The sequence below is a fragment of the Falco peregrinus genome, chromosome 5 (assembly GCF_023634155.1).
Source record: "Falco peregrinus isolate bFalPer1 chromosome 5, bFalPer1.pri, whole genome shotgun sequence".
In the NCBI taxonomy this organism is placed as follows: domain Eukaryota; kingdom Metazoa; phylum Chordata; class Aves; order Falconiformes; family Falconidae; genus Falco; species Falco peregrinus.
The window spans coordinates 5445990-5585298 of record NC_073725.1 but is presented as its reverse complement, the minus strand read 5'-3'; the positions used below and the strand labels follow the sequence as shown (position 1 = coordinate 5585298).

Here is a 139309-nt window from a genome sequence, read left to right as displayed (position 1 = left end):
CTCCTTAAGGGAGGATGTCCTTTTTAGGGTGGAAGCGGTAAACAGCGGGTTAAACATTCTCTTTCTCACACACACCTAGGTATATAAAATATATGTACTTGAAAATTTTATATATATATATATATTGCCCAGTGCCCCAGCCGATGGCATTTTGTGAACTAGGCATTTTGCAAGAGCAAACTGCTGCCGCGGTGGCAGCATCAGCCCTGGCCGGATCCTGCCCTGCGATCGCTGCCCAGCAGGTGCCTCTGCCTGGCCAGGAAAGAGGGGGGGCGTGAGCCATCTAGGACCCCCTGGTTTTGCTGAGCAGCGCTCAGCTGCCCCCCGGCCTCTTCAGCGTTCCCTTCTCCCGGGGTCGCCAGAGGGGTCTCATCAGGCACTCGCTCCGCAGCTCCTGGTTTGTTGGACTGTGGTTCTTCTGTCTGCTAAAAGACAAAGTAAGAAGGGGAAAGGCTTGCAAAGCTCGGATGTTGTTCGGCGCTGCCCTTGGACGCTCTTTACGATTGTTATTTCCGGGGGGGTGGGGGTGGGGGGGGTGGGGGGGCAGTATCTATTTCTGAGTCTCCAAAAAGGGCCATCGGTTTCCAGGTCCATGAGGACATCTCATTCAGAAAGGGCGGAACAATCTGCCCTTTAATGATTTAAAGATGGTGAATTTGGATCAGTTTTTTAAAAACTCTAATAAACAAATTTTTTTTGATTGGAAAAATACATCCTGGCACTCCCGTGTCTCTTCCCTGCTCTCCATCAGCTATAGCGAAACGCTGCTATTCACTCCCTGTCCTAAGGACAAAAAGTCTCCGTTGTAACAATAAACCAGAGGCTCCTCAGCAATTTAACACAAAGTAGATAGCGGAGGTGTCAACACGTCTTTGTTCTGTCCAGCATTTATTTTCCTGCTTGTTGAACTGTAACTATTAGAAACTGCACGAAGGTGAAACTCGTCTTAAGCAACACTTTTACTTTTTTCTTTTTTTAACAAGCACAATAAAAATATGGATGATGTGTTGTTAAAATGTGTCTGTTGTCATTATCGTTGTTGATGGTGTTGTTGTTACTAAGTTTTATTCCGACATGATAACAAATTATGGCAGTGTATTCTTTGGGCTATTTTAAAATAGAATGAAATAAACAATTCCGGTTCGGGAAGAAACTACTACCCAGCCCCGTGTACATGTTTTTTTAAATGTTAGGTTGACAGAAATCCAAGCAAAAGCAATGATGCTACCTCCTTCCGAAATACCTGAAAGAGGAGGCGGGAGGGGGGGGGGGGGGGGGGGGGGCTTGTGAAAGAAATACCCGTCAAGAAGGAAGAAGGATCAGTGTGAAGAACTCTTACAAATGTAAAGATTAGGGGTGGGGAAGGAGACACAAAACCCAAGGCATGAATTAAATTTTTTTTTTTTTAAGAAAGAAAAAGGAAGAAAGAATGAATGAATGAAGACTCAAGACGCAGCAAAGAAAAGTCAATGATAGAACTGGAAGCTGAGGTACAAAGGAAGGGAAATCGCCTTTGCTCCAATTTACAGACTGGTGATTGTCTGAAGGAGTTGTGCTCCCTGTCACATAATCTCTTCCCTTGGCGGCTTGTTAGCGTTTGGCACGGGGTCTCTGCTCACAGAGCATTATACATTCGATATTCAAAAACCCTCTTTACATATACATCACTTGCTAATTTCGCCAGTGTGTGCACATTTCAGCGACTGATAATAGGACAATAGTTACTTAAAGGACAAATAGCTCTGACCCATAAAGAGGCAGGATCTCGTATTTATTCCCTGCCAATTCCAGTTTGCCTCTTAAAAATAAAAGTTGGAATGAAAGAGGAGACGAAATGCTGGATTTCTGCTCAAAACGAAGGAGGAGACAAGGGAGAGTAAAGAATGCAATTAAACCACGAAAGTAATATACAGAATGACAGTTTTTTCTTTATGGTAAACCATTGTTTTTCTTTATAGAGACAATTGGATAATACTGTTGTTGCAATCCAGAAACCTTTTGTTTTTGCTGTTTGTTCGTTGTTTTTATTTTCTGAACACTGGTAGATTACATCTTTGCTTTCTTCATGCGCACAAGCCATTTTGTTATCAAGGTAATGTTTCTTTCAAGTATTTCAGATTTTCCTTCTCCGCCTAGTAGGTTTGTGCATAAGGTTTGTTGCTGCGACCCGCAGAAGCCCCAGCCCTTGGTAAGAAGTCTATCCATGGAAAAGAAAGTCTCAGCTCGTTTCTGTATATTACCGAAATGCATTTCATTCGGGTTGGTTTTCTTCCTTTTCCGTGCTTCAGACCTCAGATCTTTCTCGGAGATAAGTCATTAGTAATTTCTTCCCTCCTCCTCCTTCTTCTTCTTCTTCTTCTTTCCCCCCTTGGAATGTAAATCCTTCCAAGACTGAGCTATTGTTAGTCTTTTTTTTTTTTTCCCCCCCTAGGTGTCCACTTCTGGGGAGAGAACACGATTAAATAAACATCGGCTGTTAGGTACATTAACTGGAAGAGAAGCCCGGGAAAGGGAAGAGTTTTTAATAACCCTGAGACGAAGGTTTATCTCGTTAAAGGTACTTCTTCTCGCTGGTCCATGGAAACTGAGGTGGCTTTGCTCAGCACAGAGGGCGTGAAAGTGAGGAAAGAGTCAGTCCTGGTTGTGGCCGAACAGGTAAAGTCTGATCCGGAGGGTCTCTGTGCCAGTCCGTTGGACTGGCCGCTGTGGCAAGCCAGGCAGGAGCAGGGGTTGCCCCCCGGCGCTGCTGAGTCCATGAGTCGGGGCAGGGTAGAGAGAGGGATGCCTGAAGGCGCACAGAAGTTCTGGTCTCGGGTAGGGGTGGGAGAGGACCCTGAAGGTGTCCAGCGGCCTCAGGGGGGGTACTGAAGGGGGGTGGCGGCAGAGGCCGATGTGGCGCCGATGCCCATGTGGGAGTAGTAGGGCAGGGGCAGGTGGGACGGGAACGGGTAGGGCAAATTGCCGGTGGCCGCCGCGTGGCTCATCATGTAGGTATAAAACGCCGGGTCGGCCGGGTGAGGCCAGGTCATGGCCAGGCGCTGCCGCTTGTCCTTCATCCTACGGTTCTGGAACCAAACCTGCGGGGGAGAGGGGAGGCGAGAGCCGTCATCCGCCGCCGCCCCGCTCCGCCCGACCACCGGCCCCGGCCCCGGCCCCTGCCCCGAGGCGGCGCGGGGCGGGAGCGGGGCTGCCGACGAGCGAGGGCCGGCGCCAGCTCTCGCTCCCAGAGGGAGTTGTCATCACGTACGGAGGGATCAGTTAAGCCCCTATAAATCTGCAGGGAGACCCGGTGGAGCAGCCCTTTTAGGGTGCTTGTTTTCCTTTCTTCTTGCCAGGGCTTGTCCTGCTGACCTCCCCCGGCTGCGGGCAAACCCGGCAGCTCTGCCTCCCTGCTGCCGTTTTGCAGCCAGAACTACCTGAGGTCATTGTTTACCGTTTTTATTTTCACGCGCAAACGTTTTTGAAAAGGCAAAGCAAAGCGAGATCGAAACAAGATCTGCTACTGGCTTCCTCTTCCCTCCCCCAAGAGCTGAGGCTGGACTGCAGGGAGGATTAAAAATAATCTGCTAGGGAGAGGCCGGATTAGCGGTGCTGGCTGGGATGGCTCCGGGAGCCGTGTTCCCTCTCCCGCATTGCTGCTTGCTGCAGGGTGCGGGCAGGGCCAGGAAAGGGGCGGGGGGGGCGGGAGAAGGAGGGTTGTGCCGGCGAAGTGCTTTCCCGAGTTTTGCAAGGAAGTTTGGCCATATAGATTTATATCGTGCTAATTGGAAACATGTCCGAGCTGTGTGTACCTTGATGGTGGTTTCTGGCAGATTTAGAGCAGCCGCCAGTTCACATCTCCGGGGCCTGGACACGTAGTTTTCCCGGTAAAACTCCTTCTCCAGCCGGGCGATCTGCTCGCGGGGTGAAGGCGGTGCGGTAGCGGCGCATCTGGTCGCTGGCGCTGCAGGCCAGCGAGCCCTGGGAGCCGCCGCTGCCTCCGCTGCCCTTGGAGTGATCCCCCCCGCCGCTGGGGCTGCCGGCCAGCGCCTCGGAGCACGGCCCTGCGTGGGGAGCCCGGAGCAACGACACACGCTCGGAGGCGGACGGGCAGGGAGGGATGCTCGCCGCCCGCCTCCCCCAGCCAGCTCCCTTCTCCCCCCATCCCTCCCCATTCGCCTTTTCTGTGCTTGCCCGGGTGTATTGGGGATGCTGGGGACACACCTAAGAGGGACCGGGAGGAAAGGGATGCAGCACAGGTTAAGGTTTTGACGGGTGCTTATTCACTCTGTCTGGAAGGCTACCTGCCCCCCCACCCCTTCGCCTCCCCCCCGCCCCGACACACACACAGACACACACACACACACACACACACACCCCGCCTTGGGAGTGTCTGCTCGATGCCCTCCCGCTCTCTTCTTGCACTGCGAAGCCGGAGGCGGCCGCCGCAGCATCCCCCGGCGCTGAGCGGCTCGGAAGGCAGGTGTGCCCACCGCCCGCGCCGCACGGCTCCGCGGCCCCGTCCTCCAGCCCCGTAAGGGCCCAGGAGCGGAGCAGCCGGCAGGCAGGGACCCTGCTCTCTCCGAAAGGGAGGCGAGGCCTCGGGGACCCTCCGCTCAGCCTCCAAAGCCAATGATGGGCTATTTTCAACGGGTATCTAAGGGACGAGAGAGGGCAGGCAGCGCTTTCCACGCTTCCCGGTTACTTCTTGAAGTGACGAAGGAATGGGGAGGGGGGAGAAGTGGGTTGCTGTCGGGGTAGGGGGGGGGTCTGCCGGGCTGGGAAGGTGGGAATAAGGAGTGGGGGCAGGGGGAAAAAGGGGCCTGGCCGCTGCGTTTGCTTTCAAATGCAACTTTCCCTCATTGTGCCCGAGACCAAAGGCAATTAATTCATTGGGACCATTTCCGAGCTGGCGCCACCGAGACAGAAGTGACAAGGTAATTTGGACCTCTCCTTCCCCCCCCGCTTTTTTTTTTTTTTTAACCCAACGTGCAAACAAGGACCTCACTGCCGCACTTGGGGCAGGCAGGAGTCGACGAGCGATTTTACGGTCTTCATGGGCGCTTCCGCACTCGCCCGGGCACATTTCACCCTGCAAAACCACAAACAGCTCTCGGCCTGAAAACCCGTTTGATCTTGCTCCCCCCGCCCCCCGACACATGCAAAAAAAACCTGCCGATGGGGAGGATCAGAAGGATTTTCCTGGAGCATGCACTGTCCAGGCGACAGGGAAGAATAAAAAAACAAAAAAGATGGAGGGGAAGAGTGGGTGGTGGTCTTGGCCAAGAGGGTCCTACGGGACAAACTGCAGACCTGATACATTCACGGCGGGAAGCCTGGCTCCCCTCCAGGGATGCGGGGGCTGCCCGGTGTCGTGTCCTCTGACTCCCAAACAAGCCTCCCGGTGGCAGGGAGCTGAGGAATCAGCCAGAAAAGCACAGGCACACACACACACACCGATTTCGCTGCCCCTCGCTCAGCTGGCGAGGGGAAGACCCCCTCCGGCAGCCCCCCCGCCCCCCCAGTGGGGCTGGAGGCATGGGAAGGAGTTGGGTACCTTTGCTGTGCTGGTACTCGGCGCTCCCCGTGGCGCAGTCCGGGGTGCAGCTCACCTCGATTTCCTCATAGAAATCCGACTCGGTGTCCGAGCTGCTCTGCTGCCCTTTGCTGGAGGGGGGCTCCGAGGCGGGGGGCTGCTGTCCGGCCGAAAGCAGTGCTGCCGCTGCCGAGCGGCTCTCCGGCACCGTCCCTGTCCCTGGCAGCACCTCCACCTCCTCTTCGTCCTCTCCTCCGCCACCTCCTCCTCCTCCTCTCTCCCGGGACGACAAGGGGCCAGGTCTGGGGCTGAGGCAGTTCCGATGGATCATCTTCTCCTGCGGCTCCGGAGCGGGGCTCCCCACTGCTTCGGACAAATTAGGCACCCTCTTGCCAACTAGAGCGCCAAGTTGTGTCCCTTCCAGAAACATCACCATCTCCTTCCTGGTTTCCATTGTGGCTTTTGCTTAAGGGAGGGGGGGAAAAAAATCCAGATCTCTTCCCCCCCCCCTCCCTCCCTCTCCCGCCCCAGCCTTGTACAAACCCAGCAACCCTCTCCTGCCAATGCAGAGGAGCAAGCGGTGAGAAAGGGTGACCTTGTGATGCGAGCGCTACACTCTGCTGTGCTGCTCTGGGAGGGATCACCATTGCCCTCTTCTTTCTAAGCTGTCATCCTCAATGGTGCAGTCGTCATTACAGTACCACCGGTGACGCCACACATTGATTGCCAGTGGATAAATAGAAACGTCTGCCATGGGGAAGATGAAAGGAAGAGCCGGAGCGAATGGGCTAAATGCGTGATGCACCAGGTGTAGGAGCCCGAGATGGAGAGGGAAGTGTGAAAAAGAGATGCATATGGAGCTGAGCTGCAAAGAGGTTGTAACATGCGGAGAGAGTTCCGCAGGGGGAAGCCTTGCCTGACAATTAAATAGCCTTTTGACTGCTTTAAGCCACAACCTTGATGTAGAATTGAGGCGAAGATCCCTAGCCGCATCCTGGAAGTGAGAAGATACGTACTCAAGCCTCTTCCTTGGATGCATTATTTATTGCTGGCAATCAGCTTCCGCATAACTGCATATATAAGGCTTTAAGAATCCTTTGCAAACTTGAGGATAAGGAAATGCGCTGCTGACATTTGAATGTAGAAATAGCTTTGACTTCTTGTTCTGGTTCAATATCGGTTCCTATTCGTAGAACTGTTATTGCTTTCTATTGACTGAGATTAAAACGTTAGTTTGAAATTTGAAAATGCGGTTACATGTTTATTGAGTTTTACAGCTGAAAGATACAACTTTTCCTAACTGTAGTTATTTTAGCTATCTTCTGTTTATCGTTTACTGTTATGTCTTGCTTCGCAGTTTCCATCTGTTCTACGATTCTTGCGCGTTTAAGAGGGCTTTACGTCTCCTCTCCTTTCTTCCTTTAAACTAATTGTTTTGCATAAATTGTTATCTGCTTTCAGGAGGAAAAACTGCAAGAAGGTCTGCCAAGAATAATTCAGGCTCAGAGAAATGCAAGTTACCAAGGCCAGAGCTTATGCTAGCTAGCAGACGTTGTTAAAACAGAAATGACAAGGGCAGCCATTTGGACAGCACTTGTCTGAAAATAAGAGACCTTGTACCGTAAATACAGCGGCACACGTAGTCTCTTCGGCGTATGATGATACTTCTAAAGAGTGCGGCAAGTATCTCATCTCTAGTTAATATTGACTCCCACGTGTAGTGTCAAGTCATTTTCACCATCTGTCGTAACTAGGTTGTTGCAAATTTTTTCTCGGAGTGTTATTGGCTAGTCTGGTTACAGAAAACATTCAACCAATTACGTTCCCAACCCGGTAAGGAATTTACTGGCATGTTTGAGGTGACGTTGCTTCGGTGGGGAACAGGCAGCGCAATAGAGAACACGCTGGGATTTTCTGTCCAGCCCTATGAGCAAGACTGGCACGACACAGGGAGACAAACAGGATTCCTGGTCCGCTGGATGCATTTATTAGGGTGTGCTCCCAGCAATAAGCATACTGATTTCAGGGGGATAAACCAGGAATTTTTACAGGGCTATCGCCACCAATCTCTCTTTCTCCCTTCGTAGACATGCATGCATGTTTCCACGCAAACGCACATCATGCGCACAGCACGCTCCGGACTGCGCTGCTTTCCATCACATGTGTGATGCGCGCACTGCTCCGAAGCTTGCCAATCTCTTGAAAACTCAGTGCTAAATTCCCTTTCCCTTCTCTGCACGGCCAGCCTCTAGACCGTTGTGTGCCCTTCCAGCTCCGGATGAGGACCCACCGCCCACCCCGGCCGCAGCCAGGCTCTGCTCCACGGGCTGTGCGAGTGCGGAGCCGGGAGAGCAGAATCAGGTCCGGCTGGTGGAGGAGCTGACGGTGGGTGGCTGGGTGGGTGGAAGGAAGGAAGGACGGACGGATGGACGGACGGACGGATGGATGGATGGATGGATGGATGGATGGATGGATAAGGCTGTCCGGCTTTGCTGCCGACTCGGCGGCCGCGGCGCGCCTGCTCCCGCTGAGCGGAGGCGGAGGGCCAGCGCCGATCCCGCTGCGCGGAGCAGCGCGGAGCGGTGAGGTGGGGCCAGGCAAGGCGAGGCGGGGGCGATCGGGCAGCGCTGTGCCCGTGTCGCGCTGGTGCCGCTTCCCACGGCTGGCGGCATGGTCTCTGCGCTTTGCTGGGGGGACTGGTTTCTTCTCCCTGGCACCTGCAGGGAGGTGTGAAAGCTCGGTTTCCCCCTCAGGCCCAGGGCAGCCCCAGTATGCCAGGGAAACTCACCTCTAGCCTCCTTCCTAGCTCTGCCAAGTAGCAGGGTCAGAGGAGGCTGGCTGTTGTCTGTGGCGGATGGAAAGGATTTCCCTATTACTACGAGTTTGGGGGCAGCAATAAGAAGGATATTCATGCCTCTTTCTAAATAAAACAGTAACCAGGAGCCGAATTCAGAATATGAGGGAGCGCTCCCAGAGCAGGCGATGGAGACGAATTGCGAGGAAGGAGACTACTGAGAGGAAGTTAATGGGGAATCCTCCCTCCGGCAGACAGGAGCCCTGGGGATGGTTCCCGTGGGTTATGCTGGCCCATCCCCACAAATTTTGTCATTTTCGTTTACAAGCCACTGCTGCCTCCTTCCTCACCCCATTCTTAATCCGTTCCCACCAGGATGCCGCCCCTCATATACCTCGGGTCGGAGGTTTTGTTGAGCCCGAGATAACGGTCATTGCCACGGACGGTCTGACATTCCTGCGGTACACCCCCGCGCAGACAGACGCACACCCCCGCACATCTACACACAGTTATTTGCCAGGGGTAAACACAGAGAGTTAAAGGCCCGAGTGGAGCCTAAGGCGGGGGGGGGGTGGGGGGGGTGGGGGTGGGAACGGGCAAGCTGTGCTGGACTCAAAGTTTTGGGATCAGTTTAGATGGAATTAGTAAAGGCTTCCTAAAATGTCTGGTTTTACATCCCCCAGGAAGAGTACCGCCGCGACAGCCCCTCGCACGGCGACAAGCCGGTGGCGTGGGGTGACGGAGCGAGTAGCCCCGTCCCGCTGCCCACCGCGGTGGTGGAGCTTTGCCTCGTCGGGAATGCGGTGTCCGGCGCTCTGCCTTCTGTCTAGTGTTTCCCACAGATCTGTCAAGCCCGATTTGGAAGGAGACTCCCTCATTTGGAATTAATTTCCAGGCAGATTGGAAAGTGTATCTCTACGGGGTTTTCTTCTCCCAACCCCCCAACCCCCCCGCCCCCCTTTTTTCCCCCTGCCTGTTCCAGACCGAGATTTAGAACCTATTAAGCCTCGCTCGCTCACTTGGTCACAGCCAGGATGTCATAACTATCCTCAGAACTTTTCAAACTGATCTATTTCTCCGAGTTTACCACTTTCCTTGCTGATAGACGGCCGAGGCGAGATCAGGGCGGCCGCGTTCCGAAGGGTCATACTCCGGTTTCAGCTCAGCGCTGCTGGAAGTGCCCCGTACAGCAAAAACAAACGAAACACCCCCCTTTCCCAAAACAAGGAAATAATGGGGGGACATTAAAACATTGCTAGGTTGATATGCTCGTAAATCAGGCGTTTTCCCTGAAAGTGCTAAGCCTGGAGAAGGAAAGACACATCACACACTCCTCACCAGCGGAATATTTATTTTCCTTCTCTGTTCAACAGGGTGTCAGTAACTTCTGACTGATACTGTCCAACTACGACTGGGAACCCACGGTGCGGGTTTCTTTAAAAGCCCAAGTCTTGTCGTCTATAAAAAAAAGAAAAATGTTTTGACATATCGCGGAAGGATTTAGTGCCGCAAAAACTGATATGTAGTGCAAATGGGTGACCAAACCAGAAAGCCTATTTTTAAATGTTTAATGGGTAGTGTTAACAATAATGGCGTAATTATCACTGTTTTATTAAGGCTATTTTTTACGACATGGTTAGAGGTGGAAGCTTTGGAAAGAAGAGAATAATAGGCGCATTATTCTGGGGTGTAAAGACAAGCTGGTACAATGACAGCACATAACACGCAAGTGGCGTTGAGGGGAGAGAGGACAGAGCCGTGACTGGGATGTGCCTAGGAGAGCATGTAATGGTATTCACAGGATCTGATCCAGGACACGTTTTTGCCTCCATGTAGCTCTGAATGTCGGAGCCCGGCATCTCCTCTGAGGGCATCTGCCTGTTCTTGGTTGGTTTTTTTTTTTTACCTGTTGGCTGCCCGAAAGCAGCGCTTCCCTGCCACCGCAGGAGGCTTTGGAGATTTTTACCTTGTTAGATCAAAAACCTGAGGGTAAAGAAAAAGAACCCCGATTCCCACTCTTAGGACATTCAGGACCAGTTTACCCCTGGAAATTAGATCTGTTAAATCTGCTGCTTTACTGATTACTGTGAGTAAATCGTGCAGGAATTTGGGCTTTCGATTTAAATTGCTATCGCTTCCAGACTCGTCGAAAGCCATAAAGATCCAGCAAGCTTCTAATGTTTGAGTGAGCAGTAGAAACACGATCTGCGTGACAAACTCCCTGATTTGAAAGCAGAAGAGTATTTATGTAGTGAATTTAATTCGTTGGAAGGCACAGGTAATTAAAATGGACAGTATTGCAGTGGCTCCCGTGACGAAGCTTTTTTTTAAAATCTTCTTCTTCTTTTTAGATTCGATTTAGCAAGATGGAGCTCGCAGCCCTCCACGCTGTGCATCTTCTCCAAAACCCACCCGCGGGTGACGGCGTCGCCTGAGACCTGGTGTCCCTAAGCATCTCGTACAGAAACGCCGAGGGATTTCAGGGAATTTTTAGGTGCCCAAAAGAAGAGTCTTAAGGGGGGGTGTAGCATCACCAAGAGAAAACCGCAGGAATGTCGGAGGCGAGCACACAGCCTTTCAACCGCATTTAGTATTTTGCTCCAGACGTGCAACGGCGTTTGGTGTTTTGCTTTTGTTTTCCTCCTGTATCCAAACCCGCCTCTTTTATTCCTATTGTATTCCTACCCCTCGTCCCTAGCAGAACTAACCTGGAGCGGGGAAAACCCACCCTCCCGAACTCGTGTTAGGGCTCGCTTTGCTGAAACTCCGCGTCGTGCTTTATTTAAAACAAACAAACAAACAAACAAACAAACCAACCCACGGCGGCCCAGGAGGGGCCGAGAGACGCGGTGCTGCCGGGGCGCCGGTACCCGCCGCGGCCCCCACCGCCGCCCACCCGCGGGGGCTCCCCGCTGTTCCCCCCGCCGCCGGCCGTTCCCGGAAGGAAATGGCTGGAACGAGGGGGCGTTTGCAATGCACGGTGTCATCAGTGTCTGCTGTAAACAAGCGGCGCATGGCCAGAGCCAGCGGCTGTCTGCGCCCTCTTGCAGCCCTTCGCTTTTCCAGCCGTGCTGGCAGCTTTAGGCCCTGGTTCAGCTCCAGACAGGCCAAATCCAGGTATTTTCACTGGGATAAAGGTATTTTTACACGGAGCCTCAGCAGCAAACGTGGAGAGGGTGTAGCTGTAGTTCAGAGTATTGCAGACTGATCCTAAGGGGTGGAAATTGAATCCCCATGTGCTCTGCCTAGAGAAAATGGATGCAAAAGTCCCAGCTCATACACTGGATCCTCGGGAACCTTTTCATCCTGGGGAGGGAGTGAGAAATACCCTGCAGAAGGTTTCTTTGTTGATATGGGTGTTCAAGGGGTGCAGGATCTGCTGAGGGACCTCCTGCAATTAGGAAAATTAGGAAAATGACAGAAGCGAATATCTTACTCCAGAGAACCAACTGTGCACCTCTTGTAATGAAAGGGTAATTTCCTCTTTAATTTGAAAAGGAGCAGATTTGACCCCATGGGAACAAGCTGCAGATGTGTATAAAGAGACTCCATTTAGGATGACAAGTTATATATGAAACAAACAAATGAAAAGGAGGGAAAAAGAAGAAGAAAGAAAATCAAAAAGAAAAGCCAGCCATCTAGGACAGGCATCTCAATGGCAATTCCCTCACTCCTCGATGAGGCTGAGTGTCCTTAAAAAAAGCAGTTGTACTTATGCAGAAGGCTTGTTCTGTTTTTGTCCATCTCTGCCTCATTCAAACTCTTCCCAAAACAAACACACATAAAACATTAAATATGGAACCAGAGGGCATGTTGAAGGAAAATCTTACCTAGTTTTGGCTATGAAGAGTCAAACGTTAATTCCATAAACTCCAGTCCCACCTTCAAGAAGCTTCATCTACAGCTAGCCAAGCTGAGATGGCATCAACAGTTATCTCAGTGCATCCTAACAGCAGGTTTGGCTGCCTGGTTCATTTTTGGCTTGTGCCTTTGTGCACGGCCCTCTAGGATGAGGATGCACATCTACAGGCTGGGTCTGTCCCACAAAACCAAAACATCCACCCTGACACCCTGAGCAGCAGTCAACTGCTTCAACACTGCTGCCTGACTCAGAAATGCCTAGCTTTACATCCTGGGTGCTGGATCCCCAGTGCCTTCCACTACCTCTCCTTGCCCTGTCTAAAATCCATGGTCTCCTGGACAAGGACAGAGGTGACTGATAGCCAAGGTGAGTGTGGAGCAGCAGGGAATATGCACTGAGCAAAACTGCTGATCCTGATGACCTGTGTTGATGGGGATCCTTCTCCCATGGCCTGTTCTTGCCCTCTGTGCTCCCACAGCTCTAGACACACCATGCACATCATGTCTCAAAAGACTATTGGGCCTATGAGATAGTAGTAATCAGGGCAAAAGCAGAGATGTAGGAAACTTTCACAGCAAGTCATGGGCTTCTGCCAGAGAGCACGGAGTTCATCCCAGGAACAAGCTGGAAAATCTGAATTTGTCTAAAAAAAATTATACCAGGGCAAATAAAATCTCTGGAAACAGATTCATTTTTGCTTCCCCCCACCCCCCTCCCTCTTGGCTGAGGCATGTTTATGAAGAACCCAGAAACTTCGCTGGAACTACTGACTGACTTTTGACCCTATCTATCGCTATGTAGCATGAATAGTTTCTGATAAACACTGCAGCCAAGTTTTTCAGTCACTGAGGGCCAGAAACAGTGAAAGGATGAAGTGGTCAAGCAGGAAACCTGAGTTACCCAACACTGCAAACAGAACTGCGTTAACCCCTTGAGGCATGCATACCAGCTATGGAGAACGTCACCCCAGTGCATGCTGGCCTGCTCCCTCCATCCCATCTTTCAGACCTCTTGTTTCCCACACTGAGCTGAATGGGGAAAAATCTGCCTCCCCATGGATCCCAAGGCGGGCCTGACCTTGACCATGTTGCTCCCTGACTCGGGAAGAAAATTGCAGCCCGCGTGGGCGACCAGTGGGATGGAGTTTCTCCGCAGGTGGTCCCACGGGATGCCTGGCATGAGTGGGGCAGGGGGGGATGCTGGTCCGCGGGGAGAGGCACTGCAATCGCAGAGGATGAGAGACAGATCATCACGTTTCTACTGGAAATCGGGGGTGCATCGGCATTGCGTGAAGAGAAAAATCTGGACATGTTGATGCAATTGCCTGTTGTGTTGCCTGAGAATGGGCGTGAGAAAACACAATTTTAGAAGCAAAGCCCAAGTGCCCGGGTATTTGCTGTTTCCAAAAGAGGAAACGAGCACGTACTGGGAAACCCTGGCAGGAGACGGCAAGGGCTTGTTTCCTGGGCAGGGCAGCACTGCGCAGGGCACAGCTAATAACGTGAAGGCTTCAGCAGGTAGCCATGGCACACAGACGGTGTCAGCTGCTCACTGCAGGGCTTCCCTGCACTGCGTGTCCCATGCTGGATGGCTCTCTTTCTCCGCCGGCTTGTTGCACACGCCTTTAGAGACTTAGCTCACAGGCACAATACCGAAGTCACAGGCAAGTTACATCGACAAAGGAGACGAGGAGGGAACACGAGCCAGCCCCGGGCGTGTGGGTGTCCGGGAGAGGACCCCGGCCAGCTCAGACCTGCGTACGAACCCCGCTCCCCCCCCTCCACCGCGGCCGCATCCATCCTCCCCGCAGCGCCGATGGCCGCCTCATCCCCCCTCCCTCCCACCCTCCTGGCCGGCGGTCCCCGACTGCGATCACCGCAGCCCTACGCTAACTGCTGTCTTCTTGCGCCCCCCACTGCTGGTGGGCCGCAGAGATGAAAGGAGCCCAGCCAGCCCGCTCACTCTCACTGATCTCTTTCTTTTTTTTTTTTTTTTTTTCTCCCGAGTCAGGGAAGCGTGTGGGAGAAGGAGCAAGGCGGGCAGACAGCACCTCCGACGGCTCCCGCCTGGAGTGCCGGGACGCAGGGGTATCCCCCTGCCCTTCCTCCCGCGGGCAGGAGCCACGGGGGGCAGCGGCCTCTCGAGCGGCCGGCTGGCATCAGCACCGCCCCGCGCCCTCCCTCCCGGGGGCACGGCTCCGCAGCCCGGGGCCAGTTCAGTCAGAGATGACATCATCCTCACCATCATAATCCCTCGAGGTCAAGAACACTTTGCCCAGTCCAACTTAAAACTGTTAGAAAACACCACCAGAGAAAAAACGGCTGTTGCAGGTAAAACCTGGAGGCTCAAACAGGTCCTGCTGTGGTGGTACTCGGGGAAAGCAGCGGCACAGGGCAGTGGTACTCTGCTGCTCTCGAAAGGTTTCCGAAAAATCTGTTTCCCACGGGCGGCCAAGGGTTTAGATGAGCGGAGCCTGAATACATCGAAATAAATATACCTCTCTGCTTTAATCGCTTTCGTCGACTTCTTTTATAACACAATATGCGTTTCCCGTTTAGATCGGCGGTGTGTGCCGTACACCACATCTTATCCCGTATGTATACACGAACATGCACATATCTGTGGCATGTCTGCGTATAGACAAGTTCTTCCCGCCCTTGTTCTCCCATTAAGATCCTGTTTCGAAAAATCCGCTCAAATCCGGAAAGACTACACCGATGCGTCAGTACATGTCTCTTACTACGGGTACACGGCAACCTGTAGGAGTTTTTCTTTTCCAGTCCACAAAACTCGTTTTGAATGCTTTTAGTCTTGCTGCCAACCAGCAGGGGAAAAAAAGAAAAGTATGTGGAACACATCCCATGGGCTGCTCCTTTCTCGTTTGCTGCGTGGATATGCCTTTCTTACCATTTTTTTTTTGCTAGCCCCGTAGGAAACACGAACGACCTTACTGGATTAGCTTCCTTCTCTGGGCATCACTGTGGCAGGATGCTTCCGTAGGGAAAACTTTGAAACACCTTTATACCTGAGGGTTTCCCTCGCTATAGCTCTTCCTCCTAGAAGAGGACTACGGGATTCAGCCCCCACCAACGTTTTGGAAGAGCGGACCCCAAAAGGAAGCAGGGCGCGTCCCCGGGTACTGGGGTGACCCAGGGCCGGGAGGGGCGATGGGACCCGCCGCCGCAGACTCCCACCGCCCAGGCGGGAGCCAGAGATCCGTTCCTTGGGCAGAGCCGGGCTCCGGGAAACGCGAGCGGAGGCCCGTTTTAAACACGTTTTCACTTTCTTTTGCGTGGCAGCAGGTTGACGGGCCCTTGAGATGCATGAAGGCCGCCCCGTCTGCGCCGGTTTACGGCGAGCAGCCGCTAAGGTATCCCGGATCCTCTCCCTGCTTCCATCTCCCCCATCGCAAATAAGCACTCTGAGGGGGAAAAACCGCCATCCGATCGGGTTACTTCTGTTTTCCAAGTATGTTTCGTTTCAGGCAGTGCTGTTCTTCAGCAAAAGCCCAACCTATCCCTCGGAGTCGGCGCGTTTCTTGCGAAAAAGAAAAAATGCCCTCGCAACTCGGTGAGAAGTGGAATAAAACGTTGCAAAGAGGGAATCGTTTCCTGGCATCCAGTGCAGGAGGGTCACTGGAAATGGGATAAAGCTGAGGGCGTCTGCTCCCGAGCACTCCCCAGCGCGGGGAAGGAGCACGCCGGGGGGCTGCAGCGGCGTGCCCTCGCCCGGGCGGCTGAGCACGCGTGGGTTTTGCGCTGGGGAGATCGAACCGCAAATCCGCTCTGACCGAGCTGCGATGAGCTCCAGGCAGAGCGGGCTGTGCTCGCTGCCCGCCGTGCCCCGCAGGGCTCGCTCTCCCCGGGGCAGCGGCGGGGAAGCCGCCCAACTTTGCGGGGGACAGGGTATTTCTAATTCCATGGAGGTTATTTCACACATTCCTCCAGCAGAGACAGCGAGACGGTTCGGACCCGGACCCTGCCCCCGCCCCCGGAACCGGAGGGGCTGCAGGCGAGAGGGTGCAATTAAGCCCCTGCCGTGTGTTTTTCCCACCGGGCGCTGGCACGGAGCACCCTGGGAAAGCGGCTCCGCCCGGGCTGAAGGTGGCACGTCCGGCCCCGCAGCTGGCCCCGGCCGGGAGCGAGCGGGAGAGCCCTGGAGCTCGCCGCAGCTCTCGGCCCCTGCCTGCCCCGGTGCCTGCCTGCCTCCTCCGGTGCCTGCCTGCCTCCTCCAGCCCCTGCCTGCCCCGGCCCCTGCCTGCCTCGTCCAGCCCCTGCCTGCCTTGTCCGGTCCCTGCCTGCCCCGGCCCCTGCCTCCCCCGGCGCCAGGCACAGCGCTGTGAGCCGAGCAGCCCCCTTTGACAAAAATTGGGGCTTTATCTGCTATAAGGGGTCCTTTTGCAAGAGACGGGAGCGGATCAGCTCCGTGCTGGCCTTGGTGTAGGGAAAGGTAGGGAGAAATCTCTCCTCAGTCCTTGTCCCCCTCCCACCGGGCTGTTTCTGGAACTATTCCCTGCACAAGTTCCCCACCCTGGCAGCCAGGGGAGGATGCAACTGGCTGCCCAGGGCCTTATTTTCCCCCCTTGGGACACCGAGTACTCCCTGTGTAGGAAAGATAATCGCTGATGCTCTAAGTATAAAGAATCCTATGAAGATCCCATTCTCCCAAAGCTATGGGAATACCCCTGGGCAGGCAGCTGGGGTTCAATGCCCTCCACCTCCCTTCAACAGCTGCATGGCCTGCTTGGCTCCTCAGCAGCATCCTCTTGGACCAGGAGCACCAAAGATGATGGGCCAGGGCCCAGGCCATGCAGCTGGCCCCAGCACCAGTTTGCCCAGGGCCTGGCCTCCATGATCCCCCAGCTTTGGGTGCAGCAACAGGAATTACTTCCCCCTCCTGCAAGCCCTTCTCCAAAGGCCAAAGACACCAAGCCAGAACTGGTTTGCTTTATACTGCCCAAGAAAAGGCTGATTTCCAAACCACTGGTGGGGCTGGAAAAACTTCTGCCCTTGAGTTGGCATCCCCCAGCAGAGCACAGAGGGGAGGTACCAAAACCATGTGTCTGAGGTGGCTGCCACACACAGCAAAGAGCAAAACAGCCATCCTCCCATTTCTTTTTTTTTCTTTTTTTTTTTTTTTAATGACAACATCGCCGTGTGTGCTTGTATAAATCCTTGGTGATTTCACAGCTCCCCATGGTAATATCACCAGGCTGACTCTTATGATTTCCTCCACGCCTGCACAGTTTTAGATTTATAGGTCTCTTACATACTCATTCACAGAAATAAAAAGTGCGGGAGGGGAGAGGACTTGATTTCTGGCTGCTCTCTGAGGTTTCCATGCCAGATCCGTGCAAGATTGAGGGCTTTGGAAATGTGGGTATGTAAACCAACCCCTTAACTGACTGCACCCATCTTAGGGGGCTAGGCACACAAAAAGAGCATGCCTAAAGAATGGTTAAAAGTTGTTAAAGTGCATGCTGTAGAAAGGGGGGGGGGGAGAAAGACCCCCAAACAAAAAAAACCCCGATTAGTCTTGAAAGAATCTTTGCTTGGCAGATGCATTAATCCCATATAATAATCACTCCGGTGCCTGCTAGGTCAAAACTCTCTCAGCGCTAAGAAATCTGAACTTTGTGTGGATTAGGATGAAATCAAATGGGTATATCACCATGAAAATTGGACAGTGGAAGAGCAGCTGCTGGGAGGGCCAAAGGGTCTGAGTTATCCAAAGGTTAGGGCCCAGTCCAGCCATCACCAGCTGAAGGGAAAGAAATGCAAATGGTGATAATGACTGGGAGTCAGGAGTGTCCTAAACTCCTAAACGTGATAGGTCTTTGAGTAGCGGGGAATTCTCATCTCATATCTCTACAGAGATGTTACTCCACTCTACTCCTCCTTAGTTGTGCATTTGCCAAGTATTTTCCTGCTGATAGCACAACATTTAGAGAACACTCGTCTCTTCCTCCTCCACAAGAAATGTCTCTGCAACAGAGCTCCATGGGGTAAATACCCAAAAAGGCAGCAAGTGGGTCTTCCCCAGACGTGCGGCAGGTAAAAGGAGATCTGCAGGTGTCCCAATGAAAGTGGTCTGGAACAGAAGCCAGTTCCTCATTTCTGAGACAGGGGCACATGTATGATTTAAGAATGTTTCAAATTAAAATATGGTGCCTACCAACCCCTACAGGGAGATGAAAGGCATCAGCACTACATAAATGGCAAATCTACTGCCCACAGACTGTATTATCCAGGGCATCAAGCCTTCACACTAGTAAAGCATCCTTCCCAAAGTGCAGTAATCTCCTATCAACACTGAAGAACTGGAGTTTCCAGTGTGCAAATGCCTGCCTTGAGATGCACTTTGGGTGCACTCTGCATTCTGTCTGGAAGGCTTTGCACATCCTTTGTACAGTAGAAGTTGATCAAAGCAATTGTCATGGTTAGTACACCTCATAGTCAACATAGTGGAGGGCATTTGTACTGGGCTGACTGACACCTTTCAGAGGGTTTGCATATAAAATTACACCAAAGCACTGACTTCCAGGTGCCTATCTACCACATAATAGAGAAGGTGGATCTGACCTATGAACCAGGCAAGTTCACAGGCTAATTTGTACTTTGTAATCTGTAGAATTTGGGTGATACAGCTCAACGTACAGAGCTATTCTTGATGAAGTCTGTGACTGGAGGGTAAAGACTTGTTCACACATGGAAATGCTTTAGAACATCCACACAGGACTGGGACTCACTGCTCCACCCTAGATCCACACCCCATCTCGGCCCAAGGTGAATTTCCTGGTTAGACAAACCTGAGTTCCCAACGGAGATGAGGAAGAATACAGGAACTTGTTTAGAACAAGAATGTTCACATTTGGAAGTACTCGTGGAAGACAATTGTATTTTAATCTCAGATCCTATCTTAATTTGCATGAGGTTTTAAGAGTAGACGCTCATCAGAATGGTGTGATCCTTTCCACAACTTCCTAGTTCAGTTGTGAGTGCCTTCTGTTGGTTTGCACTAAGTTCATCTAATCTAAATGTAATTAAATGAAACTCAGCTGAGATAAAGGGCTCCCATAAGTCTCCATGTAGATTCCCAGCTCAAACTATAACCTCTTCTGCATAGAGGCTGGAAACAAAATGTTGAAAATAATTTCTTTTGAAATCGAGGAGGCCTTGCCTAAGCAGGGAAGACCAGGTCACCCCTGGTGTGCCTGACAGGCAACTTAAGCAATGATGATGCACTCAGCATGTAAGTTACCACCTCATAGCTATAACAGCACAACTGATGGACATGGCACCTCTTAGTCCATTGCAATGAAATGGCAAATAGGTTTATAGAAACCACTGCTGGAACACATTAATTAGTCTCTCTGATTCCTGAGCCCTGACAGCTTTGCTGACAAGGCAGAAGAGATGTCTACCTTCAGCTGTTTCATTCACAGCTACTGTTATTAATTAACCTAACATGATTTCAGTTTAAATTAACACACCAGACACCATGGCTGAGGAACAGGCACCCCTCTTTTTTACAGCTGGAGTGAAAACAGCAGTAATCTCTTCATCTACATCAGCTAAATCCAAGATGAATCATCAATCACATCCCTCAGCGAAATGCTGCATTATGTGGATGCTGCTGCTTCTGTACTTGCTCCCACTTAAGTATCTCATTTCTGTGTAAACAAGTTTTTAATCAGCTAGAAGGGAATCAGTATGCTGGGTTTATAATGAGTCAGGAATGGGCATGTATGTCACCTACTGAACAGTTTAACCAACTATTACTTGTCACTTAGCCTATGCAATTGGAAGGGCAAAGTGACAGGCGGTTTTGCTGTAGTCAAGGCATGAATCCTCTACAGCAAATCCACTTCGATGTTACATATGCTCTTGCAGCCTTGTTCTCCCACTGTTTCTGACTCATGCTGTCTCACATTGCAGCTCTCCCATGTAGACCGTTCTGATTAGTTCAGAGACCCGAGGCTGCGGTTGTGTTTACATGGCACTCACACATTGTGTCCTGTTGTGCAAGGTATTGCAGTGCTGCTCCAAAACACGCTAAATCACATTCCAGCAGTGCCTAATTCCATGACACAGGTTTTGGGCAGAACTTCATGACATATTTTAACCATTTGGAGAAGGGTATTTTTTATCTCAGAAAAAAACCCACTGTTTAGACGTCACTGGAGTGTGGATGATGAATTTAGGAGGAGAGTGGGAGCCAGGAAATCTGGAGTTTTCTTCCTGCCTGACTGCTGGCTCTGTGGCCTTGGGCAAGACCTAATCTTTCTGACTCCACTTCTCAGCCTGTAAAATAGGGGTAATATTAGTTACTTCATGGTAATGACTGCAGTAGTGATCAGTTAACAGTTCTATGGTTAAAAAAACCTTTTAATATCATTGCCCATAGTGTTTTAAAAAGGAACAATGTCCTTGTTATTCATATTGATATTTGAGGGTAATAAGACCAACCCACCCCCTTACCCTGTTCATCAGGATCACTTTATAGTACTTCTCCAAGATTCTTTATTTGGAAAAGGGACAAATCCAGTTTGTAATCCAATTCATCTGTTTAGGGGCATCCCAGGCACTATACAGCTGCTGTGCAACATCTGAAGTTGAAACAACCTGGTTTTCGTTAGAGCAGTTTTTGACTGGAAGAAAAAGTCTATTTTTTTAATGGCAATCTTAATCTTTTTCTCTCATGCTTCTATTTTGTACTGTTTTCTCTTTTTCCCCATGTTGATCATGAGGAAATTTTTCCTTTCTCCCTCTCAGGAAATCAAATCTCCCAAACCATTGCAGGTCGAATGTCTTTATTTAATATTTTCTCATCAAAAAAAGGTTGTTTGCTGTCAGCTCTTTTCCAAGCCACCTGGGTCCTCAAGCAGACACTGGTCAGGTAAGATGCGGATGTCTTGTGTTTCCCAGTTCTCTCCAGTGTTCAGCCACCATCTCTTTTCCTACAAGTAGATGGAAAACTCTCCAGGGCAAAGGTGTGCTTTCTCCACACTCCACAAATTGCGTCCTGCTTACAGTGCTAAGGAGCAGGGTAATAACAACAACAATGAAAAGATATGATTAAGGGATCATTAGCTCTAATCATTCCTCACCACTGCAACAGTGCCTGGAGGCCTCCTGTTGCTAGCCAGCACAAAGCCAGTCTGGGTCTGTCTAATCCACACGGAGCATCAGGCCCATTCCGGAGCAGGGGCAATGCAGGCACTCCTGGCCACTCTTATTCTGGTATTTTGTCCAGTGGGGCGGGAAGTTGAATCAAAGGACTCAGCCTCCGTTCCGGCTCTTTAGAGGTAGCAAATATTTTCTGTCTGCAACACCACTGTTTGGCTCTGTAACATTAAGTAAAACTAAAATATAACCCAAACCCTCTATAAATGTAAACCTCCAAGATCTATAACCAATGTTTTGCACTCCCTTATGTTCTGTGGTAGATTTTATTGCAAGGCTTCATAGAAAACCATTTATCTACACCCACATCCTGGGTAGGACAGTGTTGTCTGACAAGTGTCTGTCTGGAGGAAGCCACAGCAAAGCCATCATAACTAACATTTTGTGGAAAACAGCCTTTCTTATTAATCCTGTAGTCTCTGGTTACTCCCATACCATTTCCCCGATTCCAGGCCGTCCCTGTTATTGCTGCTATAGTGCCCCTATGCACCAGCCAGGAGGCTGGAACAGAGCTTGCATCTCTCATGTAACAGGGAATTGCATGACGAGGAATGCATGATACAGCCCAAGTCTTTGTCTAGCTTTTCCACAAAAGTCCTGATGCTGGTTGCACAGTGCCACACCCATGAAAGGTCTGACAATGCAATACCCAGCCAAAAAACATTCAGTTTCACATGAATGGGTAAGCAGATCATTGCAGAGCGACTGGCTTGGAAGTCACCGAATAACTTGTTTGGCAAAGTATTGCAATGTTGGGATACAGCCCACTGATAGATCTCCACCAGCTGGGAAAAGGAGTGCTTCCAGGGACATAAGGTGGGTGCAGAAGTGTTCAAGCCTTTGGCTGTGAGCCGGCTGCCATTACAGGGCTGTGTGAGAATGTGTGGTTCATCATCTGGGTGGTTGTAGCTGAACAGGGTTGCTGGGTTTGCATTTTTAACAAGACACACGCACGAGTGGAATAAAAAATTGAGACAGAAGGGAGAAGCAGCTGCCAGAGCCAATGGCCACTGATCCTTTCCATGTGAGGGGGTAACCTTTGGTAACCCTGGCCCCATGTCATGTGACAGGGCCAGGAAATAAACCCTGGGCTCTTACCAGCACTCCTGTGTGTTACACCTTTATTGCAGTGATGACAGGTTGATGGCTACACTGAAAGGTTCTTTTCCTTCAGGGAGTCCTGTCCAATGTTCAGCTTTATCCCTCCATAAATGCTGTCTAAGTAGTGTAGGGTCACTGGGAAAGGCTCCTGCTCCCCCTCCAACCCCCCCACCTAAAGACTGTGGCTGGGAAAGGGGCCCCTCACCTGCCTGTCAAAAGCCACTAACTCACTGTCATCATGGCCAGCTTTCTCCTCTCTGGAAGTGGAGACAACTTACCTCCGTGGAAGCCTTTCAGAACGATCCTCCTTCCCTCTCTCCTTTCCCATCCCATGCCATATCATCCCAACCCAGTGTATTAAAATACCAGTCAATTCCTGCGTGCTTTACTTGGATCTCCGGAGAGAATATGGCAAAGATGCTCTCATTTTAGATAACTCCTCTGGCAGATTGGAGAATATCGGCCAGCAGTTCATCTCCTTAACAGTTTCACTTCTCTATTTTCCTTTCTGACAATGACATTATTAAGGGCTCTTGATATGCTGCGGGGTTACTATAAACACAGAGCTGCTGCAGGGGTATTGGAAAAAGGGAAATCAGGAGTTAACTGAAGAAAGATGAACAAGGAAGGATGCTAATCACAATTTGTGAGCTCACAATTTTTTGAATGCTATTATTCTTTCTTTTATTCCTCCCCTCACACCCCTTAGCTCTCTTTTAATTACCACTCGTGAGAAAGGTAAGCTGACCGGTTTGATAATTCTCAGCACCACAACAAGTGGAAGGAACGAGTTTAAACTGGAGATCCTAAAAGCTTTCTCTTTGCATAAGCGAAATTTATAGCTTGGAAACTAAATATTTGTTCAAAGAACTCTTGGAGGTGTTTGAGCACACAGGAGAGATGAAATGGCAGATTAAATATTTCATTTACATGCGATATGCATGGCATTAAGTCCTGTCTTAATTCTTCACCTGTTTTCTGAAATCCTTCGACAACACACAGGGCATTTCACCTCCCTGTTGTTATTTCGAGTGGTTTGCAGGCTCGTTCAATTATTTTGTGTTTCTGTGTGAAGTATCGTGGGAGGGGAGAGGCGTGGGTCCCTAATGGGAAGTTCATCCCTTCTTTAACAGACATTTCCAACACGCTGCTACTGAACAAGGATGAGGCTTTGCCCAGCAGCACAGTGGGCATGCAGATGTTCGGGGGATGAGCTCCATAGGAATGGCTATAAATAGAACAAACGAGAAAACATACAAGCAAATGGTACTTCCCACTATAGGAAGGAACTAGATGAAGTTTCTCCAGCGGGAGCAGGGTCCAGCGATTTTGGGGGTTCTAGGTGTTCAGTGCAACATTTAATTCTGCACGGCAAGCTATATGACACAGGCTTTGTCAGAGCCATTTCCGTGTCTAGGGGCTTTTTTTCTGGTAACTCGCTGAGCTATCATGAAACCATGATCTACAGCTTACTCAACCAAAGCTTTTCTACACTGTAATTTCTACAAAGCGACCCATCTCGCTATGCATCAATCTGAAAGTCTGCACAACTGTGTGGCAGAGCTCCCTCCTGTACACACACTTGTGCACACACACACGCACACTCTCTGCTCTTTTTACTTACTAGCAGGACTGTAAAAAAGGAGAGAGCACTTCTGTGACGACAATGATCTGATAATCTCCCGCAGTCTGCTTTCAAAAGAAATGCATACAATTATCCATCCGTTCAGGAACAGTTCCAGGGTAGAAAGTACATCTAAACATGCAAATTTGTACTCCATCCACGGTTTATTAGAACAAAAGGTATTCCTTGTACTTCTAACAGAGAGGATTAAAACAGTACCAAATGTGAACATTAGTGACTTTGGAAAGGGGTTTTATTCTTTATGCCCTAAATGCCTAAACTTAATATTTTGAGGTGGCACACAAGCTGTGATCATAAAACGAGTTTTACTGGGAAGCCATGTTTACTTCTTGTTTATCAGACTTATTTTAATTCATTCTGGGTAGGTTCCAAGCGCTGTGTTAGAGATTAAAGGCAACTGCGCACCCCAATTAGTAGCCAGCCCTTTCTAAGTAAAAATATTTCTGAGGGGCGAGATGAAAGTGGAATAATTTCTGTTCATTAACAGTAGAAAGCTGGGGCGGGTTATTTTTCACTAAACGGCTATACCTTGATTTTGAGCCTCTCAAAGTTTAAAACGAGGAACTACGTAAAAGTGAAACCCAGTGCAAAAATACCCCTCCAGGAATCGCTTTCGATAGAGCACATGAACTCTGCAGTAAAAAACCATACTGACTAGTAAAACGTCGGGACTGTGCAGGACTCCAAGTTCTCCAGCAGAAAATCTAGCTCTGGGGCACTAATCTCCCCGTCTTTCATGCAAAACTTTTCAACTGAAGCCGCGGTGGAGGCCATAAAAACTTTTGCTTCCCTTTAACCCAGGCAGCAGAAAATTCATCCTGTTCTAGGGGGACGAAAAGATCGCGTTCAAAAGGACTTCACCATCTCCTTCCGAATATGACTCCTCTGTGCGAGTGTAAATCCTGCCTTGCGCACACAGTAAGCGGGAGAAGTTTTTCCCTTCGGAGTAATATGGAGTTTATCAACTAAAAATTGAGCAAATAAATCTCGAAACTGGATTTCAGGAGTGTATTTTGTACCTGAAAGACTTGTTTTAATTTTCACTTTTTCACAGAGGCCTATAAATCTTACTTTGCACCCGCTTAACCTTCTGGAAGGGAGAAAAAAAAAAAGGAAAAAAAAAAAAAAAAAGAAAGAAAGAAAGAAAAAAAGCTGCGTCGGCCACAGGAAAGCAGCCGGGAGAGGCCGGGCCAGCCCCGACGCGGCGGCGATGGGCCGGGCAGAGCCCCGCGCTGCTGGCCGCGGTGCGAGCGGGCGGGCGCGGACGGGCGCGGACGGGCGCGCTGCCCACGGGCTTCCCCGCCGCCCGCAGCCTCGCCTGCCGGACGGCTGTTAGCCCGGCTCTTGCCTCGGCCTTGCCAGTCCTGTCCCCCCTCCGCCCCCCCGGGGTAAATCTCCGGCGCCTCATATTAACTTTCTAATGAGCAGGGAGCCGGGGAAGCGGAGTCACCCACCCGGATTAAACCCCCTCACAGGATCCCGGCGGGGACCCCGATGACTGATTTATTTACCGGCATTGTTTTACTAGACAATGCTCGCTTCCCGAGAAACTTCGGGCGTCTCGGCGGTATATTGTTTGGAAATATCTTTGAAAATACCCCATCTGCCCCTCGTTTCGGCCAATCGTAACACCTTTTTGATTTGAAGGAGAGAAAGCTTAGATCCTGCCTTTTATTGAAACCAGCGAAGGACCTTGGGAGGAGGGGGCGGGAGGGGAGGAGAAAAGGGGAGGGGGAGCAGTGCTGGGGGGAGCCGTCGGGCGGCATCAATCACGCATCCACTTTGTCAAGAGAAGACGGTACTGATGCGTGCTTTTTTCGGCGGCCGCGGTGTCCGCATCACCTGCCGCCCGACAGCCGGCCCTGCGCGGGGAGCCGCAAAGAGCGGCGCAGAGCAGCCGGGCCCTGCGCAGCGGCGGAGCTGCCGGCACCTGCGCGGCTCCGCGTCCCGCCCGCCGCCGCCGCTTAACACGCAGCATTATAGACTAGGACGAGCCTATAGATGCATGTTTATCTCCGGCTGGTCAGGGGGTTCCTTGCTCCCACAGCCGAGGGAAAAGACAGGGATGCGAACTGTTTGCTGGGCGGAAAGCCTTGCTGGTGGAGTTGCAGCTGCAGCACTGCCCTGGAAACATTTCTTCATAAAACATATTTTCAAAAACGCATATTCCCCGTCATCTGCAAACACAGCTGCGAGTGCATAGGCGTATTGGCTCGTACACGTGAGTGCGAGAATATGCACATCTCTCCTTCCTGTAAGTGACCCTTCCTGCTACTAGAAGATTTCCCTTCTTCAGTTTGCCCTTCTTGATATGTTAGGCTCTGCCATTAAATATCAGCTGCGAGAAAGCTTTTTGGGGCGACCTCCGAGGAAGTCGAATTTATTCATCTGAAATAGCCCCTGACCTCTGAAAATAACATAATATAATAATTGCAGGACTGTGTCTCCAGCACAAATCCGAACCCAGAGGGCAGCCCACATCCTGGTCCCTATTCCGGCGGCCCCGTGAATCGGGCGTTTGTGTTAGCCTATGTGAGTGCTAGTTATTCTGAGCTGAACAAAAGTCTCCATCAGCTGCTGAAGGCGTGACACTGGTGGGAGCAGTGAAAACGGTTCCTTGTGGGCTCGCTGGCTACTAGCATGAAGGGCAGACTGTCTGCGGGAGCAAGTCGCTTGGGCCAGGAAAGGGCCTCAGGAAAGGCTGAGTGGCGGGGAGGATGGGCAGGGGACGCGGAGGGAAGCATCACGCGTGGGACCCCGCGGAGCAGCGACCCCGCTGTTCCTTGTGGGTGCGCGCACACGCATACGCACACACGCAGGCGCTCCGTGCTGCCGTGCCCACTCCCAGGACCCGCACTAGGGTTATCCCCACCCAGTGCCACCCCAGGCTTGCACTCAACGGGATGGATGCATCTCGCTGCCCACCCGGCTTGGCCCTGCGCCGCTTCCCTGCCCCTCAAGGACTTAGCTGAAGCAGCTCCTTAAGTCGCCTTTGATTTTTTGATTTTTTGGGTTTTTTTAAGGGTAAGAGGTGAAGCAAGAGATCCCACCACCCGATCCAGCTAGCGTAGAAACTAGCCGGTACACATATATACATTTCTCCCCGGGGTGTTGGGATGGGGGAGCAATGTTTGGCTCCGGTATTTTCCGAGCTAGCTCCTTTTCCAATACTCTGTCCGTGATGGTGTGATCCGTCTCACCCTGCTATAGAGAAAATAACACTAAATTGTTTCTCTTTTCATAGCTTTGCAAGTATCTCTCCTTCTTGCAGATTAAACGACCGGCTGTTGGAGGGGGAAGAAAATCACAGGACTGTGAAAGGAATAAAACTCTAAGTCCATAAAGATGAAATGTAACGAGTATGTTGAATACATAACGCTGCTATATAACAGTTTCAATTAGCTGAGTAAGTCCTCTGTAACGTCTTGTAAAGGTGTAAGGACACGTTTACAGTATAAGCAACATAATGTTCTCAACTGTACGAGTTAATTATTTCCAGATTTATTTTTTGTAGAAGTGAGTTTCACAAGTAAAGGCTCTGTCCGGGTATAAAACAACTGATGTATTTTTCTAACATTAAACATCTTGAGTTCATAATTAGAAGCGGAGGAGAAAGCGGACAGTTAAATAATTGGACTCAGGAATTTTAGAGGGGCAACAATAACAAAAAAGAACAGCCTTTTGTCTTTCGGGGACCGGCGATTATGGCGACGGTGTCTCCTTCTCTCAGATTTATCTGCACTCCAGAGCCGCAGCACACACGGCAATCAGGCCGCCTGGCACAGCCCAGGCATGCAAGGCGGTTGTGTGTAACCAGCAGCTGGGACCGAGCGGGGAGCAGAGCTTTTCTCTCCTACAATTCACGAAATCCCGAGAAATTTTGCGAAGATGCTTGTTTCTCACTCGACTCCTCCGAACTTCTGGAAACGAGCAGGGTAAAGGCTCAGGCGTCTCGCAAGGTCCCCGCAGGACCCCGGCCCCCCGCGCCAGCAGCGCTACCTCTCCCAGCTCCCCGCTCCCCGCTCTGCCATTGATCCCCCGGGGTCCGCGGCACCTCCACGGTCGGTGGCGCTGGGGCAGACCCCAGGAGGAAGGTTTCGATATTCTGTCTCTGTTCCCTCCTGCCGTGCCTCCAGAGCCGACTGTCCATTCCCTCTCTTGCTCTTTACCCTGTAAAGCCCGTGAGTACTTTGTTCCCGAGGAACTGAACTTGTCCCCACCTACGAGTGGACCCGAAATTGCACCCCTTCCCCTGTGAGACTGCGCTACCTACCTGGACCCATAGCTACTTCTATCGGCCCCCTTCAAAACGGGCTGCCCGAGCCCGCCTCCCTCCTGCCGGTTTCTCTTAAAATTTATCTCATATTTAATCATATTTTATTTTTTTTCGGAGCGTGTGTAAAGTCTCAGTGGGTCAAAGCGTAGATGAAAAGGAATTAAAAAAGGAAGATGGGCTTTCCTATGCTTAGGCATTTCCCATAACTGAGTCCAGGACCTAAAACTCCACGTGAAATACTTGGCTTTAGCTCCCTGCGCTCCACAGCTTCCAATACAAGCATTAGCCGAGGCCGGGCAGGGATACATTGGTAAAAATCAACGCAAAATGTAGTTGACACTAATTTTGATTGACAATAAAAAGGCTCACAAATCCCTCTCTTTTGTACGTGTTAACCCAAAGTTGTCTGATTTTAAACCAGGTGCTAGCAGTGGAGCAAATAAAGAGTTCCAGATTTCTCTTAAACATACTTAGATTATTTGTTAGGGTTTTTTTGTTCGTGAGGAACCAAGCTCATTTTGGGCTCGTAGAGGGTGCTTGCACTGCACCATCACCAGAGAGAAAGTCTGCAGATTAATTTTTTTTTTCCTTAAAGCAATCAACTACAGCATAACTTTTCGCAGAAAGGGAACATACACACTTATAAAAACAATTGTCTAGGTTCCTGTATGGATCATTATACACACACATATCCCAGGAGAGGCAGAGAGGTGCTTAACAGTGAGGAACGTTTTCCCAGTCCTGTGGGAAGTCTGTAGGTACCTGATAGAACTAGAATCCCAGGAGCCTTGATTTTTGGGCTTGGTTTTCTCTCCTTTTTTTTTTTTTTTTAATAATGTAACATGAGCGACGAGTTTCTAATCTCTGTACGCAAAAACATATTTGCCCTTCGAAGGGCGAGAAGACCAGGAACATCCCTCTGACCTGCCACTGGGATCATATATTGTTCTAAAGTAGAAATGTCAAAGTAAAGTCATTTACCACCTGGATGTCCTTGACTTGGGATGATTAAAGTTTAATCCGAGGTGTGTGCACAGCTTTACCATGTTATTTAAACACATCAAAGGTCATAAAAGGATTCCAATAGCATGAGTCGTACACCAGAGAGCTTTCTGTGGAGAAATACGTATTTTATTCTAGCCTAAGCTCCAGAACTCTCTTTAGAGAAAAAGGAAACAAAGAGGGGGGGGGAAACCGGGATGGCAAGGGGGAAAGGGATTTAATTTCTAAAAGGGGTGGCAGACTTCAAAGAGGCTGGAGGATCGGGCTTTCGGGGATATACTCGGGAAGGACAGAGCCTTCAATTATCATTAGCTGTGCAGACATCTAGTGGGAAACCCTCGCAACTGCACCCCGACCTCCTCCGCCCCGCGGGAAGGCGCTTACCCCGGCTTCTCGGACGCACCGCTCCCCTCCTCTGCTCCGGCCGCCGCGGAGCGCTGCCGCCGCCGCCCCCGCCGAGCCGCCCGCCAAGCCGCTGCCGCGGACCGCGGAACCGGGACCGGGGACGGCGGCGCCCCGCGGTGCGGCCCCCGCTCGCCCCCATTGGAGGCTCCCGGTGCCAGTCCGGCCCGGCCCGGCCCCGCCCGGGTCCTGCCCCGGCGAGACCGGCCCCCGGCCGGCTTCAGCCCCACAAGGGCGACCCCGCAACCCGCCGTGCTGCTCCGCCCGGTGCCTCGCCCCGTTTGCCACGGGCGGTGCTCGAAATCCAGGCAAGGATAATCCCCCCCACCCCGCCTCCCGCAGCCGCCGGGGCTCTGTTTACCCTTGCAAATACCTGATGGTTATCGCTAGCGGGGGACGCGAGCCTGCCCCGGCGCCCAGCGGAGCCACCCGAGCAAGCCGGGACACGCGGGGCGCTGCCACCCGCCGCTCCCAGCGGGACGGCGGACATCCGAGCTTACCCGAAGCCCCTCTGCTCCTTTCTGTGTTACAGATCTCGGCAGTGGTAGGCAGGAAAGAAGGGAGGGGGGCTGGCTAAACCACACGGGAGAGCTCGCCTCCAGGCTTTGCCGGTGCCATGGCAGAAGTTCACGTCTTCGTTTACCCAGTGGGTTTTGGGCATAAGACGGAGTATCCAGGGAGGGAGCGGGTGGGGCGGGGTGCGTTGACTTTGAGCTTTGAAACACGTGTTGGCACCTCAGCGACCGACCCTCCCGTGGCGGAGGGTCCCAGGCAGTCCCCGTCTAACAGGTAGCTTCTTGCGCACGAAAAGCGTTTCCAAGCTGCAGTAGGACCCAGTGCCAGGACTGCACCTATTTTGTGGGGAGTTGGGGGAGACGGGTGGCTATTTTCTAAAATGGGTGGTCTCCTCCCGTCCCACCCTTCTTCTTTTGCCAAGGAGTTCAGATCACTTCCAGCTTCTTAGCTGGTACCTAATCATGTGGCAAGTGACATGTTGGAAGCCCCACCACCTGCCCAAATTACGAGGATGCAGAGAGGGAGCCTCAGATCCTCCACCTTGTGAAGACTCAAACTACTGTTCTTCCACTCCACACATTTTTCTCTGGGTTTCTTTTTACCAGGCAGGGGTTTCCTTATCGTTTTGTCCCTTCAGTGGTTTCTGCAGAGGCCACATTTTTATTTCCACTCTAGATAACAGAAATACCTTTGGATCCTAAAGAGCCATCATCTTCTTTTCTTTCCTCTTTCTCTCCCATTATCCTCCAGGTTGCCGGTCACCTGCCGTTGCCAAAGACTTCCTTGGCTTGCAGGGATGCTCCTCACCTCGGAAAGCAAAACCGTCCCTTCGGGTACCCAGAAAGGGGAAGAAACATCTTGCTATGAGCACACAGGTTTGAATTATTAGGCTGTAAATTTCGTACCGTGATAAAAGCTTCAGCTGTGTTGTTCAATATTAAAGTTTTTGGCAATAGCATCACTTGGGGTTTTTACTTCCTTTAACCCCCGCCTCAGACCTACATTCCCCTCTTACAGATTTCTGAGAAAATCTTTCATGTTTTATTTTAATATCGCATATATACGTTTCAGGTTTCTTAGCTGGTATACAAATAAGAACGGACATATGGCAGGAACATTTGATGTTTGCAAACGGGCAGAAGATACTTGCTAACCGATTTCCGCTGTGGAATTATATGGGATTCTCTTTATATATATAGGCAACTTTTATGTCAGCTGTGATATTCTTGCTCACAGTTTTTAAGGTTTCGATCCTGTGGTTATTGTTAAAAGGAGTAGTACAATCCATCACACACACAAACCCCCGATAAACGCAATTCTTAACTCTCTTACTGGGATAGCTGTATACATAACGTCGTCTTCCCACCTAAAGTAGATTTGTTTTTTTCTTTTGCCATCCTACCGAAGACGACTGAAATCTCACTACGAAATGGAAACTACTTGATTAGCTATGTAGTGCCCAAACTTCCTAGGAACCTCAGCACAAACTTCTGACCTCTCTTTTAGTGACCCCCCAGGGTAGTCCCAGACCCGGAACACCTCTCCCTCCAGCGTCCCGCTAAAATTAATAGGTCAGACAAGCTCCCTCTATTTGCCAAATATTTACATCACCCGAAGTGGTGATGACGTGTCTGTTCGTGCCTTCGTCACCTCATAGCAGAATTATTCCTGGTGGGTAAAACTTCCTGGCATGTTACGGGAGCGGGAGCGGAGCGTTCCTGCAGCAGCGGGGCTCCCGGGCCAGGTCGGCTGGACGTGCCCCACCTCCCCCGGGGGGTTTCCCCAGCCCCGCTGGGACAGCCGCCTTGTCCCTACACCTCTGGCCTGACCCGCTCAACCCGGCCAGTTCCTCATGGCTGCGCACACCGGTTTCAGACCGGATCCGTGTCCACACGGCGTGCTGGACTTCTCCAGGTAGAGCCCCTCAGCTGAGAATCTGTTGACCTGAGAACAGCGAGAACCGGCGTCCGGCGGATATAGATGCTTCTGCTGAGCAAAAGACACACCAGCCTTTATGTTTCCTTTGCAACAGGACCTACGAGATGTAGCTTTATGTTACACCCAACCGCTTTTTTTTTTCCCCTTCTTTTCTTTTTTTCTTTTTAGGGGGGCGGGGTGGCAGCGGGCTGCGCCGGGAGATGACAGATGACTTGACATAGTCCCCACACTCGGCAAGAGAAATTACAAAGAAATATGGTCTTGTGAAAGTGGATGACAATTGGTAATTACTGGCAGGCAGCGAATATCTTCCACACAATGGGAAGGAAGCGGCTCCGAGCGAGGATACTCACTCCCTGGCACCGGGGCAGCTACATCTGCAGGAAAGCGGCCTCGGGTTGCGTGCAAGGGGACGGGGGGAATTTCTTCCTTTAGGTATCTGCGCTAGAAGACCAGGGGCTATGCTTGACTAGAGACTAACCTTTATTGTTCAGCCGCTCGTTATTTTGCATGTCAGAGGGGTTGCTGTGAAACCACTCCCTTTTCTCTGTGCCATTATTGGACTAAATATACTTTGGCTCCCGGGACTTCGCGAATTGTCTTCGGAGCGTGGGAACTTTGGCATGTGCCCTCAGCTCCGCTCCAACCCCTTGGCACCAGCCTGGCTCCTTCTCCCCGGGTATAGCTCAGAAGGCTCCCAGCACTGCAACAGGACTGCGTTTGCTGGGCTGAGGCCGTCCTTGATCTTCCTCCGTCCCTCTTGGCCCTAGAGAGGATAGAAGAGTCTGTGCCCCCGCGTCCGCTCACGCTCGTGGATGTACGGGCACAGGGTGGCGATGCCAGGCGGTACCGCTGGTCTGGCTGGCCGCCATCCCCAAGGACACCGACCCCGAGGGCTCAGGCAGATGAAGTCCATACCCCAGATGAGAAGATCTAAGTCTAGACATGGGCAGATGGGAACTGCTGGAGTGCGCTGTGCGCGGGTTAATTACGGACCGGCTCCGCTCCCTCCTTTCCTCATGAACCACGAGTCTCAAACGCAGCGCTTTAAGCTGATTCCAGAGTAAATAACATCTTGGAAGTACAGTCAGCTGTCGCGTATGTAAGAATGGGATTTAGCCTTCAACTGGGCCACATATGTAACTGCTTATCTGAAGAAGACATAAAATACAATAAGCTTTGGAAAAATTCATGATTCAGCAAAAATAAAGGGAGTAATATACTTACCCAGAGATGCAAGTTATCAGCTAGTCTGCATTTGGCCGGTGTTATGTTTAAAGGAAAATACTGTATAATTCCTATTTAGAGAATGTGTTCACGGTATGGATAGAAAGACATTAGTTCCATCTAACATGAAGAGTAGCAAATGTCTCCTGTTATTAAAGACAGCACGTATTATATATACCTGAGAAATGTACTGTAGGCGATAGAAAGCATATTCTAGACCCCCGGTTTTAGTGTTTTTTAACCAAATAACCTTCTAACAGAAATGCCTGTGCTTGGTGAAATGTAAAGCTAATTGGAGAACACGGGATCATATCACGGTATCGAGTAACTTTCTGCTGGGAGGTGGCTCGTACTGGGAGCGCCCACGACATGGACGAAGGGCATTTAATCAGTGCTGAGGACTCAGCCGAATCCAGCTGCCTCTTTCTGCCCGAAACTGATCACGGATCCGTGCAGATGGCGCGTTACTCCTCGTGAAGCGTGTCCCCAGGGCTGTTCCTGCAGGGACCCACCCATGCGACACGGCAGCTCTCGCCCAGCCAGAGGTGGGATGCGCCTGGGGCTGGGAGAGAACTGGAGGGAGCCCCACCCGGGGGCCAAGCGCCACCCCACTCCCTTCCTTGCTCCCGCACGACTCTCAGCGGAGGGATGAATATGACGCGTCGCAAGGCGAGAGGCATGTGTGTGGTCACACAGACACACGCGCACCAGCCAGGGCGAGGGGGCACGGGACTCCTTTCAGGGGTGCGCGCCTGCTGCCTGCGCGGGTGCGCGCTTCCCCGCGCTGCCTGCCGCCCGCACCTCCCTTCTCACCGCCGCCGGCAAAAGCGCCCTCCGCACCCGCGGAGCAGAGCGCGCCGGAGAGGCAGATTAAATAGGCCAAAGCGGGTAAAAAATCCCCAGCCAAACAGCCAAAAGCCAGCCCGGTCCGCGTCCGGGGACTGGAAGGCGCTGTGAGAAGGTCCCGAGGGGGGACCGCAGGGCGGCCCGTGGGTAGGAGCCGGCAGCCCCGCGGGTCCCGCGGCACAGGTGTGCCCGGGGACGGCTGCCAGCCGCGGCCCAGCGCCGGGCGGGTGTGGGAGCCCTAGCCGGGGCCTGGGGCCGGCAGCCCAGCGCCCTGCCAGGCGGCTGCTGCGGCGGGCGGGCAGGGCGAGCTCCGCGGCCACCGCGCCGACGGGGCGGGGGCGCCGCGCCAGCCCCGCAGCCCCCCAGCCTGCTGGAGGAGCCAGCGGAGCCTGGGACAGCAGGCACGGGGGCTTCTCCCGTGGCCACTCGTGCCCCCCTCCCCACCACCTCGGACAGAGTGGCAGGGGTTTGCCAGATGGAGCGTGTTTGGGGTTTTGAGCTTTTTTTTTTCCTCTCCGCGGGGAAGATCTCCACTCGTGGCTCAGGTAACTTCCAGCTAGAGCCACCCTCCCCTCCCGTCAGTGCGGTGAGTCCCCATATCTCTTAAGATATTTCTTAAGACAGCCGCGATTAGAACCCAGGGTATGTACAGTCTCATCTGAGCAAAGGGCTGGAAAAGTGCGGAAAAAGAGCTGTTAGACAGACCCAGGCATTAGAGATAAACTGCCTCCATCAAGTCAATGTTTTAATCACTAAAACCACTTCTGAAAAGGGAACAAAAAAACCCTCTTGGAGAATGTACTCAAACAGCTGTCTTCCAGTAAAGGCAAACATGTCCAATGTTTCCTGTATGATTTTTTTTTTCCCCCTTCTCTCACCCCTTTCTTTCTCTAGATACTGCGCACAGGCGTCTTTAGCAGTGAGCGCCTCATTGTTTCCCTAGGTGAAGATACAGCTTTGGACTCAGCATGGGGGGGGGAAAATAAAAAAGAAAAAAAGAAAACAAGAAAAAAAAGATCCTGCAACTTCTTGCAGAGAGCAGCAACGTCCACTCCTGCCCCTGAGCCCTCTTGGTCAGATGCTGTGTAAATGTCACGCTATTACAGGGACGTTATGGTGAGAAGGGCTTTTTGGAAACGCTTTCTCTCTCATTGTAAAGGAAAGAGCGACTTCGGCTTCTCTTCGACAGCTTTTCAAAGGGAAATAAAACAGCACAAAGTGGGCCTGAAGCTCAGGAAGAACTTTTTTATTTTTTTTCCCTTCCCCTAATGAAAAAGGTGGAGGGATAAGTTTAATTGTAATCAGCCTGCAACAATACACCATGTGATCATGTGGTAGCAATTATTACAAGCTCCCAGCAGAAATAGAGAGGATATGCCATTGCAGCTCACTGTACCCTGGCTTTATTTTCTTTTTTCCAAAAATTGTGACCTACTGGTAGATAAGGCGAGAAATTAATTTACCCAGAAAATGCTAAATCCTGAAAACCAGAGGATAAGCCCAACAAAATCCAGGAAGATTGAGTATCATTTTGTTATCTGTTGTTAATACAAGTTCATACTAGAACATTTTTAACTGGAGGATGTAACCGACCTGATAAACTACTGCAGTGAACATCTGCACGGCCAGCCTGGCCTCTTCGCTTATCAGAATTTACTAAGAGTAAAATAAAAAAGTTCTCGGCTCCCTTTGTGCGAGTGAGCAGAGCTGGTGGCGAATAAATCCCTCTCAGTTTGCACAGCAAAATTAATTTAATTGAAATGGGGGGGGAGCTTCATCACTGCGTTTAGGCAGCCTGCGGCTGACAGAGAGCCTGCAAGGGCTTCTCTTCATCGCTGCATTTACACGACAGTTTAAGTAAAGTATTTTCTGCTGACTATCAACACATAACACCAGACTTCTGCTGCTTTCACCCACCAAAGACAAACAGAAAGCCATCGCACAACCCGTGGAAATACGCTTATGAAAAATTACAGGGAAAAAAAAAAAGTACAACAAAACAAAATCAGAAAAGAGACCTTGTCCGTGAGACAGAGATCAGGATCGTTCCCATTTTCACTTTAATTACATTAAATACCTCCAGCGTGTTTTCTAGAGCTGAAACAGAAAAACCCACAGAGTGAAGCGATCTTCTGAGACCTCACTCCATAAAGATTAGTCCGTGTCCCATACTTCGGATGAAAGCAATTACATTATTTTCGAGCACACCTTATTTATGAGAAGGTGCAGTTTGAAAGTTTAGGTGGACTGAAATAGGTAGGTCCGATTCTAGTGTGCGTCTGAGGATTTTTAGGACGCCTTCGCAAATCTTCTCAGACTCTTCTTCTGCATTTGCTTTTACAAATTCTTCTTATTTTGTAATTATCTCAGCCCCCCTCAGCACGCAGTGGGAGGGAGAGAGTTAAGATGTCCTGCGAACCCCGCTCGTAAAGCTGCTTACTTCCATTAGAAACACATGAATATCCTGAAATACAAAGTGTCTTTAAAACAGACTCAGGAATGTTTATCTCAATCCTTTAATGCTTTAGAAATTGTGGAAGAAAACAGCGGTGACAGTACTGCTCCAAATTAACCTTCTGGCAGGTAAATTTCATTTGCTCATGAAAATCAAATTCGATTAAGGCTTTTGCTGCTGCTATCACTTCACTCCTGCGTCTTCCACGACTCCTGGGCTCTGCAGGACAGAGATTATTATTAGTAACTAAGATCACCTAGCCCCTTCATTACCAGCTAAGATCTTTTAGCGGATTTAGAGGGATTTACCTCTGTGACAAACATGTATTTTCAACAATCAGCCACGATTATTATATTTTTTTTTCCATCATGCTCATTAATCAGCTCAAAGCAGTGGATGGAAAAGTAAGAGTGGATTTCCTTGGGTGGCAGTTTTTCTTTTGTATTCGTACGATTGTAATTATCCTACAAGAAATCAGAGTTCCCCTCAGTCGGGCATTCCCGCGGCAGGCTCCGGAGGGTGCGTGTGTGTATGTTATCACACAAAGGCTGGCTTGGGGGAAAAAAAGCCTTCTAGATACTCCGCCGACAAACCCCGTATTTGCAAAACCTGACATTCAGCTGAAAGGACTTTTGGTTTCTCTAAGAAGAGCGAAATGTTAAGGCCTCTTTAGGAAAATGAGTGGCCATATTCCTATCACATGGGGAGATTTACATTTAATTTATATATTCCCGTTTAAGGCCAAAATCCTGCAGTTCTCACTGTGGCAAGACTATCTTTGGCTTCATGGCGTCAGGAGCACACAGTGACTTGGTTCAAAGCACTTGTAGGGGCCAAATTCTGTCCTTGCTTACACCTGCGAAGTTGGTTAAATGCATCTGACCGCTCTCGCTGCAGCCAAGGGAAGAAAATGCCACTGAAGCTTTTTGTAATACCTGAGATGGGCATGGCCGTGCAGGGCGAGGGGCGACTGCCGCCGAATAGGAAGATCAGTTAGAAGTTGCCCGGCTCTGAAAGGGTTCAACACCTTTTAAAATCTTCCTACTGATCATGGTTGTTCATCCTTTTGCTCCCTGAGGAATTAATACTCGTTTTAGCGGAAACGATTTAACAGATGTATTTCTCTCCAAGATGTTTTACATGCTATATAAATGCAAAGCAGTTCAGAGGTTTGCACCAAAACTCTTGGAAAATGCTGAGGCTCTACCATACTCCTGTATTTGCTGTATCCTAACTATTTTATGCGGAGGAGGCAAAAAACTTTGGAAGAACCTTCCATTGGTCTGTCGGTTGCATGCATGGAAGCATTCAATTATCAAGTTAATTTTCCTAAAGGAAGCGTTTGTAGAGCATAGCCAAATCAGTCAGTGGCTTCAAGTATACTCTTTCTTAGTTTTGGTTAATTTATCCAGCGCATCCCAAGACTTAGGTTGCGAAAAGTAAAAGCTCTTCCACAACTGGTAGGGAATGGTATATGTTCGGGGATGGGGGGGGGGGGGGGGGGGGGGCGAGCCGTGTAGTCTCGGCCATATTTTTACCCCTGGTGTTCATTACAGGATTCATGATTTTCGAGGAACATTTATTCCGCTCGATGCCTTCAGCCCTCACGGTTCCTTTCTAATATTTAATGGCAGATACCCATTAATACAGGAAGGAATTATAGCTGGGGAATGAAAATTAGGTATCGAGGGTGGGGTGAGGGGCGGGAAATCTAAAATAGTTGAGGAGGCTTTTTTCCTCTCTCTCGGTGTCAATAATTTATTAAAAGTCAGTTACATTCGGAAAGCAAAACAAAGACGTAGAGTCCCGCGTCCGACAGTAATTATTTTTCTGATGCTGCATGGGCTCCCCGCAGATGCCATTTTGCCTATTTTGAGGAAACGGTCCCCTTCCCTGACTCCCGCCCACGTCATGGCAAACAGGGGAAGGGGACGGTTGTGTCACTGCTCTTATCAGCAGTGAAAAGCACGGCCTTCTTCCCTAATGGTTACATAGAGCTCTACAGCGAGGGAGAGATGCGGAGAAGGGAGAAAAGAAAGCTCTTTAGTCTAATCTCCTTTCCCCCTTTCGCACACAGGGCTGGAACAGCCCCAAGTGGGTAAACAAAACAAAAAAACAACGACCAAAACTTAGCAAACCGGATACCCCTCCTTTTGCGCCCCCCCCCTTCCCCCCGCAAACCCTCCACCACTTAAACAGTTTGCACCGGGGCTGAAAGCTACGGTTTCATATGCTTCTCCCTCCTTATGGAAAGGAGCTTGAAAAGTAGAGGCAGATAAACGAGAAACGCTCCGCGGCTGAGGGAGAGTTTGGAGAGGGGGGCGGGCTGGGGCGGGGGGGAGAGGCGAGCTGGGGAGATTAGTGTTCTCATGGCTACCCGCTTTTTAACAAATCAAACAGATCTTCGCACTGTGAATGACAGCTCTCACATTGGCTAGACTGCAACTTTCAACTTGACCTTGGCCTCTAGCCGTGTCTAACCCGTATGTAAAACAGCGCTGCCCCATAGAGCTGCCTCCCTTCCCCCTTCTTCCCCCCTCCCGCCCCGCTGCAACGCGATTTTCAAAAGCAGCCTCGAGAAACCAGAGGGAAACAAACCGACCCAATTCATGGCAGTCAAGCAATGTTTGGCCCGGGGAATCCACAGGTTTCAAAACTGGAGCCTGAAAGAAAAGGAAAAATATGCGGGGAATAAATATTTGCTTTTGGCCATGAGGAAGAATGCGGAAAAGGGTATGCGAAGTCAAAATGGGAACACTTTATTGGCTACAATGAAGGAAAAAAAGCGGCTAAAATGCTGCCAAATTAGTAGGAGAATGACAGCGACTTCAGGTATCCCAGCCCATCGCACGGAAAATGCACCTTGAAAAGACCCCATGGGCGCCAAAGGGCTATTTCTCATGGCTGGCAGCTCTGCGCTAGGCAAGGAAAAGCCTGCTCGGTAACAATGTACGTCCCGGGACCGCTCTGCGCTTGTAGCCATGCGGGCAAAACAATGCTACAACGTCAATGGGAAGCACAATAGGACAATAAATACGCCGAGCTGTCAGGCGCAAAACAAAGCAATATGCAAAGCAAAAGAAAAAATAAAATTAGTTTTCAGGATGGGAATATTTGGGGCTGTTTTGTCCATAGGCGGTGAGGGTTGCGAGCTGTTAACGATGAGGTGAACGCTGCTTTAGGTCAAGTTTACTGATAGCTCAGTGATGGAGCGTTTTGAGTTCAAGGTTGTGCGCGAATAACTGAATGCTGCGGAGAAACGCGTCCGCGCCGGCGGGAGGTGCGGAGAATATTAAAAATTTAAATTATTTCGCCCTATGAAAAGTTACAACGTTTATCACGAGAAGGGAATGCAATTGTTTTTTCTAGCTTTCGCTGGCGGGAGAGGTACGACCTTCCAAAAAAAAAAGATTTTTCAGCCAATAAACCATTTTTTTTCCCAGCCCAGAAAAGCACTGTGGATCCGTACGCACAATATACAAGCCGAGGTGATATTTCACAGCCAGAAAAGATTCAAGCCGAATTGTAGGCCGCGGGTTTTATTATTACGGCAAGAAATAATACAGCGGAATCGCGATGGAGATTCAGTTAACCCTCCCGCTCCCCCAGCCCATCCTAAAAGATAATAATAAATCAAATCGGGATTTCCTGGTCTGTTCCTCTTATCTGACTTCTGAGGTTTTGTGGCGAGAGGAGTGAGATGGGTCTTGGGCTTTCGACGGGCGGGAAGGAAGGAGGAAAACACCCAGAAAGGACCCCGGGAGGCTCCGCTTCGATAGCCTTATCTGGCCCGGCGCGCCGCCCGGGGAACCTCTCCTCCGCCCGCCGTGTGCGGCGGGCTCCCCGCGGGGAGGCGGCGGTGCAGACCGGGGAGGGAGGGGGGTCGGAGAGGTGCGGTTCATCTCCCCCGGGAGATGAGGAGAGGCCTCCGCGGCTTCCGCGGCGCTCGGGGCGGGGAAGGGCCCGAGGGAAGCGGCGCGGGGGAGAAATCAGGCGGCGTGCCGAGGGGAGCCCCGCACCTCGGGGAACGCGCCGCGGCAACAACGGGGCCAAAATGCTCACGCCTCGGTGGCGAGGGGAGGGAGGGCCGGAGGGAGGAAGGAGGGAGGAGGCAGGGAGGGAGGCGAGGAAGGAGGGCGGGCGGGCGGGCGGACGGGCCCCCCCGCCCCCCCCGCGGCGCCCGCGCCCCGCGCGGCGGCGGCAGGACCGGGCCGTGCCCGCGCCCGTGCCCGCGCCCCCGTGCCGGGACCCGGCCCCGCGCGGTTATTGCGTTATTTAATTATCTCCACTTTATTCCTTCAGATGTTTATCAGCTGCTTTGCATATCACGTGGGGGCGGGCGGCCCAATGAGGGCCGGCCTGGCGCGACACTGGCGCGTCAGCCTTGGTCAAGTCCCGGAGATTGAGTATCTCTTTTTTCAGTCTTTGGGGCTTTTAAAAAAGAGCCACTAGTCTCAATGCGGAGCGGGCTATGACAGCCTCCGTGCTCCTCCACCCCCGCTGGATCGAGCCCGTCATGTTCCTCTACGACAACAGCCTGGATGAGATCAATAAGAACATGGACGGGTTTCACGCCAGCAGCAACTTCGCGGCGGCGGCGGCGGCCAACCCCTGCCGCAACCTGATGGCTCACCCCGCGCCCCTGGCCGCCCCCAGCGCGGCCGCCTACACCTCCAGCGAGGCCCCCGCCGCCGGCATGGCCGAGCCCGCTGTCAAGCAGTGCAGCCCCTGCTCGGCCGCCGTGCAGAGCTCCTCCGGCGCCGCGCTGCCCTACGGCTACTTCGGCAGCGGCTACTACCCCTGCCGCATGACCCACCACAACGCCATCAAGTCCTGCGCCCAGCCCGCCTCCACCTTCGCCGACAAGTACATGGACACCTCGGTCTCCGGCGAGGAGTTCACGTCGCGGGCCAAGGAGTTCGCCTTCTACCAGGGCTACGCCGCCGGGCCCTACCAGCCGGTGCCCGGCTATCTGGATATGCCCGTGGTGCCCGCCATCGGCGGCCCCGGCGAGCCGCGCCACGACCCCCTGCTCCCCATGGACAGCTACCAGCCTTGGGCCATCACCAATGGGTGGAACGGGCAAGTGTACTGCCCCAAGGAGCAGAGCCAGCCGCCTCACCTCTGGAAATCCACCCTCCCGGGTAATACACCTGCATGGCTACCCCTGCCCCCCCCCCCCCCCCCCCCCCCGCCTCCCCCGCTCGCCCCTCCCGGGAATCCCGCCGGCAGGGCTACGGGATCACCCCCGGGCTGACCCTTCCCCGCCCCGCCCGCGCTCCCCGGCCCCATCCCGGCCCGCACATGCCCCGGCGCCGCTGGAGCGGCACCGGTGCCGCCCCCTGCCCCCCGCCGGCGCACGGCGCATCCCGCCTCGGCCGCCCGGCCCTGCCGCCGGCACCGGGAGAGGAAACAGCTGAAAAGGGCCGTGGGAAGGGCTGCGGTATTATTGTCCATAAACTCCGGAGCACGCAGGCTGGGTAAATCGCTGCAGCCCCGCGCGATTCTTCCCAGAGTCCGTGGCTGGGCTCCGTGGGGTTTGTGGTTATTATTTGTCTGTCTGACAGAAGCGAGCCTTCCCCTGCCTAAAAGCTGCCTGCGCGGCCAGGAAAGAGAAATCCCAAATGCTGAGCCGGGCTTTAGTAGCTCAGCTGGAGCGGGGCAGGCGGAGGAGTGCGCTGTAGCTCTAACCCCTGTACCACTTGAAGATGTCCTAAGCGGTTCGAGCGATTTTCTAACGCTTGCCTCCGTGGTTTTTCTGTTCCAGACGTCGTTACGCATCCCTCAGATGCAAACTCGTACAGACGTGGGAGAAAGAAACGAGTGCCTTACACAAAGGTCCAGTTAAAAGAACTCGAAAGGGAATATGCTACAAATAAATTCATAACCAAAGACAAACGGAGGAGGATATCGGCGACTACAAATCTGTCAGAGAGACAGGTCACAATCTGGTTCCAAAACAGAAGGGTCAAAGAGAAAAAAGTGATCAACAAATTGAAGACTACCAGTTAATGGATTAAAAATGGAGAAGCAGCAGCTCAAAGTTTCAGAACTTTTTCTTTTCGTGTTCAGATTAAACTAATTATTAATAATAATTAAAAAGAGAAAAGACAATTAACCTCTTCTTTCAGAAAAAGAGATCTGTATCCTTGGAATTACAGCTTTTTGGTTTTTTGTTTGTTTGTTTTTTAATATTGCTGTAGCAAAGTGCTTAAAACTGACAGTTCTCCTGAAATCCCCAGCAGCCAGCCAGTATCACTGACAGACTGTAAAGCCCACACTCCCAGCCCCGAGAGATACACTTCCAATAAAGACACGATTTTCTGAGAAACTTGTGAGTACTTCTACGACCTTACTATTTGAGAAGACTCTTCGTAGCCACGGTGCAAGAGCTGGTTTAACATGAGGAGGTCGATGTGAACACATAATCTGGTTTTCTTCCATTGCAATCCAAACTGTATGTTGAATGACTGCTCAGGTAAACCATAGTGAAAAAAAAAAATACAATTACTGTATGTTTTCAAGCAATGCATTTAATGTCAAAAAAGTAATAATAAACCTCGAAGGTACTGAATAAGGATTTCAGAGACATCAGTAATGAAGGAAGCTCTGTGGAGGATCTATCTTAATAGCAAATTTTAAACATTGCAAACTAGTGGGGATAGAAGGGAAAATATTTGCTTGGAGATGTCTTTCTGTTTTATTTTTTAATTTCAGCAGATGATTTCTTGTCATCTGAATTGGGGGAGGGTGGGGGAAGGGTGGGTTTGTTTATTTTTTCTCCTGCAGACCGTACAATAGATACTTTTTGAAGGACTCTGCCTATTTTAAACCTCAAATAATCTTCAAGAATTAATATTCTGAATCCCCGGAAAATTTTAAATATTTGACTCTGGGTGGATACAAAAACCGGGAACATTGGCATTTCTTTACAGTAGGGGGGGGAAACCCAGCTTCCTGGAAAAAATATCCAAGAGCTTTGAACTGAAATACATTTTTCCCCAGAAGTATTTTGATTTATATAATCTATATTTTGATCTATAAGTAATTAGTCGTTTCTCCTTGTTTATTGTCTGTTATGAGGCCTCAGTAGAACGTTTAGGGATTCTTTTTACAGCACCTTTTAATCCAATCAGTTATTTCAACCAGCACATTATTTTGTTTTTATTCACTATAAGAAGCTATCTTGTAAATAATAATAAAAAAAATCAGCGCACTGTGAAAATGTACTTGTGCACCCTCATTTTTTTTTAATATTTCTACTGAAAAATGAAAACCCAAGACGTGTAGACAGGTATAGTAGTATTAATGCTGTTAATAAAATAGTCACTGTAATAAAACCTGAAAGAAATGCTCCTTATTTTTCCATACCTACATGCATTTCATAAGAAAAATATAATGTATATGTCTTGTAATACTGTTGTCTTCCATTATGTAGCTTATGTCTATATGGTGGTTCTTTTCTGGACGGTGTTTATCTGGGGGCAGGCACGCCTGATAACAAGCATTCCTAAACTATAGATGTTTTGGTAATGTTAAACAGTGGGTTGCAGCGGGGCTGGGGGCCCGGGGGAGGAAGAGCGGGATGATACCAGCGCCGCGCTACAGCCCTCGCCGGGAAATGGAGTCCGGCGGCCGGCCCCGGGAACGGGGAGATGTTGCCCAGCCTGGCGGTGCCTCGGCGGGAAGGTGGGGGTGCTGCGTGGCGATGACAGGATGGGGAAGGCCTGAAACCTTGACCTTGAGGGGAAAAAAGCCGATTTGTGACCTTGACTTTTGACAGCTCCCCGCGCCGGCGGCATCCGCGGGCCGACAGCGCCACCTCGTGGCCGTCGCCGCGCCTGCACATGGCCGCGCCCGCGCACTCACCCGCGCAGCATCCTCCCCGCGGGCGGGCGCGCACACGCGTGGGACCCGCGCCGCCACAAGCGGGCGTGCCTCTCCGAGCGGGGACCGCCGCATATCCACATATATATATATATAAAATATATGTCTGAACTTACAAGGTAGAGCACGGAGCAGGTTGTGCTCCGCTTGCTCGCTCGCTCGCTCTGGTGGTGGCAGGACACCGGCGAGGCTGAGCCGGGGGTGAGAATCGGTGCTTAGCGGTGCCTGGCTGGGGGATGCCGGTGCGATGTGAGGAGCCGCCGGCCGGCCGGTGTTCTGAGTGGCGGGCGAGTTTGGCCGGGCACAAAGAGAGGTTTCCTTTCGCCGCCTGTCTCCTGCGGTGGTCTGCAGCTCTAATTAGAGCTATTGGGGGACCTTTACGGTACATTTAGAGGGTATCAGATACCGCGCTAGCTGTGCGCTTCTAGCCTTACATTTCTGAAATTCAGAAGGACCCACCTCTGCAGGGATCAGCGCAGAGCGGTTTCCGACCCTCAGATCTGACTGTAACGCATTCGTGCAATAACTTACATGAAAAGTACCTGCAGCAGCGGGATCTGTTTTACAGGAGGCTGTCGTGTCGGGAGCTTTGCACTCCGTGCGGGATTTCAGCCTTCCCGCAGTGTGCGGGCGCGTTATCCGCCCACCGCTCGCCGCTCTCGGGGCGCGCAGGGACCGCGGAGGGCTGCGGTTTCTCAGGCGGGGGGAAACCCGCTGCCGTGGAGCGTGGGAATATCGGCTGCATCCCTTCAGAGGCCGGTCAGGGGCTTTCTGAGTGAGATCTCCCCCGTCCCGCTGGGCAAATAGCCGGGGAGAGGTACCTAAGTGGCAGCTGGCTTCCAGGCCGTGCAGTTGGGCTGTGCTTTGGGGTGACAGCGTGCCCCTGTGAGGGGAGGGGGGACAGCTCCTATGACAAGGACACGGCCTGCCCATGGCCTGCGGCGCCGGGTGTAGGACAACGGGCGCAACACCGCCCGAAGGGGCGATAACCCGTCCCCGGCGGGCACGGCCTTGGTCTGCCTCCCCCGCCGCTGGGCACCCAGCAGTCTCCACGACCCCCGCAGCAGCCCCGCAGCCCGGGACGCTCAGCGGAGCTGGAGCAGGCAGCGAACCCCCCGCGCTGGGGCTGCCGCAGCCGCGGGCAGCCGCTTGTCCCGGTCGCATCCTGCGCGAAGGCCGGGGGCTGCGGGCTGGCTACGGCGGCCGGTGTCCCCCCGGCCGTACCTGCCGTCCGCTGGCAGATACCCACAGGTCTGCCCCGGCTTCAGGCACCGGCCAGCCGCCTTTCCTCCGCCTCATTGCAACGCTTTCTCCTGAAGGAGCTGAATCGCCTGGAGAAAGCTACTTGTGAATTACACTTGTTCTCGCTCCTAGTAAATAATTCCATTTATTCCGTTGTATTTCGCAATCTGCATAATTATTGCATGAGACACACCGCAAATTACTTGTATTGCAGGTCGGAGATGAGGATGATCGACAGGATTCTAGTCCTCTGTATCTTGGGCAGGATCTTCTGTTTTCACACCATGCCCCAGAGCGATATATTTCGGGGGCGCCTTGAAAGGAACTCGCAACGAGAATATGGCCGACATTAGTAAAATAACAGCTTTTTTTTCTTTTTCTTTTTCTTTTTTTTCTAAGGTAACTTCAAATTGGAGCTAGCATTTGAAGATTATGTTTTCACACTGAACTACCCTACCGTTCAAATCTGCTAAGCATTTCTAGACTGACCGTGGATTAGGAATTTAAATTCCCACTACTGTTCAAATAGCTTTGCGGCATATATATTTCACAGGGCAAAAAGGGGAGCGTTTGACTCGCAATCGCTGGCAGGAGTAAAGTAACATTTTGGATCGGACCCGCGCTACCATGTAAGTCAGCGTCGAGGCTCTCGCAGGCTCCAGCGGGAGGAGCAGGTCATGTTTCCCGGCCTTGCGGCGGAGAGTCCCCGGCGGGGAAGGAGGATCAGGCCCACGGCGGGCCGGCGGCGGAGCTCCTCCACCCTGCCGGGGTGTCTGCCCCCAACACCCGGGCGTGCGGCGGCCGCGCCGGCGGCTCCGTGCCCGGTGCCGGGGGCCAGCGGCACCTCTCGGACCCGCTGCCTCCTCCTCGGGCCCGGCTCGAGGCTCTGCTCGGGGGACGTCCCACAGGGGCGAGTGGCTTAGTCAGGTGAGTAGAGGCCGGGAGTTCCGTGCTGGGCTCATCGGGGCACCCCTGAGGAGGCGGCTGCGGGGCGCGGCGGTGCCCGGCGCAGCCCTCCGCGCCGCGGCCGTGCGGCGACTCAGGGCACCGAGACAAGGATGTCTGCGGTTTTCCGAGTCGCGAAAAATTCCCTGTCTGCGGGTTTTAAGTGCGTGCCGGCCCCCGCCTCGGTCCTCCCGCGTCCCTGCCTACCCACGGCTGCACCCACGCGGCCCTCCGCGGCCCCGTCCCTCCGTCCCTCCGCCGGGTAGATGTGGCCTCAGAGCGTGGGGGAGAGCGGCTGTGTAGGTGTGTGTGTTCGTGTTATTTATTACCTTCATTTACCGTCCAAAAGCTGTTGGCACATACATTTTCGAGTACAAATTGCTGTTGCATTACATATTCCCCTCTCACCAATCTGCCGCCAGCGTCCTAAAGTACATCCCTAATACGTTTTACAAGTAAATATATCACCAACGAAAATAATTAAGCAACGTGATACATTACTTCACGACGTCCGTCCCTACACGCGGTTTGGTGAGAATGATTATTTATATTCCCTGCGTTACCAAGAATGTTTTAAAATGGTGGTGGGGAACTTATTGTGCCCGGCTTGCTATGCAGAGCTATATGTGCGAAGAGTTTTATTTGCAGACGTTAAAAAAAAAAGTGCCGGAAGAAGAATTTGAAAATAAAAACAAACAGAAAATTAAAAAGACCAAAATGTACGTAAGTAAAGTAGTAACTCTACTTTCTCAGCTCCCCTAGAAATTAAAATGTTAGGTATAACATTTTAGCTGATGTGCAGAGGAAAGCAAGGGACAGAGGAAGCAAGTTAATACCGTATATTTATCGTATTTATAGAAACATTAATGTCAGAGCAGTATTTCATTCCCACTGTAAAACGCAAAACATAATTAGAGACAAAAAAAGATCAGTTTACTTTCTCTTCAAGTAATTCTTGCGGGATTCCACAACATACACTTTAATTCCCAGTGTCTGGAGATGTTGACTTATAATCACCTAATTCTAGGCGTCCTTGGTCCCTCGGATTTTAAATTCCCATGAACAGAAAGCGGCCTTACATCTTTGATGCGGACGGACGGGTACAGCAAATGTTTTGTATTTTTACCCACCGAGAGAATAATCCGGTATTTAATCTATCCCCGCCTTGAGCTCTTGGCAGTAGCAAAGGTGGTTTGCTATGGGAAATAAACCTTGACAGGAGCATATTTCCGAAAAGAAAAAAAAAAAAAAAAAAGTAACTAGAACTGCAAAGCTGTATCTTTTCAGCCACCTTTAGCTCAGAAAGACTCCCGCTTAAAAAACCCTTGCTAGCTGAGATGGCCTCTGAAGTAAACGGAAAAAACATGGTGCGCAACATTGAAATGCTCAGAAAAGAAAATCGCCCAATGCTTCCAGAGCAGCGACTTTATTTTGTATGCGTCTGATCGAACGGGTAAGCATCTCGGCCTTCAGCCTATAAATTAAAGTTATTTAAAAAGAAAATGGCTATGGCTTAAATAAAACCCCATTCCTGGTGCATTTCAGCATTCTCCGTGGGCAGCGTTAGCAATAAAATCAAGACAGCATTTAATACAAAAAAAATATTGGCAGGCGCTAAAAGGCCGTTTGTTACCATTCATAACTTTTAGATGCGTTTTAATGCACTTTAATGATGATTTGAAGAGATGGCCTCGCGCGCTCTCGGCCGGTAACAGAGTCCAAAAAGAAGAGGGGGGGGACCAGGGGGTGGTTTTTCCGCGTGGGCCGGCGGGGACGTGGGGCTGATGCGCCCCGGACGCAGGGGTCCGGCCGCGAGTGTTTTAACCACGCCGTGAGCCCTTCCCTGCCCCCCGGGCCCCCTCCTCTTTGAATACAGTTGATTCATGAACTAGGGTACGAAATGCAAATGCTCATTAAGTCTTTCCTCCCTCCCTCCTCCCTCCGGCCTCCCTCCCGCCTCCGCACCCCCCTCCAAAAAAAAAAAAAAATTTCTCTGGTGAATAGCTTCAACATGGCGTGCTGAAAGGCAGAAGCTTTGCCCGTTCCTAGATCTGAACCGTGATTAAACATCCCCAAAGAGAGCATCTCTCTTCCTCCCGCCGCTCCCCCCTCCCTTCCCTCCCCGTAGCGTAGAGGAAAGCGCCCTCTTCTACGTAGGAAAGGTCAAGTCCTACAACGCACAACCCACGGTCATTACTGTACTGTGACCCAGGGTGTACCGGGGAGGAACGGCCGGGTGTCCCGTGATCAAAAACACTGGGACTTTTTTTTTTTTTCCTCCATCTCGTGCGACGGGAATCCGGGGAATTAGACAGCATTTTAACCTCCTGCAATCACCTTGTGTGCAAATCGCCATCGGAAATGCTAGGGGACCGGGAGAGACAGAGAGAGAGAGGAAAAAATAAATGGCAATCATAGTAGTAATAATAATAGCAATAATCGTCATTAGCCTGTGATATTGCTGCATTTTGCCTGAAGCTGGCAGGAAGGAGGATGTGCCCCAGTGGCTAGATTTCTCTCCGTCTAAAGGCAGACCAACAACAACTAGAACAAAAAAATTTAAACCCCCAAGTCAACAGCAACCCAAGCCACTGAGAAATCGAGAAGGAATGTTTTGTGGACCAAGTATATTTAATCTGTAAGGGAGGAAACCAAAAAATATGCAATCCATCCTCACTGATCTGGAGGTCTACAGCCCAGCGCGGGATCCTAGCTGTCAGTCTCCGTGGGGATATATTTTTGCGCAGGCGAGAGACTTCTGGATGCTTGGGTAAGATTTTCATGCTCTTCCTGGAAGCTGCTGAATGTTTCTCCTCTCCCCCTGGCTCGGTGGTGAATTAAGCAAACAAGCCAACAACAAACACCCACCCAGTCCCCCGCAAAGCCCCCCGCATGACTGGAGCGAAGTCATTTGGAAGGCCTTTGTGGAGGGTTTCCCAGGCCCCTGCTCTCCCCCCAGCCCACCCACCCACCCCGCTCCCTTTCTCCCACGATGTATGAGGCCAAAGTGCCGCTTCTGCTGCGGGGACCTGGGTGAAGAAGGCTGCCTGGGCTGATGCTAATAGAGTCGAAGAGCCCGTTGAGAAAAGTAAGACTGCTTCTCTAGCTTGGGTGCTGGCTCCACCTTTCCCAGAGATGCTGCTTCCTATTCTAGCATAGGTGGAAAGCAAAGAAGGCCCTTGGCAGGAAAGAGGGCCAGGAGAGGCTGGGGTCAGAGCCTAAGACGCGGGCAGACTTGCAGATAGTGCTGCTGGTTGCTTAGCTTTGTGCTGCACCAGGTTGTCTTGCAGAGTTGGGTCTGGCTGCATGGAAAAGCGACTCCTGGGTTTTATTCCCGGTTGTTTTATTCCGGTGTGTTTGCCTCTGAAATTGTTTTAATCATTCAAGAGCCAGGGAGGACGGTGGACTGTGTGTGGAAGAAAGCAGGTGAAGGATGCTTAACCTGTCTGCTTTTCGCTGTTGCCTGTGTGTATCTAGAGAGAAAAATGCCAGCCGGGCGTTGTAACCTGCCAGTTTAAATTAATCTGAACTTCGTCGTAATTGCCTTGATCTGAACGCACCGAGCAAAGGGCTTTCATTTATTCCTGACCGTATATATCGGCCTCTAGTCGGCTTGGGCGAGGAGTAATGGAAAAGCAGGGTATTTAAGTCTGGGTTTAGCCTTCGAGATGCCCTCGGGTAGGCATAAAAAAGATGGATTTCAATACAAAACAATCTTGGATGGGCTTCGTCTCCAGCTAGTGATTGGTTTGTGTTTAAATATGTGAGGGTTTGTAAAATGAAAATACAGTGCTGTATGGACACTTGATGGGAAAATAAAACCGAAAGAGAAAGGACGAATAACCCCCGCACTCCGCCTAGCTTGATTCGGTCGGGGGAATTCACCCAAATCCCCCCGGCCTCTGCGGCGTGGACCTGTCGTGCTGATGCGCCCCGATTTCTGTAAGAACGGGTGTTAGTATCGGCGTTTGTTGAGAAGTCGGGAAAGGGCAATAAGCGGGACCGTGAGCAGGTTTCCACCCCGGCATAGGCAAGAGCAGCCATATTAGGCTGAGGGGAGAGCTATTTTTATGGGTATCTTTGCATGACATAGGGGAGAACAGACAAGAAGCAGTCCTTATAGAGCCGGCTGAGCCGTGCGCGGGCACACGATTGCATCCTCAACTGCAGCACGTATTTTAAGCTCGTGTTCGAGAAATAGTTTCCTATAAAGGTTACACGAATACAGGTACCTTCACTATAATGCAATTCTGAGGGTCCATCAAAATATGAAGTTGGGGCTTTGAAGTCGTTGATTTGACAGCCCCAGTATAGTGATACTTCCTGTACCCGCCCCCTAAAACAATCCTTGATGAAGAAATGTCTTTACTTAGGTGGGTTTCACAATATGTGAATAAGGCTCTCCTATAAAGTTAGCAGTGTGGTACAGTAAAATCTGATGTGTTTCTTGGCGAGTTGGGCAAAATAAAATAAAATAGAAAAACCCCACAATTGAAATACCTTTATAAATCATTGTTAAAATTCAATGTGCATTAGAGAGAACCTTATATTCTATAAAATTCAGTTTAGCTTAGAATCCCAGTCTATTACCTTGACTTGAATTTCTCTGGCAAATTGTGGTTCTTGGCATCACAGGAACAGTCTAGCTACTACGACCTTGTCTCGGCGGTGAGGCATTTCACTTTCTGTCGCTTTCTGCTCTTAATCTAGAGGGCACATTATATATCTCATAACTCTGGTGTGTTGTTTGCATCTTAACCTGGTAGGCAGAAAAATGCTCGTTTGTCAGAGGTAACGCAGTAGGACTTTTTTCCTCTCATTGAATATATTTCCTGGATTAACAAATCTAAGGTCAAGTTCAAGGCATTAGTCGTAGCAATACTTTTAAATGTAAGTCGACATGGGAATGTTTTGGCGGACTTTTTTTCTTCTTCTTCTTCTTCTTCTTCTTCTTCTTCTTCTTCTTCTGTGTAGGGTAGAGCAGCATTCCGGGATATGTGTGAACTTTGCATGGGAACATCGCCTGCGATGGGGCTGTCCGTAGAGATAACCGCGTCGACTAATAGCACCGCGCTTTCAAGGGGTTTCTGGGGATGTTCCCTAAACCGCTCTGATTAATTCCACATAAAATACATCGTCATGAAAGGGGATTGATACTTGCCTACTACAAACGGCGCTAACGACCCGCTTCTTTGTGGGTCTAGGTGGGGATCGGTGGAAAGTGTCTGCTTTTCTGTACCGGCGGGTTATAACCGGGGAAGTTTGCTTTCGCACTCGTTTTAAAGCCCCGCCACTTGGTCTAGACAGTCCTCTCCAGCAGCCTAGTTTTGCCAGAAGTCTCTTGCACTCCATATTTCTTGCGGACGGGGCGGGGTGGGTGGAAGGAATGGTGGTAATGAATGACTGGATGTGCGTTTTCATATATCGGGGACTCTCACAGAGGGTTCAAGGGGAGAAAAAGAGACATTTATGGTAGCATCGTCAGTCAATTAATTTCTGATATACTTGGTTGTCTGAGAAAATATCTCCTCGTGTCCCCCTTGTCCCCAAACCTACTTCCATTCTTTTTCAAGAGCAAGCTACGAGCAGTAAAAATAAACAAAATCTTAGCGGGGTTCAGCGCCCCAGAGCCCTGGCGCGCAGGGCTAGAGAACGGGGTGGGGGTGTGTGTGTGTGAGGAAACACGGCGTTATGAGAAACTCCCCGTGCTTGAGAAGGCGCCGGGAGCTTGTCACCGCAACAAATCGTTTGGCTGCAAAAGGGCAAGAAAACAGCCGTCGAAAAAGAGACGTTGTCTATCTGGAAGAAGCTTAAGAAGCTTCCTCTCCTGAAAAAAAGCCCTGGATATTTCGCCTTGTTGCAGCTATCAGCTATCGGAGTCAGGGTCTGTCTTCAGACAGAGCCCTCGGATGTTCATTAGCGCAAAGGGATGCAAAATATCGTGGTTGGTCGCCAGCGACGGGTCGATCTCTGTACGTCCGTAGCCATTTAATTTTAATGGTCAAACTAAAGGGGAGGGTTGGAAGGAGAAAAAAACCAACCACCCTCTGAAGCTTTTCCATCTCGGCGACTTGAAAAGACACAGAGGGTGACGGAGAAAAGGAAAGGATTTCAGTAATCGATATTAAAAATCAATCTAAAATATTCTACACACAGATGAGCACAGCCTTTTGAGATGTTCAAGCCTCTGAAATAATATAATGCTATTAAATACAACAAAAAAAACACCCTCTGAATATTCCTTACTTGAATCCTGGTTACATCTGCCCTTTCTGTTTACATGTATTTTGTAGTTTCCTAGTAAAATCACAACCATACCGCTTCAGGTTTTGGACAATAAATAGTCTGTCCCATATCACAGCACGGGGCTTCCATCTCGCCAATATAAAAAAAAAAATAACCTATTATTTAAATTATTTGAAAAATCTTAGCTAACTACTGTAACATTACCTTCTATTGTAGTGTTAAGGGAACACAATTAGTTAAAAGGAAAAAAAAATAGATGGCTCTGTATAGCTCCTTTCCACAACGGACAAAAAGGCAAACAGAAAAGAAACGCCAGTTAAGAACTTCTGAGCCTGAAATATTGAAAATCCAAACAATAAGCACGCTTTTCTAAAGCTTCATTCATGGGAAATTTTGCGAAGAATTATCGCCTTCTGGCCTTACTTTAATTGGGAAAGGTGGGAAGGGGTTGCGCTTCTCGTTGGCAACAAGGTTGCGAATTCCCTAATACTACGTTTTTCTAATAAGCCTTTGTAGATTGTAATCAACCCGCAAGTTTACAAAACAGTGTCCTAATTCCTGAGATATTTTCTCCTGCTCGAGCTGTAACACCCCTCACCCTTCCTACACGAAAGGAGCAGCAGCGATTGAAGCCAGCGATCGTGTAATATTTTAATTAGCTCCTCTTGACGCAAATTCCTTTTAGCACAGTTTCTCCTGTTAATTACAGGCACCCACCCTACTGGCAAGGTAAATGGTCAGTTTCAAAATTTTTTCAAGCAAAACCCGGTGCAAAAAGACAACAATTTAGATACTGTAGAACTTGACCTTTTGGAGACGAGCAGTAGTAAGTTAAACAGTTTCCTTTGCACGCCATCTGTATATATAAAAGCTAGGCTATCGAGGCGTCCTAGCTCTGTTTATATTCCTCCAAAGAAGAGATGTAGCTTTTTTTCCACGCTTTGTTTAGCTTAGCTATGGGTAAATGTGCTCACAGTCTCCCCACCTCTTGGCCACGCTTGTCCTTTGCAAGAACGTCCTGCAGCAGAGCTCCCAAATTCAGAGCAGTTTTACCCTCTCTAATCCGGCCGAAATACATGGGAAGGCGTAACGAATGCATTTTGCTTCTCCAAACGAAACGCCTGCCTTTGTTTATGTTGTTTTCAGTGAGGTTAGCGAGGGGAAGGCTCGATTTTCCCCCTTCCTCAACGCGGAAGTCCCAATTACTGTATTAAAAGAGCAATTCAACATTAGACCAAATAATCAACATTGATAATTGTGCTGAACACAGCAACTTAACAGCAGGCTCCCTGCAATTACCCACACATTCCGGGGCTTTAAGCGTACATTATCTCTGTTTCACTTAACAGCAAATAAAGCAGAGAACAGCCTGTGCCCTGGGTGTCTCCTCGCTCCCAGACGAGCTGCGCCCCTCGCAGCCTTCCCCATCACCCTTCCCGCTTGTTCGGCAGGGGGAACCGGGAGGCGTTTTGGGGTCCCCTTGCGCTGCAAACCCGCTTGAAGAAATAGGCTGCTTGGTTTGGGGAGCGGCAGGGGGTGGGGAGCAGCTCAGGCTATTCAAAAGTAGGCATCGGGGCCGCACGTGTGCATGCTGTGCAAGCACACATATGCCCAGATACACGCACACCCACGCACACACACGCCTATTTCCAGTTGCCTTCTCGCCCTTCTTGCCTTAATTTCCCTTTGTTTCCCAGAGGCAGCCCCGACCTCTGGCACGGCGGAGCCTCGCACGGCGCCACAGCCCCGGCTGCAAAGAGGACCGGGGAAGAGCCCCATACAAACCTGTGCCAGCTCTGCTCCCCATTTCTAGCCCCAAGGTTTGAAATTTATTGAAATGCAAGAGGGGGGCTGCAGTGAGTCCGAGGAGGTGGCGTCCCGCGATTAAGCGTTGGGCAGCTCTGTCATGTCTGCTCTGACACAAGCTGAAGTTGACTGCCAAAGTGCTATAAAACCGCAGGTCAGTCTAGAACTGTTTTCGGTTCTCCTAGACGCGCCGTGTTCAATTATAGCCTTAAAAGCCCTAATACAAGTGCAAGAATTTGTTTGCCATCACACAGAGGCGGGGCGAGGCTCTGCAATGGTGGCGCCTTTGTTATCTCAAAGTCACTGAAATCCTTATACATTCCATTTTGTTTCAAGGAGGGGTGTCTGCGTGTGTGTAGGGTGTGGGGAGAGGTTTTTCATCAACGGATTTGAAGGGTGGGGGGACACAGGGAAAATAAACAGTGCTCGGATACCAAAAGAAGGCTTCCGACCCCCCAAACCTGATCCCACCCCCCGCCCCCACCCCCCGCAAAAGCTAGGGGGGAAGTAAATGCAAGCAAAAGTATAACATTAAGGAAAAAGCCAACCAGAGCTCTTGCACCCACCTTCCACCTCCCCACCCCCACCCCCAGTTAAAAAAAGAAAAGAGAGGGGGAGAGAGAGGGAAAACCCCAAACCCCTTTTACAATCCCTAAACGACACTGCAGTCTTCTGCTAGCGGTTTTGACAACATGCAATCTCTTTCCATCCACTTTCTAGCAAATATGTCAAGCCGGAAGATTAATTCATTAATTTCAAGTTCAGCTCGTAGACATGCAGTAAGCGTAAGAAGTTCTTGCAGCAAACAAAACTAAAGAGTTCATTACAGGGATACGTCCAGGGCATTTGATTTGTGAACGGTAACCCTTGTAAAATAAGAAAAAGGCATATAAACATTAATGCTAATAAATTAGTTTACTCCACTACAAAGTAATTACTTGATAATACTGAATTTACAGCTTGAATTCAAACGCAATAGTTAACTATAATGTAGGGAAAATACATAATGAGAATATTTTCTCTGTGCACAACATGATTAGATTTGTTATTGAGTCAGTTACGATAAGCTAAGCAATAAATAAACAAATCGATGTTGACATTTAAATACCGAAGATCTCCAGAATTTACTAGAGAACTTTCTCCGGATATATAAATACTTCCACAGCACTGCAGAGGAAGAGGGGGGGAAATCCAAATATTCTTTCCCTAACATTTTCGTTTCCCTTCCATTAGCCTCCAAAGTCCACGGGGGCATGGATCTTGAACTACATCTGATTTCCTAAGAGCACCGACTTCAACAATAGCCTTTTGCCGTTCTGTTTTTCTATTTTGATGAAATCCAGCCGGAACCCAAATATTTCTTTTCTGAAATCGAGCATCAGAATAGCAAAAAAATATTTTTTCCGAGAGCCTAGGGATGTCCATGCCTCAAAAGGTGCTGTATTCTTTGGCGTATTTCTCTGTTTTCTTTGGCTCTGCTCATTCGGTGGGGTGTGCATTTTTATTGGCAGAGAAGTACTTTTTAGTCTCTGCCCGGTACAATCCGCTTTCTATATCATCCCTTTCATGCAACAATAGTAAAAGTTTAACCACGTTTTTAAAATAGGTCTCCCTGGGTCTCAGCCTTCAGCGACGGTACGATGCAAAAAGGAAAGTATCTCGGTACGGCGAGTTTGTTCCTAGGGGTTAACAGTATGTCAAATAATTTTAACTAGGCTTCTGGCAACTAAACTCGGAGTATTTGTCAAGCCGGGGTAGCCCAATATCCACTGTTTCTCCAAGTGTTTAGCGGCAGCGTTGAGGCAGAGAGATCAGCAAACACTCTTTAGCTCCGTGGTCTCAATTTAAAGGGCTTTCTGGCATTGCGAGTGAGGCAAGGGACGGCGTGGGGAGGGTGAGGAGAAACAACCTGCGTCCTGGGAACCCCACATTGTTAACTACGTCCAGTAAAGCTTGGCTGAAGCCGCGCGGGGTATTTGAGGTTAATATGTAAGTAAGGGAAGGAAGACACTAAGCGCTTCGGAAGTGAACATGAATGCAAGCATGTAATCTATTCACCATGAAAATCAGTACAGACTTGACCCTGGCACATTCTTTCTAGTAACGTTTCCAGAAAAACCCTGCGGGGCGAGGGATTTTGGTTTGGGTTTTTTGTGGGTTTTTTTTGCCTTTTTTGGGGTATTTTTTTGGGGGGGAGGAGGGGAAGCCGAAACCGAACCAAAACAAACTTAAAAAAAAAAAAAAAAAAAGAGGGGGGGGAGAGAAAAATAAACCCGGCCGATTTCTTCAGGAGCGTTTCCCTCTCGGAAGCAGCTTTGCAGAAGAAACGGTGCCTGCATCTCTCCTGTGCCCTCCTCTCGGAGCGGGCCAGCGAGCCGCCGAGCGCCCCAGCAAGCACACAAACAAACAGAAAGGTCTCACCTAACCCTGGGGGGATTGCTAAGCCTCGCTACTCCAGAGCCAGTGGGTGCCATGGGCCGGGCGGCCAAGCCTGGGACAGTGGCAACGCGGCTTTGTGTCCCCCAAGGCTACCCCCCCGGCCAACCTGCGCCCGGCTCGCCCTTAGGCGCTGGCGACGAGCTGTTGCTTCCCCCCGCGATGGCCACAAAGGGAGCGGGGCCCGGACCCGCCGCTCGTCAATGTCAACGTCGGGCCACGTGACCGCACCTCCCTGCCGCCGCCGGGGAGAGCTTTCCACGTCAGCTTACGTCTCCCCATCTCTTACTTCACGGATCTGCTTCAAAGAGGCAGCTGCGTTAGAGAATCATGTTAAGCTCAGCTAATGCGGAGAAGCCGAGGTAGCCCTAATGATGGATTTTGATGAGCGTGTTCCTTGTTCCTCTAACATGTATTTGCCAAGTTGTACTTACTACGTCTCGGGTCCTGATTTTTCCAGCCTCCCTTCTTTTTTGCCCCAGACCCCGTCTTCTCGCCCTATGACATACTCCTACTCCTCCAACCTACCCCAGGTCCAACCTGTGAGAGAAGTTACCTTCAGGGAATATGCCATTGATCCCTCCAGTAAATGGCACCCCAGGAACAATCTGCCCCACTGCTACTCCGCAGAGGAGATCATGCACAGAGACTGCCTGCCTGCCACCAACACTGCTAGCATGGGCGAGATGTTCGGCAAAAACACAGCTAACGTCTACCACCCCAGCACCAACGTCTCCTCCAATTTCTATAGCACGGTGGGCAGGAACGGGGTCCTACCCCAGGCTTTCGACCAGTTTTTCGAGACGGCTTATGGCACGGCGGAAAACCTGGCCTCGGCGGACTACCCGGTAGACAAGAGTGGCGACAAGGCGCCCGCGGCCGCCGGGGCGGCGGCGGCGGCAACTTCAAGTTCGGAGGGCGGCTGCGGCAGGGCGGCGGCGGCGGCGGCGGCGGCGGAGAAGGAGAGGAGGCGGCGGCCGGAGAGCAGCAGCAGCCCCGAGTCATCTTCCGGCAACAATGAGGAGAAATCCGGCAGCTCCAGTACGTATAAAGGCAGCGCCCGAGCGCTTTTAGGAAAGGCAGCTTGAAATCTAGCGCACCGCCGCTGTTAAATTTTTATATGCTGTTTTATAAGCATATAAGGTTTATGAAGGGCCTTTAGATTTCCCCCAACAAAACTTTGTTATAAAAGGCGAGATCACGTGTTTAGTGCTGAAATTGGCCGTGAAATACCCACCGGGCAATGGATGCCTTAAAAAATTTTTTTCTTTCTCCTTCCTCTTTTTTTTTTTTTTAATAATAATAAAAAAGAGCTCTGTGGTCAACTCTCGAAAATATAATAACGTACGTTCGGTGCCTGTAAATTCGGCAAAAAAAAGGAGATCCCGACTCCTTTGATATCAATGTAATCCAGTGATTTTATAAAAGCCATGTGTTGCACCAGAAGTCTAGTTAGGAGCTGAATTCAAAGCCTTCGCCGTTTTAACGATTGCACTAGAATAGCGTTTAACAGATAAAGTAGCCGCCTGAACTGTAGCAATATATTAAAAGAAACAAATTAACCTAAAGCTGGCCTTTTTGTCTAAAGGAAGCCATTTTACTAAGGCACTGTGGCAATTACGTGTTGCCTTCTGTCCAACAGTTTGTTACTTACAATTGTTATTCAATCTGTCAAAGTCTGATTTTTTTATGTGGGCTTTTTAAAAGGCAAAGCTAGTATACGGCTAGAGGAAAAAAATACCTCGACAATGAACTGTACCAGAAAAGGAAGTTTTTAAAGGGATAGCAGCTACGTTTAATGTAAAGAGCTCCTGAACCTTGAAACCTTTTATATTCTGCTTAATGAACTTTAAAACCGTAATGGATAATCGAGAGAAGAATACCTCGATGCGGTGGAGAGCCCGCTTGAAAATAGCCGGCTGGGGGAGAATGAGGCGCCTTAGCCTCGGGCTCAGGGGCTTTTCCTCTGCTGGGGACGCAGAGCCCGGATTAGTCCAGGGAATGAGGGCGAGATCCGAGCGGGTAGGGCTCGGGGAGGGCTGGGCGCTGGGTCCCCCTGCCCGATGCCGCGCTGCCTGGGGCAGTGTGCGTGGCGCCTGGCGGAGCAGCTTACAACGGCTTTCTTCCCGCTCGTGGGATCCGCAGGAACCCCCCGCCACCACCCCTTCCTCCGGCCGCCCTCCCCGCGGAGGCAGCAAGGCTGGATCCCCGCGTCTCGGCGGGGGCTTCGCCCTGCCCCGCTGCCCGGGGCCGCGGCACTGCGGGAGCCGCCGGGTCCCGGTCCCCGGCTGCCCGCGCCAGCCACGGCGGAGGGCTGGCGCCCAGCCTCGGACCTGCCAACGCCGGCCCCGGAGCGAGCAAAACGCGTCTTTTCCGTATTAATATGTTTTGCCCGAATGTCCTCCCCCCGACGCCTCCTCAGCCCCCACAGCCGGCCCCCGCCGGGTCTCAAACGCTTCTGCCTTTTTTCACTCCACAGGTGGACAACGTACCCGTAAAAAGAGATGCCCATACACCAAATATCAGATTAGGGAGTTAGAAAGGGAATTCTTTTTCAGTGTCTACATAAACAAAGAAAAACGCCTCCAGCTCTCCCGAATGCTCAATCTGACCGACCGCCAAGTGAAAATATGGTTTCAGAACAGAAGAATGAAAGAAAAAAAAATTAACAGGGACCGATTACAATATTACTCAGCTAATCCACTACTTTAAAACTCATAGCGTTTTTCAAGACGAGATTAAATTCAGATTTCGCCCTTGACAAGGTCAAGCCACGGGGTTATGTGGAGGAAAGAGGTGTGTATCTGACGGGACTAGAAGAATCCAAGGTTTTACGTACATGTAAATCCACTCTGGAACTTCAATGATGATTTTTTTATATATATATATATATATATATATATATTTACATATCAACTGGAATCGATTTGATTTTGACACACATGGCATCCATTTCTCAATGTGCACGTCACCTCTGAGTGCAAAATCCATACCTCTTACCTTTCCAGGCACTGCGGCTCGCCCTGCCACCGCTTTCGGCAGGCACAGGCGGGGAGGGCACCTCTCCGTCCCCGGACTCGCCCACCGCCGGCCCTCCCTCACCCCTGTGCTGCTGCGGAACAGCTGTCTGGAGGTTGCCAGGTCGAGCTCACCCAACCAGGACCACTGCAGAATACAAACTCTTGAGAAATAATCTTTTGTCCTCCCTTAGCGGAAAATGTCTAGGTTAGAGGCAGTGCTCCATTGCCCATGGGTTTGCAAGGAGAATTTAAGGGACACACACAGAGAATTAAAGGGAGGGAGGGATGACATGCCTACACCTTCACGAGGCCAACCGCGAACAGTTGTAATATGGATGTAGACATGGTTATAATAGTGTTTCCTTTGGGGGTGTGGGGAGGGATTGGGTAGGGGTAACAAAGAGGACTAAATGAAAGACTTAAATATTTACTTTAAAAAATCAGGTATGAATTCGCCATATATCGTAAAGAAACAATCACTGAAAAAAAAAAAAGATTTAGCAAATTTTAATTAGCTCTCGTTTTATTTATGACAACTGACTATGCGTTGCCATCTTTTCGGAGACAAATCATATTTAAATACTAAAAATAAAACGGAATAAAAAAAGTGTAAATTTCAGTGTTTTAAAAGAAACAACTCCATAAAGGAAACTAACCTTCTGGCTTCTGGCTCACAAACTTTCTTCAGGAAATACCTGTGGAGAACGACAGTTTAGCAAATACCACACAACACTTAATTGAAACTTGGAGTTGTGCAATGCACTAACGTTGGATCATTAAAATAACTCGATCGCATGTTCGTTTAAAGGTGACTAGTGAGGAGTTTAAACAGAAGCCAAACAATGTAAATATGGTAATTTTCTTGTTGTCTACTCTAAATGTCACGAGCTCTAGCTCTACTTTATCGCCCAGTCGACATATGCAAAGAATGGAGAGTTGTTCGGACTTATTTTGAATATCTATAAATATATCTATTTCCCTGCAGGAACCAAAGCGTGAAAAAAAAAAAAAAGCAATTTAAAAAATAAAAGAAAAAAAGGAAAATATTTAAAATTCTATATCAGTTTACAAAGGATATGGTGTTCTATCGTTAAGGTAATTTGCTGTTGAGAATATCTGAATGTATATTTCATACAGGAACGGTGTTTTACAAGATTGTAAATAATAAAAAAAAGAACCCATGACCTATTTTGTTTGAATGCCTTCCCTCTCCGGTTTTTTTCAGTTGGGGTTTTTTTTGGTTGGTTTTTTTTTTTCCTTTGGGGCTAAAGGGTGTGGGATTTCTTTACATGTGCAACAAAGTGGTGATAAGAATGTTTTTTGATTAATAAATTTACCAAATGGATGTAATTTCTTTGACACAGTTCACAAAATGCAATATCTTTATATGACATCACTGTTTGCAATATGTATCATCTGTATGTATATACAGTTTTCTTTTAATATGCGAAAGTATTTGGTTGCATGTATACAGTGGAACAACGCACAAAGAAAATAAAAAAATGGAAACTTTATATTTTTACTCTGGTGTTACGTTACTGCATGTTCTTTTATCCAATGTAACTCTGGGACCCGAAATTCCTCATGACCTTGTTCAGTCATTTGGGGCGAATTATTCTTCTTTTGTGAACTTCGCCATTAAATCTTCTACTCTGGAGTTAACAAGTGAACCCAGGCTTGTCCAAGCATCGTTTCAGCGGGTCACAGGAAAAGGAAAATGAAGTATCTTCATAGCTCACTACGTGTTAGGCCTTTTCCTTATCCTGCCAACGCCAGTGGGGCAAGGTCCTGCGCTCGAGGGTTTGATGTGACACTGCTGTTTGCTCCCCATCACATGTGTCCAGGAGAACTGCTCGATAGCGTTTGGGGCAGGTTTTATAAGCCTGGCACCAAAGGGAAGGTACAAGCCAGCCAACAGATGTGGCTAGAAGTGTGAGAGCCCTAAGAAAATTGTTGTCTTTGGGGAGGTGGGGGATCTGCATGGCAGTGTGGTGGAAATGGACTGTTTGAAATTGTCCTTGATCTCCAAGGAGGGAGGGGGTGGACTGAGGTGGGTGGGGGAGGGGGGCGAGGCGGAGGTCTGGAGGGAGAAAGTTAGGAGGGAGGAAAGAAAACCCCAAACCCCAAACAATAGCTGAGATAAGAATGTGTTTTGGTGAGAGTGTTGGAATCCTTAATGTTGACACTTATCCTAATCAGGAGAAGAAAGTACGGTCTGTTTTCGCATTGTTTACTGGCTTTGAACTTCTGTATTGCTTGGACATCAACCATAACCTTGAGGTGAAGGACTTACTGACTTTGGGCCTCTGTTGACAACGCCACACAGCCAGACAATGTCTACTCAAAAGAAATGTTAAAAAGTCGGGGGTGGGGGTCGGGGGAAGGGGACGTTTTGTTTGTTTGTTTGTTTGTTTGTTTGTTTGTTTGCATAGTATGTAAGGAGGAGCGGTGGTTAAAAGGAGATGGACAGACGGACGGGCTGTGGGAGAGGGACAGAGGGACGGATGGAGAGCTGAATGGCAATGAAAGTTAAGCCAGCAAGCTTCCTTTCCTGGTTAAAAATTAACTGGCATTCATGGCCAATCCCAGAGGCAGCTAAACCATGGAGTTTCTCTCGTCGGGGTTTTGATTTCCTAGCCCAATAAAATCGCATCCTCTGTGTCGCTGTGGCAATGTGGCCATAAAAAGTGCCCGTGACTCGTCCGCTCGCCTGTACGAAATGCATTGCTGTAAAGGCAGCGGAGCTTCGCCCGGAGGTTTGTGCACCGGGAGGTGAGCGGCCGCTGCCCGCCGCCGCCGTCCGCCCGCCCGCCCGCCCGCCCGCCGTCCTGCCGCGGGGCCCCGCGGCAGGACGGCGGGCGGGCGGGCGGGCGGACGGCGGCGGCGGTTTGGGGGCTGCTTTGCCACAAGATGGCGATCTTCAGATCAATGTCAAAGCCGCCCGGGGCGAGGGGAGCAGCCCTGGAAGAAGGAAAAAAAAAAACAAAAAAAAACCCTCTTGGCCTTTGTTCATTTTGCATCCCTGGAGCCGCACGCGTAATTATTGCACTTACCGGGCTCCGCGTTACAAAAAGCCGCTCGGGATGCCGGGGAGGCGAGGGAGGGGAGGAGATTTTTGGGCTTCTCGTTGGAGTTAAAGCCTGTGGGCTTTGGGTTAGGAAATGCGCGAAGGTAAGTGTTTTATACATCTACCCTGCGTGGAGAAAGGCGAGGAGTGTGCGGTGATCGGAGTGGCTGGGGTGGCCCCTGCCCCGACCACTGAGCACCGCGGGAAAGGACCGTAGGGAGGGGAAGAGATGCAAAAAGTTGGTGATTACGATGTGAAATAATATAGAAGGGACTTTCTAAGTTGCAGTTGACCTTTTATTTTCTCTACGAGGAGTTTTGGCCAGCCGCGTGGAAAATCCACGTTATCTGGAAATATTTTTTCAAAGTAACTTGTAGCTTTCTTCCAGTTATAAAAAAATTGTAGCACTGGAAATATTATGAAACTTGACATTTATGTGTGGAGCAGTAGGTGTCTTCAATCAAATAGATCTATGGCAACACAGACTGCAAATGACAGACAATTCTGACGATCTTATTGGACTTGAACTGTAGTTTAGTTAGGGTCGTTTGGTAACTTTAAAGGGTAGTCTGCTTCCTTGCAGCTGGACACAGATTGTGGTAAACAAATTTTGACAGGCTTATGCTAAAAACTTCATGTGATTGCATATTAAATCAATGCTCATGCAAGACCAGATTTGGATTTCCCCTTCCTTCCTTCCTTCCCTCCTTCCTTCCTTCCTTCCTTCCCTCCTTCCTTCCTTCCTCCCTTCCTGCCTTCCTTCCTAAACCAGCACATGTGCTGTAAACAAACAATAGTCACACATTCTCATGTGCTCAGGGCTGCTCTGGGTTGTAGCTTTGAAACTCTATCCTCTCTGCGAGTATCCCTAACTCCAGGTTACTTTTCTCGCCCATAAAAGTTTCACATGTTTTTGTTATGTCTCCATTTGAGAAGGGCGGGAGGGGAAGGTGGTATTATATGGAGGAGATACTGGTTTGACTACATATTTTAATCCACGTGTTTCTTAGGAGAGACTGTACAATTTTTAAATTTCTGTCCCGGGGGGTGAAGGGAGGAAGAGGATGATTTTGTCCTTGCTCTCGTATGTAATGTAACTTGCCTGCAGCATTTTTTAAGAAAGCGCCTTTTAAAACTGTGCTTCCAGGGAACTGTTGCAAGCGTAGTTAAAAGCACATGCTCGGTCGGTAGAGAGCAGTTTCTAGATTATTATCGGAACCTATCGATTTCATCAAAGATGCTCCATTAAAAGCTCGGGGACGTTGATCTCTTTTGACCTCCCCTTGGCAACTCCAGGACGTGAGAAGCCACGTCTTGGGAAGGAGCAGGGCGATTTGAGGGTCCCTCTGCAACATTTCATTTTACACCAGTCAAGTTAAACTCAGCATATTTGATCAAATATTTATTTTTCCCCTTGTTGTTTCCCTGCCCCATTCAATACTCGGCTGAATAAATCAAAGGGACCCCAGCAGCAGCTAAAGCGCCCTCTGGTTACGAATTGTTTACTGACGGCCGCGGTCATAGGATAATATTTAAAAAAAACAAGCTTGTTTCTTACAATAACTGTTTATTATTTCACATGATTTGGGTTTGCATGTTTTGGAGGGAAGAGGCGAAGCCAATTCAGTGTCTACAGTGTGTTTAATTAATCGTGTACTCAACCTCAGCTCGCATACCACATCCAAACCCCTGGGAGGCTTTTTCATAAGCTCTTTGGGTTTGTGTTTTGTTGTCTTTTTTTTTTTTTTTTTGTCACAATCTTTTCATTAAATGCTCTGAAATCGAAACTTCAGGCCAACGTGTGTGCCTGAGAGCCAAGCTATACCACAACCAAAAAAGATATTTGTATATGCGTCCAGATCTTATTTAAAGGAAAGACAGCTACAAAAAAGGGAAGAAGTGATACAGTTTCAAATGCTTAATACAGCTGTGCGACCCATCTCTTGCAATATAAGGGGTACACTTAAAAGACGGACTTAAGATTTTCCCGACACATATATAACCCGATACCGTTGTTGCTTCTGCACGGGGTTTGGGGCTCTCCGGACAATAGAAAGCCCCGTTGTTCTCGCCGGTGCTGGAGGAATGGCGAGGAGATAAAGCCCTAATGAATTGGTTTGGGTGTATTTTGTCCTGCCGCACACTAGAATTCGGAGCTCGTCAGAATTACTTGCAAAATATGTTCCTAATCCAAATGAGTAAAACGATACACATATACTATAATACATAGTTAGGAGAACAAGCCTCCGGATGGCTGGAATAAAATTAAATCTCAGGCTAATTTTTAACAGGATAATCCGCCAAAACAAGCCAACCTCACCACCACCACCAGCGTGAAAGAATTTCTAGTAAAGATAAAATTAGTGGGGCTGTCATTTGTCACCTAACTTGGCACAGATGCAGTTCCTAAACCTCCTGTTTGAAATCCGCCTTCTTTGGAGCAAATCCAGAAAAGTGGGGGGAGACAAAAAAAAAAAAAAAAAAAGGAGGAATCTGGCACACACGCACGTTCCTGACAACTGACAGTTCCAATATTAAATAACTATACCCTGATTGCATTAATTTTTGGAGCTGTATAAAATGTAATCCACGGCTATATTCTCAGATAGGCGGCGCATGCACTCCTGCAACAGACTGCAAGGCCATTTACGTTTTCACAAATTGCAGTTTGCCCGTGTCTGCAAATAAAAGCATATTTTAATTAGCTCGCAAAATGCGTCTCTGGATTAACAGTGCTGATCTTTTGGGTTATACGGGCCAATAATAAAAAGATAAATCACGGTTTAACATGATACATTTTGAGATTTCCAGTCAGAATTTACTTAGGCTGAGCTGTCGGGTTTTATTTATTCCCTTTTTGTTTTTAATTTTAGTCCATCCAATAAAACGGCTTAACGACACTATTAATGCATCTATTATATTTTTCTTAGATCAATAAAGTTTTATTTTGATAGTGTTGTCTATGTACGCCTGAATTTAGATTCTCCGCGAAAGCACCTTCTCGCCGATTTTGTTATTTATCAGAATTTTATTTGCTCGGTTTTATAGACCCTCGGATAGCTGTACTTACAGAAGTAGAATTAAAAAGAAAGTATTTCTCGTCCCCTGGCGTCCACAATATTCTTTAAAATTTCTTTTAAATAGGGGTTAAGCTCCAAGGGACACATTGTTAAGCGCTGGAAATGCAGTAGCTACACCCAGAGCATGCCAAATTAGCTCGGTTTAGTCAGAATTGACCATTATCTTTTATAGTTACGAATCAAGTGAACATTATTAGTTTTACTTCACTGGGTTTGATGATGCTGGTTACTATTTGCCTTGGCCTTGTTAGCGATTAAAGAAAGCGGAGATAATGCAGCGCCGAGCTGAGTTCATGATCTAGATGGAGGCAGTGCCTTGACCATCAAACCGGCACCGTTCACAGCGATCAGCACAACCCCGCACGGCCTTGCCGGCGGCAGCTCCCGCAGGATATGACACGGGGGGCAAGCCCCAGCCCGCTGCTACAAAATCTAGGAGGGCAGGCTAAGGAAAACTTCAAACCTTCCCGGGTTTTTCCCTGGCCTCCGTGCCTTTTGTCTGCTTTCTCTGCGTTAGCTTGCAGAGAAGGAGAAGAATCCAACCCGTGTTTCTTCCGACGCATTTCGAGTCGTTTTATCCAGCTGAAGAGGATTGCAACGTACTTTTATAGGCCTTCTCTCCTCCCCCCCCCCCCCTCCAATTTTTAAAAGAGAGCTGCTTATTTTAAAAACAGCTTTGGAAGTATTTCAAGTGTTGCTCCTCGGTTCCGTATGGCTTTTAGGTTTGCAATCCATTTCTATTTAATTTGGCAAATGCAAAATAAACATACCACAAGAGCGGACTTCCCCGGAGTAATTTTTATACCTGACTTGTGTAGAGAAATGTATTTGGAACGCGGCGTTGGGACTCACGTTTCATTTTATTTAGATCTGTATTTATAACGCTAAGCCTATTGATAATAGCCTTCCCGTATACCACCCAATAAACCGGTGCCTTATGTGGTATTAATTTTGTTAGCAGTGATACGGCCCTCATAGGAATCTGATAAGGGTTTGTCCATCGCACATTAACACATCGCGGGGTTAGTCGGGTTGGGGAAGTACAAACAGTATTACAGGAGAAAATGCGGGAAGGAAAAAAAACAAAAAACTCGAAGGGTTTCTATAGGCTGTGGGATCTACCCCTGTCACCGCATCCCACGGGCCGGTCGGGAGGAAGCCGCGCCGTGATGCTCGCCTCATCACACTGGAAAAAATCAGACGCGTTTTCATAAAGGTTTTATGGGTGTTGCAAAGTTGTAGCAGCCTCCGCCTGCCCCGGCGCTTCCCTCGGGCGCGGAGGGAGGCTGGGGAGGGCCTCGGCCGGCTCGGCAGGTCCGCGGTAAGGGACACTTGCCTCCCGCCGCAAGGAGGAACCCCTCCGGAGGAATGTCACGCTGTGGAAAAAGCATTTCCCCGTGGCAGGCAGGCACTGGGGGACGAGACCACGTGGGGCTTGACAGATCCGTGGCGCGAGGGGAAAGGGCCGCCCCAGCCCCTGCCCCGTGCCGCTCCCCGGGGCCGTTTGAACGCCAAGGGTAGGCGCCGGGGGATGCGGGGCTCCGCGCCCACCCCGCCGCCACCCCGCCCGGCGGGCAGTGGCCCCGCCGCCCGGGACGGCGCTGACGCCCGGCCGGCAGCCGCTCTCCCCCACCCACACTGCTGGAAGCGGCGACGGGTCGGCCGCTGCTTCACCGGGCAGTGTGCGGGAGAGAGGAGCGAGCACTGCTCCGCAGGGATGGGCAACCAGTACCGGGCAGCCTCAGGGTCCCCTTGGACTAAAGAGCCCTTAGTTCCTCGGGCCAGGCAGCGAGGCGACTTCAAAATGGCATAAGCGAGGGATGATGGAAGCGAAAGCAAGCCATCATTAAGCGATTCATTAGAAAATCTATCTGTCTGTCTTGTTTGCGTCCCTGTCTGTCTGCTATCTGTCTGCTACATCCGCCACAATTACATATTGACTGGACAGAGCTGTCTAGCATCTCAAGATTCATCTACTTACTCTTCTTTCTATTATTTAGTACACTGCTTGTGAAAGAGATGGTGCTTTTGAAAAGGCGAAAAGTGAATGACCTAAATGGAGGGGGGGGGACGGGACACACACATATAAAAATGATCGTCCAAATATAAACACATCAATAAACAGGGTGCGCAGCATCTTGCGAGGATCCATTTGAACTGCTCGCGTCTGGATTCTTTCTGTGGCATATGTCTGGCTTTATATTTTAAATGGTAATCAGACCTCAGGAAGAATCCAGCGTTAACTAAAGCATTAGGAGCGGCAACCGCACAATCAATCCTCCCAGAGTGGCACTACTCCCTAAGAGATTCTTCAGCGCAGCAGCGAGCATTTTATCTCCAGGAAATTTAAGCCCAGCCTGGCGTCGTGGTGGTGATGTTAGGCTGCAAGCAGCCCCCTTCCTCGGTAGTTTAAAGCGAGAGGCACCAGGCCCCTTTACGGTTTCCAATGATCCGTGATAAACAATAACACGTCTTTTATTTCTCAAAAAACGAGACAATCAAATAAAATGAGCAGAGCCTGAGCATAAAACACCGGGCGAGCCGTGGCTTTATTAATTTCGTGAGACACACAGGCTGCGCGGGGAGGTGAGCAGGCATTGCTGCCGGAAAGCCCAACCGCGGGGAGAGAGGAGTGATAGTAAAAGCTTCATCTGGACACCGCTTCAGCCTAGGTATAATAAACATCAGGACCGCCGGGCTGTTTTATAGCGGTGCGTGTGATAAGAGGGGAGCAAAACTTGGAGCCAGCACCAGCAAAGCCCGCTCCTTCCCCTTCCCGGGAGCGCGGCTCCCGCCTGGGCGCAGGCACTCGCCCATGTGGGCGAAGCGTGCGCGGCTGTGTGTATGGAAATCCATATTACACATTAATATACATCTACCTCCCAAATTCAGAGGTCGACCTGAGAGCAGCTCGGCGCATACGAAACCAGACGGGGAGGGGTTGCTGAGGAGGCCCGGGCTTCCATTGGCTGCAAGCGTCTGCCGTGGTGCGGGGGTATCTCTAATCATATTCAGCATGTTTTGCACAAGAAATGTCAGCCAGAAAGGGCTATCTGCTCCCTTCGCCAAATTATTCCACAACAATGTCATGCTCCGAGAGCCCGGCTGCAAACTCTTTTTTGGTAGACTCCTTGATCAGCTCGGGCAGAGGGGAAGCGGCGGGAGCAGGAGGCGGAGGCGGAGGCGGAGGCGGCTACTATCCCAACAGTGGTATCTACCTGCCACAAGCGTCCGATCTGTCCTACGGGCTGCAAAGCTGCGGACTTTTCCCCGTTTTGAGCAAACGCAATGAAGGTACTTCTCAAAGCATGGTCCCCAGCTCGCACCCCTACGTGTCAGGGATGGAAGTGTGGCTAGACCCCCCCCCGGTCCTGTCGCATGGAAGAGCCGGAGAGCCAGCAGGCCACCTCGTGCTCCTTCGCTCCAAGCATTAAGGAGGAGAGCTCCTACTGCCTCTATGACTCAGAGAAATGCCCCAAGGGCTCGGCCGCCACAGACCTCGCTCCCTTCCCCCGGCTGAGCGCCGAGGTCAGCCCGGCCAACAGCGGCGGCGGGGTCCCCGTCCCGGGCTACTTCCGCCTCTCCCAGGCTTATGGCACCTCCAAGAGCTACGGCGCGGGGCCGGCCGGGGCTGCCCCCTTCCCTCCGCAGCCCCCCGGCCGCTTCCAGACGCCTCCATCTTTGCCTCCCGTCCCGGACGCGGGGAGGAAGGAGGACGAGGAGCGCTCCCCCCAGCCCCTTGGCGTGTGTCTCCCAGAGGGAGGACGAGACTCAGGCTTCATCTTCCACGGCAGAGGAGCTCTCTCCGGCTCCGTCAGAGAGCAGCAAAGCCTCTCCCGAGAAAGAGCCCGTAGGTAAGCGAATGATGATGGTGGTGGTGATTAAAAGAAAAAAAAAAAAAAAAAAGAGGGTGGTGGTGGTGGAAAAAAGCGGTTAAGGATCATAGTGGCATCACGATGCGAAAGGAGGATCCCAGCTGCCCCGCGGGGCTGCCAAGAAGCGCTGCTCAGACTGACCTTCTGAACTTTGCAATATTCGGGCACGGGGTTGCCGTAAAAATTAATGTCCATCCTATAGTTTAAAACCCTTAGAGCCTCCGCTCTGGGCAACTTTAGCCTGCATGCTGCTTAAACATATAGAAAAACAAGATCAGTCTTTCCCCTGTGATGTGAAGGTGCCTACCAGATAACAGAGATGTTTGTAAAGCATCCAAAATAAGCAATAGGCAGTGCCAATAAATAAACCTATTAACGCGGTAAGTTATATTTTACGATCCTGAATGCTTTTCGGAATAACAGCCGCGTTGAAATGTGCCATCTATGAACTGCTATCAAATTAGACTGATGAATGCACCGCGAATATCCTTCAGCGTCTACACTAGATAACAGGATTGTTATTTATTCATTTGCCTATTTATTTCCCTTTCGGGTCCCCATGGTAAAAAAAACCAAACTCCCCTTCCCTGGGCGGCAGACTTTTCAGACGATTCCCTCCGGCCGCATTTCAGACGCCCTGTTATTCCTTCCGGGCGCCCCGTAGGAAAATAATAAGATCAAAACAAAAAAGAAAGCGGAAAACTACTAGAGAGCCAACCCCAAACCACGAGCCACTCTGAGCCATCGAGGGATCAGTGTTACTTCTTTCCCAGCCAGTTCCACCGACAGGAGTAAACACCCTGCAACAGGGGATGTTTAATTTTTTGGGGTTTTCTCCCCCGAAATGGTTGGAAAAGAGAGGGCCGGGGCGCAGCTCCCCGGGCAGGCAGGGGCTGGAGGCTGGGAGGCTCCGACTCCGCAGCTCACCTTGTTTTCCACCTCCAGAGCACACTTAGAAAGTTCAGATCCGCAGGTTTTGGTTTTTTGGAAGCAGGTGGCCGGGGAGGTGGGGGGGGGCAAATAAGACTCCAGGCCATTCACCAAGCCGCCCCCAGTAATAGTGGGCTCAGAGCGGCCGAGGGGGAGCGGGTAAAAAGCCTGTTTGGGGGGGGTTAGAGATGAACTGCCCAGCAGGGCATGCTGCCCTGCCGGAGGCTGCCCGGAGCTTTTTGAGCAGAGGCAGATTTTTTCGGGCGGATTCAGGACTTTTGGGAGACCACTTTGAAGCTCTCAGTTCCCACAAGAACACCCCACTTTCCAACTCCCCGCAGCTGGCGGAGCGAGCCCCCCGCACACGCACAGACATACACACAGATGCTCCTTCAACCCTCTCCCCTCCAGCTCTTTGCCTCCTACCCGCTGGTAATGTCCCTTTTTTACTTTCTCAAAACTAGGCAATTCAAAAGGAGAAAATGCAGCAAACTGGCTCACGGCAAAAAGTGGCAGAAAGAAACGGTGCCCTTATACCAAGCATCAAACTCTCGAGCTGGAAAAGGAGTTTCTATTCAATATGTACCTGACTCGTGAGCGTCGCCTAGAGATCAGCCGCACAGTCCACCTCACAGACAGACAAGTTAAAATCTGGTTTCAGAACCGCAGAATGAAACTGAAGAAAATGAACAGAGAGAATAGGATTCGGGAGCTCACAGCCAACTTTAATTTCTCTTGATGAACCTATAAACACATCTTTATGGTTTAAAGAGCCAGTATCATTTTCCTAGGCTGTAGTCATCCGCACCTGTATGGATTAACGATATTAGACGTTCTCAATATGTCCTTAACCTCTTAAGAGCTACTTTGGGGGGTGGGGGCTGTGGGGGGGCGGACTGAAGCCACGCTAATGCACAAAATGCCGTGCGTGAACCTCCCCGCTTCCTTCAGCCTTCCCCCGGGCCGATTTGTTCCTTTAAGCTTTGAAACCCAGAAATACCATTTCGTGAGCTGGAAATATCTTCCCCTCCCGCCCCATCTCTCTCTGAAAAGTAAACAAGCTTGGTTAAAGGCGCATTCTTTTAAATTTTAAGCGGTGTAACTTTGTATGTAGCTGCACAATGAAGAATTTAAGCCTTGCCATATTTCTATACATTGAGAGCTTTTCCCCCCTCTGTTTTTCTTTTTCCCCCCCTCCCCCTTTTTTCCTTCGAAAAACAGGACTTACAATAATGAAATGCAGGCATCCTTTAAAAAGGCTTCATGGGAACGGGTGTTAAGAGCGATTCTTTTTTTGCTTTACCTTAAAAGTCAATATTACAGCTTTAAAATGGGCCAGGAAAATGAAAGCTTTTCTCTTTAAAGGTATAAAAGAGTTCGTGTTGCTCATGGACTAAATTATGACACTTACCTCTGAATTTCTCTCGCTCTTTCTGGTTGTAGATATTTACTTAATGTAGTTTTGCTTAAATATGTGGAATTAGTGATTTTTTTGTCTATAAATAACGTTACCGTTGGTAACGCATGACAAGCACACAGAAATTCCCCCTTGTGAAGAAAGCAGTCACTTTTTCCTCACTGATTTCACTGAAAATATATATATCCTGAACATCAGAAGGACTTTATGAGCCAGAGTCTGAGATTGCGAGGGAGAATATGTTCGTCTTCCTTTATACTGTGAAGTTACATACATTAAGGGGTCAAACATATAGGTGAAAAAATTAAAAAAAAAAAGAGAAAAAAAAAGAAGGGGAAAAGCTATAAATACAGATATGTATAAATGTCTATTATTATTAAAATGCCGATACTGTTTTAAGCAAATGCATTCTATCGTTATTATAAATGTTAGTTCTAGCTATATCTAGTTCTTACCTTAAATCGGAATAAATTAATATTGTAATGCTGCTGTGCGTGAAAAAGACGATGTTTATGTTCTCATAGAAGAATAAAAACCCGTGGAAATAATCCTTTTAATTTTACCTCTTTTTGTGACTGTTTATCCTCAGGTTCTACTTTATGTCTTCGAGAACTTTTACAACAGGAATAGTTGCCTAACCCCCCTGCAATTACTTTAGGAATCTATTTAAATATTACCTAGACGGTCGTAATTTGTCTGGGCCATATAGCGATGGTGCTCTAAGGTTTGTCGGCTTTTGTTCAGTTTTATGACTTGCTAGTATATCTGGATTGTTGCTGTCTTGAACGAGTGGTTTCAGTTGACTGAGGAGCTGCATAGACTGAGGAAGCAAATTACTATTTCTTGAGGGTAGGGAAACGATTTTTATTTTTTTCTTTATCAAACACCTACAAGTGTGCGGAGATCTTTAACTCCAGAGGACGGTGACAGAATTCTAGCTTTATCTCAGGGCTGAGAAGAAATCGTAAAGGTGAGCGCATGGGGAGGGGGGGACCCCAGCCTCCCCTCCCTGCCGGCGGGCCCCTCCAGACAAGGCTATTCCCTACCTGGCTGCATGTGGAAGAGCTTATTTCGCCCAGGCTGCTTTTTTGCATCCTCCCTTCCTTGCTGCATGTTTAGCTCATAGCCTTGCACAAAGGGAAGGCAAGAGGAGGGCTGGGGGAAAAGCGACAGCTAATGCTGCCTTGCAGGGTGTATGTATGCTGGGAGCGGGGGGGGGGACAGACTTTGAACCCGGGTTTCTTGGGAGCCGTTAGCTTTTCATGATGTAACATTGTCGTGCACGGCCTTTTTCTTCCCGATTGCATCTGCATGGAGAGGCGAAAGCTGCCCGCGGCGGGGGGGTGGGGGGGGTGGGGGGGTGGGTGTTGTGTTATTATATTTTTCTCTTGTTTTCATTAACCCACCCGAGGCTGGCCGGGGGGTGCGGAGGGGCGCCGGCGGGGCGGGCGGGCAGAGGGATGTTTTAGTCATGTTTCTGGTTTTATTTTCGTAGCGGGATCCTTGCGTTAAGGACCACGGCAATGGGGAAAGTAATAATTAGCGCCTGAGAACTGCTCTGTGGTTTAGGTAGTTTCATGTTGTTGGGGCTCCACCTTTCTCTCTACAGCACGAAACTGCCTTAATTACTTCAGTTGATATCATCACCAGGTATGCTTGGTGCGAGGGTCCTTTCTGCCCGAAGAAATCTTAGCGCTGAAGTGATCTGTAGGCGTCAAGTCCCAATGCCATTGTTCCCCATCTGCAACGGAGCCTCCTTTGATTCCTCAGATAAACACAGCAGCCGAGGGGGGAAGCTTGACAAGTTCTTCAAGGTTAGCTAGCTTCTAAGCGAGTCCCTGCCTGCTTGCGGGGTTTTAATATATCTCGTAGGCTGCATTCAAGGTCAGGTGCGTTTTTGCATTCTGCCCGGCGCGGGTCGAGCTCGGGGGGCGGGGGGGAGGAGGGGACTGTTTTTATTTTTCTGCCTGGATTTATTAAAAAACAGAGACCCAAAAGCCTGCCAAGGGGAGGGGGTGGGGAGAGATCAAGTCTACCGGCCTCGCTCCGTGCACCATCACAAACAAGTCCCTGGAGCGCAGTGCCCGCGGCCGGGCGGACCCCACTCGCGGCGGGGGTGCCCGGCCCCGCCGGCGGCTGTCGCTCCCGTGGCGGGTGACTGGTGCCCGCCGGGGCCTGTGGCAGGGCTCCGCCAGCCCCGCGCCGCCGCCCGTCGGGCCCACTCCCCCGGGGCTGCCCGGGGGCGCCGGCTGCCCCGCGGCCCGCAAGGCCTCGGTTACGATCACGATTGCGGCGCGGGCGCGGACGCTCTCCGCGGTGGCGGAACGGGCAACAGCGACCTCTCCGGGCCCGCCGCCGCCGCCGCCGTCTTTTGTGTCCGCAGCGCGACTGCGGGCAGGGGCGGCCTCCCGCCGGGCCCTCCGGCCGGCAGCCAGCGCCGGCGCGGCAGCGGAGCTGGCCACCGGCTGTAGCGGGAAGGCGGGCAGAGGAAAGGGCAGCAAACTCACTCGCTGGGAGTTTATTTATATATATGTATATATATATATATATATTTAGTAAGCGTGGTTATTCTTGCCTAAAAAATAATAAAGAACTAAAAAAACCAACCCACTATAAACTTTTTCGAAACTCCAGGCTGGGCTGCAGGCCCTCGGGGAGGTTTGGATAGCGGTTTTAGCTAGACCCGCCCTAGCGGGTTCCTTAGAGAAGCAGGCGTCCTCGGCTGGGGCAGGAGCAGAGCTCTACATCGCAGTCAAATTTAAGAGCTTTTGCCTGCCTTTGCACACACTGCGCATCTGATGGCTATCTGCTGGGTCTGTGTACATATGGAGAGTGTATATACAGTGTATATGTCTGTGCGTGCCTGTATGGCGTTTGTACATATCTTTACCTCTGCCCTTCATTTCCCCTTTGAATCGCATTAGCCTGATTGGTACTGCTTCCCCCCAAATTCTGAATCATTTTTTCTCTCCGCTGTGCCAAAACTTCTCCGTGCATTCGTAGCACTGGCGATTCCGTGAGAGAGGTTTGCAGTGGCAGGAAACCCTGGGGAAAGGCGATCCTGAACTTCCCGTTCAGGAGAGATCGCCAACGCCCGCGAATTCCTGCCCCGCGTCCGCGGACACTCCGCGCCTCTGCGGTGCGTGGGTAATGGAGCAGGGCTTGCAGATGCCCCGCGCTTAAAAACCGACGGGGTCCTTCCTGTTGCAGCCGAGGGTAAGAGGCAGCAGAACGGGAGCTCTGCTGATTTGGTTATATCTGCATGGAGGGCAGGGAGCATTTTTTCATGCACGATGGTTCCAGCGGTGCTTCGCTCCTGGGAATTCCGATTTCATATCGCAATTTGATGTGAACGTCTGTTTCTGCCCTGTTTGGGGTCTTTTGCCTCCGAGGGTGTAAGCCACCAAAACCTTCAGTAATTTGCAACGCAAATTGTAGGAAGCCCACGATGCCCCCGCCAGCCTTCGTGGCTTGTACGCAGAATATACTTCGGGGAAAAAAAGGGTCGAAAAGGGTGAAAAGGGAGCCGGGTGCTGCAGTGTTATTATCAGTAACGTGACTGCATGAAAAATGCCTGTAATTATTGCCTATATTCTACCTCTTGCCTTCTGTACGCCCTCTCCTGCCGCTTGGATGCCGGCAATGAACAAATGCAGAATTTTACAGGGAAATAAAAATGCAGGCACGTTCTTTTAAACGTTTTTGTTATTGTTATTCATTTGCTATTATTTTTGGTGAGGAACCAAAAAAATGAAACCCGCTGCAAGTTGAGAACCCAAATTCGAATATAAACATCCAGGACTCCTGCAGCTAAGATTATTTTTTCTGAATGGAAAAAGGAAGTTCTACAATCACATTTCACCACAGCTGACTCTTAATAATAAATACAAATGACGTCGAGTTCCGTCTTTCCAGGAAAGAAATACAATTATTTTTTTTCTATTACGGCGTGTCTATACAATGGCCAAAAAAAAAAAAAATAGCAGAGGAGAGCTTTATTTGCATTTTTTAAATTGTTAGAAAATAACGGGCTCCTTGTTTGTGGAGATCTTGCAACTGTTCCGTAATTTTCGAACTCTAATGGGGGATAATAGTTTCATTATGGGCCTTTGTAATCCTGAACGGGGGGAGAGAGAGTTGTTAAAATAGGATCTCTGTAAGATTTCGGATTAAACTGTTGGGAAGACATGAAAAGAAAAAGAAAGAGAGAAGGAGAGAGGGAGAGAGTCAGCCCCCATAGCGATGTAAAACTAATTAGAACCACACTTTCGCATGCACAATATTTACACGTGATTTTAATTATTACTCAGCCGTCCCTACCATTTGCTGGGCTCTATTTTCAATAAAAGATATTTCGAGTAAACTGAGCCTTTCGCAGAGATTTTTTTGTGACCCTGCATCCCACTGACCACGCTCCTTCGCCAGCCACGGGGATAAACAGCGTGAGCGTCTGCCGGAGAAAAATCAGGGAGTCACAGGCATATTTGCAAAGCGCTCAGCCACGACTTTAATTCCTAACACTGGACTTGGATCTGGCCGCCTCTTACTTTCCCCCGCGCACCCTCCCCTCCTCCGCGGCGGACTGTAACCCTCCGCTCGGCTTCCGATGCCGCTAGCGTGTGTCCTGCAGTCAAAGGAGGTGCCAGCAAATAAATAATTATATTTGCACATAAATTTGATTCACCAGAATGCGGGACGGCCGACTGCGAGCGCCCCTTTGATAGCCGCCCTGAGAAGCAGGGAGCCTTTCGGCAGCGGGGAGACGGGGCTTTTTCTCCATTTTCCCCCCGCTGCTTCCTTGCATAGTTAAAGAATTAATCGTCGTGATAAATACCGCCGCCCGGCTCTGCCCGCGCTCCTTCCCTCCCGGCCAGGACGGCGGCTCCGCGCTGCTCCGCTCCGCGCCACCCGGCCCCGGCTCCTGTCCCCGGCCTGGCAAGGGGGTCCCCGGCCGCAGCGGCCCCGTCCAAGGGCAGGGACAGGCAGGCGCGGCGGGGAGGACGAAGACGGTGTTTCGGTCACTGCCGCGCTCTGCCCGGCGGGGTGGGTGGTGAAGTGCAGTTTGATGCGGGCCAGCCAAAATACCGAGCCAGCGCCTGCCCCGGTCCTCCTCCGGCCGGGCGGGGAGGGCCGGCTCGGCGGCGCAGTTTCGGAAAGGGGATACGTTGAATTTGACTTTCCGCTGCCAGCTCTGAGCCGATCGGAGCGGTATTATTTACAGTGAGTTCCCAAACTAAACACAATAGTATAATTTAACCTTTCCAAGCACTCGTAAATTTTTACTGCTGTGAAACACAGCGATGCAAATGAGCGCGCTCATAGTTACTGACTTAATAACAACCCCGTGGCTCCCGAAACAATAACTCCTTATGAAATATAATAAATATATATTTAAATACAGTATACCGCAACTGCTATTTTGCCTTTTTTTTTATTGCTTCAATTATTGTATAATTTTATGTGAAGGTCTCCGATCACAAGGGTGGTGGTAGGGTTTTTTTTTCGCGGGGAACACGACCCACTGATGGGATGATTAATTATGATATAAAATAGTCCGCTTAAACGGGGTGGAGGGGGGGGAAAAGGGGAGAGAGAGAGAGAGAGAGAAAGAGGGAAGGGGGGCTGTAATACGGAATCTGATCTTTTAATCTCAGTTGGCCACAATTAAAACAAACCCCGCTGTATAACTCAAATATGCCTTTGCATAAAAACATATGGCCTCGCTATAAAAATTATGGCTGGAAAACACTGACCCATTAATAGCCCGCGGACTGATTTATACTTTATTGTTCTGCTCCCCCGCCACGTGACCGGGGCAGCCAATGGGCGCCCGAGCTGCCCTCAACTTATTACTGACTCTACTTCTCCGCCAGCACCAAGTTGTTACGTGAAACCCGCAGCCCCGAACCGCGGCGGGTCCGCCGCCCGCGCCCGCCATGTCGGCTCCCGGGACCCTCAGCAATTACTACGTGGACTCCTTCCTGGTGCCGGAGGGGGACGAGCTGGCGGCGCCCCGCTACGCCCCCGCCCCGCTGGGGCCGCCGCCGCCGCCGCGGCCGGCGGCGCTGTCCGAGCACCCCGAGCTGGCCCCCTGCAGCTTCCAGCCCAAGGCGCCCGTCTTCGGCCCCCCCTGGAGCCCCGCGCACCCCGCCGGCGCCAGCGGCGTCCCCGCCGTCTACCACCCCTACGCGCACCACCAGGCGCCCGTGGCACCGCCCGACGGCAGGTACATGCGTTCGTGGCTTGAGCCTGTGCCGGGCTCCTTGTCTTTCCCCGGGTTACCTACCGGCAGGCATTACGGCATTAAACCTGAACCGCTGGCGGCCAGAAGGGCTGACTGTACCACGTTTGACACTCACACTTTGTCTCTCTCTGATTATGCTTGTGGTTCTCCTCCAGTTGATAGGGATAAGCAAAGCCACGAAGGCGCATTCTCTGAAAGCAATGGAGAAAGTGAGGCAAACGGAGAGAAACCGCAGATCGATCCAAGTAAGTGGAACTGCGAGGGTAATGGACTTCAGGGCGCTGCGCCGGCCGCGGGGAGGTGTCGAGGCGCTGGGGCTAATTACGCGGCCGAGCACCGGCTGCTGCTGCTGCCGCCGCTGCTCCAGCTCGCCGGGCTCTGCGATCTGCCACGGCCAGCGCTGCCTGTCGCAGGCTCGAACGGGATCTAGGATGGCTCGGGCTTTCCAGGCTGAAAGGAAAAGAAAAACCCACCCTACAACTGCAACTTAAACAGAAAGAAAAAAAAAAAAAAAAGGCAAAAGACGCCACCCCGGCCCCAGGCACCCCGGTAAACTCCGCAGGACGTGCTCGCATCCTCCTGCCTGGCCGCGCTCCCAGGCGTGGGCAACCGCCGGGGAGAGAGGGGGTGCCCCAGAAAGCATTGGATGTGAATCTGATCTCTTTGAGACGGCTCGCAGGCCGGGGCAGCTATTGCGGGGCTGAGAGCAGAAACCTCGCCGTTGACTTGGTGTCCCCTCCTCCCCCCTTCGTCTCCTCGGTGAAAAACCCCAGGCTGGATGCTCTCAGGGCTGCGGGACTGATGGCAGAGCGCCTCGGGATTGCTATCGCGATTAACGCCGTGCGAATAAGGGTCCTAAGCGGGCGAGGTTTTAATTATGCCAGCTGTAAACCGACTCGCCAGCTCCCTGGGTCTTGCCAGTGATGACACGGGAGAAGGTCGATATTAAAAAGTGAAATAATTTCGATGACATGTTGGTCTGGCTGGTCACTCCCCGGGCTGGCAGTTGGGAGCGGGGGGCGGGGGGGTGGTGGGATTGGGGGGGGGGGGGGCGGGGGAGGCCAGGAAGGAGGGAGGGAGCTACCAGAGAGAGAGAGAGAGGAGGAGAAAGTATTTTAAAATTGCATCCTACAAACAATAAAAAAGGCGAGTGGAGGCGGGGGCGGCGGGGCTTTGCCGCGTGTAGTTGCGTGTGACCTCTCCATGTGTCTGTATTTTGGAGTCCATTGTGCCTCACCATCCTCTGTGTCTGGGGAAAAGAGCGCCACGTCCTAAACCCCAGTACCCCAGTATCGGGACACCTCCGCGGCTGGTCCTGCGTGCGTCTCCCTCCCAGCCCCCTCCCTCCCCCCGCCACCGAGCCTGAACTTCTCCTGTTGTTTTCGTTGCAGATAATCCAGCTGCAAACTGGCTCCACGCAAGATCCACCAGGAAAAAGCGATGCCCTTACACCAAGCATCAGACGCTGGAACTGGAGAAGGAGTTTCTGTTCAATATGTATCTCACTAGGGACCGTAGATACGAGGTGGCCAGACTCCTCAATTTAACTGAGAGACAAGTGAAAATCTGGTTTCAGAACAGGAGGATGAAAATGAAGAAAATCAACAAAGATCGAGCGAAGGATGAATGATGGCGACACGCGGGTTAAATTGAAAATGCATAAAGTTTAAAAATATAAGAAAGAAAAAAAAGTTAAAAACAAAACAAACAAACAAAATACCCTCCCCTCGAGCTCTGCCATGCAATGCGTCTGGGTCCAGGCCTCATTTTTTTTCCCTTGGCAAATTCTGATTATGATTGTACCTTGTCACAGAGGCCAGTTTGCCAGGACAGGTACAGTAAGACTTTTCATTTTCTAATAGGAAAGAAAAAGGGGGGCATTAGCACGAAGAGGCTGTTTAGCTGGCTTGTATAAATCTACCTGTTTCTTCACTTACGGAAAGAAAAAAAAGAAAAAAAAAAGGAAAAAAACTACCTTTTCATAATGCACAACTATTTACAGACTGTATAGTTTAGTCTACGTAGCTAATTTTATTCGCTCTTTGCGCGGCAGAGAGATCTCTGCTTTAATACTTGAACACTGTGTTTTATTGTGGTAATTATGTTTGTGACTCAATTTATGTGCTTGGGTGCTGTACCGGATGTAATGTTGTAAGCTAGAATTCAATTTGAACTCAGGTTGTTTATTATAAAAATTGCATAGAGTATAGCTCTGTAGTGTATTAAGTCTTTTCTGTATAATTAGACAGTTAACCTTTGATTGTAAAATATATATTATATAAATATCCCAACGCAAAAAAAAAAAAAAAGAAAAAAAAAAAGAAAAAAGAGTTCGTCCGGGATGTCTGAGAATTACGGTTCTCAAAATCAAGTCATTTTAGTATGCACAGTTGATACATATAGAGTACTGTCTTTGTCGGTTGTATATATAATCTATATATTAAAAGAAGTAAATAAACAGACTAGCTTAAATATTGTTTTTGCACCAGTGAGCAGTTATCAGATTTCGGAGCTATACGTATATGTGAAAAGGGTAACTACCTATGGTTTACGTTTTAATTTTAATCGAATGATTTGATGGTTATTGTAATGAAGGTTAATTTTATTGATAATAAATTATACAGTATAAAAACCTACATTTGGTTATTGTAAATTTGTATCGAATTAAAAAAATAAATCTGGGAAGTTATGTTGATGGAGAACGTACACTGTCTATTTTGAAATAGTTACCTCATGGCCTACTGACCAAATCGTTGTGTTGAAATTATATTTAACTTTTTGCCAAATAAAAGATATTGATTCTTTTATATTTTGTGATGTTTTAAGATTATTAAGGAGGGGTTCTTCTACGGCACACAGAATCTCACCAGCTAGGGCAGCTGTGGAGGCGAGGTGAGCAGCGGTATTATTTCTGAGCCAAGACAGTCCCCCGGTTCTGTAAACGAGACCCCAGGTGATGAAAATTTAGGCTTATTTTCGTCCTAACTGGGTAGATTCAGGTCCTAAATGCCCTTGCTTGGCTGGAGGGGAGGCATTGCTCCCCCCTCCCGGGTATAACTTGGTAAGCGGGCGCTCAGCAGTGCGAGGGGGGAGCCCCTTCGGGCGGCGGCGGGGGCACAGCCGCGAGGTAACGCGGTTTTAATAAATCCGCCTGGCGGGGCGGGCGGGATTCAGGACCAAACCAAAATGTCCGACGTTTTTCAGTGCGGACAATAATGTAAATCAGCCCAGACAGCGACATTTAAGCCGAGATGGTTAATTAGCCTCCACCAGAAAATGTCCAGCACTAAGTGTGCTTCAACAAGCTCTGTGAGAAGGCTCGCCTTACCAGCGCCTTCATTGTAAATTCCCTTCTAGAGATAATTGCCCATGCAAAATATGTTTTTTTCAAACATCATCTATTTTCTTCCTTCCCTTCCCTTCCCTTTACGTTTGGGATTTTTTTCCCTCTTTTTAAATATCTCGTGGCAAATAAAAACAACCCGTTGCCTTTTACTAGCGCCTCAGATTATACATGTATGTATAGATATAGATACAGATAAAAATTTACTGAAAATTACGGTAGAATTTATGCTGTCAATTTCACTCGCTGATTTAGCCGAAGGAGAGAGGTGGGCTGGCACCAGGCTAATGCACAGAAGATAAATAGGATTTATTAAAAAAAAACAACGCAGAAAGAAGGTTTATTTGGAGTGGAAGATTTCCATACACACCCCCATTGCACCCACCCCTCCCCCGCCGCCCCAAGCCAAACCAAGCTCAGCAACAAAAGAAAATAGCGAAGTCTGTGAGCTTGCTGAAATTTACCCTTGTTTTGGGCGGACATCTTACTGCTCAGAGTAGATATCCTCCATAATATGAGCCGCAGCACACTTCTGCGTCACACCGACCCTTGTTTGCAAATATGTCGAATAACAATAAAAGCATTCTCGTTTTACGGAGGTACACTTACACATATATATGTACTTAAAGCAAAATAAGACGGAACACACTTATGGTCTTGGCAGAAGCTGTTGTTAGGAAAATTCAGAGCCATACAGTGCAATAAAAGAAAATGACTGCTGTAACCGTTTATGGGGTGTAAAACGCTGCAGGGCTAAAGACAAAACTTAGGGAGCCGGCAAGAAGTTTACAGATGTGCAGAACTGCGGGAGAGAGAAAAAAAAAAAGCTTTCGGCTTCACCTTAAAAAAAAAAATCCGGGATAAGATTTGATGAGTTCTAATTAGCAAAGGGGAGCTCGTTCTGGTGTGCACACACACAAAAAGCCCCTAATTGATCCCTGAGCCAGTATTTGGGGATGCTGGGACGCCCTCTGTTGTTGCAGACAGAGGCAACTTCAAAGAATCGGCATTAAGAGTGTGTAATAAATGACGGGTCTGCAAACTGTCTGGAATTCGGCTCTTAATGAGTTTACAACTGTCCAGCCACAATTAAGATTTTCTACAAAAGCCTTTTCATTTGTTTTGTCTGGCTGTTTTAGATAAAGCGGGCGAGCGGAAATAACAACCTTTTATTGGCCTTCCCCTGCTTAAATCCAGGCTGGGAGGTGGACATTTATCTTCCCGTGCGCTGGCGGGCAGAGGCGCTGGCTCCGCGGGGCCGACGCGGCGGGGCGGCGGTGGTGGCGGCCGGCCGGCGGCAGGTGGCGCTGTGAGCCCGCGAAAGAGCGCGCGGCCGCCCGCCATCAAGCGCTCGGCCGCCTCCCCGAAAGCTCCTAAAATGTCGACTTTATGGGAGCATAACTAGGGTCGGAACCGCCGGTGTGGTATTCGCAAAGGCCGATAGGTTTGAGTTGTTGGGGGTTTTTTCCCCCCTTATCCCGGGAGTACGGTGAGGGATGCACCGCTGCCACCGGGTGTGGTTAGGGTGGCATTTTACGCCTGGCCACGCTCGTTGCACTCGTGGTAAAAGTCAAGCTTGCTCTGCACCAAGGACATACCCTGCATTTATTATTCTCAAAACAGCAAGGCATTTCCTAGTAGCTGACAGAGACGGACGGAGCCCTGGCACCGAACTGCCAGCTCCTCTTCCCCTTGCCCCAAATCTTCGCCCTTCTCCGGCGAAGCTCTGAGCCTGCAAACAGGGTGTCCCGATCTCCCGAAGGGCTGGTGAGAACTGAAATATTTGGAGAAAGGGGGAATCGAGGAGCTCGGGCAGGATGGAAGAGGGTCTTCCCCGATCAGCCCGGGAGGAGAGCGCCCGAAGACCTTCGCCCTGGGGGCGGGGGGCGAAGCGACGGGTTCTCCAGTGTCCTCTCGCCCCGCGTAGCTGGAGACACAGCCGTGCGGGGAAACGGCAGCGCCGCAAACCTCTCGTCTGAAAATTATTTACCGGCCAGTGAGATTCCTCAACAGCTGTCTTTGATACAAATAAAAATCCCTGCCTGTGTCCCCAGCAATTCCAGATCTGTGGGACCCGTTGTAATTATATGATACAGATGCTAGCAGGCTGATGCTCTGCAAACTTGACGTGTCTCAAAGTCATTCCTAACTTCTCGCCTTCTATTTTGATTTCCTCCAATCGTTTTCGTATTTTTTTCCGTTTTGCTTTTGTTGGCTTTCGTGCCTTGAGAATGAGGCTTAGCGAGGAATTGCGGAGTATTTTCAGACTGCAGTTGCCAAAAGAGAGGGGGATAAACTAATTGGAAGGAAAATAAAGGCAGGAGGAAAGGAAGCAGAAAATGTGGGCTGAAGTATGAACGTTGTATTTTTCAAGTTTAAGCCAGACAACTAAACAAATCGCTGCACAGTACTCCGTAACAAAACTACTTTCTCTGTGTTTTATTTACTTTTCCTTAAATCAAAGCCAATCTCTTTATATCGAAGTTCAGCATCGGGAAGGAATGCAAGCACTGAGCTATTTTTCCCCCGCACTGTTTCAGAGATTTAATTCTTTCCAGGGATAAAGAACAACAGCCACTCCCTGCTTTCTAACAAGAGTCTTCCTATCAAATGTTTGTCTACAATGGCATTGCTAAACTTATTATGATTAATTATTTTTTTTCCTCGAGCAGTAAAATTATATTGAAATTAAAAAGTGTTTATGCGTCGTCATATTGAGTAATAACTTGGCACAGTACGCTCCATTATAATTGTGGATAAATTACGGCGGGAACAGATTCCAAAACAACAACATCTTCTCTAGTATGAACCACATCAAGATACTGCTTAATACACAAGCCATAATCATGTAGTGCTCCCAGGTCGCTTATAACTTATGAGCACCATTTTATCACTACCTTTTACTTCCCGGAAAAGCTCAGAAGGCAAAGAGAAGTAGTCCAGAGCTCACACGAAAAAAAAAAATACCACGAATCCCGCCTAGAGGATTTTTTTTTAATCGTGTGAGAATATTGCGGTGGTTGAAACCTTGCAGTCTGCTCCCATTCGCCGTTTCCTCGGCTGGGAAAAAGAAAAAAAGAGAAGGAAAAAAAAAGAAAAAAAGAAATTAAATTAAATGTATGTTTTCAGGCGCGGGGATGTAGCCTAGTTTTGGAAGCGACAAAACTGGAGATTACAGAGGCTGTTTCAGAGGTAGCGCTATGCCTAACACGCAGAGGGTGGGGAAAGTAAATAAGGTGGAGGGAACCCAAGTCTGGGGTTCTTTTAAATTTATTCAGTGAAGACTTTTTGAGAAATCTTGGGGGTTGGCTGGAAAAAAAAGCTGAAAGCAAAATATGTTAAAAAAAAAAAAGGTGGCGGCAGTAAACACACACACGCAAAGAAAAATACATAAATGTGCAAATTGTACAGAATCAGAGAGCTCGAAATACAACCACCCAGCTAATCTAAGTCGTTCTACGCTATCCATATTTAAGTCTAGACATTGGTTATATTTGCTGTTTCTTTCTTCTTGCATCTTGGTACGTTGTCACTAGAGGAGCAATTTATTGGTCTAATGTCATCTACTTCAGCCTCTTTGATCTTCTTGGTCGTCGTCTTGTTTGCATCGCATTCGTTTAACTTCTTGGGCCTTTATTTCCTTTCCAACAGCCTCTTCTGCCGGCGTGTTCCCACATCGCGATTGCGACCGCGGGGATATTGTCTAATATTGGCGAATTGGGAGAAATAACCGAATAGGGCTCTTTCACCAGCTTCTGCCTTACGCCTGCAAATAATAACTGCATATTCACGTACTTAATACTTGGCAAATATCTACATACAGCCGCCACATTTGAATGCTCTGAAGCACCAATATCTTAGGGATCCGGCTTTAGAGAATTTACTTGCTTCTGTCAGTAACCTGTATTCATGGGGCTGCAATAACCGGGCATAAAGAGTCCCAAAGGGTTCGCGCGCGCGCGCGTGTGTGTGTGTGTGTGTGTATATATGTCATGGAGGTGTGTGTGGGGGTAGACGGTGTCCCACGTTTACAAAACGTAAAGTTTAGGGTCCGTGCGAAATATCACCGAGAACAATTTTAACTGGTGAGAAAGTCTTTGTACACGGGGCACCAAACTATAATTGAAAGGAGAATTTCCGGGGCAATTCCATTGTGCTCCTTCCAGTTTATGATGTGCAATACAGGCAGGCAGTAAAAGCTGTCTTTACCAGGACTCCCTGTCTGAGGGAAGGAAACTCATTTTACGATCCGTTTAAAGGAAGGGCACGGTGCAGCATCCTCAATGGAGAGCCATTCGCATTGTTGGGGAGCCCAGTGTTTAGAAAAGCAGCGGCGCTCCCCGTCATCTGAGCGTGCCGCCGCCGCCTCACGCGTCGGGCTGTAAGGTACGTTAGGGCAGAAAGGTAAAAAGGGGCGGCTGAGATCTGAAGCCATTTGTAGGCGATTTCTTCAAATCTGGGGATTTTGGTTGATTTTGTTTCTTCTTTTCGAGGCGCTCAGAAAGTTAAGCGCTGGCATAATTATTTTTTTCTTCATTTTTGGTGTTTGGGTGGTTTAGGGTTTTTTGTTTGTTTTTTTTCCGGGGAGGGTGCCCGTGTTTTTTCCCGGGGGGGGCTGGAACCCGGCGAGGCTTACTCCAGGGCGCCGCCTTGGATTTTCAAGGCTCGGGCAGCCCTTCAGGGCCGGCGGCGGTGCGGCTGGGGCCCGGCGTGTCGGGGGTACCCCCCGCAAACCCCGCCGCGGGGCTCCCGCCCGCTTATTTTCCTCACGGAAAAAAAAACAACGCGTGGGTGACGAGCGGCCACCTTCGAAGTTTCTATTTTATTTTATTTATTTTATTTTGTGTTCCGAGACACCCCTCGGTCCGCCTGAAGGACCACATGGTGTGCGCGCCCCGTCGGCGGGCCGAGCGCCCCCACCCCGTGTCGGCGCCGTCGGGGGCGAGGGGGCGGTGGCGGCTGGAGGGCGCTGCCGGGCGCGGCGGCGGCGGCGGCCCCGGCCCGTCCATGGCCGGGCACCGGCGGGCCGCGGCCGGCACCACCTGTGAGGCGGGCGGGGATTGGCGGGCGGCGTCACATGACCGGTCACGTGCTCGAGGCAGCTCAGTCCAAAAGAAAATGGGGTTTGGTGTAAATCTGGGGGTGTAATGTTATCATATATCACGCTACCTCGTAAAACCGACACTGAAGCCTGCCGGACAACAAATCACAGGTCAAAATTATGAGCTCTTCGTATTATGTGAATGCGCTTTTTAGCAAATATACGGCGGGGGCTTCTCTTTTCCAAAATGCAGAGCCTACTTCTTGCTCCTTTGCAAGCAACTCCCAGAGAAGCGGCTATGGACCAGGCGCGGGTGCCTTCGCCTCCTCCATGCCCGGCTTGTACAATGTGAACAGTACCATATATCAAAGCCCGTTCTCTTCCGGATACAGCCTGGGCTCTGATGCCTACAACCTGCATTGTTCCTCTTTTGATCAGAACATTCCCGTCCTCTGCAATGAGCTAACCAAACCCAGCTGTGAGAAAGCGGAGGAAAGCAACCTGCACAACCAGGCTGAGCCTAATTTCCGGATATACCCCTGGATGAGGTCTTCAGGTAGGGGCAAGCGGAGAGGGCTCGGAGCCGTGGCAGCCAGGCAAAGCGTGTCGCCAGAATTACTGTCAGCACAGCCTTTATGGTTTTAATTATAGCCGAGGCGCCATTGCGTAGAAAGCCCGTGGCATTGTATGTAAATGAGTATCATAAAACTTTTTATTGCCCAATTAATGGGTTCTAGCCTCGTAAATTTATTTAACTCCATTTGCTATGGAATTTTAGCATTGAGTTGATTTGCGCTGTTTGCTATAGAAATGTGGAGAGTTGGCTGCGGGCTCCCAGAGCCCCCACGGGTAAACGTCTCCCCTGCCCTCTGCCGAAGTTGGGCAAAGAAATCCCGCTGGCGGGGGAAGGCGGAGGGGAGAGGGGCGTTCAGGAGCGGGGGACGGGCTGCTGAAGACTTTGCCAGCCCACGTTGCCGAGACGTGCCACTTTCGTCCCCCCTGCCCTTTCCACGGAGATAAGGATCTATAGAAATGTACTAAACAGGAAAACGGGGCGGGGGGGGACGACGACGACACGGGGGGACGGGACTGGGGGCGAGAGTGTGTGAAAAAGGAGAGCTCTCTTCTGGAGCTAAATGCGATGTATTGTTTACGATCCAGGCGGGGTTGGGGGTGTGTGTGTGTGTGTGTGTAGGGAGCCCCCGACATGAAAATAAAATAAATACAGCCCAGCCTTCCAGCTTTTTATTTCCCCTTGCGAAACGCGAAAGTCTGGAAGGTTTTAGGGAAATACATAGCCTGGGGGCAAAGTTCCTCCTCCCAAAAGCAATTTCCTCCCCCACCTCCTCTCCTGAATGCTTTCTCTCCACTTTTTCTAGGTCTCGAGCAACTTAATTTTTGCCCTGCCTGAGCAGGGCAGGTCGTGTGGCTGAAATGTCTTTGTTAGGGCAAAGTGGGGGGGCGGGTGGAAGTGAGGGAAGGGGATCATTCACTCTCGCTCGGCCGCTTTTTGTTTGTTTAATAATAATAATCATAATAACAACAATAATGAACCCAGACACACACCCAACACTAAAAAGAGAAAACTTTCCACTTCTCTTCTTGCCTAACTCCTGGCCGTGTGTGCCTGCTTTCAGGTCCAGATAGGAAGCGAGGGCGCCAGACCTACACCCGCTACCAGACCCTGGAGCTGGAGAAGGAATTCCACTTCAATCGTTATCTGACTCGGCGGCGGAGGATAGAGATCGCCCATGCCCTTTGCCTGACGGAAAGGCAGATCAAAATCTGGTTCCAAAACCGGAGGATGAAGTGGAAGAAGGAGCACAAGGAAGAGAGCTCCAGCACCCCGGCTCCCAACGAGCCCACGTCAGCAGCAGCCTCGGTCGAGAAAGTGGAAGAAGACGAAGAGGAGGAGGACTAAGAAGTCCCACTCGAGGAAGCGATCTCAGTATAACGTATGCACATGACAGTTGGAAAAGCTCCCTTTAAAGAGGGGAGAAGAAAAAACAAAACAACAACAAAAAAAGAGAGACACTCACTGTTTTTATTTAAAAAAATACAAAAATATCAGTTCCCTTTAATAATCATCTTGCAAGTGAGCATTTGCAAACACGAAAATGTTTCTTGGGGTGGCTTTCCAGCCTTCTCTCCACTCTCTTGTACTCCCCAAATCTGCCCTGTGCCGAACTTCTCGGTAATATCTCCTAAGAGCATCCTACAATCATTTGTTTTTTCGTTTACCCAAACCTGGCTGAGTTTGTCCAGGAGACATTTCAGTGAGAGAACTGCTGCTTGCACAGATGGTAAACCGTGACCTTCCGAAATAACTACCTGACTCAATAGTCCCAATCATGTGTAAGGGGAAAAGTGCATTAGGCTCACATTAAGAAAAACTACCTAATTTTGAATAAGTAGCTCTGCACTTCTCTTTTTTTTTTCTTTTTTTCTTTTTTTTAATTATTGTTAGGAAAGTATCATAACTAACAGCTACACTAACAAAAGGTTAAACGGCAAGGGGAAAAAAAAAAAAAAAAAAAAAAAAAAGATGTTCCACAAACCACTACAATCCACAGCAATGATTTGTACTACCTATTTTCCAGACTACCTATATATCTTGCTCCGCCTACCTATCTTCGAAAGTATACTGTATTTTAGTAGTCGAAAGAAGATAACATTACTAATGTGAATCGCAAAATGCTTTTAGAAATGTAAGTGTAGTCATTTGAAAAGCACGCATCAATAGCTTTGGTATAGAATTTGGTACCGAAAAGGCTGAATATATTTAAATTTAAAATAATATATTTATTCCAAAGCAATTATAAATGAAAACCATATGCTGCAATATATCTTTGTTCTCGATTCTTTACTATTCCGAGGAAGCAAACATGCCAATATTGTACAAAGCGGTTTAATATCTCCCGTTGGCTTCTACCTTCGGCTGCCTCTGCTAAAGGCCGTTTTATTCTAGGTTGATCTTAATATAGCGGGAAGTGTTCTTTGAAAAGTGAATTTAAATGACCATGTAACCACCTTTAAAAAAACCCTGTTTGTCCTGAATATCTAAACGTGTTAATATGTAATACCGTGAATTTTCCTACAATAGCAGATACTGGTTGGGGGTTTTTTTGTTGGTTTTTCTTTTTTTTTTTTTTTTGTCATTTATATTCGTCTTGGAGTTAATTTGTAAGATCATGTCATAAATTGGGAAGTATGTAATTAATTTGGAAACTTTGTAGCATGATGTATTGTTAAGAACTCTGTATAAATCCGTCTTGAAGGTTTGGCGAAAGTTTATTCAAAAATTGTATGTTACAATGTGTTTCGATGTGTTCGTTGTGAACATTTGGGTATGCTGTGTAAGTATTGGAAGTGGGGAAAAAAATGTCTGTGAACTCTCTTTGGAAGTGATACCGTGTTCAAACATCTCCCACAATAAATGTGTTTTATGTTACACAGAAAATAAATATGCTTGTTGACAATGAATTGTGTTTGTTTATTAGGGAAACATTTCGAAGGAAGCATAAAAAAATAATTTACACAGACAAATACAGAAATCAGACCATATAAATCTTCTTCTTCCGTAATCAAAGGAAAAAAATGCAAGGTGATGAATTGATAGGAATCAGTCAATTTCTGATTTTTTTTTCCCCCTAGCGCAGTTGATTAATAAAGCGGAAAGCCTTCTTTATGGGAGGGCTTCCTTCCACCGTGTTCCCGTGTCCTCTTGCAATCATAACCTCTGTCCAGCCGGCCGGCGATCAAGCCGAAATCACATGCAGTGAAATAATAATTTGTAATGAACAGAAAGTGAGATGCGAAAGTTCCAAGCATAAATGATCTGGTCAAGTACGTGTGTGGTTTGTGCGTGCAGCTTTTGGGGGGCGGAGGGGCATCAGGATAGCATTAAAAAGGGGGGAAATCCCCCCGCTTTAGAAAATGTATCGGTTTTGCCAGCTACCACGTAATGTCTAGGAGATCTAATATTTTCAATCTTTTTTAAAAAAAGAAGAAAAAAAAAATCTCCCCCTAAAAGTCCCTTTATTCGGCCGGGTAAATGCAGGTAGAACCAGAGCATCATTTGCACAGAAGTTCCCTTTTCCTGCTATACTCCATTCCTGGTCAACGTACTAATTGTAATTTTAATAAAATTAGTACAAACTCCAGGTCTTTTAGAAAACTCCAGGGCTGCCTCTGTGGTAAGATGGCGCCTCTCTAAGACCTGCCTCTTCTTAGTGATGAGGAAAAGGCCATAAATCCGTTGTTGTTTATGAAAATTTACAACTTTGCAATACAACTTTATGAGTTGTTCGGTTTTTCCATTGGTCGTTGTCGGTCATGTGGATGGTAACCGTGAACATGAACTTTTTTATAATTTCCCTTGCGAGAATAGAGCCGCATTCTTTTGCTGAGCTCTGTCCTGCTTCGGATCTCTCTGGCTTTCAATCCCCATTTCATTTGTTCTTTGTAAGGCAATAGTGAACAAAGTGTGCGGAGGTTCGGCATAAGCAGCCGCCTAGAACACAGATCCGGGATGGCAATTTCCAGTTCCCCCGCTGGAAGGTGTGGCATATTGGATTCAAAGCACTGGCGTGGCAGATTTTCAACTTGCAACCTGGCTAATTTCCTGCTTCTTCTGGCACCAAAAGGAGGGCGATTCGTCTCCTGTGCAGCCAAAGCGACAGCTGTCAAAGTCGCAGGGGCTCCTGTGAGCCAGAACCTAAAAGGTGAGAAATGTATATGACACTACCGTAAGCAGGGAAACATGGTTTAATACGTTTAAATATTAGACATGTGCAATTAAACCAAATTGAAATGTTACCGGCCAAAAATAGAGGTGGCTGCAGCTCAGTTGATTTTGACCAGTGCATGCAAAAATATGCCTAAATAAATTGTCTACTTTCTATTATTTAGCAAGGACGCTGTGGATTTTTTTTTTCACGAAGTTTATTTCTGTTTGCATTTGCCAGAGGGTTGCTGTGACATTCAGGTTATTTTCTCAGAATGTAGGTTTATAGTATCAATCCGGGTTGGTTTGATTTTTTTTTTCCCCGCAGCACAAGGAAAAAAAAAATTAACCCCCCCATTTTTTTTTTTTTAATTTCGTAGCATTAACTTAAAGTTCATTTGCGGCAGCTGAAATGTAGATGTAATTTAATTTTTACTGTTTCAGAAAAAAACCCAGCAGTCAGCACAATGACTCCTGGCTCCCCTGGCATGTTCAGGAGAAAGGTTATTTCTGCGCGGCGGAAACAGCGCGAATGTGTCTTTGATTTTCTTTATCAGATCAAGCGCTGCCTGCAAACCCCCCATGCCTCGCCGTGGGTCCATCGGAGCAGAGGTGCCGGCGCTTTCCGGCGTGGGTAGCTTGCGCTCCTCGGCTGCGCGGAGCGGGATTTGCAGCAGCTAAACTGATCTCAGCGCCGGAGATGGAGCTTTTTTCCCCCCTTTCCCTCCTTGTTGTGACTGTTACGGTGCGGCGCTGGGGCGGGGGGAGCGGCGGCTGGCGAGCCGGTGCCCCGCGGTGTGTGCCGACGGGGGGGGAGCGGGGCCCCGGGGACGGCGCCCCCGAGACCCCCCGCCGCCGCCCGGCTCCGCTCCCGCCTCCTTATGGCAAGTGAGCGGCTCTGGGCGCTTTAAGTGTTGGCCCCGGCTCTGCTTGTACTGCCGGGCTGATAAAGCATTGCATTTGCATTGCATTGCGGTATCCGCCGGACTGGAGCTGCAGTGAGCGCCGGATTATTTATTGCGGGGCCGCGGGTGCTCAGTGCTGCCACGGCGTGGCGGAACGGCGGAGGCGGGCGCGGAGCGGCCCCCGCAGCCCCTGGGAAGGGCAGCGCTGGGAGCCTGCGCTGCTCGGGGGAAACCCAAATAAAAGACCAAATAAAATAATTAAGAAAACAACAACCCAACAAAAAAATCTGGCCTACCTTTTTCTATAGGAGCATCGCGGCTCGCCCCCGGGCAAGATATTCCTGCGGGACCGGCTCTGCCCCCTCCCCTTTCCCTCCGCTTCTAGCTCGGTGCGTGTCAACTGTAAAATATTACAGTGGGAGCGGGCTGGGAGGACCCGCCCGCGCCTCCCCGGCCAGGCTCCCGCACCCCGTCAGCCTAAACAACGGTTCGCCTTGCCCAAACTGTTTGGATTAGGAGCTATTAGTTAAAGGTTGGTTTTGGTGACGCTGCCGAGCATGATAAGGATTTGTAAGTGGTTTTATATCCTAGGAAAAGGAGGCTTTTCAGTTTAAGAGGGTTACTGCCCCCGCACCTGTATCCGAGGGTGGCTGAGGTTGCCGTCCGGGTTTTCGGCGGGAGGAGGAAGGCGAAGTGTGTGGTGGAGGAGGTGCTGGGGATGCGGGGAATTCCGAAAACAAATAAAAGGCGGATTAAATACACGGGTATCGCAAAGTGTGATTTTGTTGCGGTGGCAAAATGCAGCGGTTGGCTTTCTGCTTTCCAGGGGGGGAAATGGTGAAGGGAAACTGCTGCGAAATGTGTCCGGACAGGGCATTTCCCCAACAGAGCTGGGGGGTAACAGATTATTGTAATTCGGGGTTTTCTGGGGGTAGGGGGGAGGAGCGGAAAGGATGCCTGAATGTGACTGAAGCGGAGATTGCAGTGCAGATTGTTTAGCTGTCACTGTAACTATTCTAACACGACCCAGCCAGGCAAACGTGCACATTTCATTCCTTTTAATATTATGGGATCAACGAAGAAATATTTTCGCTGCCTGCCGTCGGGCTTTCGACAGTTTGGTTTGGAGGCAAACAGTATCTTGAAAAGGAGGAAAGAAACAAAAAGAAAAAGAGAGAAAGAGAAAAAAAATCAGTCTGTAACTGATGCTATAAAATGTAAATATAACTAAACTTAGAGTGATTTTTTTTTTTTTGTCTCTGTGTGATGGATTGAAACAAAAGACTGTCTGGCCACAACTTGTTTAAAGTGAGGCTGGTGGGTTTCGCTCGGCCCGAGTATTCATTTTTCACGGTGCGTTTTCGTTCTGACCTATGTTGGCGAAAATCTACTCTTTTAAAGACCTCTTTGTATTTAGCGTGCTGTGTATCTGTTTGCTGGTGTTCCCTCGTTTTTTAACTCTATTCTCACTGAGTAAAAACCTTTTTCTGGAGAAGGCTGGCTTTCAGGAAATACATGTTTCTGAAATGACCTTCCAAAGCATGCAGCTAGTGAGCTGTAATTCTACCAGGTGTGTTTATGGATTAGCCGGGCTGAAGAGGTTAAGGAAGTTGGGAGCAAAAAAAAATAAAATTGGAGGCAATCAACATCTGAATGTGAAAGTCCAGCTGAGACTGTGAACAATACAATCTATTGTGGAGCGATGTTTTAACTCACTACTGTTTTATAGGTATCGTAATCTGCCCCCGGAAATGAGACAAATAGTCTCCCAACAACAACAAAACTCTCCTTTGAAAGCTACTTTAGGAAACAGGGCTCGTACGAATGTCACTTTCCGTCAGAGCGCGTTTAAAGTCAGGCTATTCAATCTGTTGTAATGAGCACGGATTATGAGTAAATACAGCTTGGAATGAACAACCTCATGTTATCTCCAGGAACTGCAGGGTTACGGCTGAATTAAAAGCGCCTCAGCGTATTTCATCAGCACTGTTACTGTCCCTGCCCTGGGCCAAGAATTATATTTCCGCTATGGGGTAACTGCCATGTTGAAAAATGAAGGTGGAAATATTTGTTTCACGTATTATTTTTTTCCCTTTTAAAGACACACATCCACATTTAATCAAATTATTCGGAGCAACAACGAAACCGATTGGCTTCTGCTGACTCATTAGCAGGGCTGTATTAATTGGGAATAGTCCTACTGGCTCGTTTTTTAATTTGAATGTTTTATTTCCTCGGGTGGACTCTGGCGGGGGGCGGGGGAACTCGGGGAGAAAGGACACGTGGAACTTTATCTGGGCTGCTCGGGGGGCGCCGGGAGCCCGCCCAGCCCTTCCCGGGGCCTTCTCGGGCATTTGGTGCAAACCAAAAATCCCCCTCCCCGGAAGGCCACCGTTTCCTCCCCCGGCCACAACCTTTGCGTTAATTATGAGGGTGTTCATTAAGATACACGACCTCTTCCACGCAGGACGCGTCGGCCTCTTTCACAAAAGCTAGGTTCGGTGGTAAGGCGGGCTCCCCGGGCGAGCTCCGCAGGGAAGTCTCAGCGGAGGGGCGGTTTGCGGGGAAAATAATAAAATAAAAATCGCCTAAACCCTCCTGGATGCGGTTGTGGCTTCGGGGTGGGAAAAGGCAGAGAGGCCGCCCGGCCCCCCAGCGCTGCGCGGCGCTCCGCTCCCCCTTCACGTGCTCCCTCCGCTCCAAACTTTCCCCCGCCGCATCCTCCGCCACCGGAGGGCCGGGGGCGCCTCGCCCGCCCTGCCCGCGGGGCTGCGCCGCTCCCGGGGGCGCCAAGCCTGCCCCGGGGCCCCCAACTTTTAAGGGCGCCCCCCCGCCTCCAGCCGCCGGGTGGGGGGGTGTCCCCGTCCGCCGCTGTCACGCTGCCCGCACCGCCTGCTCCTGCCGGGAATTATTCCTGTTATTATTACTGTTGTTATTATCGGAATATTTTTCCTCCGGAGGGGCGGTGCCGCCCCGGGGGCGCGGCCGGTCCCAGCGGCGCGGCGTTGCGTTGCGCGGCGCTGCGCGGGGCGGCGCGGCGGGGCCGGGGCTGCCGGTAAGTTGGCGGCGCGGTGGCGGCGGCCCCGGGGGAGCGGGCGCCGCGCGCGCTCCCATTGGCCGCCCCGCCGTCAGCTGCTCCTATTTTCTGCTGTCGCTTTTGGCGCTCGGCCATCCAGAAACAAACCACTTCGACGACTCCTAATAGTTATCGCCAGATGTACTAATACACAACAAATCACGGTCCGGGAGAGGGGGAGAGCAAATGAGTTCCTATTTCGTGAATCCCACTTTCCCGGGAAGCCTGCCCGGGGGCCAGGACTCTTTCCTCGGGCAGATCCCCCTTTACCCGGCGGGCTATGATGCTCTCAGGCATTTTCCGGCTTCGTACGGGGCAAGCAGCCTGCAGGACAAGACTTACACCTCACCTTGTTTCTACCAACAGTCCAACACCGTCATTACTTGCAATCGGGCTTCCTATGAGTACGGAGCCTCTTGTTTTTATTCGGACAAGGAAATTAGTAGCGCCTCTCCCTCCGGCAGTGGCAAACAGAGGGGGGCCGGGGACTACCTGCACTTTTCTTCCGATCAACAGTACAAATCCAGCGGCGTCCAAGCCAAAATTGTAAATGACGAAGGCACCGACCGGAAGTACACGAGTCCTGTTTACCCCTGGATGCAGCGGATGAACTCCTGCGCTGGTAAGGCGTTTCGATGCAATCAAGGGGGGTGGGGGGTGTGTGGAAGGAAAAGTTTCTTTCCCCAAGATTTTGGGGTGGTTTTTGGTTTTGAGATGAAGTCCTGACTGCTGGAGAGGCACGGTTCCTGCAGGGCAGCGTGTAACACGAAACCTTCCCAGGTTATTTTAGACCTGGCACATTGGCACCCGGGGAACAGTGGCCGAGAGCCCAGCTTGTGGATTCACTGCTGGAAGTTACTGGGGAATCCTTAGGAAGCGGGGGTGTGTGGGGTGGGGGGGTATGGGAGAAAAAAAAAGAGAAAGAGGAAAAAAAAGGAGCACAGCAGTTTTACCACCCTCCTAAAGCCACCCCAAAGCCTCTGTTCCGCTTCTTCATTGTCAGAGAGCGATGCAGGGAATATGCCCTCTGTACTGAGGATCCAATGCATTTGTGGCACATTCCTCCTCGCCCCCCTCCCCCAGCTCATTAGCCTGTAAGTATTGGATATTGAGAGCACGTTTCTGGGGCCGTGGGCGCACTTCCATGGCATCGCGGATTTTCTCTGACTTACGAGTGAACTTCACATAATTGAACTATTCTGTCCAGGAGTGATGCGGGGTGGTGGTGGGGTGTATTGGGGTGGCACTTATTTTTAATTATCCCGTATTAAGACGTTTACTTCCAGTGTTTGCTAATGACTCCCATCCTCTCCCCTCCCGAGTTCATGTTTGCTGGACTGTGGGTCGCATTTCTTTTTTGGAAAGTTAAACTTTTAGCAAGACCATTCTGATGCTGCTTTGCATTCGAGGGCAGTAAATTCCGGAGCAAATGGCAAAGGCTCTTCTATGATCTTTAGCTGATGTCTATAATTATACTTCAATTACAGATCCTCTGTAGTCACAGCCATGGCAATAGAGTGTGTTTGTGTAAACACACCCGCATATACGTGCGCACACACACACACATATGCATGCGTTCAGCTCCCCGGATCGCGCACACGTGTGGGGGTGTGTGTGTGTGTGTGTGTGCGCGCGCGCGCGTGTGTGTGTGCGCGCACAGGGTCTCAACATGCATCGGGTAGACACTGCTCAGCGGTTCACACGGTGCGACCTACTTCACTTTCCCTAGTTCCACCTTAAAGCCTCTTTGTATGCCAGTTGCCCCACCACCGTAAGCACGCTGCACATCCGCATTTGCAGCTGGTCAGGCAGGAGAAAGGAAAAGAGGGGGGGAGGAAAAAAAAAAAAAAAAAGGCTCCAGGAAACCACAGCAGCTTCCCCCCTCCCCGTGATTGTGCCTGCAAAAGGAGGCAGAATATACTAATCGCTCTTTCTGGTCTGAAATCAGTGGGCCCTGTCCAATGCGATCGTTTTGTCTTTACTTCTACAGGTACAGTATATGGAACTCATGGGAGACGAGGGAGGCAAACTTACACCAGATACCAAACGCTAGAGTTAGAGAAGGAATTTCATTTTAACAGATACTTAACCCGAAGACGACGTATTGAGATTGCAAACGCTCTCTGCCTTACTGAACGCCAGATTAAAATATGGTTTCAAAACAGGCGGATGAAATGGAAAAAGGAAAACAAATTCATAAATTCCACACCGCCCAGCAGCGAAGAAACAGAGGAAAAGTCAGGGGAGTAGAACCATGTTTAATAAACGCTACCAGGCCTTTCCTTAGTGCTTACTATTACTATTATTATTTACCTTGTGTTCCTTCTGCTACTAAAATCCTATAGGTTTTTCACAGTCTATTAATTCCCAAAAGGCTTGGTTAAAAGATGTACATTTTCAATCATCTGTGACTTTCTTTAATGTATGTGGAAGCCCTAGCTTTCGAGCTACAGGCATGTATGTATATAACCATCTTTCGAAAGCATAGATGGCGTTGCTTAATATGTTAGAGAAATGGCCCAGATTTTTAAATATTTGAGGTCAGCTTCTGTGTGTGGGTGCGTGTCCCCGGTGTGCCTGTGTGAAAAGACATAAGAGAGTGATTTTTTTTTTTATTAGAAATGTTCGTGTTGTAGAAATACGAGAGATTTTAGAAAACCCTGGGTTTATTTTGTTGCTAACTCCCGCCATGTCGGGCCATCTCGTTATGTTGTTTGGGAGCTTATGGTCTGCAGGGAAGAAAAAAAAGTTTTACGCATGTGTAAGATATTTAAATGGCAAAAAGAAGGAAAACACTGTTAAAAAAATCGTTGTACAAAACCCTGGGCATAAACTTGCAGTTAAAGTGAAGATGAATTGCAGGGAGATTTTTAAAATGCCGCTGAACTGCCTAATCTGCACTACTAGTATTGAAGTAAAAAACTCGGCGTTAAACTTCAGGGGAAGCGAGGAAAGAGGTTTCAAAGCGGTCGAATTTCTGTGGTTCCCGTTGAGCTTACACTGAGGTTTCGGTGAGCTCAGCTCTACACTGAAGGGGCTTTGAATTATGGACTACGTTTCTTGGGGCTTCGTGGGCTTGGGTCGATCTTCCTTTCTTCTCTTTCCTTTCTTCCCTTTTTTTTTTTTTTTTTTTTTTTTTAATTAAAAGAAAGTGTCTGTCATATTAACTCGGGGATCTTCTTCCCTGCTTTTGTGTTATCTTAATTCACATTCGCATTTCTTAGCACTGGAAAAAATAAATAGATACTCTAAAGAAAAGTAGCTGCCATAAAATGCTTCCATTTCGAGTTCTCTATAAGTAAAATAAGCGCAGCGAAAATATCGATTAATATATACGATGTATCTCTACATATTATATTGTGTGTGCGTGAGTGTGCGTGTGAAGCTGTGTACAAATACACTTGTATAAGCATTAAGGCTCTTTTGTTTGGAAGGCAGCGCAGTTTGGGCTACCGCTCTAAATATTTTAAAAGCCAAATCTGGAAAATACTAATGCAAAATGGCTACCGCCGCATTCAGACGTTTTTTTTTTTTCCCGAGAGGCGGAAAAATAACGGCGACCGTAAAGGCGCCTGGAATTTGACCCCCTAGTTAGAAAAACGCTGCACGATATTTATCTTTCATAGGTACCTGCCATTTCAGATCGGCAGGACCCAGGCGCCTCTCGAAACCTCCGGCGCGGGAAAAAGGGGGAAGGGGGGAGGAATCATTAAAAAAAAAAAAAAAAAAAAGTAAGAGACATAAACGTTGCCAGCATAGCATCCGAGGATGGGTAACGTAGGATATGTGAACCGGTGTAAATAAGCCTCGCGCGGGGGAGAACAGGCACAAAGCGGAGCGGTCCCCGCATGCCAGGCTCTCCGGCGGCCGGGGTCGCGCAGCAAGCTCCGCCGGCCCCGCAGCCCCGCCGCCGGCTGCCGGTGCCGCCGTCGGCGGTGGCAGGCTAGGCGGCGGCGTGCCCCGCGCCGCTCCGCGCCGCCGTCGGGGGCCGTCACCCCGGGCCGACCCCGCGGAGCCGCCGCCATCCCCCGCGCCGCCAGCGGGTGGCGCTGGAGGCCGGCGGACGGGCGGGCGGCGGCGGCGGCGGCGCGCGGCGGCGGCGCGCCCCGGGCCGCCCGCGCCCTCCCAGCTCCCCCACCAGTGCACGAGTTTACCTCTAGAGGTCATCAGGCAGGATTTACGACTGGACAACAAAAGCACGTGATGTGAAGCCGTACCCCATATTTGGGTGCCTACGTAGGAGGGAACCAAGTACATGTCCCAGTCATTTCCATAATTCATCATAAATTGTGCAAGGGTGCTATAGACGCACAAAACGACCAAGAGCCACAAATCAAGCACACATATCAAAAAACAAATGAGCTCTTATTTTGTAAACTCATTTTGCGGTCGCTATCCAAATGGCCCGGACTACCAGTTACATAATTATGGAGATCACAGCTCGGTGAGCGAGCAATACAGGGACTCCGCCAGCATGCACTCCGGCAGGTACGGATACGGCTACAATGGCATGGACCTCAGCGTCGGGCGCTCTGCTTCCACCCACTTTGGTGCCAATGAGAGACCCCGCAGTTACCCGGCCAACACCACCTCTGCCTCGACAGAGCCCAGGTACAACCAGCCCGCGACGTCTTCCCACTCGCCTCCCCCTGACCCTCTGCCCTGCACCGCCGTGGCCGGTTCGCCTGTCAGCGAGAGTCACCACGGGGTGAAAAACTCCCTCGCCAACTCCACCAGCACTTCGTCCAATTCCAGCAGCAACACGCACATCAGCAGAGACGGGGTTGGCACCTCGTCTGGGACTGAGGAAGACACTCCAGCAAGCAGCGAGCAGGCAAGTGCCCCGACCGACCAAAGCACAGCCCAGCCTTCACAGCCCCAGATCTACCCCTGGATGCGAAAACTGCACATAAGTCATGGTAAAGCATATACCCTGTTCTTTCTTTATTTCTCTGGAGGAAAAGGAGGATTTAATGTAAACCGGGTGGCTGCGCCGAGCAAGGTCGGGGAGAGGGGGAGAGGAGGGCGTGAGAGCGGGCAGCCGCCGCGCACAGCACAACTCTGCTCGCAGGGAAGCACGCTCCCTTTCCCGGCGAGTCCTCTCCAAAAGGGAAAAAACCGCCCGGCCCCAAAATCACAGCCCGCCTGGCTCCCAGCGCCGGCCCCGGCGGGCGGCGGGGGAGCAGACAGCGCCTTCCCGGAGGGGGATCGGGAGCAGAGGCTGCTCCCGGCTCTCCTCTGGAAGGGGGATCCTCCAGTGGGAACGGCGCGGTTGACCCCATTTATTTTGCCAAGCCGTATCAAAAAGAGAATAAGAGAGGGCGACGAGGGCAGTTTTCACTGCTGGGAAGCCATGGGGGAGGGGGGGGGGGGGGGGCGAGTCGCCCCAAACTCCGGGGAGAGGGCTCGAGGGGCGCGGGGAAGCGGAGCAACTTTCAGCCCGGCGTACCTGCCCTGCCCTCGCTGCTGGGGGAGCAGCCGCGGGCTCGCTGCCTCCCAGAGCCTCCCCCAGCTCAGCCGTGGGAAAGGGCTGCACGCTTCAGCTTTGCTCTCCCAGCCCTGAAATCCAGCCAGCAGCAGAGGCACCCCCCAAACCAGCTTATCTGGGGCAGGCGGAGGCGGGGGGGGGGGGCGAATTAGTCTAAAAAAAAAATTTTTTTTTTTCAATTTAAAAAAATCGAACCCCAAATCCAAGTGAAAACTTACCGAGACCACCAAATCCCCCTCCCCCAAGCCTTTCCGAAAAGGGGCTGGAGGAGGAAACTTGTTGAGCGTTTATCCAAGCCAGAAACAAAACCAGGCAGGACTGAGAATAACGGTCCTGGTCGCTGGTAGCTGCAATAAGACACGAAGGCTCCGAGTGGCTGCTGAGAATCTAAATCATGTACTTTTCTCTTCCAGACAACATAGGGGGACCAGAAGGGAAAAGGGCTCGGACTGCTTACACCCGCTATCAGACCTTGGAGCTGGAAAAGGAATTTCACTTCAATAGATACCTGACCCGCAGAAGAAGGATTGAAATAGCACATGCTCTTTGCCTCTCAGAGAGACAAATAAAGATCTGGTTCCAAAACAGGAGAATGAAATGGAAAAAGGATAATAAGCTGAAAAGTATGAGCATGGCAGCTGCAGGAGGGGCATTCCGTCCCTAAGCGTTTGATCAATTAAAAGTACTGAGCAGTATTAGCTGACCCTGCGTCTCATGTCAGTACTAAGTTGACTTTCTAAAACTTCCTTGTGTTACTTCTGTGAAGAAACCCTGTTCTTGTCGCCCTTATTCATCTTTTAATCATGAGCCTGTTTATTACCATTCTCTCGCGTGTATAAGTAGATCTGCTTTTATCGTACATTTCTTTGTCTTGAATGGCTTTGTCTTGAAAAAAATAATAGATGTTTTAACTTATTTATATGAAGCGAGCTGTGTTACTTGAAGTAACTGTTAAAACAAAACAAAACTAAACAAAAAAGAACAAAAAAATAAGGCTAAAAAAAAAAGGAGAGAGAGAAAGAAACCCTCCCCCCGTTTAGTACAAATGTTATGTGTTGCACTCAACCTGCTTAACTGTGCATGTGTGGTCAAGTGTTAATGTCTGTATAGCTCCAAGCTGTTAAAAATATTTTTATTCAAACTACCTATATAATTCCTGTGTAATTAATGCTGTTGTAGAGGTGAAATGATGAAATCAACTGAACTTGTCCTACGTGTAGTGAATAGTGAATCTGTGACGAAAACTGTGATTCCAAGCAGTATGTCCTTGCTGTGCCTTTGTATATGACTCTTTGCACGAACTCTTAGAAGTGGCTCTTATTAAGCGCAGCTTCTGTGATGTATGTTTTTTGTGAACAAAGTTACAAATATAGTCAAAGTCTGGCTGTTTGAGCAAAATGTGATCAGCTTTTTTTTTTTTTTTTGTATTTGTTTTTAAAAAAACTGACTGGAAATCAACAAAAAAAATAAACTTTCTATTGTAAAGTTTTCGTGATCTGGTCTGTGCAAAGCAAGAAGTTGTGCTTCCTGATTTGCCTCTGGAAAAGATATTAACCAGTGCAGAGTTTGTAGTAAGATTTTACCTGGCTCCTGCTGCACGTTTCAAATAGTAGATGCTGCGATTGTCCGCTACCAGTATTTTTAATTGAAAGTTTGATCAGAAGTTCCTCCTTACTGGTTTCTCGCTAGGTGTAAAGCTGCATCGCAGGACCACAATCAACACCCTTTGTGGGTAAATCAACTGCTAGCTGTTTGCTGATGGTTGAAAAAAAAAAACCCCAAAACATGTGCTTTGTTAAAACACGCTGCTAACTCAAGCCGTGTTTGCGTCGCTCTAGAATTTCTCCTGTGGTTTCATTAAGTATATTTGCAGGACAGCCACGTCCGAGCCCTCTGCGTCTAATAGCAACCCTCGCTAGCCACATTCCCACTTTTCACCCTTTAAAGATTTTTGGTTTTCTTCAGTACGATTAGTTTGCTATAAACGTAATGTTACTTACCCCATCAGAGCTTGAATGGTTAACTCTTCTGGGCTTCTAAGAGCAACTAAAGATTTGCACATTTACTGACTGGTTACATTGATGCCTTCCCTTAAAAGTTATAAAACAGTAAACTTTATAAGCCCCAGTTCCGGCTATATGACATTTGGGTGCCAAATGAATAGGGTTTTGTCTATGAATTAGATCGTAAAATCATCCATAGCACAGACAGATAGGCTCACTGGCTATAAAAAGTCACGTGGTGCCATTAAAGTAAGTTTTATGGTTTTGGGGAGTTGACATCCAACATTATATACCACATAACATATAATCTCACTGACGCTGGACTTCATTTGACTCTTTTGCAGGCTACGTGTGCCTCCTGGCCATTCAAATTGTCAGGTTTAGGGACAGAAGTATCCAAACCACAAGTTCTCAATACTGTATGAAAAATGGCTCCTTGCAAGTCAAAGGTAAGTTTTGTGCACAAGTTCCTTAAAGTTTATTTGTACAGTGGGGAAGCCGAGGCTCCCGCTCGCTCTCGCTGCCTCTCTCTCCTCTCTCTTTCTTTCTCTTTCTCTTTCCCTTTCCCTTTCCCTTTCCCTTTCCCTTCCCCTCGGCCTGGAGCTTTTCAGGACGGTCCCACCGAGCCCTAGGGGCAGGATCAACCACTAACGATCCAGGTTGCGCTGCAAATCCCCCCCCATCCCTTCACTTGCAGCAGCTAGCTCTCTATTTTAACGATCAAATCAAAGTAAACCACAATAAGCGACTTTGGCAGAGATGGATTTTGGGGCCTAGCTTTAATCACTTTGACTACCGCAGAAGATAATTACTTCCTTTGCTCCAATAGACTCTCCAAGTTTGGAGAGGTTTTGTTTAGCAAAGAGTAGTTACTGCAGGCAATTAAAAAAAGGGGAAACAAAATAGATAGGGCTTGATATTATCTGGGCAGTGCTGTATGTAGGCATGATAGAGTTGGAGGCGTGCTGATATGGTAATAATCTTTGGATTGGTGAAATATGTTGCACATCAGAGCTAGTATTAAAATGGCACAGACTGTATTTGGAGCGCTTAAGATTCCTATTTTCTGCATTGGGTTGTGCAGAAAGCTTTAGCTATGTATGTATGTCCATCTGCGAGCGTGTAGCATGTTTCGGGGATGTGCATTTATAATGTTGCTGTAACTTTTCCCAGATCATATGTGTAATTGCATAAATATATTTAAATTATGTGTGTCTGTGCATGCATGTACGAATCAATGTATACGCCTGTATAAAGCCGTGCACATGCGTATGTGTGCCTAATATAGGTGTATCTATGTATACAAAGGGTGTGTACGTGTGTATATGTTCCTGTGACTTTTTTTTTTTTTTAAGCGAACCAATTGACTGTAACTTGTAGCATTAATACAAGAGACTACAGGTCATTAGAGTGCTGCAAATTATGAAATACGGGCTTGGTTTATTGAAGATTGTAAATATCTCCTTAGCTCTGCTCTTTCCCTCTCTGCCTTGTATTGCTGGCTGCCATTGTGGGGTAGGCCCCAGCTGCGTGTTTACTTCAACATTCTTTTTATTTAAGTGGACTGTTCTCACTAGAGTGTGATTACTCAGCAATAAACTTTATGGCCGGATTTAACTTTAGTCTTTGAATTTCCAGGACTTGAATGAAAGGGTGAAAGGAACTCTGTCTTTCTCTGGGTAGCATTAAGGCCTGATCCTTACCCTCAGATCTGTTCCTTAGGCCAGTGATCTCTGGGGGTGCAGACCAACTAGTTGGGGGTTAAGTAAGAGATTTAAGAATTGCCTCAGATATATATATATATATATATATTTATATATATACGCACTCACACACACAAAGCAGCTGTGAGTATCTCTTTCTCTGCTCAGGTTTGGAGTAGCAGGGATTAATCAGATCACTTTGTTTTCCTTCATGTGTCATAAAGTCGGGTTTGCAAAAGAATGGGGTGGTTTGATGTGAGCTGGGAGATGGGCTTTGTTTTATTTTGCTAGTGCTATCCTGTTTGAATATTGCGATTCAGGCTGTATCTGCTACTGCAAGTAAAAATGAGAGAAAGGCACAGGGGTACAGGAGGGTAAGGTTGGTGTGTACCTCTGCAAGGTCTGCACATTGTTGACTGATTCCTATTTTTAATTTATTTCTCTTTAACGTTAAAGAAACGGTAGTATATAAGGTTGGCTCAGCTCAAAGTTCTCACACTTCTACAAATATTTAATATTTAAAGTCAACCCCTTGTGTAAGATAAATGAGGTCTGAAACCTTTGTGCCAATGTATTCTTCCTACAAACACTAAACAAATACATACGCATATACTTTCTATTAAAAAAAATGGGAAAAGCTTTAAAAGAGCATATCCAAGTGCACATTTGAAAATCATTTCCGTGATAAGCAGCTGGAGATTTTATAGTACACTAGCTGTCACATTTTTGTCAATAGGAATACCAGAAATATATATATGATAGGCGCATATGATATGATATTATATCATATCTTATAAAATTTTATAGATTGGGGCACAGGTATGAAAAACCTTTAAAAGTTTGGGCTTCATTCATATACGGTCCTTTTCCAAGGAAAATCCTTCGCTTATAAACGGGAATGAGAACGGACACGGTTTCCAATTACTCAATATTCAACAACACTGCGTTATTTGAAATATCTGGTGAATATACAAACACACGCACACCCGTTCGACCAATATTTTAGGAACCTGGATATCATCGCGGATTGTAATTTTTCATTGTCTAGAGCAAAAAGATTTGCTGTTACATATTCTCACGTTTTTAAATGTGGCTTCTGGAGCATATTCCACATCAAGCAGTATACAGAGATTCAAGAACTACGGAAAAGAAAAATACCCCCAAACCCACAAGCATATAAAACCGCCCGTACTGCAAGAAACTCTCTAACAACAAAAGAAAGTTAGCTAGAAATTACAACTTCTCCTTATTTCTGGCCCTGCCCTGTCCTAAGCAGCACAGTTGAAGCCATTCAAATCCAGAAACGCATTAAGATTTTCTAATCCGCTTTGAAATTCAAACAACCCTAGACTGCCGAACTCTACCAAAATATTCCCAGGTCCGAATTGTTTTCCGAGGAAAAATGTCATGGAGAATAATCACTGGGAATCAGGAGAGAGGTCTTATCTGCACACATTATTTTTCTGCTGTGTTTGGGGGATTTATACGTGCGAGTTTGTTTTACTTTAGGCATGGCAAGTGGCGTTCTGCGATTTGAAATACAGCTTACCTAATCCTTTGAAAGAAATACTTGAGTGTAGTGTGTCATGTCTAAGCATAAGGCCAATTAAAGATTAGGCAACTCTCTAATGTTTTTAACTAGTGACTTTGCAAGGCATAACTTTCTCTAAACCAGAACTATAACAATCCGATGGAAAGTCATCCGTAAATTACAGCTCTGCAGCCTTGTCTAAACCCTGCAAACGCCCTAATTGCAGAACATTACGGGGAAATTATTATTCTGCCATTTCCTTACATTTAATAAGTGTGTATCTGTGGAAGGGTGACAATAGAGGGGTTTGCAATCTGCTCCATGGGAAATTGAATGGAACAGATCATGAGGGGCGGATCAGGAGGTTTCGATTTCAAACCCTGGATACTGGAGCAATGCCTTTTCCCTCCCCGCAAATACAGATTTAACGTATTAAATGCAGACATAAATAAGTCTCCCGACCAAGTTAAGACGCCGCTTTGCCTTCTTAGCTCTTTCTCTTTCCTGCTTTTAACGTTTCCCCGATTTGTTGCTAGTTACTAGGCAGAGCTCAAAAAACACAGCTCCCACAGTCGCCTGGTCATCTTTGAAAATATTATCCCTTTCAAATTAAAGCATCCTCACTAATGTCTCTCTGGAAGGCAAATACCCATGGACCATCACAGTCACATGTTCCTGTAGCTACATGCACAAACAATACCAAATCTGACATAGAAAGCGTGTACAATTTGCAAGGATTTCGCCTTATAGCACGCATAAGGAATCTTTCCTATATCCCCTCCCCAAAAAAATGTCTTTTCAATAATAATATTTGCTATGAAGGTTATTGGGTAATTATTGCAATTTTGTGGAACAGTCCTTGCTTGAGGTGAAGTCTGTCTCTGGATAACAAATGGCAGCCCGTGCAGTTCACTGCCAGGTTAAGTAAATGCAGAAAAGATAAATCTGCACACCCTAGGAATCACCAGCAGAGCTCGCTTTAGACCAAGTTCACAGTCAACTCGTTTGCCTAGACAAGGCTTCGCAAACAATTAGACTTGTTTCTTTATGTTTAAATCAAGGAGAAATGACTAAGACCCTCGCAGCAGAGAGCTGCAGCTTTTCCCCCAACGCTCGTCGCTACATTCCTTCCAACCTCACGCCCAGAACTTACCCAGCATTTCACCTGCAATTGTAACCATATAGCGCCTTTGAGTAACAGGCTTCCCTCCAACGCTGCCGAAAGGCTGTGCAAACTGATCTAACAGCACTTTACAAAGCTGCGAGATTAAAGAAAAGGAAAAAAAAAGCAATAATTAAACATGCAAAAATATCCGATTTCTCAACAGCAAGAAGAAGGAAAAAGAAAAAAAAAAGCCCTTAGAAAGCTGAGGGAAACGGCAGAACTATTGAAACAAACAGTGCGAGTCTCTTACTCCTAAAAGAAGCTGCATAGCTTTTGTATATCTTTGTGGTTAAGGGCGTTACAACTGCAGGTCAAAAAGTTGAGGGTCAAAAGTTTACGTTTTGCACCACTCTTAGTCATTCGCCCAGACAGAGTTTGATGTCAATGTTATAGCCGAGATCTTGACTATCAGCACAAAAGATAAAATAGCTTTGAGTTACGTGTGTATCACAGTATGGACTCCAGGTGAACCCTACTGGCTGAATGACCTCAATTACCGAGGAAAGGATAGAAAATTCCTCTTTTTCAAGAGTAATACACGTTGTATTTCATCTTGAATTATCGGCCACATTTGTGTCTGAATATCTCGGGTTCATCCGCGGCAGGTAAACACGCGTGTTACCCCCACAGCAGCCGCTGATGCTGCCTCCTCCGCGAGTCAGGTAGCAAAATATTTCGCCCTTGTTTATTATATAATAACCCGCTTTAAGAGGTTTAATGTTAAGCCTTCTCACTTTGCAAAATGGGAGGAAGATAAGATAGGAGCGATGCTATTAACGTGTGTATCGATCCTCGCCGCGTCTTTGTTTTTGCTCTCATTTCTGTAGCGACCGCTAAACTGTGCTTAAACAGGACACGCTGGAGATAATACGGCTTATATGTCTGGTCCGAAGGAGCTCGTTTAAAATGCGGAGCCGTGGGGCCGCGTTGCGCTACCGATGGAAAATGCTGCGGAGAAGCTGGCGCCCGGCGCCGCTCCGTGATTTGGAGGGTTCTCACAGCCCTCTGGAATTACCAGAGGCAGCAGTTCCCAGCGAAACGGGGAACAGGGAGGGTTGTTTTCCTTCCCTCCATACACCCCCCGCCTCCCCCTCCGCCCCCCAAGAAAAAGTTTAGTGGAATTTCTTTGCGCAGAGACTTATTCCCACATTGCTGGGATTTTTTGTTCCCAGTGCCGCCTCGGTGTTAAAGCTTTAGCTCCTCGGTTAGGCTTGTCTGTAGGGAGAACTGGCAAATATTGCACAGGGAATTTCATTCTGGGGTAGATCACTGCAAACCCGATTCAGCCTGAAATGAGGAGGATGAGGGGTCGATGCAAGATGGAAAGGTTATTCCCAAATATTCATAAGCAGATATGAAAGGTGTGGAGGAGGGGACAGGGCGACGAGAAAGTCCGAGAAAGAGCGCACCTCACCCCTATCCATGCATTGCTGCCTTCCCACCCCCAAGTCAGGAGGCTACACCGGCCTTTGCGTAGCTGGTACGCGTGAATTATTTGCCAGAGACACAGCTGGATCGTGGCAGGCGAGCGCTATTTCTTGGGAACGAATATGCGAGAGGTTAGATTTCCGATTAGCCAAAGTGATTGTTGGAGATTTTGCCTAAAGTACCTGCTGAAGCCTGGGAAGTATATAATGCAAGTGTTCGCTCGTATAGGCACTGTTCACAAGTTGCTGCTGTTGCTTACTTGTAGTCGAGCGCTTGCATTGCACGTTTGGGGAGCCTGGCCTCGCTGAGATAGTATATAACCTTTCACATCCAGAGTATTTATTTGGTGTAAGAGTGAAGCCTGATAGCAAGCTAAAACCCGTAGCCAAATATCTATTTTGTTAGAGAATAGCAGGCGGATTGTTTCCAAGAACAACAATGCGTCTTTGATATACCCAGAATGAAAGCTGTTACTATAACCGGCTTACTCAAGAGTAGGTGACCGAAATGCATTTGCTTTCTCACCAAAACTATTAGTAGCTCGAATTCCGTATTTTCAGTCTGGTTTAGAATAAAAATATCGATGAGAATATTTTAAAAGAACTTGAAATGGAGACTTCAGTAAATATTGACTCTTCTGAATTCTTGTTTAAATTATGTCTTTAAAAAAATGGCAACAACCTGGAGCAGAACAGTTAATAATTTGAGACGAACACTTTCTGCCCTTTCATTCTTTGCATTCAGCACACTGCTGTCTGGCGTGGAAGGTCTGCTCAAAAGACCATTCATTTAAAATCCGAGAACAAATCAAATTTTGCGTGTGTTGATGAACCGAGCCAGGACAGAGCGAGTAAATCCCGCCAACCACCCCGTGGTTAAGAGAAGCCCTGGTACCAGGGCAGTCATCGCTTCTACCACATGCTAAACTTGGGGCAAAACTGCGAGCATTGCCCCGGCAGCGGCCACAGGAAAGAAGCGCTCCCGCCCGCGGAGGCAGGAGCAGCCTCGGGGGCTGTATCATTCCCAGGAACAAAGGAGGGAATACAGTCGATACATTCCATAACGTTTACATTTTCCCGCGATTTTTTCTTAATTTTCCCTTAGAAGTAGTGACCTGGGCAAAGCACCCCGCTATCTAAAAGACACTGTTATAGACCTTTTAGAAAAACTAAGTCCAAGGCCGAGGTGAACTTCAGGTCACCGCGTCTAACAAATATGAAAATGTCGCCTGGTGAAGGGCACGCCTTGTTATTTAACAAAGACTGTCAATGTGTAAGATTAATAAGAAACAAAATGCACACGGTGTCACTTTTCGGTCACTTTGAAACTTGGGACAGCCTCGCATTCAAGGGGGGAAAGCTGGGGCTAAATATATTCAAAATGGTTCAAATCAGATTCAAACCAGGCTGCTAGTGCGAGTCTTCCTCCTCCTACCGCTCTCGGTGGAGGATGCCCGGGCACGGCGAAAGGTTGACTTGAATTATTGTTATTATTGTTGTTGTTGTTGTTATTACTACTACTACTGTTACTGTTCTTGCTACTGTTATTATTTTTTCTTTAGGAGTAATTACATTTTAGCCGCGCATGTGGAGGGTAGCGGGAATGTTTGCTTGTTTCACAAGAAAAAGGGGATCCCCCTTTTCTCCCCTCCTTGGGTATGTATGAGGTTGCCTCTTCTTGGTGCATGAAAATTGACTCTCTCCTTCTCAACTTAATTCCAGTGGGGTCCCCATCTCCTCCTCGGCCAGCGTCGGCCAGGAAACTCTTGCTCCTTTATTAACTGATTAAAGTCTCCTTCACCAGTGAAATCGAGCCTTTAGTCCTTCTGGAAAACTGAGGGAGCTGGCCTATTTTTTCCTCTCCTTTTCTTTCTCTGAGAGCTTAGGATGATGCTACAAGTTTGTTAAAGGGAAGTACCGGGGGAAAAAAAGGGTTTCTGAGATTGTTTATTACAGCCATAAATCTTGCAGTAAAATGTCGAAATGGCCGTGTGCAAGATAACACTTGGTGGTCTTGGCTGGGTTCTTGTTTATGATAACAAAACCACAAAGACATGGAACAGGCCTTTTGGAGGTCCTGCCTCAGCACATCTTCGCAGAGTAATAGAACCACACGAAAAAAACAGACTTGGGCTGAGCAGCTCAGGTCACCTTGCAGATTTACAGTCGTATATAAAATTGTATCCTTCTTTCTGCAACTGAGCGCCAGAGCCCCACGGTAGAAAGAGGCGCAGTGAAACGAGTACACTTTGAGATCTAATCACGGTAAATAATACGAAACAGAGCCCGGTCAGCTCTCCCAGTATAGCGCCGAGCTTACAAAGCGAGACACCACTTTTCGTTGTGTTTTACCGTGGCTTGGGAACACGGCAGACCGCTGTAGTGCTCTGCCCGTAGTGTCTCAGGACTTATGCCGAGGATAATATTTACGATAACCCAGTGTAATTCATCTCGTGCGGGCCGGCAGGTATTTGTACGTATGTGTCTGTACGTGTGCATGTATTTCTTTACGCCGGGAAAAGGCTCTCCGCTCGTGATGCACTTTGGCAATCTTTTTTTTTTTTTTTTACAGTCATGTAGGTGGGAAATTTATTATTTTACAACATGGGTCGCTGTTGGTTTTTGAGAGGGATTTTGTTGCTGTTGTTGTCTTTAAATATATATATAAATAAAACAATCTCCCCTTTCCTGTCAATTGCGTGTTACTGAACAGTTGCGGCTGCCTCTGTGTGCGTGTGTATAACCGCATTTCCTCTCCACGCAGAGTAAATAGAAAAACTTACCTATTACCATAGATAATAGGTATAATAGAACCAGAGTTCCATAGATGTGCTGTTGGAAATGAGTAAGTAAATGTGTTCTAACTCTTTATACAAATTAGACATTCGATAGGAGGAGGAAATGAGTGATTGTTTAGATAAGTATCCCAGTATACCCAAGTGCTGGAAATGTTCTAACATATTACAAGTCGCCTGCAATGTGCGTGCGTGTGTGTAAAATATAAATCGATACGATGTGTGTCTTGTTAGATAGAATATATATTCAAATATAATTTTATTGCATGTATCCATTATCTATAAAACTGCAAAAGACAATAATCTGAATTTAAACCAGGCTAACTGTTAATGCAATATCTTTAGGAGGGCAAGATCTAAACCGTATCAAATTTACGCTTGATATATTAGAAGTATTTTCCCATACCAGCAGATGAGTTTACCCACTCAGCAATTATATTCTCGAAGGGTGCGGTAAATATTTCTATATGTTTATACGCTTTCCAGAAAAGGAGGGGGGGAAAAAAACAATCCGAAAAGTTCGCTTGTAACTCCGAACGTACCAGACCAGCTGACGTTCAATAAGTATTTTTTCCCCTTAGAATAAGAGCTTAATTAGATTAACCATCAAATTTCAATTACCTAAGGTCAGGGCGGTTGCCTCCTTTCCCTCTGAGCTGCAAATATCGTTAACAGTCTCAGTTTTAGCAACGCTGAAGTGCCCGAGTGCCTTCTCCCTCCCACGCCAGGGTTTACGAGTCACTCCTGCGAAGGCGCTAGCGATTTCTCATGGAACAGAAAATTAAGAAATAAACCCAAGACAAGGCATACCAAACCGACGGACTTAAATTCGTAGTTTGGAAACCGCTCCTTCGCGGGGAGGGACGCTCGCAGTGAGCCCTGCGGTCGCCGGTAGGAAGTATTTGATACCATCGTGTCCGCTTTCCCCTCTCTCCCTTCCCCCTCTCCTCCCCGTTATTTTCAGGCTCGCTATAGCCCTCACACCCCGCAGGCCACTCAAGGACTTTCCTCGGCCTCCCCGCGACCTTCGTGCTAACTTTTGCATCTATTCCTCCAGCTAGCACAGCTACAAAGGTGCAAAGGGCTAGCCCGAGAGCTGCCGGCCGGCCGCGGTGGCAGCGGCAGGGCGCTGGGGGCAGACCCCGGAGGGCTGCCGGTGGCCTGTGCCCGGCAGCCGCTGCCGCCCTCTGCCTGCGCGCAGCCCCGACTCCAGGCGTTTGGAAATGGGCTTGTTTAAAAGGATTGTGCAACGCCTTGTGCAATGCCTGCCTCCCTCCGGATCGCGCAGCTGGGCTGCGCTCTGCTTCCTCGCCCCGCTTCCTACGCTCTCCCGCGGGGGAACGGAGAAACAAAAAGTGCTGGGGGCGGGGGGGATGTGCAGAGAGACTGTCGGGGCTGGTTGAGTTGATTCTCGCCTGACTGCCGGACGTGGCCCGGACCGGCGGGCGGGAGGAGCCGGGGATGCGGGTTAGAAGCGGCCGCGGGGCGCGGGCGGCCGGCAGCCCCCGGCGGGGCGCCCCCTGGGCGGGCACTTGCCGCCCCGGGAGGGGTCGCGGCGGCAGCGGCCCCCTGGAGCGGCCCCCGCCGTGGGTCCGTGGGCGCGGAGCTGCCCCGCGGCCGCTCGCCCTCCTTCCATTTCCTGATCCGGGGTCCGCGGCCCCGCGCGGTAATTGGCGGTGGCGGTCAGGTGGTGATGGGGTGGCGGGGGGTGCGGGGGGGTGTGTGTGCGTGCGTGTGTGTTGTGTGTGTTGTAGGCGCTCCAGGGGTGGGAAGAGAGGAAGGGAGGGGAGTGCGGCGGGGAAGGGGTGGGGGGAAGCTGGAGGCCCAAACTTTGGCAGCGGCGAGCACTTGACAGCAGCGGGAGGGGGAGAGGGAGGGAGGGGAGGGAGGGGGGGGAAGGGGAGGGGCCTCGCCGAGCCCAGAAAAACGACAACGCGAGAAAAATTAGTATTTTTGCACTTCACAAATTAATGACCATGAGTTCGTTTTTGATAAACTCCAACTACATCGAGCCCAAATTCCCTCCCTGCGAGGAGTACACGCAGCACAGCGGCAGCGCCGGCAGCTCCGCCAGCTACCACGCGCACCACCCGCACCCGCACGCCCCGCCGCCGCCTCCGCCGCCGCACCTGCACGCCGCGCACCCGGGCCCAGCGCTGCCCGAGTACTTCCCGCGGCCGCGCCGGGAACCGGGCTACCAGGCTCCCGCGGCGCCGCCGGGGCCGCCGGGGCCGCCTCCCGAGGCGCTCTACCCCGCGCAGGCACCCTCCTACCCCCAGGCGCCCTACAGCTACAGCAGCGCCGGCAGCGCCGCCCCGGGCCCCGAGCAGCCGCCCCCGGGCGCCTCGCCGCCGCCGCCGCCGCCCGCCAAGGGCCACCCCGGCCCGCCCCAGCCCCTGCTCCCAGGCCATGCCCTGCAGCGCCGCTGCGAAGCGGCCCCCGCCGCCGGGGCCGGCACCGGGCCCGGCTGCCCGCTGCTGCCCGACAAGAGCCTGCCCGGGCTGAAGGGGAAGGAGCCGGTGGTCTACCCCTGGATGAAGAAGATCCACGTGAGCACGGGTGAGTTGCCCTTGCCAGGGGGAGGTGGGGATGCGCCTGCAGAGGAGGGAAGGGGGGAGGGTGCTCCCGCGGCCGGGATGGGTCGTTGCGTGTGTGGATTTTTTTTTTCCCTCCCTCCTTCTCCCTCCGCGTTTCCTAATAAAAAAAAAAAAGAAAGAAAGTGAGAAACCTTTTGTATCCGGGGTCCTTTATCAAAAGATTTACGAGACGCCAAACTGTTAGGGCAGTAATTATAGCCCCCATAAATTTAATTGCCCTGCAGTGGCTCTGGGCCATGTGTCTTTGAAGCTTTTCTTCTAACCCAAATGCCCATCACCATTTTTTATTGCTCCTCGATTGTCCCCACCGTCGATAGGCTGTGAAACAATTTTTCTTGCCGTTTATGTATCTTATGCGAACCTGGTGTCAAGTTATTATATAATGATTATGTTCCATCGCTTTCCCCCCCTTCTCCCTTTCTTTCCCCTCCGCGTGCGTGTGTGTGTGCGCGCCTGTGTGTGCACGTTTCAGTCAATCCCAATTACAACGGAGGGGAGCCCAAGAGGTCTCGCACTGCCTACACCAGACAGCAGGTCCTGGAGCTGGAGAAGGAGTTCCACTTCAACCGCTACCTGACCAGGAGACGACGCATCGAGATCGCGCACACCCTCTGCCTCTCCGAGCGCCAGGTCAAGATCTGGTTCCAGAACAGGCGCATGAAGTGGAAGAAAGACCATAAACTGCCTAACACAAAGATGCGCTCCTCAAACCAGTCCACACTGAGCCAGCAGTCCAAAGCACAGACACAAGGCCACCCCCATCCTCTCGATGGGGCTACACCCAACGCAGCTGCGCTATAAATACGTGGGGGTTGGTTTGTTTGTTTGTTTTTGGTTTTGGTTTGTTGTGGGGTTTTTTTAATATATATATATATATATATTTACCTATCTATTGGGGTTTTCCAGCTGCCCCGTGGTGGAGGCTGGCCGTTTGGACCAAACAACTGTGTAAAACAAAACAGGAGCAGGAAAGGAAGACGAGACGTGCCCAAGAACGGGCACATGTTTAAACCAAAACCCGGACGATTGTCTACATTGTATATAGATAATGGTTCCATGCCCATCATTTTTTTCTATTTATGGAAACACTCTCTTGCCCTCGGTGTAAAACGGGGCTGGATGCTGTCACGGACGAATTCTCTGTACCTAAGACGGACTCTTTTTTCTTTTTTTTTCTTTTTTTTTTTTTTTTAAGAGAGAGAACACTTTAAAAATAAAAGACGGTTAAAACAAAGCAAAAACCTCGTGAGACACTTGTGTAAGGCATTGACTTGAATAGCGCTGCTTCGTGGCGTGTTCGTGGATTCCCGTGTGCGTGCGTGCGTGTGTGTGAGGGTGCATACGCTAAAATGCACACACACCAACACGACAGAGACAACGAACATGTCCACGGAAGGTTAAAGACTTATGAAAAATGTCCCCTTACACTGTTCAAAGGGAAATGTTTTATGTATCAAAGGTAACTTAACTGGTTTTAAGTGTAGCCCTCGCAGTAGCTGTGATCTATTAGTTTTTCTCCACATTCCCTATTGCATTTATTTAAAAAAATATTGCTATAAAGGCTGTTGCTGTCTTCATATTTGGCACCGTCTAAATCGTTTGGGTCCATGTACAATTTGTGGATTTTTGGTGTAATGTACAACAGTGCCAGGTGCTGGTAATAAAGATTATTCTGTACAAAAGAATTAAATGCTTGAAACACAAGTCCACTCAGTGCTGTTTCATCCACCTTGTGCTTGGCTGGTGTAGGCACCAGGAATGAAAAACAATGGTTTATCGTATTGTTTTAACTTGGATTCATCTTGTCAATAAGGTAATGGTTGCTTTAAATATAGTGAAAAACGTCCTGACTCCTAATTGCCTGGCTGAGAAAAAGAGCGCTGTAGGACGAGGAAAGGTCTTGCTGCATTGTATAGGTGAGTGGTATTCTCTGTAGCGGGACTTGTGGCAGAATGAGTCCAGCTCTCCATCCCTCTCTGTACGTGTGTTTTCAGCTGCGTTACAGGGAAACTGTGCTTCTACTGGGAATCAATAAGCTCCCGTTACAGATTTTGCTGGAGAAGTCATACATGTTCCCCATGATAATACTTTAAATCTTTAGCCAGTCGTGATTTATTCATTCATTTTCACCTGATTATGATTTCTCTATTGGCTAGCATTTTTGAAGGGGGATCCATGGGCGGTAACCTAAAGTTTCTCTAAGCTGCCTTTTCTGTTTCTGTTTCCTTTTATTTTCTTTTTAAGACTATTTCAAAATTTGTTTAGAAAGCCTGAACAGAAACATGAATTTGGGTACAATTCAAGAGTTTTACTTGACCAACATTATCGAAACAACTGTGGATAAATGGGGTTCAAGTGGTTCCAGATCAGGCTGCACCTCTCTGCTTCCAGGAGTGCAGGCAAAGTGGAGCTGCTAAGGGGGAGCCTTGTTCAGGGTTTCCACAGCAGAGAGTAGCACTCAGCTGGGTAGGAAAAGGCTTGGAAAGAAGCTCAAGTGCTAGTAAATCTTCCAGAGAAGGCCTGAAGGCCAGGACTTATTTACTTACCCAGACACATCTGAGAGGCATTTTTTGGAACCAGTGCTTCTCTTCGCGTGAGTGAGGCCACCAGGACCGGGTGCAGCATCACCCCCTGGGTGAGGTGGCACCAGGCCGCAACGGTACTGCCAGCATCCCTGTCTGGCCATGGAACATGGATTGTCACAGAGAAAAATGTAACATGCCACTGGCAGGACACATTCAGCATCAGAGAGGTGGCAGCTTTAAATACCCTCAGCAAACACTGCTGTCTCCAAACCTGACCAAGACGCAGGCCTGAACAGCGTGCTTCCACTCACATATTGCTGTATGCTGAGTCCTGAATTGCCAGCCACCTCCTTATGAAGGAGGAAAAATACAGCTGTGAGGTAACTACTATCCACAAGCGTGTAACTCTTAGTTTTGTTTATTGCTTGAGAATCCCTCAATATATTTAGAGCCAAAGTTAGCACAACTGAGCAAAATTCCAGCTGAAATGTATTAACTGGTGATGCAGTATTTCTTTAGTGTGCAGCCTATGTGTATAAACCTGGTTTGCTCCCATTGTAAAAAGAAATGAAATCACGCTGCAAATAGCAATTTTAGCGAGAATCATTAATCACCTCCTACAATAAATACTTCTTTGTAATTCAACAGCGGTTCTGAAAGGCATTCTCTTGGAAAAGTCTGTGAAGACGCAAAGGATTTTCCTGGGGAAAAAAAAAAAAAAAAAGTGGTCATGTGTAAAGACACAGCATCTTGCCTGTCTGCTAAAAAAATGTGCACTCTCTTGCTGGAGATTGAACGGCGGACTGCAAATTACCCCATGGCAGATTATCATCGTTTAAGGTACATTTTCCTTTTCCCCTCAACCTTCCCCCTGTGCCTGTGCTGGGAGTGGGACGCAGCTCCAGGGCTGGGAGCCCTCTGCTCCCCGTCCATCTTTACAATAACTTCGAAAATTACATCGTCCAGTTTAAATTCTCGCATTGTGTTCCCTTTGCTAAGGCAACCGGGAGTTCACCGAGAGGACAAATTTTCTATCTCATTAATTGTTTTTTTTAGAGGAGCAGACTGACCCTTCAAACCCTTGACCTTTAAAGACAGTATTCTTTTTAATCCGGCACTTGGACCTAAATGTCCCTTTCCCTCCCTCCCTCCCGCTCTCCCAGTGTCTCTCACACACGGATTTATCTGCTCTGGCCACAAAGGCGAGAGCGGCCCAAAAAGCTGGAAGTGGAAGTTTGTCAATATTTCAAAGAAAGACCAAGTCACCTCAGAGTCACTTGCTGGCCGCAGGGACGGCCACGCCGTTAACTCCGGTACCCACCTCCCCTCCCCTCCACCCACCAAGAAAAATGCTCCTTTTCCAAGATCCCCCTCCTCGTTCCTCCTGCAAGCTCTTGCTATACCTGGTGTTTTATTACACGGGGAACTCAGCTGTGACAAGCACCTTGTGGTATTTAATAACTAGAGCCATCCTGCATTAGAGGATTACGCAATGCTGAGACTTTTTTTCCTTCCTTCCTTCCTTCCTTCCTTCCTTCCTTCCTTCCTTCCTTCTCTTTCTTTCTTTCTTCCTTCTCTTTCTTTCTTTCTTTCTTTCTTTCTTTCTTTCTTTCTTTCTTTCTTTCTTCCCCCCCCACCCCTCTTCTTCAGGGTCCTCACCGCCCCGTGGCCTTCTTGGACAGCGTTTGTAAACGAGGAAGGGGTGGGGGGAGCCCTCACACAGGCAGAGATCTTGACAGGCTTGCCATGGAACTCCAACCCCCCGGTCCCCCCCTGCCCCGCGCTGGGGCCCGATCCGGGCAGCCCCGGGCCCGGCCGCCGTTCCCACACCTCCGCCGGGGCCGGCCTCGGGGAGGCGGGGGCTCTCGCCCAGTCCGGTGCCTCACGGCCTGGCCGGGCCGCGGCGGGGTGGGACCTCCCGGGGGTGCCCCGGGGCCGTCCTCTAGGGCGCGGCGAGGCGCGGGCGCCCAAGCCCAGCCCACGCGGGCCCCGGTGGGTCGGGGCTCCGGCGTGGGCAGGGGAGGCTTGGCGGCCACCTCCCCACGGACCTGGGCAGCCACCCTGGCTCCGCCCGGGCCCGCGGACAGGCAGTTCTGACCCGCGGAGGGCAGCCCGGGGGACGCCGCCCTGATGCTCTCCTGTCCCCCTGCCAGCAGTGCGCAGAGCCCCCTCCCGCCCCGCTGCAGACAATGAGGATCTGGGTTCAACTGGCTAATTTGGGGGAGCGGGTGTGTGTGTAAAGCTGCCCCATCTCGCTGTACCGAGCGGGACAAACCCGCGTTATTGATGCCCAAGCGCTATCCCTAGAAGCTGAGGAGCTTTGACAGCCAGCAGAGATTAGGGGACCCAAGTACAAGGATCCCTGCGCTCGCAGATAAAGGTGTTGCGTCTGTTCTGGGGGAGATATTGAAATTTTAATCTTTAGGGTCACGTGACTCATTAAATAATTAATGCAGATAGTCAGGAATGGATCTGTGGCCGTCAGTCCTCACTAGGAGTGATTCTCTCAGAAGTGAAACTCAACTCCTTATTACTGGAGTTTGTTTTTCTTTCTTTCTTTCTTTCTTTCTTTTTTTTTTTCCTTCCCTTTAAAAAAAACCCACCTGATTTATCTTGAAAGATTCTAAACTTCTTAAGCAAGCAGTAGGGTCTGTGTTGGTAAGTAGGTAGTGTGTATTTCTAGCTTGATGACTTTAATTGTTTGTGCTTGCTTTGTCTGCTGAGCGTTTGCTTAACAAGTTTAATATTTAGAAATGTTAAATCTTTGTTTTAGCTGCCTTGTGGTCACATTACGGCTTTTGGTGATTAAGTGTTACCGAGGCAAACACATTCGATAATGTTCTAATTCACACTGTGGAAGGCTGGGTGCCACAGTGCAGGAGGACCTGCTTTGTTCAATTTTCCTGGCGTTAATAAATCACCGGCTCCTAATGCAGGGCCAAAAAAGCAATGGAAAGGCAGTGAGCATTGTAAAGGAAAAGTCATGGGCGACTTTCTCTGTGACTCATTAGTCTGAACGATTTATGTACGAACTTAAAGTGCCGCAATGAATATTAGAGTTTGGGATAACAACTAATTAAAAAAAAAAATTCATAGCGTTTTTAGAGTGCTTTATTGCTACTTAACAACTCTTTCAAGAAGCAGCATAGTTTAAAGGACTGTGGCAGTGTAAAATAAGGTAGCGTGACTTAATAGCTCCAAAATAAATAACTGAAAATCTCTGGCACCATTTTCAGATACACGCTCCATATTTAACACGAGTGGGGCAACCCAGTCACGACGCACTTGATCGACGAGTATTGCCGTTTGTAACGTGACTATAGATTAGGGATCAAACCGGCTAAGGTATGAATTTGAACCTAAAATGCCAGGGGGTTCCCCCTGTGTTGGAGCCGAGGGGAGCGAAAGGTAGAGATAAGAATAACCCAGGCAGCAGCGCCCGGGATCTGTGACTGCAGACTGAACTTTCCATTTTCTTTTGTGTTTGCCAGTAGATTTTAACAGTCAGCGCTCTCAAATTTATGAGACGGCAATAAACAGCTTAGTAGGCTATTATTGCATGATTTTATGTAGACTGAAGTTCGACACCAAATCTAAAATTATTAGCGTCATTATGGAACTACTAAATTACCAAAGCAAAGCCTCTGCTCTAAAAGTTCTCCCAAGACAGACAATATTTCCAAGGCTCAGATGACACCCTTCCGCAAGAACTGTGTTATTTAATTATTAGCATTTACATTTACTGACAAATTTAAGATGCTTTAGATGGGTTTTATTAGCGAGAATGAATACGAAGGGTACATTATTATATCTGACAAATTCTGTAAACGTGATACATGTAAAGTGGCATGCCAATAATCTATTGTCTTTTTGGATTGTGCAATATTGTTTATTTTAGGGGAAGAGAAGCCGTCCAGGTTTTTTTTTCCCCTCTCCTTCAATGGCTTTCAGTGTGGTGGGTTTGGTTTTTTTTTTTTAAAAAAAAAAAAACAACTTTGGGCCCGATCCCGCTTCAGTGAGGTCAGTTGTTAGTCTCTTATTGCACTAGTGGTGACAGGATCGGGCCCCGGCTAACCATTTGAATAAAAGCCCAACCACAATACACCCCGCATTTAAACTGGAACCCTTTCCGCGTTTTATTCAGCAGAGATGAACACCACGACTTGTGTTTAATGTCTGTTCTTGATTAAATGATCCTAAACAAAAGTTTCCCAGAGGAAAATAAAGCAGACATTCATGTAACAAGAGTTTGGAATGACAATATTTCCAAACACTTGGAGACAGAAGGCATAGCTGTCTACGGGAAAGGAGGAGAAAAAAAAAACAAAACCCAAACCCAAAACCCCACACAACCAACAACCGCACGCTTTTATTTCTCAGCTCCCCGTGCTGTTCACCCGGGTGGGAACCCACGCTCCGCGCCGGGAGCTCGCGCCCGCTCCATCCCTGCCCACCCCGCTCCGGGGCTCCCCCAGCGCACCCGGCAAACCATGTATTGCCTATGAAGAGGCAAAATACCTCCCCCTGCACGCCCCGGTAAGGCACTGTTTGTTGCTTGTTTACAGGGAGCCCCGAAAAAAAAGCCGCTCGGCTGGGGCGGTGGAAGCTGGGAGCGCGTCAGCTCAACTCTGCGCAGCTGGAGGAGGTAAGAGCCGGGAAGCGGCCAGGCTGCCGGCCGCTGCTTTTGCGCCGATCGCAGCTGTAAGGGAGCCATTTGCCTAGTACCTGCATGCAGAAGAAGCCTGCTGGAATGAGATTTTTTGTTGTTGTTGTGTTTGTGATAAATATTTAACCTAGCTGGAATTTTTTTCTGGATTGGCTCTATTCATCTTCCGTGGGTGGTGAATGCGCGTGTCTGGGCAGACAAAGAAGTGTACGGGACCTGAGTGATCACCATCCATATAAAGGCACTGGGGACAGGAAGGATGCAAAGTCATTTGAAGAGCGAAAGAGGTTGAGAATTTCTTTGTCCATTCTTAGCTCCTTCCCAAATCAAAGGCGTAAGGCGAAGGGCAGCGGGTTGGAGCCATTTCGGTGTTGAATGGCTTATCGCGGCTTGTCTGTTTGCCTCCTCTTCGAGCAGTTCCGCAACCAGTCCTGCAAACGTGGAGTGCATGAGGGGATGTTAGAAAACCTGATTTTTTTTGTCTGCGTGCATGCACTACAATAGCTCGCGAGTAAGTTTCGGGTGTTTGTCTGGCCGGGCCTGCTTTGCAGCGGGCGGAGGTCTGTGTCTGGTGGTTCAGAGTTGCTGGAGTCCTTGATGCGCTTGGTCCTTCGGCAGGAGAAATGTAATGCTTTTCATAGTGACCATTTTCTTATGCCGGCCGCCGAGAGGGGAGGATTACACAGAATTAGCTCAAAGTCCTGCTAGATTTACCTGCTTATTTTTGGACGCTGATGTACAATTAGTATATTTTACTACCTTTTAAAAGAGGCCATAAATTACAGGACTACAAGGGCTCTTTGTGTTGGCTTAATGGGCTGCTTAAATCTTAACTACAAAAAGGCGCTGCAAATGTCTATTCACGCTTGTGTTAGGAAATTAAAAGCGAAAATACGGTACGAAGGAACCTTCCTCCGGTGGCATGTACCCACAGCATTGCGTACAGAGATATTTGGGATTCCTTAACGGACCCAACACTGGCAGACTCAGCTGACTCTAAGCAGAACTTCTCCCATAAGGGCACACAGGCGATAGCTCTATTCCCTTTATCTGCTTGGAAATGATCAAAGACCAACTTTATCTCTATCAGACGCACAGATGTACGTAAACAGCTCTGCGTCCTAGCAGATTTCAAATCTTTCGAGGAAGCAAGGAAATAAATGCTTATATCGTACGGTGATTCCCATTTCGCCTCCACATGGGAGTGATAGGCTTACCTCTTAACAACTGGCATAAAAGTAAACTTGAAAGACAGTAAAAATTCTAAATCTAATTATATTGAAGGTAACTGTAAATAGCATTAATGCTAAGAGTGGCTATCGATGCCAGAGCTGGCACAAAGGGTCTCTCTTAATGAAGGCACGTTATGAACTCAGATCTGTTTGTTGTTACTGAGCCTGGAATTTCAGCTCAGCTCGAAGCCATGTGCATAAAGCACAGAAAAAATCAGTAGCAGACCTACTGATAAACTCCACATTTTTCTGCTAGGAACCATGTTTCAGGTCTCCAAATCATCGAGGTAATAAAACACAACGTTGAATGTCCAGGAACTGGGACAAAGCAATATATGGGGAAATCCAGCGTCTCCGACAGGCAAAATCATTTGAATTTGTATTTGAAAACTCGTAATCACGATACTAGACCAAAGCAAGCTTTCTCCAAAATCGGCGGAAGGGAATAATTTTCAGCTGCGATCCAGGACAGCATAAAGTTAGGCAGGCTCCCCCTTCTGCCCTCCCAAAGCACACCCTGTGGAAGGTATTCACACGTCAAGAAGTTACTTTTCTTTGAGAATTAATTAGTTTCCCCACTACATACACGAAGTTAATTGTTAAGCAGTAGTTTTAGGATTAACTTGACCATTAATACTAATAAAGATGTTCATAGAAACAGGGTTTTGAAGCCAATAGCCATAGCTAGCGTTAAGGCATTTAAGCTGACTTATGATTGTGATTTATTGCTTTTGTACTTTCTATTTGCTCAGGACTGTAACTTCTAAAGCCATCTTTCTGCTTTTGACGCAAAGCAGTCGATAACTTTTTAGAACAGCCCCAAGAAAGACTTGCTCTGGTTTTTTCAACATCTGCTCCATTCCCCATTAATTTCAGTTTCATTGTTGCAGAAGAACTTCTCTCTGTGTTTCTTTATGGGATCTAAACACATCGTGTTTAAAAGAGCCGTGAATCCATCTCGAATAAATATCAGCCTTGGTTTACGTTAAGTGCGAGAGCTGAGGAGTTACCAGTCGTGCTGATAGCTACAGACTTGGGCATGTCGTGTGTGGCTAATACAGTCTCTTTTCCAAAGGTGGATAGTTTTTATTCCTGTTTTTAGTGAGGGATAATATCCATATACCCTGCTACTAGCTTAGTCACTTCCATATGAAAAATTGCAAATTCTTTCTCTGTTGTAATGTCACGCTGACTTTGCTGCAATGTCCACTACTACACACTGCTACTGATGGGTTTAAATTCCAGTGGCCCACTTTTACAATCCAAGTGAGAGTATATAAGGCTTGTCCGTAACACTAAAAATTGCCCTTAGAAAGAACACTCCTTCCATTCAGTTTAATGGAGTGCAGGTGAAGCTGCAAGAAGGGATATGCAGTTAGCTGAAAGTTCTCTACGAGCTCATGGGGGATGGTGGAAAGATTTAGGCAAGTGTATATACATCATGATGTAAAATGCTGGAGTCACAGAACCAGACTAGGGGCACGTTAAAAGCGTGAACTATCTGATTTTCTTTGACTCCTTCCAGAAGAGCTATGTGAGTTGAGGGTTTCTTTTGTTTGATTAGCTTATTGTGTCAATAACACAAGTTAAACAATCTTACAGGGAAGATGTGGTGTGCTCACACACAGGCGAAGCTGCGTGGCTCGGGGGCTGCGTACAACTTTGGTCTTTTCTTTTTTTCTTATTTTTCCCCCTTAGGCAGCAAGCTCCCCCTCCCCAATTTTTTTTTTTTTTCATCGTTAGAAACCTATAATTTTGTGCATCACTCAAACTAGCTGTATAGGAAATGCGTAAGCACAGGTTTAACAGCAAGGTCCCAAAAGGTTTTGCAAAATTCAGAGCCACGCCAGTGAAGGAAGGTGTACTCTTCATAGTGTGTTACAAGGACAAAAACCAACTAGCCTCTTAGAAGAGACTCTTTTTTGCCTTTGTCAGGTAATTATAGGTCTTTTTAGTTTCTACAGGAGCCCTGATGTAGCGTGTGGGAGTTGAGCAAGCCTTCTACAATGGCAGGGTAGAGGCGGCTGAGGGTGTGGGGGGAGTCTGGTAATCGCCCCATTTAGAAGGGGGCTGGAAATAATTGTATTAAGATTTGGACTTTCTTCGGGGGTTGCAGAGGACATGCGATGTGGAGCAGAGTGGCGGGCCTGGGGAGCAAATGTCGATTAATTAGGCTAAGTATCAAAGTGCAGCGTAATCCCATATTTTAAGAAGTATTCTTCTTACCTTCCAATGGGCTTTGTGTAAAGAAATATTGGTGTGGGAGGAAAAAGAATCAAACCAATCTCCCCTCTCTCCCCGTCATCTGCATCTCTTGGATTATTTTTTTCCCCTCCCTTAAAACTCTTCTTCAACATATTGGGTTAAGGCTTTAAAAAGCAAAGGCTCGCGCTAAGAAACCCTGTTCCTTCAATGATTCCCTATTTCAAATAAAAGGATTTAAGTTGACGTATGACCACGTGAGCACATAATACAGCGCATTATTGTGGCATTTGGAGTGGAGACCCGGTCTGGCTCCGTCTGAGATTACGCTTTTCCAGTTTCTGTTCAGAGCAAGCACTGCTTTCTGTTATTTTTTTTTTCCTCCTGCCCCCATCACCGTCCCCGCAAGAGCTGGCCATTTCGCTGACAGCTTTGGTTCCTTATGGAAAGGTTATTGTCGAGCCGAGAGGACGAAATGCTTCGTTAGAAAGGATGGATTTTATTTTAAGGTATTTCCGTTGATTGTTCATTTATGTGGTGAGTTATTGCTGTTCGAGGCAAAGGTCAGTAGCAGAGGCTGGAGCGAGTGCGTGTGTGTGCGTGCGGGTGTGTGTGCACCCGGAGCCTGGCTGCTTCCCCCTTTGTTTCAATTTGCTGCGGTAAATATTCAACTCTCCCCTCGCAGCGAGCAGAGCAGGGAGAGTTTGCTTCTTTATTTATTTTTCTCCATAGAGATCCCACACTGCTGTTGATGGCCAGCTGCCTCTGCTCCAGCCCCTCAATTGCCATCTTATAATTATTTAAGACTGGCTAGAGAGGGGAAGCCTCTTTTATTATCGTGTTTGGATGGATTTTTCCCCTTTATTTCATTTTATTTTAGTATGTTATTTGTGTGTTTGTGTGTTTATTTATTTATGTATTTGGGGAAGTCGAGAAAACGATGAGGGGAGGGGGGGGCGGGGAGGGATGCTCCTCGGTCGGGGTCGTGCTCGAGTGTGCGACGGCGGCGGCCGTTGTTGTTTTATGGGTGTTTGTTCGGCCGCTGCCGCTCCGTAAATCGATGACTATGCGATCGTGCTGCCATTTTATTTATGATGGTTTAGTGGTACTTTGTTTACCGTGCGCGGAGGGCTGCATGGGCGCTCAGCTCTATGGTGAAGCTTCCCCTTCTCAAATGAGAGGCTCCTCTTTATTTCCTCGCGGTGAGGAGGAGTTGAACCAGGAGCCAGCCATGGCTTCTAACAATAAATCAGCCCTGGAAATAGAGGGTGGGTTGTTTTTTTTTCTCTTTCCCTCTGTCCGAATGTGGATCTGTAAAGCGAGAATAAAATGGGGAGGAGTGGACATTATCTTCTGGGAGAACATACACTAGTCCTAAATTCATACCTATACCGTCGTTTACATAAATATAGATATATTGCTGCGTATAAATATGTAAGCATTTGCATATATTGATAAACATGTGTGCGTAGCTATAGATAAAGAATGTACTTTAAATGACGAAAATGAAAGATTACTTGGCTGTCCAAGGAGAGCAAAATGCTCTATAAAACGACATTTCCTCGGTGTGTCCCGGCTTTGGGAAAGGTCGGAGCGCTGGGACCTGCTTTCCTCCAGTTCGCTCCGTGCCTCTCGCCTATTCCTGCCGCACCATTTTGTGCCCAGTTACCGGGTGCTTGTAATTACTCATCTTCTAAGGAGTCACAAAGAGGGGGAGAGAGAGGAAGAAAAGCCAACGATGATAAAAACTCCTCTGAAAACAACAACAAAAAAGGGTTATTTACACTCGAAGCTGTTGGCGACCGTTCCGCAGAGACCTGCAGGGCAGAGATGCTGGGGCTGGTTTCTCGCTTTCCTGCTCTTTAAGCCGCTCTCCGAGCAGAACTGACCCAAAGAAATGCTATTTCTCCTTCTCGCCATACTGAAGCACGTTGTCCTTTCTTAAACCCGGTGTCTCTCTTCGGCGAGGGGAGGAGAGCTGTTTCGCTCCCAGCTGTGTGTTTAAAAGCCAAGGTTGGCTTTGCCGTATTTTAAATGGGTCAAAACGCGCCTCAAAAATAAAATGCAAGCTTTAATTGCAGCTCAGTTACTTGGCAGCGTTTCCTCTGATTTATGACCCAGTTCGGATGCATATTGACCCAGTTAAAACACTCATAAATAACACAGTCCTGCTCTAGAGCAAAAGAAAGCAAGAAGAATTTTGGAGGAGAGGGGGACCTCGGCGAGTTGTGTAAATAACCTCAGTCTGCTGAGCAAATAGCAAAGAATCCGTTGCCATTCTTTAGCGTTAGCGAATATAAACAATAATTCAGATTAGCCGCGGCTTGCTTCGGTTGTCCAGTCCTCCTCTAAGGCAGCTAATATGCCCTCCTAACTCTCTAACGACTTGGAGAGACACCACTTTCAGAACTGGTCCCCTTCTCCAGCAGCACCTCGCCTTGCTATTTCATCCCTAAGAGATTCCCCCAAATCAGCTTCGAATTATAGTGCTGCCTGCTTCCACCTCGGAGCATCCAAGGACAATAAGCTTTACAGGCATTATTTTATTCGGAAACTAAGAGTAATTCCATGAAAACGGGGGGAGTCCCGCAGAATGAGACCCTTCGGGAAGAAAAGGCAGCTCATTTCTGACCCGGGAATCGGCACCAAACGCTGCCGGTCCCTCCCCGAGCTGAGCCCTATCGCTCTCCGCGGAATAGAGCAGAAAGAAAATATTCGGCCTCTGGGAGGGAAAAACAGATAAAAGCAGCGGGGATCTGTGCGTTGGGACACTTATCCCGACATCACAGGAGACATTAAAAAAAATAATCATCTTCTCATGTTTAAAATGACCTCTTTGGGGACAGAGGGGGCGTGGGGAAACGGAACTAATAGGCAAACTCTCGCAAAATACTCTTTGCAGGCAGTAAGACGAATGGAGGAAATACTTCAGTATTCTTATGAACCACTTCGGTTCTCACGATTAAAGTCCCTTGCAAATCCCTTCAGTTTTAAAAAGATCCCCTCCCCCTCCCTCCTCGTCCCCGCTCTTAAATACAGACATGTAGTCAAAATATCCCGCTGGAGATCGTTCCCAAGTTTAAACGCACTCCTAGGAGAAGATCGCCCAGGCTTTCGGCAAGGGCTCCCCAAACCGGCAGGCTCCCCCCGGCGTCCGCAGGTTCCTGCAGTCCCCAGCTCTCCCTCGCCAAATCCTCCTCTCCGGTCCGGGGGCTCCGTCGGGGCGCAGCGCTGCCTCTCGCTATTTGGTCGGGCAAGTGGGCGAATGGCAGATCAGCAGTTTCAGAAGAAAGTGTGGGGTTGATTATTGACTAAAAAGACTTTTTTCTTCCGATGCGACATTCAAGGGATTGTTTGAAGCAAAACGCATACGCGGTATTTTTGCCTCTCCTCTCCTCCTACGCTGCCCGCTTCCCCTTTCATGTGGTGCCTTCTCACTTATGCCATAAGGAGCAAGTGTTTTCTGTTTTAGTACTCTGTTTACAGCTTTGGTGCATGAAGTCATAAATCTTGCATAGCCATAAATGACAAAAACCATTGGTATGCGTAAGAGGCCACCCCAGCCTTATAGTGCTTTTTATTTCTCGCTTCCCCCTCGCTTTGTTTGTGCTTTAAGATGACACCGGGCTCCCTCGTGCTTTAAGCGGACTGGTTATATTTGTAACGCCTTAATTAACGAAGTAACGTCAAATTTACACCTAGGCATTATTCGGAGCCTCTGCTTAACGTGCGGAGCCCGTAGTCCAGTTACCGGCTTCCAGAGGGGCAGGGGCTGCAACTTCATTTAAGTTCACGTTTGCACTGTCGCTGCCGTGTTTCTGTTACAGGGAAGAGGGGGAACATCACCACCCCCAAATCCCGGGCCGCTGGAGCGAGAGGCGAGCGCCTGCCCCAGCGCTGCCGAGGAGAGGGAGGCGAAGGCGGGCGGGCTGTGCGGCACCGGGCCCGCGTCCACGCGGGGCTGCCGCCCACGCGTCCCCACAGGGGGCTGCGGGTGGGGGGGGGGGGGGGGGGTTGGGGGGGGTGTGTGTGTGTGAGCGCCTCTGTGCCCGTCCCGAGTGCTGGGGATATCTGGGGGCGGGGGGTGTGTGTGTGTCTGTGTGTACATCTGTGTATGTGCGCGCTCACGCATGCATGAGTTAATAATTAGTAACTCTAATGATTTCCAGCGTGGCTCTGAAAGCATTGCCCAGAGCGGGGATCCTGGTGGGCTTCGGTTGGCTCTCCGGACCCAGCCCCGGCTTTCCGAGCTTTGCCCTCTTCCCCGGGACTCGGCTAGGGCTTTGCGGGGCTCCCGGCGGCGGGGAGCGGCAGAGGGTCTATTTCGCAGCCGCCCCCCAAGCCCACCGGTAAGAGGGACAAACCCAAGGCCCCCCCCAGCAGCACCCCCGGAGGCTGGTGAGAGCGACCCTTTGTGAGCGCCGTTTGTCTTCATTAGCATAATTTTCCTGGACTTTGGTGACGCCCGGGTGCGGGGGGGGCCGCACTCCTTCACTGCCGCGCTCCTCCGCTCCCTCCCCTGCCCCCACCCTGCCCCAGGCTTCCCCAGGCGGCCGCCTTTCTTTCTTCCTTCCTTTTTCTCCCCCCCCCCCCCCCTTTTTCCCCTCCACACCCCTCTTTCTCCTTCCCTCTCTCTCCTTCCCTTCCCAGAGCAGCCCTGGGAAACATCCCCGTCCTCCGTGCCCCGCGCAGGGGGAGCCCGGCACGCCGGGGACCGGCTCGGGGCAGGGTGGGCAGCCTGAAGCGGGAGGGGAGCGGGGGAGGCGGGGGTCCGGACCAACCGTCCCCATCCCGTGCGGGGCAGGGCTCGCCCCTCCCGGCCGGGGGGTGCCGGGTGCGGAGGAGCTGAGCCGGTGCCCACCCCGCGGCCGCAGGGACCGGGCTGGGGCAGACAGCCCCTGCGCCCTGGGTTGTGTCGCCTCCAAAAAAAAAAGAGAGAGAGACAGGGAGAGAGCGCGAGCATGCTGGCTTCCGCCTCAGTCGTCAGAAGTTAAGGTAAGCAGGCCACAAATACGCTGCTATCAGTCGTGAATGGCGGAGTTTATGTCCCAGTGATTTATGACCGTAGACTTAAATGTCGGTTCAAGAAGAGTTCACAAGCTGGGGCTTCCTTCCAGGCAGTGACTGATACCCTTACACTTCGTGTTCAGGCAGCTCTCTCTCCTCTCTCCCCCCTCACCCCCCCTACCTTCTCTCAACTTTGTCTTTATCTTTCAGGAAATCTTTCAGGGGGCTGCCTGGTTTTTCATCCTAGAGTCAGAATTTGGGGCTCGGATGGGAGTTACAAGGCAAAAACTGGTGTGCTTTGGAAGGGGGGAAGGTAGAAGGAAGGAGAGGGTAGGGGAGAGCTGAAGTGGGGAGTGGGGGAAATGAGGGGGACTTGCCTCACCCTAGCAGCTTTCATCTGCTGTCTCCGGGCTGTCTGGATGGGGGGGGGAGAGAAGCTGGTTAAGGGGCAGAGAGGTGTAATGCACAAATGGGAGATGGAGACGATTAAAAGGGTACTGGAAAAATTGGGGGCCCATCTGTGTTTGTGGTACTTGGCCTTTTGTCTCCGAGGGGGAGAGGAGAGCTCTTCCCATCCCAGGCACCGGCTGGGGTGGCAAACTGCTCCCCCCCCGCCCTTCCCCCCTTCCAGTCCCGTTAGGGCGCCGTTATTATCGTGATAGTTGTCGCTCTTAATCCCGCTATTCCCGCTTTTGCCAGGAATGGCCGGGCGCTCCTCAGGTTACCCCCGCTTCTCTATAACTTTGTAGGAAGTGATTAACTTGGCGAAGCCAAAGGCGGGAGCTGATTTATTATTATTTTTTTTCCTTGCTGGCAGGCGGCCGAAGCTTCAATAATATTTTGCCTTCCGAGTAAAGTTGCCTATTGTCTGCGGGCAGGCGGCTGCGGGAGCAGCGCCCTCCGCATCCCTGCGCAGCGCTGCCTGCGCTGCCGAGCGGCCAGGGGACGGCGGAATATTTGATGTCGCGATCATGAAAGGCGGGTGCCTTTGTAAAATCACCGCTGGCTCATGATTTCCTCTTTCTCCTCTGGCAGTGGCGTCTACATTTTCTCTTTCAAAGGAATTGAGGAAAATCACACCAGGCCTCGATAGCACCAGGAAGGAGAGGCGAGGAGCTGGAAATGGTGCGCGCACCTCAGACCTCCATCAGCTTATTAGCTTAATAACATCCAAAGAGCTCGATTAGTGCAATAACAGGGTAGCCGCCCTGCTGTAGGTGTGTTACCTTCGTTCTGTCACTACCCAACAAAGGGAATGCTGTTTTCTAAGAACTTGTATAACTTGAAAGGCGTAGAAGGAGCTCGTTTGGTGCATATGTTGTGTAAGGCTTTTCGCCCCTAAGCATTTGTCCCTGTTAGATGTTTGGGGGGAAAATATCCAGCTGCTGAAGTACAGGGAAAGTGGCAAAAGAAACGAGAGCTCCCCATCCGAAAAGACGGGGTTGTTTCTCAGCAACGGGGTAGGGGGACGGTGAGGAACACACTTTAATTCCTGAGAACAATGTGAGTGCCTGTGGAAAGAGCTCCTAGATCGGAGATTACTCACAGGTCTTCTCTCCCATTAATGTGGGGGATTCTTTAACTGGTTATTTTCAGGCAGGTGACCAGTAGGCTTTAATCTGGGCTGAAAAAAAAAAAAAAAAAAGATCCCAGAAAGAAGGACAGGGGACCAAAGTGAGGGGGGGGGGGGGGGCGGGGGGGGACGGGGGGGGGGAGGCAAAGAAAGGGATTCGCCCCGGCAGAAGAAGCATTCTCTCTGGGTTTGTGTCCACCCTCTCCCTAGCCAAGTGACCCTCATACATCAAATTACATAGCAGTTTCCAAGACAGAACCTATTATCGCTAAGTTGGAAGGAAAGTTCAAGCCGTGGTCATGGAGATGAACGCTGGTTTTTCAGGTTCCTGGTGTGGTTTTTTGCCCAATCCATCATGTTTTAACAGGTAGGATCTGGCTGATTCCACGAAAAGTTAGTGTCTTGAAAAAACTGCTGAAAAAAACAAACCAACAGCCGCCAAAGAGCCCAACTTGCCCCGCTGGCCTCGCTGAAGGGGCTTCGCGCGGCGCCGGGTGCAGCGCGGGGTCCGGACCCGCTCGCGGGTGGGAGGCGGGCGGGGGCTGCGCGGGGCGGCCCGGCCGCGTTGCGGGGGCCGAGCGGGAGCCGCTGCGGGCGGCGGCCGGGGCTCGCCCGGGCAGAAACCGCTGCTGCCGAGGTGCGTGACCTGGCGGCTCAGGGTGCTGCGTGAGCACGGAGAGGAGAAGGCGCTGGCTTTGTTTATTTTCCTATCGAGCATTTCACAGACAAGCCAAAATCCGTCACTTGGGATCGGGATGTTGAAGCATCCCTGGCTAGGAAACCTTTCCACCCTGCTCCTGCCCCCTGCCACACGTAGACAGGAACAATCTCCCGCATTTTCTTTCGAGTTGTATGGAAAACCGTAACCTGGAGAGAAAGGCTAAAAATAAAACGACGCCGGTTACAGGAGAGAGTTTGATCCTAGAGCTGGAATGAAGGAACAGCCCAACCCCTCCACATTACTGATTCCTCGATCACCCTTATCTCAGAGACTGGTATTAAAACAGCCTCTCGGTGATAAACGATTGACTGCCTTGCCGTGTGGTGCCCTGCTCTGTTTCTTAAGAAGAAAGAAAGAAAGAAAGAAAAAACCCTAGAAAGCCCCTATCCCAGTGCAGCAAAGTGCATATTTGTAGCTGCCAGTAAACCCAGGCAGCTTTTATATCGAAATGCTCTGCGCCTGAGGCCAAGTCATGCTGCTAAATATTGCTGACCACTTTTTCTTTTATGGCTTTCATGTCACTTAGCTATTGAAAGTAAGATGGATTTGTACCATTTCTTCACCCTGCTCTGCTCTCCCCACACCCCAGGTCTGCCCGGAGAGGCCATTGGAGGAAGAGCGCCACGTGACAGAGGGGTGCCAATGTTATTCTCCAAGGGTGTCAAGACCCTGTCAGTTTGCGAAATAAAAATTGGGAAACAACGAAATGCAAAAAGCGACCTACTACGACAGCTCTGCAATCTATGGTGCCTACCCCTACCAAGGAGCAAATGGTTTCACTTATAATGCGAGTCAGCAGCAATATCCTCCATCTTCATCACTTGTGGAAACTGAGTACCACCGCCCCGCGTGCTCCCTCCAGTCCCCCGGCAGCTCTGTGTCCCACCACAAGGCCAATGACGTCAGTGAGAGTTGCATGAGGACCCTCCCCAGCCAGCCTCTTCAGCCCCCCGGCCTCACTGACCCACAGGCCCCACCGCAGCCGCCTCCAGCCCAGCAGGCACAACCTCCACCTCCATCCTCTGCCTCACCATCTCAAAATGCCAGCAGCAACCCTGCCCCAGCCAACCCCACCAAGAGTCCGGCTCTTAACTCACCCACCATGTCCAAACAGATATTCCCGTGGATGAAAGAGTCTCGGCAAAACACAAAGCAGAAAAACAGCAGTTCCAGTTCAGGTATGAAACATGCTACCCACTCTCCCCCGGTACCCCTGGGCTGGTCACACATCTTGCGGCAAGGAGGGCAGCTCTGTCCACCTTCACTTTGGGGAAGGGTGGGAGGGGGCTTTATTCCTCTCTGAGTTGACTGCTTTGAGCTTTTGGAAAGGGGTTGCCATCACTCACAAGGGGATCTCAGTGAGCAAACCACCCCCCGCAAAACTTTCCCAGCCCTGCAGGATGGGTCCAAAGTGATTTTGTTTCCTGGTGGCTAAACCACTTGTGCGCTCCTGCATCTATCATATTTCCTAGGTAATCCCCCCTCCAGTAAATCATGTCAGTGCAGAGCAGCCCAGGCTTTAAGCCAGAGGCCTGTCCCAAGTACTTTGTTGGCATGGTGCTGTTAGATTAATAAGACAGTGACCTATCTCTGCTGAAGTGTAACAGGAATAAAATAGCTCATAATCATGTGCAGGCAGGATCAATGCCCTGCATGCAGTCAGAACCTCTTCCTATTTTAACAAGCTGATTGGCCAAGTTACAAGCCTGGTAAACAAAAATCATTCTGGAGTGCCATAAACTTCAGCCCATAAAATATTATCTTCAGGATGGAAGTGTACATTAACACTTTTATTACTCGAGAAAACCCCAACTGATAACACCAGTGGTACTCCCAATGCCCAGGAGCTGGGCCTATATTAACCTCTTCCTCTTTTTCTCTTACATGTGCCTTGGAAATAGAGTTCAAAACCAGCAAATGTCTTTGCCAGTCTGCTTTTTAAAGCCCTGGCAACATTGCTGTTTACAGCCTTCCGTATCTTGTATTTATTTTATTAAAAAGCAGTAACATTTAAATACGTCTGTATTCCTATACACAAGCCTAGCCACCGTATGTTCTTCTTAATGTATATTATACTTCCCAAGGACTACCATATGTTTATGCTATATGCTAGATGTTATAGAAACACTATACTGTCAATTCTATGCTTATATGTTACATCGTTACATTGTAGATACCTAACTATCTGGCATCTGTGTATATATCAGGGCTTTCAGAAAAAGAGGGCTGCAGATGTTTACAGCAATGGAGCGCAGCTAGTTCTCAAAGACTCTGATCCTGCTGTATTAACAGAGCCATAGGTTCACCTTCAGAATTTCTAAACCCCACTGTGTTCCCCTGAACCTTTCTTATTCCTTTATGCAAAGCTCAAGATACTTGTGTGCTGCCAGTCTGAAAGGAAGCAAGTATAGTCATATAGTAACACTAATGAGGTGAAGGAGGTCTATTGAGACTTGTGGCTTAGCACGACAAAGCTCATGCCATGGGGTAGTACTCATTGCGCGTGTGGACATCCACCTCACGCCTGAGAGCTGGACACTGGCTTCTGGTGTTGTTGGCCATTGTCTCTGGTTGCCGTGTCCGGGTTTGCCATGCTGATTATGTTCTTTGTGTGATTTACATAGGTGAGAGTTGTGCTGGTGATAAAAGCCCTCCGGGGCAAGCCTCCTCTAAGCGAGCCCGTACAGCTTACACAAGTGCCCAGCTGGTAGAACTGGAAAAGGAGTTCCACTTCAATAGGTACCTTTGCAGGCCACGAAGGGTAGAGATGGCTAATTTGCTCAATCTCACAGAAAGACAGATCAAAATCTGGTTTCAGAACCGCAGAATGAAATACAAAAAGGATCAAAAGGGCAAGGGCATGATGACCTCTTCAGGAGGACAGTCCCCAAGCAGAAGCCCTGTCCCTCCAGCTGCTGGGGGATATCTAAACTCTATGCATTCTTTAGTAAACAGTGTCCCCTATGAGCCCCAGTCACCTCCACCATTTAACAAGCCTCATCAAAACACCTATGGCATCCCTGCATCGTACACCACTCCTCTTAATAATTGCCCACCTCCTCAAAAGAGATACACGGGGACGGCAGCTGTGACACCTGAATACGATACTCATCCTCTTCAAGGCAACGGTTATGGGAATCCACATATACAGGGAAGCCCCGTCTATGTAGGGGGCAACTACGTGGAAACCATGACCAGTTCTGGGCCTTCCATCTTTGGTCTAACTCATCTCCCTCATCCTCCCTCTGCCAACATGGACTACAGTGGGGCTGGGCCAATGGCCAACAATCACCACCATGGACCTTGTGATCCGCACCCAACATACACAGACCTTACCGCTCACCATCCTTCTCAGGGAAGAATTCAGGAAGCGCCCAAACTTACCCATCTGTAAGAGACAGGAGTCACTAAGTGGAACAACAAGCCCCCAACTTTTGGAAAGTACTTGCCCCTTCCCTTCTCTGTCTCCTCCTCCCACCATGTGCCCTCCACTCCTCTTCTCGTTTCTTTTGTTCGTTTTGTTTTGTTTTGTTTCCTTTGGTAAAAGCGTTTTCTAGTTTATGTGACGTAGCAATATTTGTTGCTTGAATTGCTCTATAGTTTCACTAGTGGATATTTATCTTCTTGAACTGTAGCCTTGTGTCTCACTTTGGGAGTATGCAGAGGCTTTATACTTTACCTTCTACACTTTTATCAAAACAGGGTATATGAACAAATTTTCTATAAAAGGAATTCTTAAATGTGAATTTGTTCGTACATGATTGATCCCACGGGGAAGCAATTTTTTTTATTGCACTTCTTTTAAATAGCAAGAAAGACATCAAAAGCGCTTGGACAGGGACTCCCTGGACAATTATTAATACGTGTAAGTCTTTCAATGTGTGTATGCTGGTGAACATTCAGATTTATTTATTTTTTTTTTTTGCAAACATTGAATAATCTAAGTGTTTAAAATTTTATTTATCCCCATTTGTTCATATTTATATATATATAAAAAAATCTGTACCCTGAATATTCAGGAGGTATTTACCTGGCCATATGTTAGATGGCATATCGGCACGCGTTGGAAATATCATTTGAAAGGAAACTATAACTCCTTTTATTAAAAATGGTGATAACGATGATGATGCAATAAAATCTGGGAAAAAAGATCACGGTTTGAATACTTTATGCTTGTAAACATCCAGCTAGGTGGAAAGCGTGTGGAGCTGAAAAGGCTAGATTTGTTTTGAAAGTTATACATTCCTTGCTGCTCACGTTCATAAAAAAAAAATAAAGTTTTTATTCTGAATAATAAAGAGTTAAGAACATGTTCTTCGCAGCGCAAGGGAAGGGAGAGCCCTTCATGACGTGGGGAGTTGGGAAACTCGTCTGCAAACGCACACGAGGATCCGCTCGCCCACCCGAAGGGCCCCGCGACGCCTTTTCAGCATTTCATAAGCAGGGAGAGGGATTTTTTTTTTCTTTTCCTTTTTTTCCCAGCAGGGTCTCACGGCCCGTGGCGGCGGCCGCCTCCCCCCGCGCCTGCTGCGCGGTGCCCGCCCGGCGTGGAGAGCAGGGGGGCGCGGATCGCCCCCTCCCCGCGGCCCGGGGGTGCGGTGGGGGACCGTCCCCTGTCCCCGGGCAGGGCCCCGCGTGGGCGCGGAGGGGCCGCCCCCCCGGCTCGGCGCTGGGGAAGGCGGGGGGCCGCGCGCAGCCGGCCGCGGGGCCCCGCCAGCGCTGGCAGCGGGGTGGCAGGGCAGGGCCCCGGCCAAACCGCAACCGCGCCGGGGGGATGGATGCTGAGGGCCGCTGCCTCCGGACGTGGCTCCCGCCGCCGTTTTCTCCCTTTCCCTTAAAGCAGTGGATTTTATTTTTTTCATTGATATTATTCTTATGTTGTTAATTATTATAATTATTTTTATTTTATTTGCTGTCTGTTTCATTTTTGCTGAGCCGCCCTCCCTGCCCACCGCAGCCTGAAGCTGTGGGGGAGGGGAGCCTCGCGTTCCCTCTCTTCCCGCGGGGGTGTGGATGTGTGTGCGCGTCCGTCCGTGCTGGCAGGGCGGGGGGGCACGGCTCTGCAGAAGGGTGACTGTCTGGACCCCAAACGGGCACCCGCGGAGGTCTCCGGTCCGATTCGGCTCGAGGTGGAAGGCAGAAACCCGCAAGCGTGTGCTTAAATCCTATTTTTCTTCCTTTCAGGCGAAATGTCCGTAATTTTTAGATTGAAACTTGAAAGATAAATCAAAATGGACCTTAATAGACTAGGTAAAATGTACCCCTGCACGTTTATAAAGACATATTCCTATGCTGTGTAGATGATAACGCACGCTGTTCACCATCTGTATCTTTTAGAGCACAGAAAAAAATGTCGCCATTTTGGTCTCATGCTGAAATATTATTAATCTTTGGGCTTTATCTTGTTCCCAGAACCATCCTTGCCTGATGCTGAAACATTGTCATGCATCCATAAATCTATATAGAGCTTTTCTGCATAAATAGGTAAAGCATGCTCAGTCGAAGAAAGGGATTGCAAATATATTTATGCCGTGCTGTTTGTTGTATATATAGATATGTAACGGTGAAAGGACAGGTTACGTGGTCTGATATTTTTAATTGAAACCTGATTATTACCCACTACAGACCGACGACTGATTATTATTTTGTAGGCGAAGGAAGCATTTTTGCAACATTGCGAGACACTGCCCGTTTCAGATGAGCGCCCATATAAAATTCCAGCCGCTCCCACCACCCCCCCCCCCCCCCCCCCCGCCTCGGATCAGCTAGGTTATACACAACAAAAGGTAACGGTACAGTCGGTGATTCTTACTGTGTGGCTCCTTTAGCACCACGAATTACACTTTAGGAAAATGTTCAAAGAGAAGGAATTTGGCGTTTCACCCCCCTCCCACTCCGAAGAAAGAAAAATACAGGCGATTTTGCCCCCTTCTTTCCAGAAACCGTACTCTACCCTTTCTTCGGAGCCTGTAGGTTGCAAATAAGAATTTCTGTTTTTGCATTTAAGATTCGCCCGATTAAAAGATCCTGCTGGAGGCAGAAGCAATTGATTTGCCCAAGAATTTCGCATCCTCTCTCCAAAGGTTGTGTTCCAGGTGGTTTTTGTATTAGACTGACCACACGAAACAAATGTGCAGAATAGAGACACCCACACAGGTTTTACTCACAAAGCCTGGTTAAAGTCCAAACCTCTCTCTTTATTATTTGTCATCCTGCTGTTAATCCCAATATTTTCCAGAGGGAAAAAAGAAAAAAAAAAAAAAGCGCAAAGAAAAAGAAAAGCCCGACCCCAATGTAGGCACTGAGAAGCAAAATAAAAACGGACTTTTCCCACAAGCAGCCCAGTCCTCTGCCAGCATATTTTAAAAGCAGCTTTTTTCCTTGTTTACTTGCGTTTCTTGCTCTGCCTCTTTTCTCGGCCACATTTGATCTTGGAAAGAGCAAGAAGCTTTAAATGTGTTCTTTAGGGCCAGTAGCTGTCAAACCTTTTGGCGGCCAAGATTGATCGCGCGCAGACACCACCAGAGCTTTGTTTGGACTAAAAGCAAGAAAATTAAACCCCTTGCATTTTCCAACAGCATCGATATTTGTAAGGCATCCCTTTTGAGAGATTAAATGACAAGT

The 139309-nt window shown here is 49.2% G+C and overlaps 10 protein-coding genes and 1 long non-coding RNA gene across 13 annotated transcripts; 9 read left to right on the top strand and 2 right to left on the bottom strand.

Annotated features, from left to right (window-relative positions):
- Positions 1-2543: 2543 nt before the first annotated feature.
- Positions 2544-5969, bottom strand: EVX1 (even-skipped homeobox 1). The gene is given in 6 exon segments (XM_055803387.1): positions 2544-2747; positions 2749-2873; positions 2876-3077; positions 3792-3902; positions 3904-4043; positions 5537-5969. Coding segments are annotated over 6 exon segments (1215 nt in total).
- Positions 5970-41235: 35266 nt separating this feature from the next.
- On the top strand, positions 41236-42822 carry HOXA13 (homeobox A13). The gene is made up of 2 exons (XM_055806601.1): positions 41236-41908; positions 42532-42822. The coding sequence occupies exons 1-2, from the start codon at positions 41236-41238 to the stop codon at positions 42774-42776; spliced, it is 918 nt and encodes a 305-aa protein (XP_055662576.1). The 3' UTR covers positions 42777-42822.
- Positions 42823-57697: 14875 nt separating this feature from the next.
- HOXA11 (homeobox A11) lies at positions 57698-60130 on the top strand. Its single transcript, XM_027786445.2, has 2 exons — positions 57698-58367; positions 59806-60130. Exons 1-2 carry the CDS (start codon positions 57698-57700, stop codon positions 60036-60038), a joined length of 903 nt encoding a protein of 300 aa, XP_027642246.2. The 3' UTR covers positions 60039-60130.
- Positions 60131-69525: 9395 nt separating this feature from the next.
- On the top strand, positions 69526-72079 carry HOXA10 (homeobox A10). The gene is given in 4 exon segments (XM_005237179.2): positions 69526-69852; positions 69854-70222; positions 70224-70347; positions 71763-72079. Coding segments are annotated over 4 exon segments (1095 nt in total). The 3' UTR covers positions 72038-72079.
- Positions 71998-73535, bottom strand: LOC129784546 (uncharacterized). The gene is made up of 3 exons (XR_008747401.1): positions 73393-73535; positions 72710-72846; positions 71998-72279 (listed from the first exon to the last, which is right to left on the bottom strand). It is a non-coding gene; the product is annotated as an uncharacterized LOC129784546 (long non-coding RNA).
- Positions 73536-78618: 5083 nt separating this feature from the next.
- On the top strand, positions 78619-81718 carry HOXA9 (homeobox A9). Its single transcript, XM_027786436.2, has 2 exons — positions 78619-79204; positions 80351-81718. Exons 1-2 carry the CDS (start codon positions 78652-78654, stop codon positions 80587-80589), a joined length of 792 nt encoding a protein of 263 aa, XP_027642237.2. The 5' UTR covers positions 78619-78651; the 3' UTR covers positions 80590-81718.
- A 5659-nt stretch (positions 81719-87377) lies between these two features.
- HOXA7 (homeobox A7) lies at positions 87378-90826 on the top strand. The gene is made up of 2 exons (XM_005237180.3): positions 87378-87899; positions 88981-90826. The coding sequence occupies exons 1-2, from the start codon at positions 87524-87526 to the stop codon at positions 89262-89264; spliced, it is 660 nt and encodes a 219-aa protein (XP_005237237.1). The 5' UTR covers positions 87378-87523; the 3' UTR covers positions 89265-90826.
- A 1110-nt stretch (positions 90827-91936) lies between these two features.
- On the top strand, positions 91937-137512 carry HOXA3 (homeobox A3). Of its 2 annotated transcripts, XM_027786455.2 has the most exons (6): positions 91937-92067; positions 103886-103990; positions 117933-118124; positions 121850-121929; positions 133275-133863; positions 135310-137512. In XM_027786455.2, the coding sequence occupies exons 5-6, from the start codon at positions 133392-133394 to the stop codon at positions 136077-136079; spliced, it is 1242 nt and encodes a 413-aa protein (XP_027642256.1). In that variant the 5' UTR covers positions 91937-92067; positions 103886-103990; positions 117933-118124; positions 121850-121929; positions 133275-133391; the 3' UTR covers positions 136080-137512. The 2 variants fall into 2 exon arrangements, with proteins under 2 accessions (XP_027642256.1, XP_027642257.1); XM_027786456.2 differs by lacking the exons at positions 91937-92067; positions 103886-103990; positions 117933-118124; positions 121850-121929 and adding an exon at positions 125676-125893.
- HOXA6 (homeobox A6) lies at positions 96036-98442 on the top strand. Its single transcript, XM_005237182.3, has 2 exons — positions 96036-96672; positions 98041-98442. Exons 1-2 carry the CDS (start codon positions 96237-96239, stop codon positions 98298-98300), a joined length of 696 nt encoding a protein of 231 aa, XP_005237239.2. The 5' UTR covers positions 96036-96236; the 3' UTR covers positions 98301-98442.
- Positions 99778-102495, top strand: HOXA5 (homeobox A5). The gene is made up of 2 exons (XM_005237181.4): positions 99778-100969; positions 101952-102495. The coding sequence occupies exons 1-2, from the start codon at positions 100408-100410 to the stop codon at positions 102200-102202; spliced, it is 813 nt and encodes a 270-aa protein (XP_005237238.1). The 5' UTR covers positions 99778-100407; the 3' UTR covers positions 102203-102495.
- HOXA4 (homeobox A4) lies at positions 114072-116463 on the top strand. Of its 2 annotated transcripts, XM_055805063.1 has the most exons (3): positions 114072-114721; positions 115232-115570; positions 115666-116463. In XM_055805063.1, the coding sequence occupies exons 1-2, from the start codon at positions 114133-114135 to the stop codon at positions 115558-115560; spliced, it is 918 nt and encodes a 305-aa protein (XP_055661038.1). In that variant the 5' UTR covers positions 114072-114132; the 3' UTR covers positions 115561-115570; positions 115666-116463. The 2 variants fall into 2 exon arrangements, with proteins under 2 accessions (XP_055661038.1, XP_005237240.2); XM_005237183.3 differs by having other exon boundaries at positions 115232-116463.
- Positions 137513-139309: the final 1797 nt, after the last annotated feature.

Bases quoted from the DNA above. Each gene is read 5' to 3' on its own strand.
- HOXA13 (XM_055806601.1), top strand. From the start codon at position 41,236: ATGACAGCCTCCGTGCTCCTCCACCCCCGCTGGATCGAGCCCGTCATG. The intron at 41,909-42,531 runs GTAATACACCTG...TTTCTGTTCCAG, and splicing joins CTGGAAATCCACCCTCCCGG to ACGTCGTTACGCATCCCTCA.
- HOXA11 (XM_027786445.2), top strand. From the start codon at position 57,698: ATGATGGATTTTGATGAGCGTGTTCCTTGTTCCTCTAACATGTATTTG. The intron at 58,368-59,805 runs GTACGTATAAAG...TTCACTCCACAG, and splicing joins GGAGAAATCCGGCAGCTCCA to GTGGACAACGTACCCGTAAA.
- HOXA9 (XM_027786436.2), top strand. From the start codon at position 78,652: ATGTCGGCTCCCGGGACCCTCAGCAATTACTACGTGGACTCCTTCCTG. The intron at 79,205-80,350 runs GTAAGTGGAACT...TTTTCGTTGCAG, and splicing joins GAAACCGCAGATCGATCCAA to ATAATCCAGCTGCAAACTGG.
- HOXA7 (XM_005237180.3), top strand. From the start codon at position 87,524: ATGAGCTCTTCGTATTATGTGAATGCGCTTTTTAGCAAATATACGGCG. The intron at 87,900-88,980 runs GTAGGGGCAAGC...GCCTGCTTTCAG, and splicing joins CCCCTGGATGAGGTCTTCAG to GTCCAGATAGGAAGCGAGGG.
- HOXA6 (XM_005237182.3), top strand. From the start codon at position 96,237: ATGAGTTCCTATTTCGTGAATCCCACTTTCCCGGGAAGCCTGCCCGGG. The intron at 96,673-98,040 runs GTAAGGCGTTTC...TTACTTCTACAG, and splicing joins GCGGATGAACTCCTGCGCTG to GTACAGTATATGGAACTCAT.
- HOXA5 (XM_005237181.4), top strand. From the start codon at position 100,408: ATGAGCTCTTATTTTGTAAACTCATTTTGCGGTCGCTATCCAAATGGC. The intron at 100,970-101,951 runs GTAAAGCATATA...TTTCTCTTCCAG, and splicing joins AAAACTGCACATAAGTCATG to ACAACATAGGGGGACCAGAA.
- HOXA4 (XM_055805063.1), top strand. From the start codon at position 114,133: ATGACCATGAGTTCGTTTTTGATAAACTCCAACTACATCGAGCCCAAA. The intron at 114,722-115,231 runs GTGAGTTGCCCT...TGCACGTTTCAG, and splicing joins GAAGATCCACGTGAGCACGG to TCAATCCCAATTACAACGGA.
- HOXA3 (XM_027786455.2), top strand. From the start codon at position 133,392: ATGCAAAAAGCGACCTACTACGACAGCTCTGCAATCTATGGTGCCTAC. The intron at 133,864-135,309 runs GTATGAAACATG...TGATTTACATAG, and splicing joins AAACAGCAGTTCCAGTTCAG to GTGAGAGTTGTGCTGGTGAT.